General features: G+C 40.0%; 8 protein-coding genes across 14 annotated transcripts; 6 read left to right on the forward strand and 2 right to left on the reverse strand.

Moving 5' to 3' along the window:
* The first annotated feature begins 417 nt into the window (after nucleotides 1-417).
* On the forward strand, nucleotides 418-17,511 carry hid1b (HID1 domain containing b). Of its 2 annotated transcripts, none has more exons than XM_063894046.1 (19): nucleotides 418-590; nucleotides 1,756-1,905; nucleotides 3,065-3,235; nucleotides 5,641-5,763; nucleotides 8,395-8,501; nucleotides 9,173-9,289; nucleotides 9,779-10,010; nucleotides 10,097-10,153; nucleotides 11,000-11,140; nucleotides 11,554-11,644; nucleotides 11,765-11,916; nucleotides 12,098-12,176; nucleotides 12,274-12,438; nucleotides 12,898-13,119; nucleotides 13,653-13,810; nucleotides 13,912-13,998; nucleotides 14,080-14,171; nucleotides 14,570-14,728; nucleotides 15,210-17,511. In XM_063894046.1, exons 1-19 carry the CDS (start codon nucleotides 525-527, stop codon nucleotides 15,271-15,273), a joined length of 2,433 nt encoding a protein of 810 aa, XP_063750116.1. In that variant the 5' UTR covers nucleotides 418-524; the 3' UTR covers nucleotides 15,274-17,511. The 2 variants fall into 2 exon arrangements, with proteins under 2 accessions (XP_063750116.1, XP_063750117.1); XM_063894047.1 differs by having other exon boundaries at nucleotides 13,671-13,810.
* LOC134871325 (proton channel OTOP3-like) lies at nucleotides 15,533-20,400 on the reverse strand. Its single transcript, XM_063894048.1, has 7 exons — nucleotides 19,901-20,400; nucleotides 19,678-19,814; nucleotides 19,356-19,414; nucleotides 19,102-19,256; nucleotides 17,609-18,291; nucleotides 17,138-17,302; nucleotides 15,533-16,558 (listed from the first exon to the last, which is right to left on the reverse strand). The coding sequence occupies exons 1-7, from the start codon at nucleotides 20,325-20,327 to the stop codon at nucleotides 16,388-16,390; spliced, it is 1,797 nt and encodes a 598-aa protein (XP_063750118.1). The 5' UTR covers nucleotides 20,328-20,400; the 3' UTR covers nucleotides 15,533-16,387.
* A 1,316-nt stretch (nucleotides 20,401-21,716) lies between these two features.
* Nucleotides 21,717-32,373, forward strand: LOC134870762 (pre-mRNA splicing regulator USH1G-like). Of its 2 annotated transcripts, none has more exons than XM_063893149.1 (4): nucleotides 21,717-22,013; nucleotides 26,694-27,141; nucleotides 27,853-28,676; nucleotides 32,246-32,373. In XM_063893149.1, exons 1-3 carry the CDS (start codon nucleotides 21,850-21,852, stop codon nucleotides 28,672-28,674), a joined length of 1,434 nt encoding a protein of 477 aa, XP_063749219.1. In that variant the 5' UTR covers nucleotides 21,717-21,849; the 3' UTR covers nucleotides 28,675-28,676; nucleotides 32,246-32,373. The 2 variants fall into 2 exon arrangements, with proteins under 2 accessions (XP_063749219.1, XP_063749218.1); XM_063893148.1 differs by lacking the exon at nucleotides 32,246-32,373 and adding an exon at nucleotides 29,964-30,507.
* Nucleotides 32,278-44,605, forward strand: fads6 (fatty acid desaturase 6). Its single transcript, XM_063893150.1, has 6 exons — nucleotides 32,278-32,583; nucleotides 35,128-35,294; nucleotides 37,477-37,657; nucleotides 37,844-38,031; nucleotides 39,890-40,069; nucleotides 43,446-44,605. Exons 1-6 carry the CDS (start codon nucleotides 32,340-32,342, stop codon nucleotides 43,593-43,595), a joined length of 1,110 nt encoding a protein of 369 aa, XP_063749220.1. The 5' UTR covers nucleotides 32,278-32,339; the 3' UTR covers nucleotides 43,596-44,605.
* Nucleotides 44,606-45,241: 636 nt separating this feature from the next.
* trim16 (tripartite motif containing 16) lies at nucleotides 45,242-53,004 on the forward strand. Its single transcript, XM_063893147.1, is given in 7 exon segments — nucleotides 45,242-45,694; nucleotides 45,697-46,178; nucleotides 48,863-48,958; nucleotides 50,152-50,385; nucleotides 50,472-50,643; nucleotides 50,959-51,054; nucleotides 52,081-53,004. Coding segments are annotated over 7 exon segments (1,905 nt in total). The 5' UTR covers nucleotides 45,242-45,480; the 3' UTR covers nucleotides 52,692-53,004.
* Nucleotides 53,005-53,977: 973 nt separating this feature from the next.
* Nucleotides 53,978-58,351, forward strand: tvp23b (trans-golgi network vesicle protein 23 homolog B (S. cerevisiae)). The gene is made up of 7 exons (XM_063894121.1): nucleotides 53,978-54,063; nucleotides 54,943-55,016; nucleotides 55,534-55,678; nucleotides 55,842-55,931; nucleotides 56,557-56,682; nucleotides 57,531-57,659; nucleotides 57,747-58,351. Exons 1-7 carry the CDS (start codon nucleotides 54,052-54,054, stop codon nucleotides 57,771-57,773), a joined length of 603 nt encoding a protein of 200 aa, XP_063750191.1. The 5' UTR covers nucleotides 53,978-54,051; the 3' UTR covers nucleotides 57,774-58,351.
* Nucleotides 58,352-59,545: 1,194 nt separating this feature from the next.
* Nucleotides 59,546-82,889, forward strand: exoc7 (exocyst complex component 7). 5 transcript variants are annotated; one of them, XM_063893288.1, is made up of 20 exons: nucleotides 59,546-59,757; nucleotides 59,920-59,985; nucleotides 60,588-60,772; nucleotides 61,770-61,875; nucleotides 62,538-62,760; nucleotides 63,861-64,028; nucleotides 64,349-64,360; nucleotides 67,081-67,173; nucleotides 69,194-69,339; nucleotides 70,081-70,233; nucleotides 70,329-70,427; nucleotides 73,389-73,451; nucleotides 73,650-73,716; nucleotides 76,562-76,627; nucleotides 76,711-76,831; nucleotides 78,400-78,495; nucleotides 79,514-79,577; nucleotides 80,700-80,741; nucleotides 80,856-80,989; nucleotides 82,590-82,889. In XM_063893288.1, exons 1-20 carry the CDS (start codon nucleotides 59,680-59,682, stop codon nucleotides 82,690-82,692), a joined length of 2,085 nt encoding a protein of 694 aa, XP_063749358.1. In that variant the 5' UTR covers nucleotides 59,546-59,679; the 3' UTR covers nucleotides 82,693-82,889. The 5 variants fall into 5 exon arrangements, with proteins under 5 accessions (XP_063749358.1, XP_063749360.1, XP_063749359.1 ...); XM_063893290.1 differs by lacking the exon at nucleotides 67,081-67,173 and adding an exon at nucleotides 68,343-68,411; XM_063893289.1 differs by lacking the exon at nucleotides 64,349-64,360.
* Nucleotides 82,890-86,891: 4,002 nt separating this feature from the next.
* LOC134871129 (galanin receptor 2a) lies at nucleotides 86,892-89,660 on the reverse strand. Its single transcript, XM_063893727.1, has 2 exons — nucleotides 88,982-89,660; nucleotides 86,892-88,121 (listed from the first exon to the last, which is right to left on the reverse strand). Exons 1-2 carry the CDS (start codon nucleotides 89,341-89,343, stop codon nucleotides 87,482-87,484), a joined length of 1,002 nt encoding a protein of 333 aa, XP_063749797.1. The 5' UTR covers nucleotides 89,344-89,660; the 3' UTR covers nucleotides 86,892-87,481.
* Between the last annotated feature and the right edge of the window lie 54,519 nt (nucleotides 89,661-144,179).

A 144,179-nucleotide genomic window follows, 5' to 3' on the forward strand; every position in this document is an offset into this window, starting at 1 on the left:
TTTATTAGTTTCAGCCCCATGTGTTTCAGTTTTTTCTTTCATTTACACCATGATCTGTTCTTACATGGTTTATTTAGAGTATTTAGAATTTAATTATCTATCTATTATCAGTTTAACACTCGTGGCCTTGTTTTTTTTGTTGAAGTTTGTGTCTTTGTTTTGTCTATTATCTGTAAATGATGAAGATCGATATAAATGTATTTAAATTGTAAATTTAAATAGTTCATTTACAAATCATTTGCATTTACACGAATTACAGCAATGTGTTCCTCAGTTGCACCACATGTTATTTTTAACAAACACAGCATCTTGAGTAAGCATTACCCCAGTTAAAAACATTCAAAAACAACAAGAGTATAGCTATTTTTGACATGACATTCCCTTCGCAAATAGATATTCCGAGCAGCCCCTGAACGCAGCAGGAACAGAGCGCCTGTGCTTGGTAGATGAGGGAGATTATCCTCCTTTACTGCGACTCAGTTTTAACACGGATCCTAACAGGAGGTGTTCGGTTGTGACACAACATGGGAAACGCCGACACCAAACTGCACTTCAGGAAAGCGGTGATACAGCTCACAACCAAAACACAGGTCAGTTATTTAAAACAATTAATGTCGGTTGTTCGTTTCTGTTTTAAATTCAGCTTGTGGAGATAAAGTTAGAGTGCCAGATGGTAGCCTTAACTGCAGTCTAAATGACACAAAGTGGAAGGGAAATCAAGGAAAACACTTCAGTCAGTTTTTAAATGAGGATTTCCACACATATTATAAATACATCTCATGAATTATGGTTATTTTTCTCTTTACTTGTTGCGTTTAAAAGACTGTCAACAGGCAGGTTGGCCCTATGGGTGATCTGAGTCCTTCACCTGTGTTGTTTGTTTTGTGAAATGATCCTTAAATAACTAGAACATGTGACATATGATTGTTAAATGTTGAATTTAATTAGTTTTCCTGCAGGCAGCATGTGTTTCCCTCGCAGGTGCATTTAAGGTGGAACTAACTAGATGAAGTTGATAAGAATCTTCAGGCACTGCGCTCAGGCCTGTTTTAATGTTAGGACAATTGATTAATCGCTTCAGTTACTTTCAAGAAAAAGACAGAACAAATCTGTGATTGTAGGCCTGAATGTAGTCTGTTTTTTGGACAATCTAAAGACATTTAAAGATGCAGCTTTGGCAATGTTGAAATCTTTAAGACTTATCGATTAATCACTTACTAAATATCTGTCAGATTATTTGTAATTTAAAAGTATCCTTAGTTGCTAATTTTTTTAGTGTCCTACAAATTCTATTTATGTTAAACTAAGAACCAATTATATGTAGAATTTGATGTCTGACTGTCATGTTGGAAAAGCCAACATTATTTAATTCTAAAAGTACAATATTTTTCTGAGATGTATTTAGATGAAATGAAAAATAAGAGTAAAAAAGAAGTAGCTAAACATGTTACTTAAAAACAGTACTTGACACAACATGAAGTCAGAGGAAATAAGACAAAAGATCACTAAATAAGAGAGGGAAATTAACTAAGGTTAACAAATAAAAAAGGTTTTAGAATAAAAATGAAACACATAAAAAACTATCATGATTTACATAGTAATATCTTATTCTGTTTTCTTCTGATTATTGCTGATTCGTGAAACATGTATTAAAAAATGGGTGCACAGTAATGAGCAGTGCAAAGTGAGGATTCTTCAGACTCTGCTCATGATAAACACACAATAAATGTTTTTTGTTTTTGTTTTCTCCTGCAGCCTGTAGAAGCCACAGACGATGCCTTCTGGGATCAGTTCTGGGCCGATACCTCCACCACGGTCCAGGATGTGTTCGCTCTGGTGCCAGCAGCAGAGATCAGAGCTGTCAGAGAGGAGTCTCCATCCAACCTGGCAACACTCTGCTACAAGGTAACCTGCATTCACCAGGATGGATCTACTATGGTTTAACTTTGTTGTTACAGGCGGTAAGGAGTTAGGTGTGGAATGTCATCATTGGACTCTAATATACAAGCCATTTGAAGGAATTTTGAGACAATGTGTTTTTTTTAAGCATCTCAAATATCAAGATTCAATACATTTCCCTTAAATTCTGTTGTCTTAGTGCAGCTATTCTTCACTCAGAGTCACAGGAATGCTGCTGTTTGTTCCCACACTTTATGCGTTGCACACATCAGTGTTTGTAAAGGTCAAAGGTTATTTGACTAAAGCAGATGGGGTGTTCCTTGTAGACCTGGCTGACAAATAAAACGTTCAACAAAAGAAACAAAGAGGCAGGGAGACAGGAGATCCTACATTTCTTACAGCAAGGAACAGTTTTATCTTTTCACATTCCTGAGTAGGTGCTCACCGAGTCACTCGCCATCATCTTGATTGAGTTTTTCAAAAATGAGTTCTCATTTAAATAAGATTTTACAACTTTCAAACTATTACATTTGGGTAAAACTCTTGTACAGCTGTTCTATGTGACTTAGCTGAGCATGAGGAAAATAAAGAAATTGATTAACATAACGTGGTATATACTGTCTGACAGTATCATGTACTGTATTTTCTTTTCAACTTGTGTCAGCTCACTATCAAAGGTTTATGATGTTTAACCTAAGGGAAATATTAAATCCCGAAACTCTGTTTCTTATACCAACTTGTAGAATCTCCTCTAGAATTGGACATAAATATCTTTGGGTTTATACAATGTTTGTCTGCATGGCGTTAGTTTTTAATGACTTCTCACCACCAATCTCTGCTGTCTTTGCAAACCAAAACAAAAAAATTAAATGAAATCTTCCTTTTCAGCTGCCTCAAAGGCTCACCATTCTCACTTGATTTCCTCAAAAACACATTATCCCCAAAATTGTATTTTTTAAATTTGAGGTCAAATTAACTTTGGGTATATGTGTATGAAATTGCTTAAGGTTATGGGCACAGGTGGAGAGAATATTGATGTTGTACACATAATCGTACTAAAGGAAAATGCATACATACATCTGTCGAAATTGAAATCACAAATGTATAAACACCTGACTTTATAGTATTATGGTTTTAAGTTTTCCACATGTGTTTTTTCCCTTAGGCAGTGGAGAGATTGGTGCAGGGTGCAGACTCCGGCTGCCCCTCAGAGAAAGAGCGTCAGATTGTCCTGAACTGCACCCGCCTGCTCACACGCATCCTGCCCTACATCTTTGAGGACGCCGACTGGAGAGGCTTTTTCTGGTCGACCGTGCCCGGGGCCGGCAGAGCGGGGGTACAACTCACACTGACACTCAATCTGTTCCAGGAAGTAGTGCTGAACAGAAACACTCTTGTATAATTCTTGGACTAATTTCCTGTTTGACGCTTAGTCTGCCTCCTTACTGCTCAGATGACATGGGTGAGAAGCTACAATACTGAAAGGTCACCAGCCTGCTAACTGCATCATTAATGATTTCATATTGTAGCTTGTGAGAGATTCAGTTCTGGGAGAGGACAGTAATAGGAAAGTTATGCATTGAGGAAGCAATAATTCAACCTGTTAAATCACAAACCTGTGTGTGTGCGGGGTAAATGGACTGCAATTATATAGCGCTGTTCCAGTCTTTACAACTCCTAAAAGTGCACATACTCATACAAGTCAGCATTCACACACATTCATACAGAGGCATAGGCTGCCATGCAAGGTGCCACCTGCTCAGGGAGACGAACATTCACACACATTCACCCAACATTTGCCAGGCCAAGTTGGGGTTAGGAATCTTGCCAAAGGCTCTCTACCTCTACCAGTGCGCCTAATTGGGTCCAGAGTGTGTGGATGAAAAAAGTTGTTAAATATTACTAATTTAGCTGCTGGCTAGTGCTTTCATACTCCACTGGTTACTGAATGGTGTTCATGTTGAATTTGAACATTCCCTTAAAAAGCGCTCACAATAATTGCAGTCCCACGCTCGTGATGTGATTCTTGATGGCAGTGTTATGCATTACCACTGAGCAGTTGGTGGGAAACACTCACAAAGGATTGTGTGAGGGGAAGAAAGAAGAAGATGATGGCGACTAAATAAACAGTTCAGGTCTCAAAATTCACATAACTCGGATTTGCAAATGTTTTACGAGAATGGGAATGCTAAATACAAGCAGTAGAAATGTCAAGAATCTTGTGAACTAGCCTTGGAAAAAAAGCTTTATTTATTCTCAGAGGTAAATGTATAAATCCTCCACTGCCTTCCCAACCTGCATTTGAGCCTTAACAGCAGTCAGAGAAATCCTATCCGACTGCAGACAGTTTGTAAGTTTAATCTGTCCACAGTTTAAGCGGTTAGAATTGATGGACATTCACAGAGCAGGATCTGTAAAATGAGACTGTTGCTGCTGTCGACGTCACTGTAGGAAAGCCCCCCCTCCTTCCCCCCTCTTCTCTGCCTCCTAACCCCTGCTGGTTCTCTGGTTACCTGGCCGACCAAGGACCCACAGTCCAAACACTGCCTATATTGTCCCCCCACGCAAACCCTCCTCCTGGCCAGTGGTTGAATTAGGAAGGATTGAATGTCCCTTAATTACAGTGTGGGACTGGAGGCAAGTGCAGAGCTGCAGCAGTTGGAACAGACTAATGGGTTGTTTGTAGTTATATGAAATCAGTTTGTGGTTCTGCGGGAAGAAAAATAAGCGAGACATGACATTTCGTACGGGGCGGTCATGATATCAGAGATTTACCACACAAATATTGTGGTCAAAACAATTCACCATGCCAATAATAGCATAACAGCAATAGAAAATGTGGAAAATTGAAATGCTTACAGTCATATTCATCTTTAACTTGAGGGTTAAATGAGAATATTGCGCCCATTTGTATGTTTTTGTTGTTGTTTGTGAGCACTGGATGGTGCAATGGGGCACAGGGTATTAGGTGACCTCCCCGGCACAGGTGTGGGTGATGGGGACTGGGAAGAGCAGTGGTTTTTTGACAGTGTTGACACGCTGTTTTTCTTTGGAAATATTGAAAGCTAAAACTTTGTCGTTAATTGAGATAACACGTGTCCAATTAGTTTGACAGTTAGCCAATCCCTCGGTGATATTGAGTGGCAATAGTCACCAAAGAGAATATTTATACCACTGTATGATAAATATGAAGCTGTAGCAAACAGCTCATTAGCTTAGATCAGCACAGAGACTGAAAACACAGGGTTACAGCTAGCCTGGCTCTGTAGCTAACTACAAACAATACAATTATTAACCAGAAATAACTCATTTGTTATATTTGTACACAAACATGGATGTTTTTTGTGTGACATTTTATTAGGGGAGGCAAAGTGACTGCTGTTTGACCCCATTTACAGTCTTTAAGCTAGGCTAAGCTAACAGTTGTCTGGATGTGGCTTAGCTGTCAGATACCAGATTGGTATCAATCAACTCTCGAGACCAAATGTACATTTTTGCAAACTTAGTAAATTTTACTGTTAATACTGTTTACTTTTACTTAACGAGCATTATGACTGAAGGTTGTTTACTTGTAAGTACTAATTTGAGTCCGTAGTGTTGCCACTTTACTGTTGACTTGAGTGACCTAAAGTTATACTTCCTTGATAACCCACAAATCACCACATTCTCAATTCACATATGGTGTCTATAATTGCAAAACTACAAATGCTGACGTCTTTTAACTCTCTCTTTCTTCTCCAGCATTTGGATGAAGATGGTATTGATGATGAAGCACGGCCGCTGGCTGAATCCCTGCTGCTGGCCATCTCTGACCTGCTCTTCTGTCCAGATTTCACTGCTCAGAGCCACAAGAAGAACAGCCCGGTGAGTACAGAGTACCCTTCTACATTACACCGCCACTCATGTGTGGCAGACGTTCAGCTGTGGCCTGTTTATCCCTCAGTGCAGCTGGACGCAAAAACCTGCCAATATTCAGAATCTAATTAAGGAGAAGCTTTGCCTAGGGCTTGTTCATTATTCGTGAATGACATTTCTGCAGAACATGTGTAGTTGGTCAGGATTTATAGTCAACATTTTGTGACATATGTATATACTTTTTTCTAATCAGATCGTATCAATCGCTTGTTCAGACGTTTAATACAGATTATGGATGATGGAATATGGGACAAATGCTAATTCAGATTATTTTTAAGTCATACTTTAAGAGGCCCCGAGGGGAAATTAAATGCTCACTTCTCCACACATAAAAAACACACCTGCATTAGTAAAGGGGTTTTACAGTGAAGGGGCTGCCATGGTTTGGCGCCTGGGCGCACTCTGTACTTGGTCTCATAGGGACTGGAACCAGTGAAATGCGTCAAACTAGTGCACATTGTGAGCAAATTTGAGTAGTTAGGTTTTCTTGCAAATGAGTTTGTGCTTTAGTAAACCCAATAAATTATAAATACATTGGTTGTAAAGATATAAATAATGGTGACACAGTTAAGAAGTCAGTTGCGGTATACTTTAAGCAAAAGGACACAATTTTCACTTTAATATTTGTTATTTCATCACAAATGCTGCACAATTTGGAAAAAGAACTAATTTGATAAGATGTATATTAATACTGCTGCCCTTTTCATTGCAAGCAATATTGTTATTGCTGTATTCAATAATATCGTGTAGCCTACATTTTCCTTTTTTATAATGCAGCCCTAACCTAGAAATTACATAGATATCAATCTTCACATCTAACTGGCATATTAGTTATCCACTATTCTTTAAAGAAACTTTCCACAGAAGAAGAAATAAGCCTTCCTATACATGTTGGCCCTTAAGTTACAACAATGTCAATACTTATGTAAGAGGCAAGTCCTTGTTATTAAGCCCCGTGGCAGTACAGTCACTGTTCTTATCTCCTCCAAACAAACTTCAGTAGCTGGAGTTAATGAGTGACTCTATCTGAGACAGAGGAAGGGAGGAGTGGCCATGTTTGACAACTGGGCTGAGAAGAGGAGGGTGGACGCTACTTAATCCAGCTGAGCAAACGTGTGGGGCTGGAGAGCATAGGAGGTGACAGGAAGTAGCTGTACTGCAGGTCCTTACCTCTATAATCAGAGCACTCCTCACACCTCTCTGCCCCTAGGAACTGTTCATTTCAGTGGAACTGGTGTAAATTGTGCATTAGGAGGTGGAAAATGCCCAGAGGCTGAGGTTTGTTCCCACCTGCCTCTGTGACCTGTGAAGCATGCATGCACAAACACACAGAGACCTGGCTTGGGGTTAGTTTTCACTTTCCAGTAACGATGTGGTGATTTGAAGGTGAAAAGGCGTCTGTGTCAAAGAGTCAGTACACCCAAAATACTAAGAATTGGAACGCATTATAAAACGAAAGAGCCGTGGAGCGAGAGCCACAGATTCCAATATATATGTTTTTGGTAGTCTTAGATCTCACTCATCACTAATTTTGTGTCTCTTTTTGCATCTGTTTGAAGATTGTTTTACTCATATTCTGTCACTTTTTGATCATTTTGCATCTCTTGGTAGTCATTTTGTTTCTCCTCATGATCTTTTGAGTCTCTGTGTGGTTGTTTTGCATGTCATTGTAGTCGTTTTCTGTCTTTTGTTAGTAGTTTGCATCACTTTGTTCTTTGTTCACTTGTCTTTTCTTAGTATTTCTCTTTCTCTTTTTGGATGTGTTGTATGTCTTTGGCAACACCAGATGTTTTCTAAAAAGCAATATGAATGTGACAAAGATGTTGTTGTTCACTATTCAAAATCCCCAAATCAATGCTTCCTGGGTCTGATTAAACACAAAATTACTTTTGGTGTGGTGTGGCAGGGTGCCCTTTGTTGTCAGTTTACTTCTAAAGAACAATGGCAGCACCTTGTCACATCTATAAATGACACTGTAGTTATCGGTGCTGAGGTGTCACATGCAGATATTGTCAGCTTAGTCCTCTTGTATAATGCCATGGTGTAAAGTAGGTGTGAACACAGTCCCACTGCTCTGTTTAGAGTGAAATGTTGCCCTTTTGCAAATATTTATGTAACCTGAGATGCTCTGAATCGGTGAATAGGAAATGAGTTAACAGAAAATGCAGTTCCATGATTTTTGGGCCGAAAACATATAGTTTCGTGTTCTCCTTGTTGGCATTTTATAAAAATGTAGCAGGTGGTTCCTTTGTCTTGACCTCTCTTTAGGATATTGTGGGTGTTTGAGAGTCCCAATGTCTTTTAATTTGAACATAATTAGGTAATTTCACTTCAGATTCTTTTTTAAATACAACAGAAAACCTACAGATATATCCGCCAATGAATATTGTGTTTTCCAGAGCTTAAGACAATGCTTACAAGATCCTCAAAAAGTCAATTTACAATAATTGAGAAGTTTGATCCTGAAAGAATGTTTTAAGTTTAACTTCTATTGAAAATTCAGGTTATGCCAAGACTGAAATAAAAATGTTCTATAATAAATACAATGACATTTTTTCATTCCTTTTGTCTGTTTTGCAGGACACAGCCGAGGGCATTCGATCCATAGACAGCTGCGAGTACATCTGGGAGGCCGGGGTGGGCTTTGCTCAGTCCCCTCCTCTCAACTACATCCACGACCTCAACAGGTGAGACTGCAGCCAAGCAGGGACTGTGAAGAACTTATTTTGAGTTGTCTCGTTCATTTTAATTAAATAAAATGTGGTAGAAAGGAGTGCAATCACAACTGAATAAATTACCAGTGTGTGTGGTAAAGTGTCAATCAAAAGCAATGTTATCTCGTTGGCAGGCACTGCAATTGGGTAAAAATGTTTAGTTATTTCACCCAAGTCTGATGGCATTTTGCCTGATGGTGGTACAGCAGTGTTGCGTTCGCTTGAAAACTAGGGGTACAAAGGGAAGCAGCAACATATAAAATAACTGTGAGGAAAAAGGAGAGAGAGGATACTCGGGAGATATAGTTTAATTACTCAAAAATGAAGGGAATTTACAAGCAAACTAACGACAAACAAAAACAACTTTCTTATAAAAGATTCAACATGATGAATTTAAATGGCCGTAATCAGAAACCCTGGATTCATTGTCCTCCAAATACATTGCTACCATCAGCCAATCTGAAAAATCAAGCTAGAACTTTGTGTTACAAGAAATAACTGTCAAATAATACCAGATATGGTATTATGGTAATTTAGAATAAAACTGGTTGCCAGGTCTTTTTTTCAAATCATTCAGGCTATAGTATAAAGAGATTTCTGGTAAATGTTTAACTAACATTTGTCTTGTGTTCTTGTTTGTTCAGGACGGAGCTGCTGAAGTTGCTCCTCACCTGTCTGTCTGAGGCCATGTACCTCCCCCCCTCGTCTGAGTGTAAAAACCCAAACCCCTGGGTGTCCTTCTTCTGCTCCTCAGAAAACAGGTGACACAAACAAACATAACCTGAACATGTAGGCCAAGAGTACTGGTGATGCACTGACCCTAAAATCATCTTTAGTGCAGCTTCTTTTAGAGATATTAGCTGTAATATATGCATTACACAAGAAATATTTTGTAAACTGTCCAGATATGTCCACACAGGACTTCAATACTCACAAGCAAAAACAATGTTATGGAATGTTTTCTTATCATACTAAGTGTAATCATTTGCCAAAAAAGCTGGCAGCACTTCCTTTTAGTACAGTCAGAGGACATTTCAATAAAAAAATATCAAAAACAAAACAAAGGAAGATATAAATAGAACTCTGAAATTCCCCAGTGGTAAAAGCGCCCTTGAACATGTCTCACCCTCTGCTTTACATTACCCCACACTATGGAACATGTAACCCCCTCTGAAGAGCCCCTCGCCTCTGCACACACTGATAGGCCTCCATGCCACTGACCTCCACCTGTCCTTTACTGCTTCCCCCAGACATGCCTTGCCTCTGTTCACCTCCCTGCTCAACGTGGTGTGTGCCTACGACCCCGTGGGCTACGGCATCCCGTACAACCACCTGCTGTTCTCCGACTACCGGGAGCAGCTGGTGGAGCAGGCGGTGCAGATCCTTATCGTCACCCTGGAGCACGAGGCCGGGTCGGCCACTGGCTCCGCCCTCCAGGCCCTGGACACCTCTGCATCCCCCTCAGATGGGGAAGAGCAGGAAGTGAGAGGGGATCATTTTTTTAGTAGAATCAAATGTAATCTCTTACTGGTTCAGTTTAAAATCATCTGTTTTATTTATTTTTTCAGCCAGCTGGACCTGATAACCTCTTTGTGAATTATCTCTCCAGGATACACAGAGAAGAGGTAAATTATGGATGTCCCAATCAGATTTTCAGTATCAATAATGGCTTGATATGGCCAATATCACTATCATAGAACAATCATTATCTGACATGATCCATTAGTCAAATCCTTCAACAACTGTTTTTGAGGCAACATTTGTTGTCTCACTATTTTACTCTCAAAACAATTTACATCTACATGTCTTTTACCTGAGGCTTTTATCCAATACCACTAATATACTTTTTCAAACCGTATACATGCCTACAAGAGGAGCAATTTGGTGTTAAGTATCTTGCCCATGGACACTTTAAAATGTTCACTTCGGGGACCGGGATGGAACTACTGACCCTATAATTGATAGACGCCATTGATTACCCCCATACTCTCATTTTTTTCACAAAGTTGCCCTTATTGCCATGTCGCCTGCTGGGGAAAGGCAAGTTAATTCATATAGCGCAATGCAATTCAAAGTGCTTTTTGAAAAAAAACCTATAAAAGCATTAGATATTGTGCAACAGCAACACATCATATAGACTTTCAATCTTCCTGACCTCCCCTGTCGGAGAACATTGGCTAGACTTTACTCTCATCAGCTGTGGGTCGACAGCACTGCTATGTTATGTGACTATACTTTTCAGAAAATAATCTGATCTGAGGAGAGATATGTCACCTACTTAAATGCTCCTTTACAATAGAATGACAATCTAAGATCAGAGTATGTACGACATCTGAGCTTCTAATATATTTGAATGAATGTTATATTTATAGATAGGAATTTGAAAAAGTGCATCCATGCAAATGAAAGAGTGATATTCCACCGTCCATAGGTAAAATTTAACACCCTACAATATTATCTGACTTCATCAGGACTTAAGTTTTATCCTGAAAGGTCTGGGGAGGCTGATGAACAACCCTCTGGTGCAGACATACCTACCCCGCTCCACCAAGAAGATCCAGTTCCACCAGGAGCTGCTCATCCTCTTCTGGAAGTTCTGTGACTTCAACAAGGTGTGGAGCTCCGTTTATCTGAATGATGCTAAGCTTCTATCAATGAACACAGAAAAATAAGTGGTCTCATTGAGGACTGCACGATTTGGATAAAATAAGAAGTTGCTATAATTTTGACTGTTGTTGAACACTGTTTCACCAAATGTTGTGCTACTGTGATTTGCGATATTGCACCAAATCCATATTGCGCTTTAAAAAAGAATGTTGTTATTATTGTGCAGCCCTGATGTCAACATATGCTTGTCTCTTCTGCTTTACTAGCATGATCACTAAAAAACACTACATAATATCGAAGGGATTTCCGACAAAGCCCTGTTTAAAATAAAGCTACCGAAATTCATCATCATGTATTTCTTGATGTGAGGGAATAAGACGGATGAATAGGGAAACTCAGGTGTGTTTGTGTGTTTTAGAAATTCCTGTTCTTTGTGCTGAAGAGCAGCGATGTGTTGGACGTGCTGGTTCCCATCCTCTTCAGCCTCAACGATGCCAGAGCAGATCCGTGTGAGTCTCACGGGTTAGATATATTTATCTTTGCACATGCATGTTGAGATGAGTGGTAACTTGCATAGATTGTTGTTTCATACCCTGGAATAATCTGTCGTTTTACATGTGTGTTTGCAGCTCGTGTTGGCCTCATGCACATCGGCGTGTTCATCCTGCTGCTGCTGAGCGGGGAGAGGAACTTCGGTGTACGTCTGAACAAGCCGTTCACTCTGCACGTCCCCATGGACATCCCTGTCTTCACAGGAACCCACGCAGACCTGCTCATTGTTGTAAGACATTTGATGTTAGAGCATAGTTTATATTCTTTAGTAAAGAACGATTTACCCCAAACAGATGAGTTGTATACTATTTACTTTCAAGTCTGTATTTTTTTTTTTGTCAACATTGTCCCTCTGTTTTATTTATGTTTGTATTATGTGAATGAATACGTTTTAATCTGATCATTTTTAGATCTTCCACAAGATTACCACCAGTGGACACCAGCGTCTGCAGCCTCTGTTTGACTGCTTACTTACAGTAATAGTGAACAGTGAGTATCACAAAGGAAGTGTCGCACCCTAGTGGCTTAATGTCAGAATTGCAGATAAATCTTCTGTGTCATTTTAACTTTATTTTGCCCTCTACAGTTTCACCTTATCTGAAGAGCCTTTCCATGGTGGCGGCTAACAAGCTGCTCCACCTCCTGGAGGCTTTCTCCACCCCCTGGTTCCTTTTCTCCTCGCCTGAGAACCACCACCTTGTCTTCTTCCTGCTGGAGGTCTTCAACAACATCATCCAATATCAGTTTGATGGTAAGAAAATAATAGTAAAATAATAGTGGTGGTTTGTTAAATAAACCAAGTTTCTAGGAACCCTTGTTTGTTTTTTCAAGTAAATTACAGTATCACCAAATCACCATCATTACATTTGTTTTTATATAAAAATAATTGAGTATTATCCTCATTACAATGAGAGTTAATGTGTGATTCCTTATAACATTGCCTAACGGAAGCATTATATAAGGTGAACAAAATAGGTCCAAGTACAGAGCCTTGCGGAACTCCATGACTAACTTTTGTTTGCGTGGAGGATTGAACGTTGACCCGTACAAACTGACACCGTTAAAAATAGTTATAAGTTGGACTCAAACCAGCTCCTTTTGTATTTGTAATCTGTCATGCTAACATCAACAAATGGAAAAATAGTCAAATATGAAAATGTGCTTAAGTGGCTCTTTCAGACACAAACTCCTAACTAAATCTCCCTCACAGGTAACTCCAACCTTGTGTATGCCATCATCCGGAAGCGTAATGTTTTCCACCAGCTGGCCAACCTGCCGTCCGACACAGCATCTATTCAGAGGGTTCTGCAGAAGAAGAAGAAGTCTGGGATCTCCAGGACAAACTCCACAGAGACAGAGTCCATAGAGAGGAGCAGACCTGCTGATTATGTTGAGCCGGGAACACTCAAAGCCAGTTTAGAGGCCACTCCAGGTAAGAAAGGAGACACTAATATACAGAGGAAACCTTCCCAGTAAATTACTTGCATATATATTTTTTTACATATTAATTAAGAGTCAAATGTTTTTGGGAATTTGGAAATCTCATTTTCACCACATTTAAAAAGAAATGTCCCCATGTTTTTACAAATAAACAAATTGGTCTTTAAATTATATATGAACGACCACTTTTTGTACTTATGTTTTATTTTTTCGCAGTCTTTTGTGTGTCTCATTTGTGCTTATTTGTTGTCATTATGGGTCTTTTTTAATGTAGGTATCAAGGACAAATAACTGGTTGTTTGAGAAGCTTCTATAGATGTTTTTTATTTGGTATATTCTGGATGTCCATTGAAACAAGTTGTAACAGGCTGTTACTAACAGCTGTGATTCCAAGTTGTCAAAAGCTAAAGTGCCCCATGAAGTTTTTAAGAGAATCTTTCCAGCTTTCAAGCCTGCAAAGAGCTGAATTATGTTAATACTGAACTACAAATATTTAACTTTTTTTCTTCTGCAATTCAAAAAAAGAATGTTTTTATCCATTAGGAATTGATAAGATAACAGCGAAGTCCCAGGTGAGTGTGGACGGCACCATGATCACTGTGCCTCCTTCATACTCTCCTGCTGACACCAGTGCTGTGGCTGGAGCAAGCGACACAGAGTCCAACTCAGAGAGAGACCATGAGGTACATCAGACTTCACATTACTCTCTTACTGTTTTTTTGTCTAAAAGTAAAATCCATCTAATAGGTCAAGTTAAAGTCCTGTGCTTTCATTTCATAATCAGGCATACCACTCAGAGTCAGGAGTAGCGAGGAGTCGATTGTCAAGTGCATCATCATCATCAGCACCCTGGAGAGCTAACACAGACTGGGTTAGTGGAAGTGTTTTCTACCTTTTTATTATTCCTTCTATTTTTTTTATCATATTTATCATGCTGCTTGTGTGTTCTCAGGTGTTGTCATGGAAAGCCAAACTTCCTCTACAGACCATCATGAGGCTGTTGCAAGTGCTGGTGCCTCAGGTGGAGAAGATTTGCATTGACAAGTAAGAAATTATATACAGTATAGGATATCTTATAGGTCCAATATTCCCTCTCTTTTAGCTGTGTTTTGGTTTCAACAAACTCCTAATAAAATACCTGCCGATTCAGATGCTAAATGTTCCACTTTTTTCACTAGCTAGTTCCTATATTTGTTGCGTTTGGTGGTGGTCAGGTTGTGTAAATAATGGATTTATGAGATCTATTTTCACTCGAACCAAAACCTTTACGTTGTTAAATTTTACCAAGACACCAAAATGTACAACTCTGAAAAACTGCGATAACGGTCGAAATCCTGTCATCACTGCAACACCTTCCACATCACACTGTGATTGTTAATTTATCAATAATAAGTACTTTTAATAATTCAGATTAGTTTAATATGTATTTTTTTCATCATCAGGGGTTTGACAGACGAGTCAGAAATCCTGAAGTTCCTTCAGCACGGCACACTGGTCGGCCTCCTGCCAGTCCCTCATCCCATCCTCATCAGGAAGTACCAGGCCAACGCCGGCACGGCCATGTGGTTCCGCACCTACATGTGGGGGGTCATCTACTTACGGTAAACAAACATAAAAATAAGCCTGTACAAAACATATTTATTTTACCTGCTGTATTTTTGGGCAATTCTACGGATCCCCTGAGAGGCATGTGGGGGGGAAATATGTGGGAAAGGAATTTTATGATTTAAAAAGTTTGCTCCTATGCATATTATTTCAAACTGGGGGGGGGGGAAAACGGATGCCAGGATCATTTATCAAAGTTATTTATTTTTATTCATGTTGGTTGTTATGATAATGTTTGGCCACACGAGGCTGATCTGCAACTATACCCTATATTTTAAATGTTTATTTGTGGGTGAGCTTAAATATCTCTGCAAACTTCTATCACAAGCTACATGAATTGTATAAATGTCACAGATTTTTTTAAAAGCAAGTTAGAAAGCTTATTCTGAAAAACTTCCGTCTGATTTGAAGTTATAAACACAGGAAAGAAAAACAATTATTTGACTTTTTTTTCTTTTCTGATTTTTGTTACTGCAGCAATGTGGATCCTCCAATCTGGTACGACACGGATATCCGGCTCTTTGAGATCCAGAGGATTTAGAGCAGCTGCTGAAGGTGTCGACTGTTTTTGTCACACACTCATCAACAACAGGATCTGCTGGTTTTTACTTTCCTCACACCTGAACTTTGCTCGAGGAACCATTCACAGCTCTCTGGAGCTATTTAAAACAAGCAGAGATAATCTTGTTCTTCATTCCTGCAAGCAACATTTTTAAATGTGTCAAAACATACTGTGCATCATTTCCAATCTCTGTTATAAGCATTGCCAAATGGTCATTAAATCTGATGTAATCAGGATATGTGTTTAACATTTTTTATTTACTTTTCCAGACTAGCAGAAATGTCTTTACAGAGCTGGGTTTGTGCGTGTGGGCACGTTCACATTGAAGCAGGAAAGGGACAAACACAAACTGTTGACAGTTGGAAAATCTCAGTTCTCCAAGCAGATACGAATGTTTGCTGAACCTTTTTAATGTCCTTTTATTTAAGTGCTGCAGGGATGACGTATTTTCATCTGCCAACTCGAAAGTGAGTCCCATTTGTTCCTTCAACAAAAATCCAATGAGAGCTTACCATTGGACACTACTTAAGTACTTGTAGATGTACAAAGGGAATTGGCCTGGAAGTTAAAAACTAAGGATTAAACTTAGGCAATGTACAACTTGCACCCCTGTCACATAACTTCAACAGTACTACCACTAAGCTTGCAACTTGTAATTGCATTTCACGACAATCAAACATAACTTAGGATAGTTTCCAGGAGCGCCAGTACAAACACAACAAAGCTGATAAATTGGACTAGCGATGATGTTCAATGTCCCTAAAGAACCTCTGTAGTCTGATTTAGGAAATTGTTAGCAACCACCCATCTTAAGACACCTAAAAGCTTCCCTATTCAAGAGTTTACTGAAGCATGGTATGTCAACTTGAAAATGTCTTAAGCAGGCAGTTTAAGGACTATTGGAACTAAAAGGAAAAAACATAAAAAAACAGTCTCAGACCAAAACTATAAAAAGATGTCCTCAAACTCTTTTCCAAACTCCCATTTAATATATAAACCAACTCATAAGTGAGTGTCATGTGGTTTTTCCACTAAACATTTTCATATTTCCTGCTATATCAGTCATGTAGTAGAGTTATGCCTCTGCTGCAGGTCACGCAGAGATGAGCAGCTCCATCAGAGCCCCCACTGAGTGCATCCTGTAGAAGACGCTGAGCGGCTGACCCAGGTTCACCAAAACGAACCACACAGAGAAGCCGAAAAACTGTTTCCCCAGGCCGTTCTCAAACTGGGGGTGGACTCCAAACGCAGGGATGACCCAAAGCTGCAACAAAAGGCAACATATATCAGCTTTATAAAGCAGAAATAACAAAGAGACGCTTATTAACACGTGTGCCTCGGTTTAGGAGAGATGTTCAGGTGTCCATAGAGGAAGGACAAAGTTACAAAAAACTGCCCAAAAAGTTTATAAATATCATTAAAAAAAATCACTCCTCAAAACCAAATTATTTATTTATTTATTATTTTATTTTTATATGTAAATACCAAAATAAAATGTTATTGGCAAGGGAGAAATGTTATTCTGTTTAGTCTAGGAAATGTCATGATTAGCAACAATGGTTATGGTGCATTTTTTGTCCAGGCTAGGGTAAAAAAAACAAACATCCTGGTTACGCTCGAGGGCAGAATCATCCCTGTCCTTAAACTGCTAGAAAAATGTTATACAATAATATTATTTTCACTTAGTTTAACAACATCCGACCTACAGTATAACTACCAAATGTTCATTAATATTCGGGGTGTAATGATTTAAATAAAAAAAAACTAACTGATAGCAACGAATACAAAAGAATACCAACCAAAATGTAGGCTCAATCATGTAAATCAGACAACTGACACTCACCATCACATTAGAAAGGATGAGGAAGGCACATATTTCTTGTATCGCTCTTTTGGTCCAGGGCTTCTTCCCATCATGCTGTTGAGCAGCCGCTATGGTGTTCCCCTCCAGCAGCGAAACATCCGTCTTCCCCTCCACTGGCTTTTGAGCAGCAACTTTTTTCTTAGGCTGTGGCAGAGTTTGTTATTGAAACAAAACCGTTCAATAGTATTCAAAACATAGAAATGCAGGTGTTTTACCAAAACACAAATCAGTTTGCTGTCAAAAAGTTGATTTACTTGAAAGATCTGTAAAAATGTTGTTATCCCACAAAGAATCATCACTGTGTTTATCAGAGATTTGTTCATAATTTCTTGGAAATAAACTATTTAGCCGAAGCATGATGGAAAAACTCAGACATTTTTATATAAATAAGTATATAAGTAGCATTTTAAAATGTGTATGTAACTAACAGCCGACAGCCCTAGCATGTACTTTGAAGATGCTGCTCCGCTGCTTCTCCTTCCTCTTGGCGAAGAGTTTGGGGTGCCTGTGCAGGCCTTCGATGATGAAGATGTTCTGGAGGATGAGCTCCAGCAGACTGAGGAGAGAGTAGGACAGGTCGAGGTCCCCCAGAAGCCCCTGGGTTCCCACAGCTAGCGCCGCCACCAGGGAGAAGTAGGACAGGGCTAGCTGACCCATAGCTGCCGCCACCAGGAGGAGCACATCCAGGCTGCGGGTGGGGTTGTGCCCCCCTTCGTTGGCCCTCCTCTCCAGCCTGTACACCAGCATCCCGGCCAGGGTGCACAGAGACATAACAGGCATGACTGCTAGGTGATACCCATAAAACATGAGGAAGGCGGTGAGGCGGAGCTGCTGCTGCCCCACCCAGACCTGGTAGAGAATGAAGATGACAACTCCAGCTGCGAGCACCAGGGCTCCGAATACCAGCCCGTATATGACCCCTCCTTGGTAGACAACATGAAAGGTGAGCTTCTGGGAGACATGGTGGGGACCAGGACTCATCCTGCGGCCCACGTTCTTCCACATGACGTAGATCATGCAGCCTGCCATCAGGTAGTACTCCATGTTGAAGGGGTAGAGGATCTCGAAGCCTTTCCTGAAGATGAGGCAGGCTGCACTCGCACTGCACTGGCACAAGGTGGAATTTGCAAGTCCTGGAAGCAGTCATAGAGGAATGGATTTAAAATATAGACATATAGTACAAGCTGTGGTGTATTCAATAAGATCACTGATTCTATACATTATTTGCATTGAAAATGTGAGCTACAGTAAGTATCAAAGTATACTCAGGAAAATGTATTCTAAATTTAAGTATTTATAGTAGAAAAATGTCCCCTGTCATTTTAGTGTTTTTATATATATATATATATATGATAACAGAGTTGGTACTCAAACATTAATGTAAAAGCAGGTTTTAACTGTTAGTTGTAGAACATAATTTCATTTATTAAGATTATGGATTTGTTGATTATTCTCTTAGTTGTTGATTGTTTGATTTTCAAAAAGTGTGAAAATAGTAAGAAAATCCCACTTATAGAAGGCAAAAAACTTCATAATCTAACCAATACATTACAATTATTAACAATATGAAAAGAAAAGTAGCTTGTAAAGCTTGATCAAGGAAATGTGTTCTACAGGAAAAATTACTTAAAGGATATTTGCCAATTCATTTTCTGATCTAACAATCATTTCAGCTGGAATAGTACATTTTCATGTATTTTGTGCAAAAACAATATAGTTTTATAGCGTTAATAAAGAGTTCAGATAAATACAGTTTGGTAAAAAGGAGAAAAATGTCAACTTGAGATGCAGTAGGGTAGAAGTAAAATGTAGTAAACACCTAATACTAATAATAATCAATGGTGCATGTGCCTCAAAATTGCAGTACTTGAGTAAATGCACTTACTTTTACCCACTAAATATAAGGGGGAAGGGGCATGATTACACTTGAGAAGTTTAAGTACCTGCTAAAGCTGAGGTATCTGCTTCAGATGAGTTTATGTTGCTGAAGTCCAGCCTGTCTTCTTTTTCTAACTCGATCTCCTCGTGGATGGTGTCCTCCGTCACCGCGTTGAGCCACAGCAGCAGGTCAGCCGCGAGAATCACCATCAGCCCCGACCTGCAGCAAATACAGGCAAATCAGAGGGTTAACAAAACAAATGCAACGATAACATTCACATGGATCTAAAATATGTGTAAAATACACAAAAGGATGCACCTGGTGATGATCTTGTGTCTGTGAATGCAGTCTTTGGAGTGAGCCCACAGTAGATACGTCTGCAACATAGAAATAGGCAGAACTATGGATTAACAGACCTTTTGGAATGATGGATTGTTTCCATTTTGAATTTGTGGTGTGCAAAAGAGAACAGAGGTGCTAATTGTATCTACCTTAAACGTTTCAACCTAATTAAAAAATCTTAATAGTTTTTGAGCTGGGACATCACAAAGATCTTTCTTCCACAATCAAATATTTCTTAAGACCTTTTTTTTTCTCTGACAGCTTTAAGTTCTCTTTCCCACAGTATAAAAATCAGTACCTGCAGCACGAGGAAAGGAGCCTCGATGAATGGAGAGAGCACTTTAGTAGCAGGCTTACACTCCCTCATGCTGATCAAATAACCAACCCTGAAGATATACAACAGCAGACTGAATGCAGCAAACAGCATGAGCACCACTGAAGCAGAGAGAGAAGGACATATTTATTACACTATTCAAACTAATATCATCCAGTATTCTGTCAAGAATGACACAGGAGCTTACCGGTGACAGTGATTCCCCCAGCATGGTGGTCCTTATGTGGGCAGATGCCGGGCTGTTTACTGGCCCACATAAGGTACCACAGCATCCACAGCACACTGACCCCAATCAGCAACAGCATGAACACCAGGGGCTCCTGGTGCTTCAGGCCCTCGGGGTTGAAAACCTGTCCAGCCACCAGGGCAGCTCCCAACAGAATCACATTCAGACCCAGCAGACCCGAGATCAGACGCCTCCCGCTGGGGACCCACACCAGCACCGGGTCCTGGATCTGATGCTCTGAGTTCCTAACTGGTTCGTCATTTTGCAGATTTTCAGCTTTCCCCCGGGAGGAATCCAGCTCTGTGACGCCGTTATCTACCTTCATGTTTTTTCTCCAAAATTTGTTTTTAGTTCCTTTCACCTGCCTTCTTCTTTTTTCCCTTTCCATTCAGAACGAAGACTTTCTCTTTGTACTTTCCTCTAGTTCAACATGTGAAGGCTTGCATCTGAAAGTGCTGTAACGCGCCTCTGACACCAGTGTAGGTGTGTTCACAACATGGCACATTTCAAAGGTGCAGTGTTTACTTTTCATGTTGACCTTAGTTTTATTTGTAGTTCGCTTCCTGGTCCGAAACTTTGATGACCTATAGCTATGCCTTAAACTTAAACCCTTAAAAGGATTTTATGTATTTTAATAATTTACACTCTGTTACATTGAATCCAAAAAAATGGTTTGTGGTCAGTGAGGTTATTTTACTTTGAAAGGGTTTATCAGCGGGGCTCTCTGCCATGTAATGTCTCTGTTTGCGTGTACTCTACACCAGGAACTGACTAATGAATGAAACCTCACTCTTATCACTGCAGTGCTTCAAGTGGCAGCTAATAGTTCAGTCACAGCTGATAACCTGCTGAAACTGCTGGTGTTTCTGGATTGACTTTCAGTGTCACATTCAAATGTTCATGCAGGTGGTTTTGCATGTTTTAGCCGATTTAAAACAAATTGAGTGTAGGCCTGCTTTACATCATGCTTTTTGCTTTTGTAAACATGTTGCGTTTGCTATGGAAATGTCATTGTATTTTTTTTGCTTTTTAGGAAAGGTGTTGGTTTCCATGTTTTTCTATTGTATGGATTACGGAAAAAAACAGTCAATAAACCAGCTTGTGTTTTAAAAGTCATCACAGTGAACACCAAGTCTAAATTATTTTTGGTAAAGATTAGAGTGCCAGCATTTTAAATCAATATGCATTAAAAGTAGATTAATTCATAATTTAAAACTGACACAAATATTAACTTCACTATCTGCTAAATGATTTTTACAAACACACAGAAAGAAAAAAGGAAATGCCTGGAACTTCAGAAGAAATACATCCAAAAGTCTGAAGTTGTGCTGCAAAATATAGTCAAGAGGTATTTTTATATTTAAAATATACGTTATTCCAGGTATAGGATTTCAAACCGGCAAACATTTCAAAGATATTCTTGGGTTTCCGTTTTAAATAAAAAGAAATCACTTATGCATGATTCCTAAATAACTACACTATTGTTAGTTAATAAAGAAAATGCAGATATAAATGTTGCTATAACCACATTTTATATTCCTATTTTCAGTTCAGTTGTTACTCCCACTAAGATCCAAAGAATATACAAAGAATGAGGAAGGGACAAAGAAGATCAAACTAAATGAACGTTTTAATAAAATAAAAAATAAAAACGTATGCTATTCAGTTTTGAAAAGGGGCGTGTCTTTCTTTATAGCTCCGCCCCTGCATGACAACTAGCACGCCTCGTGTTCGTCTCATAGCAACCAGGCTGTCAGCCAGCTCCGTGCCTCTCCGGGCCGTTGGACCGCTGCTCACACGCCGACACCGGACTTTAAAAGTTGCCTTACTAACAAGGCAAACCCTCCAGAACCTCCATGGAACCGAGCCCAGAGTGAGCCAGGCGGGCTGCCGAAGCAGAGGGCGCCGCCATGAACGACCGGTACCACCGGGCGGCCCGGGACGGCTACCTGGACGTGCTGAAGGAGGCCACACGGAAGGAGCTGAACGCACCGGATGAGGATGGGATGACACCGACCCTATGGGCCGCGTACCACGGAAACCTGGAGGCCCTGCGGCTCATCGTGGGGAGAGGGTGAGTCCGAGCATTCCGTCACTAGCGAGTTATTCATCCAGTAACAGTAAAACAGTAAAGTGTCAGTGAGGGAAACATTATAACATGTCTGTTTATATGACCACCAGTTACTGTTGACCTTTTATTCTATCATCTCCAGGCTATTTTCTGTGTGTAAAAGTGTAAATAAGTGGATTTCTTAAAATGTACTTCACGTACTAGAATTAAAAAACTTTAAATATTGAAATATATTTGATATTTCTAAATTGACATTGACATTTTAAAAATTGGTCAAAAACATTTAACTAAGTGACTTATTCTTATCACAATACATTATGACTGTGGGCACATAGTACTACTGTTCTTTCTATTTATTTCACAATATTTATTTATATCTTGCAGATAGAGGATATGCACACGTATGTAATTGCTGTTAGACATTTAAATAATTTGTCCTTGTCAATTCTGACTCATAATAAAAGTGTGAATCATTGGATCTAACAATGTCAATGTTGTGTCCTTACAATACTAAATATACTCTTTGGACATGAATGGGACAAACTATAATCAAGTATTGTTGAATTTTCTGGGAAGAGAAAATATTTTTTTAGAAGAAGGGACTTATGTCCCCACTTGTTTTTTGTTTTTATAAAATGTGTTAACACCAATCTCTCTGGCCCTCAAGTTTCACACGAATAAATACAAGTATGTATTCTATAGTGTGGACCTCAGCACTGTGTGCCTGCTTTTATTAGCACTAATATAAACATCTTATAACCCGCCCCCATCGCTAATGTAATCAGGGCTGCTGGAGATGCAGTTATACATTTTAACTGCCTGATTACAAAGAAAAGGTCACTTATAGCTAATGCTCATACATAAAACACACTCTAGAAAGAGTGATGCTCGATACCTTTGTATTAATGTCACGTGTGGCTAATCCGTGAAATGGGCCCAGTGTACTGTAAGTGCAGGTATTACACTATAAACCTGATATATCAGTTATGTTATAGAAACCATTGTAAGCTCACATGCAGTATGATCAGTGTTCTGACAGCCTCATGCATTGCTGCATATTTGTTAGAGAACACTGAGATAATGATAAAAGGCTTTTGTTCAAGGTTTAGGAGAGGAAGCAGTGTGAGATTCCACAGCAGGGGACAGTGCAGTATGTCATGCTGCTGGTGGCAGGTTTATAAGGCGAGCAGTAAACTGGAGGGCAGTTGGGTTTGATGCTTAGGAGGGACAGCAGACAGGGGGAAAGGTCACATGGACAGAGAGTTTCTACTACAGCAGTTCATGGAGGATGTGGTGTAGAGTATATGAAGCAAAGACAGAGGAGTAAAGCTGAGCTGCAGAACAAAATTCACAGCAGAAGGTCAATGAGGAAAACAGAAGCGATTTTAAAGAGGAACATGTGTAATCTCACATTTTATTTTATTTCTTTTAAATCATTAGTACTGAAATATTTTCCTGCGAAAGGTAGCCAACATGTTGGTCATAACATACATTGTCTAACTAATATACAAGGGGAAAAAATAACAAAGTAAAATATATATAAAGAAAAAGAAAAAAATGTAAGTAAACATAACAAACTTCAGGCATCAAACCTAGAGACCCAAACCCCAATTTATTTGACTGAATTTGTACCACTAAGGCACAATATCAGCTAAAACAGATCCCTTAGTATTACTAAATATTAAGCCATATTAACAATGTATTAATAAAGCACCTTAAAACTTGTATTTCTGTGTAACAGTAAATGTTTATGACTAAATAAGCAAGAAAGAAAATATCTAATGGTGATTGTTTAAAAGTTAATGCATAAAAGCATCACCTTTAAACTAGTGAGACAATAGAGACAAAAGGGCAGGAAATAGTTTGCTCATGTGGGAGCCATCCCTCGTGAGTAGCTGGTTGAGAAATAATGTTCAGGGCCTTTTAGAACCTACTATTGCAGATCATATTTTGCTAACATGGTACAAGTTAAGTCAAGCTGTATCAAATGACCATAAAAAACTATGAGTGTGAAAATGCATACTTACCTACTATTCATTGTAGGTCATAGTAAGAAAGAAATTGAGTATGTGGTGCGTTACAACCAGAGGTGGGAAAAGTACTCAGATCTTGTGCTTGAGTAAGAGTAGAAGTTGCAGAGTGTAGGAATACTCTGTCTCAGTAAAAGTCCTGCAATCAAAATGTTCCTCCAGTAAAAGTAAAAAGTACTCTGCATCTAAATGAACTTAAAGTAGAGACAGTAAAAGTAGTCATTGTTTGATTGGTCCATTTCAGGATAATATCTCTGATATGTTTTATAATTATTGATCATTAAAGTGTTCTCAGAGCTGGTAAAGGTGCAGCTAGTTGTAATGGCTTTGTATACTGCAGGGTAGCTGCTGAATTTACTCCAGGTGAACAGGTACAGGTACAGTCTGATTTAAGGGCTGATTATATTTACCATCATTAATCCAAATCTGTAAAGTTACTAAATATATTAGGTAAATGTAGTGGAGTAAAAGTACACCATTTACCTCTGAATTGTAGTGGAGTAGAAACTACAAAGTATAACATGGAAATACTCAAGGAAAGTACAAATACCTCAAGATTGTGATTAAGTACAGTACTTGAGTAAATGTACTTAGTTACTCAGCATCAATGGTTACAACTCAATAGTATGTGAACATTACCAGGGTTTTGCTGAGTACGCTGCATTAACTTATTGGACATAATCTACTGCCCCATACAGTCTCGTGATCAATGCAGACATGCAACACAGTCTTGTAATACAGAGAATATTTTTCTCTAGTTAACTTCAGTGTGAAGTGCCTGCTGGATATGACATGTTTAGTTAAGTACAGTACATTAGTATGCCATTTCAAACACATTTTAAGATTAAGCAGTCCTGCTAGCAGCTCTATTAGGCCGTTCCACAGGTACATCAACAACAACATGCTCACAGTGGACATGCTAACATGCGTATGTTTTGCATGTTTACATGGTCACCTGAGCGTGTTATCATGACAACATTTGTTTACTAGCGTCGGAAACGCTGGGTCTGGGTGGGAACTTCCAGGCAAACATTCACAGAGAACAAGGATACATTTCGGTTGGTACCAAAAACAGTATTAAAGTTTCAGAGTAAACAGGTGGTTGTTTGAGGTTTGTGTATCATCCCGGAGTCAGAGGTCCTGGCAGAGCTGCAGAGGGTTCCAGTTACCGTGTGAGATAGTTTGGTGTGATTTCTTGCTTGTACTATTGGAATTGGATCTGCTTAATGGCCCTTTCAGCTGACAGGGAAATATAAAAGAGTAACATTTGATGCTATGAACATAAAAATAAACCACATCTTATTTGATCTAATATCCGATGGGGACATTTGTATAAGTTGCCAGGTCTGCAGTTTCCAAGGAACTGAAATCAGCCATCATGCTGATAAAGGTAGGGACTCTGCAGTGTGTGGTAACTGTGCCTTTAGGTGTCTGCAGAAAATAGGCTCTTGGTGTGTGGGATAAATAATGCAACGTCACCTCTGTCATGTTTAACCTGCAGCTTTTCAATTATTGATCAGGCCCCCGCCACGGCCCGGTCATGTGGGCGGAGAGAAAACAGGAAGAGGAGGGACTCAAAACAAAGAGATTGTACCGCACCCTGCGGAAAAGTCAACATGCTACATGTGTGTCACTGAACCAAAATGTAATTTCAAAGTCCAGTGTGTGTTGTTGTTCCTCCTGTTTTTCTTGCACAGCATTGTGGGTAGTGCTTTACTGATACCATGGTTATATTAGCTTTTTATTGTTTCCTTGTCATTTGAAAAGGGTAAAAAAAACACTGCAAACATACCGGTGATGCACAGTAAATGTCAAGGCTATAAATTACGTTTTTTTTCATTTAGTAATCTATAGTTTTTTCAACAAATGTTATATAATTACTGGAAAAGACAAAATATATATAAATGTTACTTTCAGATTGCTTATTTGTCTGACCAACATACCAAAACCTAAAGATTTTCAGTTAACAATGAAACAAAAACAATGTACGGTGATCAGCCAGTGAGGTTGAGTTTCTCAGTGTCTGCAGCATGCCAGAACTCTGCTAAAAACATCTGTTTGGTGTATGAGATCAAATAAGTAAGATCTACTGAAAATGTCCATAATGGAATAATGCAAATGACTTGCACTTTGCTATACATCAACCTAATTCTTGTATTGTCTAATATTACAAAAACCCCAAACCAAAAGTCAGCCTGGTCTTAAATTGTTCCCAATTTGCTGCATTGACTATTTAAGGGAAAAGTTATTTTCTCCCCCAAAAAAGTGCTTCTGGAGGATGTTGGGATAGAGATCTTTTACCCTGGAGACCTATTTTAAATTTATGTAGGTGAATTTTAAAAAAATACAACAAACATACCTTTACTAAATACTTTTGTCTCAATGTTATTGTTTTATTGTTTCAATTCACAAGAATATAACATGGTCCCTACTCGAGAGTCACATTTAGTTGTATTGGAACTTAATTTAATACAAAATAAGGTTGCAAAAGTACCCACTTACCTTGACTATATAGTGAGTAACACAATTAAAATGGCTAAAACCTGCAAGAGAATCACACAGTTCCTTAAGATAAGTAATAGAAATCTTACTGTTTACGTAAATCCAGTAATGTTGAGATCCTACTTGGCGTCTTCTCTCCTCTGTCTTTCAGAGGCGATCCGGACAAGTGTGACATCTGGGGCAACACACCGCTCCACCTGGCAGCTGCCAATGGCCACCACAACTGCCTGTCCTTCCTGGTGGCTTTCGGTGCCAACGTGTGGTGTCTGGACAACGACTACCACACACCGCTGGACATGGCCGCCACCAAGGGACACATGGACTGTGTTCGCTACCTGGACTCCATCACTGCCAAGCAGATAACCCTCAACCCAAAGCTGGTCACCAAACTGAAAGATCGGGCATTTCGCGCAGCAGAGCACCGGATCAAAGACTGCGCAAAGCTCCAGAGAAAGCACCGTGAACACATGGAGAGGAAGTTCATGAAGGAGTCAGCAGCTTTAGACAACTTTGATGCTATCAGCTTTTCTAGCTACACCAGCGGCAGTACACTGAGCCGCAAGTTCAACACCGTCACCTCCAACATGCCATACTCGCAGGTAGTTGTGTTAAAATGGAATATATTAACATGAAGTCAGTCCCTTTGTGGTGGATTGAACCTTATTTCGGAAAAAGCATGTATGGTATATCGCATTTCAAGTGTGCCATTCACATCACAAATGGCGTTTGTCAATTAATTATTATTCTGCCAGTCTAGAAAGATGCAGTACCGTTAAGTTCTGTGATTGAACAGCATCCCACTTGCATAATAAAGATAACTAGCTAGTACATTTAGCTATAAACAGTTGCAAATGTTACGTTATCTTACCTAACGTTTTTTATTCAGCCGGGAAGGCATAGAATGAGAAATACCCCACAGGAAACACAAGGTCTCATAGCTTCTGCAAGTTGACGACCCATTTTATTTGGACATGATACAGTATGTTCATGGCACAATTCAAATTAGATAAAACGTTGCTGAAGATTGACCTAGCTGTAGGAGTTTAATGTTAAAAACGTATTGCTTTATCTTAGTTAAAACAACAAGATGCAATATTATATTTATCTTGGAATTTCAATCATAAAAGTCAAGGATCATGTTTCAAGTCTTTAGAGAGACAAGGACCCTAGGCTATATTGTTTGGTGAGTGCTAGTGGTACCAAGGGGGAAAGACTTGTTTGAGTTGCAACTCCAGTAATTGTTTGTGGATATATCCATTCCTGATATAATTTGTGTTTCTTAATTCTTCATTTGTATACTTGCCTCTCAGGCCACGCTGCAATCCACAGCCAAGGGCAAGGCTAAGATACAGAAGAAGCTCGAGAAGAAGAAGCAGGGTGATGGAACCTTCAAGATCTACGAGGACGGGAGGAAAAGTGTGCGCTCGCTGTCCGGTCTGCAGCTTGGCAATGATGTCATGTTCCTTAAACAGGGCACATACGCCAACCCCAAGGAGCGATCACGCCTCAACATCCGGGACATGTTCGCCCACGACCATGACGACGACGGCGACACTGTCTCCCGTGCCATGAGCGACCCAGGCCTCCACGAGACCGCATATTCGGAGATCAGCGCCGACTCAGGACGTGATTCCCTATTTACCCGACCTGGGCTTGGCACCATGGTGTTCAGGAGGAACTATTTGACTGGAGGAATGTTTGGTATCGGTACAAGAGACGAAGGGAGTGTAGCAGGGAGCGAACCTTTGGGCCGGGCACCTAATGTTCGACTACGAGGACCTCTGCCTCAACGCTCGCCAAGCTTGGATGAGGACAGTATTGGCAGTGCCTTGAGCCTGCAAGAAAGGAACCTTCAGGAGTTGCCATGGGAAGAGACCGACGTTGGGTTGGATGAGGACTTGGAGCTAGAGAGCAGTCCTCTGGATACTTTCCTGGCCTCTCAAAGCCTCAGTGAGTTCATGCCGATCTTCAGGAGAGAGAAGATTGACCTGGAGGCTCTGCTGCTTTGTTCTGATCATGATCTCACCAGCATTCACATCCCTTTGGGCCCAAGGAAGAAACTTCTGGAAGCCTGCAAGAGACGCCTGGACACCATAGACGAACCAGAGGCCATTGAAGACACTTTGCTCTGAAGGTCAGTGTTATAATGCACGTGATGTTTGAAAAAGAAAGCACACCAGCCTTTGTTTTGCATGCATAGTGTGTAGATAACATTTAGTAGGGGTGGCAGACATCAGAATTATAAAACCTTAATCCATGTTAATGGCCTTAATGTTGGCCCTAAATCTACAGGGCATCACTAGTTTATAATACATGCATTGAAAAGTTACGTCGAAGATATTTTTACCAAGTTATCTCTAATGACCGAGTTTGTAACATATTAAAATTCCCATAGAGATTGTTTATCAGAAATCATCCGAGTAAACGCCCATTTGTTTCTTTTTTTATTTATAATGGAGAAAATGCTCCTTACACAACTTAGATACTATCAGCGTTGCCACCTGATAATACTGAGATACAGATCCAGGCACAGGCGTGGTTAAAGTGACACTGAAGCTTTTGTGCAGTTGGCCACATAACTCAGAAGCGAACACGGAAGCCTGAAAAGTAAGGCCTTTTGCCAACAGATTTTATTGAAGTGAACGTTCGCCATTTTGAATCCTTCATCCAGTTTTCACTAACTTCAATGTATTATCACTGCAAAAGTTGAAAACGTCCTTAAAAGTTTTGGGATGGAAACACTTGGACAAAGGACTGAGTATGCTAGGTTTAAAAAAAAAATGTATTATCCAACCAAAGACCTAGCCTTGTGTTGCCAACTCTTTTTCCAATGAAAGTAGCTAGCAGCACTAGCTCTAAAGTCGATAGCGATACATTCTCAAAGTTGGCAACACTGAAACAGTTCAGGTATTCCTCAAAAGTCATTCCCACCAAAATCGTCATCATTAAAGTAGAAAACGCACATGGCTATTGTATATACTCACAGCTGTCAAGCTAGCAGCTAGTACACTCCAGTGACACGCAAGTCCAGAGACCAAACCAGAGTCCAGAGACAGGTCGCTGAAGTTAGGTAGATAGGCAGTTCAGTCATTGCAGGACTGTAATAAGTCCGTCAACTTAGTACAAAAAAACCAAAATAGTTTCTCAAAAAACACATTACTCACGCTTACTTCAAAACATAGGGTTTAGTGAGCAGAGCAAACTCCTAGCTTGGCTCCACCCAACTCCATCATGTGCAGAGAGAGATCTGATAGGCCAGAATAACTCAGAACACGTGTGTGGGTCTGCAGCAGAGGGTTTTTACACGCTAAATGGCACCATCTAGTGGCATTTATTTTATGTAATGATAGGCCTGCCAGTCATTAGCATGACACGTGTGTTTGTTTAATATTAGAATACATGTTTTTTCTTTAATTTACAGGATGAACACACAGTAAAGATATTATGCATTCACGAGGCTGGCTCCATGTACATTTATCATGTCCTAATCCTGTCAGAGTGGAGTCAACAACCTAGACCGAAACTTGGGAAAAAAAGACATTTCATAGGAAAGCTTTGCCACATACAATATGATTACATGTGAATGATTAATGTATTACTGAATGCACATAACTCTGGAAAATGTTGTTTATTATGTTTTCACTGTACAGTTTTCTTACTTCAAACTACTCCATGGCACATACACAATGGCAACTTAGTACTTATGGACTATTTCAAAGACTGCCATAGTCTGCAGACTCTTTTGCAACAGTAAAGAAAATGTTATGTGAGTGTGCGTTAGATAACACTGTTATCTCAGGTTGCTCTGGGCGTATTTCGTTCCTCTGAAGGTCTGTGTCTGTGCACTTGAGATTATGACTGTGCATGAATGTCAATGTTATGTTTGTAAAACACTGTTTTTGTATCTAAAAGATGTACCCACAACCATAATTATCTTTTATTAAAATAAAGTGGAAATGACTTGTTTTGTGTGTGAATATATGTTGATATTACCAATCTGTGAACTTCACCTTTGCCCCATTGATTTATCATTCTTTGTTAAAATGAGTGACACTGATGAACAAATAGTGCTTTTAATAAATAAAAACAACACGCTTATGGGAGGATGTGGGTGCAGCTGGCATACCACCTGGTGCTCTTGTGGGCCTTTTCTGCAGGGTCTGTCCTTTAGAGTAAAAATACACAGACTGTGTTTGAAGGCAAGAGATCAAAAGCAAAAACATTGGTTTTTGATGCATTTGTCAAATTTGTTTTGGCTGTTGTTCTTCCTTAACATATATCTGTATTCCAAAGGTTTCACAAAAGGGTTTGTATCTATTGTCTGATTATATAACATTATATTACGCCTGAAACGCCTCCATTGAACTCCTTTATTTACTTCTGTAAACATAATGACATCACTATTTATCACTCATCTATTGGTTAGCGCTCCAACACATTCTACATGATAGGCTCCGGGGCGGGACATCTCTAAGTGGTTGACCAATCACAACAGAGCCAGCCAGCTAACCAATCAGAGCAGACTGGGCTCTGGTTTCAGACAGAGGGTGAAAAGAGGTGCTGCGGCACAGGCAGTATGAGAGAAGAAAGAGCTTTTTGCACATTAAAGCATGGAGACAAGTCACAGTAGAGGCACAGTACACATTTGTGCCGTCTAATTAGCATTATCAGACCCCTTTCACCTCTGCCGTTCTGTGTAAAACCAAAAAACAATTGTCCTAATGAACCTGGGAAAGTTTCTTTGTGGTTGAACTTCCATCTGTAAAAGTGTTTGTCTAATATGTCAAAACAATTTTAACTGTTGTTTGTTTTACATGTCCAATAACACATCTCTGCTCCGGTAATACAAAAATACAACAGTTTTAATGGGAAAGATTCTTGGTGGTATCTATCTGTTGAAATGTTTTTTTCACCTATTCACCTGGGGTGTCTCCAAAGCAACAAGCAAACAACAAGCTAAGGCTGGGGGAGTAAGCTGTAAGCTGAGCTAGCAGACAGCCCCATGGTCCCTCCTCTGCAGCATCTGCTGTCCTTCAGAGTAAAAAATACACACAGTGTATACTTTAAAGAGCACATTGCAGTCCGCCTGGCCTTAAGCCCAGAACACTGGCCTGTGTCCAGAAACAAAAAGGCAGCACTGACACCAGATACATATGCTCTGGTCATAAACACACCCCAACTATCAGAGCACATTCTTGCACATCAGCATCTTTTCCTTTTCATTCTGAACCTTCTCCTTGTGAAGAAACTACTGAACAGCCACCGTTAATCCACTCCTTTCTCTCTCTCCATTCCCAGGACATTTGCCAAGGTTACAGAGATGGGAGGGAGGGGAGCTGACACAAAGAAGCACAAGGGGGGCGAGCCACATGCAGAATGTATGAGACAGCTCAGAGGAGGGAGAGGTCCCCACAGAGCAGAGCAGCTGCAGTTGTGTTAGGCAGCCTGTGACAGGATTTTCCAAGGATTTCCATCACATTACATCTTTGGGTCGTGGGACAACACATTCAACTGCTTCTAGATTGCGTCAGGAGTCAGCTGACTGGGGGAACAGAGGGGGAAAAGTAAGAGATGAGGTGGTAGAGGAGGAGGGTACAGAGGTTCTTGAAGCAGCAGGAAGGGGGCTGGGCCTCTCTGACAATGCTTGTGTAGCCAATAAGGACTTTCGCAATGCATACTTTGACTTGTGGACTTTATTCTCAGGGTGCAGCGTGAAGGCTGATCACTGGCTGCTTGTAAGAGGACACTGACCGCATGGTGAGCTTGTTGTGAGCCGGTCACCAGCACGGGAGCCGACATGCAGAATGTACCGAAGGAGTGGAGAGAAGGTGATGAGAGGATGGGGGAGATGTCAGTGAAGAGGAAAGGGGATTCGGAGGGGAAGAAGAATGAAGGGCAAGGAGGTGGAGAAGGGGAGAAGGAGTCGCTGATGATGGAGCTGACCAAGCTGGTGCAGAAGATGGTGAAAGAGAGCAGCTGGTGGGAGAGGAGAGGGATCGATTGCAGCATCCTGGCGGCAGCATTCTTCTGTCTGCCCCCGGGTAAGACTACATGCATGCCTTTCCCTAGGTGAATAGGGTGAGAAATCAAACAAATATCATTGTGAAATATCTCAGGTTGATAACTTTCATTAGGACAACTATATTTTTTATGAAAGGTTTTCTGAAAACGTATGTTTAAATATGCAAGTAAGGTATTATTTTATTAGATACGTGTTAATGTTAACTCTCTTCTCAAACATAAATCTAAACATTTGACAAATGTTCAGATGTAGATTTTATTTATAACTCTTAAAACTGACCTGTGTCTGATAAAAGTTTTTTTTCCATCGTTGTCTCATCTTAAATGTTGGGATGATAATAAGTCATCAAAGACACAAGTAATACAGAACGTGTTGTACTTTTGTTATTTTTATTACATCTTCTATAAATCTTTTTATTATCATGGCAGGGACTATATGACACAAGATAGAAACATCAACTTGGAATGCAGATATCTTATTGTTGTTAATTACAAGATATTTATATCAAAGGCTTTACCCAATGACTATCTCACTATTTATAAATCTGCCAGACCTTTTTTGTTAATAGTCTAAATAAAACTTTTGGAAAAAAAAAATAATAATTATACTATAGCAATATCCTAGAGTCTGAAATAGGATAGCCACTCACCTTTAACACAACTTGAATTCCTTTTTTTGGCTTCTTAAACAAGTCATTTTCCATCAATCATGTTTTATATCGCTATTTTGAAAGTGTAAATGAAACTTTCTCTCGTCTCAGTCCAACTGGGTTGTTTTCCATCATTGCTTTACATATTCACAGCATCCTATGGATCCCCTGTATCTGGGTCACTGGTGGTCAGTTACTGACCTCCTTAGGACTGGTGCCTATTGTGACTCATGTCACTTGATCACTGGAAGTGACCACTCCAAGCAGCACCACAGGACACCTGGTTCAAGCTTCAGCTGTAATGTAGACTGGTAGACTGGCTGCCAGTTAACACACTACTTTCAACTGGGACTAGGTAATCCCATCCCAACCCGGAAAATACAATGTTGTTATACATTTATCCCACTATGGATCTCCAAGACTGACATATATCATAAAGCTCTACACAAAAGACCGCCCTTGAACCTTCACTAATACACATCCGGCACCATTATGTATTTTTATCTTGTTTTCTTTTTTTGTTTTTTCGTTTTGCCCTAACATGTTAATCCTAATATGTCCTTCTATGTATCATATCTCGCGTCACTCAATAAAAGACACATCAATGTCCTCATTAAAACGTCTAGAAATGACTAGACATCCAATAAATTTCAAACTGGACTAATCTGTCGTTTTAGTAAAAAAGGAAACGGCTTCATTTGATCTATCATTAACATTGTATCCCCTTTGACCTACATCAGCGGAAGAGTTCTCATTTTTATTATTATTATTTAATTTTACAGTTTTAGGCCATAATATCATAATTCATTTTTAAAATCTTTGTTGTTTTTAACTATATATTTTGACTGAAGGAAGGACTTTAGTCTGGATCTTAAGTTATCAGAAAAACAAGCTATGCTAACGTTAGCGGCTAGCTAGCAGTCTCGCTGATTTTTAAAGTTTATAGTTTTCAATGGTTTTAAATACCAAGTCTGTTTGCTTTGAAGAGGATCTCTGTGGATATTTTTGTTTTTTTTGGAAAATCATTGTGATCAAACACTTTTCTTTTTGTTTTTATTCAGAGACTATAGTGGCAGAAATGTTTACTACGGCATTCGTCTTCAGCTTTTATAATTAGTGAGTTGCATACAGAGGGGTCTTAATCTCAGTCTGAGCCTAAGGAGGCATCTGTCATTGTGTATCACAGAGCTTGTGACTTATCACCTCAAAATAGTCTGCTTTGAAATAGGAGGTGCAATAGGAGTATTAGCACCATTTTATGGGTAAGGAGATTCAGACAGAGGATCCTCCACGGCTGCGGAGTAGGCCCTACAATCCTCAGACTACATCGACACTGCTTTTAATTCACTATTTAAAAGGGATTAGAGTGAAATAATTGTATCATCACACTGAATTTGCTGACAGGAGATTTAGCTGACTATTAATATTTTAATGTTTGAGAATATTGGATTGAATGATCTGACTAGAATACAGGACAAAGGAAAAATAGAATCTACAATAAATTCAGGCGATGCAAATCAAACAAATACATGTAAATAAAAACCGTGTCGCCATGCAAAGGTGTGAAAGATGCACATTCACCTGCAGGAGGAGGTTACTTTCTTTCACCTGATCTTCCTGCATGTCATGGTTGAAAGTCACACCGATGCTGCTGCTGCTCACGGATAACAGATACACTGATCATGGCTGGCAGTGTGGGTCCTTTAGTCTGTTGTGACTACACTTGCACTAATACTGCAGGTTCGACTTTAATCTTCACATATAGGCCTAGACACTATCCAAACTTTTTTTTTTTAATCTTCTTTCTCTCGTTTTTTCTCCTCATGCCAGGCCCTTACTCTTCCTTAAGTGTCCCATACCTCTAATAAATGAACAAACGTAGATTATGGTCCGTCCCTGTGCTCTGTGTTACAGCCTTCCTGCTGCTGGGCTCCTCTCAGATTCTGTACTTTTCAGCTGGCATGCTACTGATGGGCATGGCTCATGCTGTCATCACCTTCAAAGGGACACATCTGGCCAGCCACGGGTCCCTGAGCGAGTCGCAGGCCTGGGCGAAGTTCTGGGCCATCTTCTTTATCGAGGTGAGATGTTCAGAAATAAACTACAGATTATGATTAGACACTTGAAGTTTATTCCTCACTGTAGCTAATTAGTTTTCTTGCAAAGAGTTCAACAAGAAGATATGTAATTTAAGAAAACATTAAGATACTGCTAAACTGCGCCAAGTGAGTTACCTTGTGTTAACGTTGGAACATTTTTCTAGACTTTCTTTTGCTTACAGCTAACAGCCACATTTATTTAAACTAGGGTGTCTGCCAACATTAGATAACCTTTTGAACTAGTGTGTTGGAGAGAGAATGGTCTCGAACAAAGTGCATTTTCTCTCAATTTGTTCGTGCTAAAAATGTCATGTAAGTGTCTGAATATTGGGATGTGTGAAAATGGGCCCAATATTTAATTTTGTCACAATTGGTCGAAAGAATCGTCAAAAATCTGTGTTGACGATAATTTCTCCCATTGGAGTGACAGACTCGGGATCTGTTGCTAGTCTCTAAGGGAACGGGAAAGTGGAGGAACATAAATTACACAGATACAAGAAATTGTGATATCTCCTTTCTGAACCATCTCTACTACAGCAAGCAGCAACATGGCTTAGCTTAGCCTAAACGCCTGGAAACAGGGGAAATAGATAACCTGTCTCTCTCCAAAGGTACTGTAACAAATTACCTTTAAAGGTCAGTAATTGAGCAGTATATCTTGTAAATTTAATCTGTCAATACACAAAAGACAAGGTGTAATGGGGGGTTATGTCCCAGACATCCTTGACTCTGGAAACAACAATCTGACTCGAGGAAGTCACTGCCAGGTCCAAGAAATGTTAGCATCATAAAACTTAATCTTGTTTGTTCTATTATTACTTTTTCTAAAAATAAGAACACCAAGATACAGTGTTTATTATTTAGAGATGCTGTTAGGAGGGTTTTATTCCCCTTGGACAGAGCCAGGTCAGATGTTTCCCCCTAAATCTATTCTTTATGTTAAGATATCTAACTGTAGCTTCCAAGTTAGCTCATAGACATGAGAGTAGTATCAATCTTCTTATCTAACTCTCGGACAGGAAAGTAAATAAACATATTTTATTTAAATCAGGCTAATCTACCTAACTCCCAGCTATTACAGTGATGTGCTCAGAGACCATTGCTGTATGTCTCTCACACAGCAGGTGTGAAAGTGTGTAAATGAGGCCTCATGCTCAGCGAGCCTCCCATATATTTAAATATTGGTATGGAAATAGAGAACATTTCAAATCATAAAAGAATGATAAAACTTCCCCAGTTGATTATATGCAGGACAAAACATTATTGTATTACAGGTTATCCTATATTGTATTTAAATATCCAAATGAGACATTTTTAAAGAAATATTTGCTCATTTGAATACACACATGCAGGTTCATCCAGGTTTCATTATATTAACGTATTAGAGACAAGGACTATATCAAACGGAACTCTTAACATGTCTTTTTATTCCCTCAATACATCAAAACATACCGTCAGCAACCATTCAAAACTACATCTTCTGCATGTTATTTATAGGGATACATCAGAAATATACCAAACTATAAAATAAATATGAACAAACCCCTCTGTTGTAAAGCTGGAAGGTGTAATGTGATATCCTGTGATTGAATGCTCCTACAGAGGATACCGAGGGATTGTTCACGGGTTTAGGGAGTCATGGATTACATGTATCAGATTTGATTTCTTTTTTGTAAGCTGTACTGTTCTGTAGGCTAATAATCATGTAAAAACATTCAGAATAAAGACTTTAAAGTGTTGTGTTTGTGCTAATGAAATTAAGATTTCTGGCTCAGAATGAAAGCAAATATTTGAAAAACAAATGTAAATACAATATCCTCAAAACAACATTTTGCAAGACACTAAAGGTGATTAGAGTTTAAACAAATGTTAATTAAGCCTTATCCATATTCCCATGAAAAACAACAACAAATTAGGCATTAAAAAACATTCAGTCCCAGTGCTACAATAATCAATTCAGTAAACTCTTGAACCTGTGAATCCTGTTCTTGGCTGCTAATGAAAGGAAAAACAGCAAAACAACCTTTTAAAACTAGAGTAAAGTCCATTAATACAATTTAAAGCCTGTATATTTCCGTGCTTGTTTTATAAGTTGCATCAGTGATGGTTTTGTTTGATGGATGTTCATAATCATGCCCATCTGTGCTTATGTTGGTCCACTCAGATCTGCGGCTCATTCTCAGCGCAAGCCGGAGTTCAGGGACACATTAAGATGCATCATGCTCATACTAATGTCATTGGACTGGGGGACTCCAGTGTATGGAAGGTCCCCTTCCTGCCTCGCACTGTCTACCTGTTCATAGCACCCCTGGCCGTGCCTATCATCACTCCACTTGTTGCACTCGGTAAGAGGCGCCAGGGCACCAAAGAAGTACAGATGGTTTATGAGTTTGCTCAAGAACATTAACTGTGACTTTCAGCATAAAGTTGAGATTTCTTACTCTCTGATCCTGTTCAAGTTCCCCTGCTACCTTGCCTCTCTCACTTAGCTGTGAAATTGTTCTCATACTTGTGATTCTCTGGATTTGCAGCTCACCTTAGAGGAAACTCTGTGGCTATCATGGTTCGGACCGTCCTGATGGTAACACTGGGCCTGTATTCACAGTACTGGCTCCTGATACACGTCTCCGGATTCCTATCGCCTCTAAGCGCTTTGCTTTGTATGCTTGCGTGCAGAGCAATGTTCTCTGTGACCTATATCCATGTCAACATTTTCCAGGTGAGAAATACCTGCAGCATGCAGCTGTACTATACCTGTTCAGTGCATTCTCAAACAGGGATGGGTCTGCAGCCTTGCTAGCAGTTGTGTAAGGTATGTGTGTGTAAGTGTAGGTATTTTTGGATACAGATTTCAGCTTTATGTGTACATCAGCATGCTAGCAATAATAAAAGTACACTTGGAACCCATTAGTCCATTTGATGATGAAAAGCCTCCATGTGCAACGGGTTATATTTCGGGGGTTTCTTTGTAGCTAGGGGGTATATGGGCAAAGACTTCATTTGTAATGTGCCTGTCATTTGTTAAGACTCTGTTAACAACTTGTGTTGAGGGAATGGAGTAAAGTTTCAGAAAGTTTCACACTTATTAAGCTAGCAAGCTAATTTAAAGCTCATAAAAAGCTAAATCATCGACAGACTTTGGCTAATGGGTTCTGAGATTGTAATTTAGGCAGCGCATAACACTTTCTTGCTCTCGACATGGATCCTTTACATGCATTCAACCAAAGCCCACTGAAATTGGATTGCTCAGTTGCCTACAAATTCATATGCAGATTTCTGTTTATAGAGATTATAATCATGCTAATATGCTGATGTTTAGAAGGTAAAATGTGCTGAATTATCACCATTTTTAGCATAATATAAGCAGAGTGTTGTTCCATTCTGACCTGGCATTAATGGAAGATGGAAAGTTAAAAGTGGAGTCAGCGGTGCACGGAAATTTGTTGATATTTGCACTGAACACCCAAACGTATTACCTTGTATGGCAGATAGGTCCCCACTATATCCTGAGATCACACAAAAATCTATCATGTCAGGCTCTAAGTAGCGTAATGTGTTTGAGTCAGGGTTTCAATAAGCGTCCTGAGAGGAGCTACTGGCAGCTACATGCGTCGATTAGGTGCGTGTAAAGCCACATAGAGATGTATGTTTGTTTAAAATAATAATGGCTGCTCCAGAAGAGGTTGGCATCAATTATTTTAAAACTAGAGTCAATTTTTAAATAGGAGCAAAGAATGGCACTAAAGGTTTTTTCACAATGACAGATATGTTTGCGCTTTTTCCAGAATCGTAAACATTGAGTGGTACTTTAATTTGATTGGTTGGTTGAAGTAAGCGATAGACAATGATAGCCATTTATTCAAGTATTTTTCCAGAAAATGCCCCAAGCGTTAACCTGCTGGCTGAATAAAAGTCTGTAGAAATGTAATGACGATCAATAGAATAGTTTTAGAAGTATAATTATACAGATTTGAAAGCTCCAGAACAGCTATCACAAAGACTGCCACTCCGCTAGCTCTAAATTCCACTCTCACACATTTGGTGAAGAATGCTGGTTGGGTCATTTCATGCCAAATAATCATGAGAGCACCCCTTTCAGCGCAGCATTGTGTTCCCATAGATCAGAACAGCCAGTGAACTACAGGATTAAAAAGGAACAATTCATGCATGATTTTCCCACATGGAGTCTGAGTGCTGCAAATCATTGTGCATTGTTCTGATCAAAGTGTGAGAAGGTGGATTAGAAAAAGCATGTTCTCAATGTGAAGTCAGGAGTCTAACAGGGGCAAATGTTTGTTCTCTTTGGGGGGTCACAATGACAACCTGCCCTCCCCTGAATCCTGGTGCTGTTGTTGGCCATTGTCCTATCTTTTTTCCCTGAACACAAGGTTACCCAGTCCTTTTAACCGAGGATAACCTTGTCTCTCATTTGTAAAACTATTTTTTTTAATGTTGGAGAAAACACATTTTACACATTTATATTATAAACCTGGACGCTATGGTCAACATATTACCTAACCTGTGTAATTGCCTGTATACAATGACTAAACTTGTCTAAAACATTGTATTCTTGGCAGCACATTGGCCTCCACATGTTCTCTGCGACCAGCCGACCAAAGAGGATCTACCAGATGACCCACGGGGTCTTGAACCTGCCACGTAACCCCCTGCTGGACTGGATGTTCGGACACTCTCTTATCAACTGCCACGTGGAGCACCATCTCTTTCCCTTCCTGTCTGATAACATGTGCCTAAAGGTGAGGTTTAATCCCTAAGTCATTATATATTATCAGTTTGCACATGCTGCATGCACTTTCACTGCAGATCTAGAGGATTGTTTTGCAACACAAAGGGAGATTTACTCGCAAATTATAATGTATTGGCATTAAACAATGTCATTTCTGCAGTTGCCTGATTACCAAGTATCTATGTGTAAGATGTCCTTCCCAGTTTTATTGACAACTATTGTGTAATAGTTGTGCAAAAACATATTTAAAAAGTGCACAAGGTATGTGAAGCAAATACTTAATACCGAAATACTTCTTTTATTTTATAAGTGCAGCAATCAGTACTTACTAAATCTCTAAATAACTCTGTTTAACAAAACTTAACATCCAGTTTTTTTATTGTTAGAATTAATGTTATGTGTCAACAATTACTTCATAAATGCCTAGATAATAAGGTACGGTATTATAATTAGGGATATCTTTATTAAAAAAAGCTGGCAGGAAATTGAATTTTCCATTTCTTTGGATAATTACACTAATATATTACAATAGATATGACAGACACCTTTAAAGCAAATATTATGGATCAACACTGATATTGATTTTGAATCTCCCTGGGCTCACACAGCTTTATTTTTCCATGGGCCATCATTTGTAGAGGAGGCTGTAAACGCACACCCACGGATATTACACATGCATGTCAGTTCACTCCTCACGACGAGTTCTCTTGAGAACACTTGAGCAGGGAAGTAAGCGTGTGCGAACAAAACCACCCCGATTTTAGCTAAACACCAAACTATTCTGTTAGTGCTTGAAATGTTTAAAACAGTATTTAAAGAAAACTTGCACCCCGTTAGTGTTCATAAATCCATATCCAAAATAAAGTGGGTTATTTTGAACGTGTACCTTTTTTATTGCAATTATTCTCTCCGTCTCCATTAAGCATTTTGCCTGCCAGTTCTTTGTTGTGATCTGTCAAGTGTTCAAACCTGATTAATTTAAATTAAGAACACTCATTTAATTAAAGCTCTTGTCTTACTTAAGAGCAAAAATGACACAGAAAAGCTGGATGAACTTTAAAATCCAATACATTTATTCCAATAATAGAAAACAAAATAGTCTTTATACTAGCTAAAGTTTTGGTCCTTTTCTCACAACTTAAGTCCTCTTAATCTGGGTATTTAGGCTCCATAAGCAAACTGCTTGTGTGTTTTAACCAAATTGGCAATAAATCGGATTCTTATTCCAAAAAGATTACTTTAGTCATCCCAGAGGAACAATTACTTGATAGAAAAAAAGGGTCCTGAGGATTGCTAACTTTAGCAATGTTTAGCTATACCCTATTTGCAACCACAAAAATAAAACACTTATTTTTGTTTTTCTTTATTTTAGTCAGAATACAACGGCCACTTCTGCTTCAATTACATCTCTTTTGACAGCCAACTGAATAGGAGAGCAATACTCTCTGAAGTATTACATTTGTTTTCAAAAACTAAATAAAACCACTTGTATGTAAATGTTGAGATTAACTCAATTCCAGTTACAAAGTCATTTCAGATTTAGCTTGATGTCGTCCTTTTTGCATTGTGTCTCAGTGATTTTCACCTATCTTTTGGATTTGCACCTTATTGAAATGGAACCCTAGACTTTAATGTTTGCCCTATTCTCACTCTGTCTGCTACCCAGCAATACAGTTGTTTCTCATTCTATCTGTAGCAATGCATGCTCATATACTAGATACTGTTTCCTGGTTGGTAAGAAATGACATGTGACTTGTATATACAGTGGGGCAAAAAAGTATTCAGTCAGCCACCAATTGTGCAAGTTCTCCCATTTAAAAAGATGAGAGAGGCCTGTAATTTTTATCATAGGTATACCTCAACTATGAGAGACAGAATGCGAGAAAAGAAATCCAGAAAATCACATTGTAGGATTTTTAAAGAATTTATTTCAAATTATTGTGGAAAATAAGTATTTGGTCAATAACAAAAGTTCCTCTCAATACTTTGTTATATACCCTTTGTTGGCAGTGACAGAGGTCAAACGTTTTCTGTAAGTCTTCACAAGGTTTTCACACACTGTTGCTGGTATTTTGGCCCATTCCTCCATGCAGATCTCCTCTAAAGCAGTGATGTTTTGGGGCTGTCGCTGGGCAACACGGACTTTCAACTCCCTCCAAAGATTTTCTATGGGGTTGAGATCTGGAGACTGGCTAGGCCACTCCAGGACCTTGAAATGCTTCTTACGAAGCCACTCCTTCGTTGCCCTGGCGGTGTGTTTGGGATCATTGTCATGCTGAAAGACCCAGCCACGCTTCATCTTCAGTGCCCTTGCTGATGGAAGGAGGTTTTCACTCAAAATCTCACGATACATGGCCCCATTCATTCTTTCCTTTACACGGATCAGTCGTCCTGGTCCCTTTGCAGAAAAACAGCCCCAAAGCATGATGTTTCCACCCCCATGCTTCACAGTAGGTATGGTGTTCTTTGGATGCAACTCTGCATTCTTTCTCCTCCAAACACGACGAGTTGAGTTTTTACCAAAAACTTCTATTTTGGTTTCATCTGACCATATGACATTCTCCCAATCCTCTTCTGGATCATCCAAATGCCCTCTAGCAAATTTCAGACAGGCCTGGACATGTACTGGCTTAAGCAGGGGGACACGTCTGGAACTGCAGGATTTAAGTCCCTGGCGGCGTAGTGTGTTACTGATGGTAGCCTCTGTTACTTTGGTCCCAGCTCTCTGCAGGTCATTCACTAGGTCCCCCGTGTGGTTCTGGGATTTTTGCTCACTGTTCTTGTGATCATTTTGACCCCACGAGGTGAGATCTTGCGTGGAGCCCCAGATCAAGGGAGATTAGCTGGGGTCTTGTATGTCTTCCATTTTCTAATAATTGCTCCCACAGTTGATTTCTTCACACCAAGCTGCTTACCTATTGCAGATTCAGTTTTCCCAGCCTGGTGCAGGTCTACAATTTTGTCTCTGGTCTCCTTTGACAGCTCTTTGGTCTTGGCCATAGTGGAGTTTGGAGTATGACTGTTTGAGGTTGTGGACAGGTGTCTTTTATACTGATAACGAGTTCAAAAAGGTGCCATTAATACAGGTAACGAGTGGAGGACAGAGGAGCCTCTTAAAGAAGAAGTTACAGGTCTGTGAGAGCCAGAAATCTTGCTTGTTTGTAGGTGACCAAATACTTATTTTACCGAGGAATTTACCAATTAATTCATTAAAAATCCTACAATGTGATTTCCTGGATTTTTTTTTCTCATTCTGTCTCTCATAGTTGAGGTATACCTATGATGAAAATTACAGGCCTCTCTCATCTTTTTAAATGGGAGAACTTGCACAATTGGTGGCTGACTAAATACTTTTTTGCCCCACTGTACGTTCCTCCTCTTTCCAGGTGAAGCCTGTCGTTTCCAAGTATCTGACAGAAAAGAAGCTCCCGTACCAGGAGGACAGCTACTTCTCCCGCCTCCGTCTTTTCTTCAACAAATACCAGGAACTGATGGTGTTTGCTCCGCCGATCACAGAGCTGGTGGGGGTGCAGTGAAGGAGAAAAACTGCCCAGACTAAAGACTGCTGCTGCTGCTGCTCCAAAGCACAAGTGTTAAAGTGTTATAACATACAGTTTAGGTTTGAAGTCTCTAACATGCAGAATATAGGTTTTAATCAATAACACACTAGTAGTTTGATATTAGGAGCTACGTGATTGATGTAAAAGAAAATAATTAGGTGAGCTGAATGAATGTTCTGCACTTTTATCGGTAATTTAATAAATAGCACAAAGATAAGCACTCAACCAAAAGTTGATCTAATTATGTTTAAGTAAATGTAGATATGGTTTCCTATCACCTCCTATAAGTCTGAATTTAATCAAAATGTCAGCATCATTAGGAGTTTTAGATCATATTTTACGATTTAAGGGAGATTATTTAATTGTAGCACTAATAGGTAACCATTAATAAAGCACAATTGTAGCACAATAGAAACAGCAATAGAAATACAATAAATATGTTTTTACGGTTTCATTTGCTGTGTCCTGAGCTCCGTGACTGCACTATAGTTACAGCACATAGAGGTGCTTCAGTGTGTTTTTCGATAATACATTTTAACGGTAATTTTAATGAAAAACACAATGTGTGATTGACTTTTTTTCAAATAAAAATACAATTATGGACACAAGAGTAGAGTGAAAATCCTTTGCATACTCACTCAATTAAAAGAAAAAGTTTGATCATTTCTTATCTGTGAAATGAAAATAATAAACCAGTGTTCATATGTTAGCCACTAGGGGACAGCAGAACGAACTATACATTATGTCATCATTAAGTTTGAACATTGTCAAAAAAGTTGTCAATTTCACATGTACTGATTGATTAGGAGATGTTCAATTTAAGTGTATTATTCAGTTTTTGAACTCGTTTTTTTTCTGGCATTTATATAAGTAATATCTAGTGTATAAAGACAGGATAATGTATAAAAACAAGATGCACTAGAAAAAAAAGGAATAATCCATGTCTAAAAAGTAACAGAATAAATCCATGCTAGTTTTCACACATCTTTTTGTTTTACACGTTTCTATATTTTTCTTCCATTATTTATTTTACGTTTCTCCTCTATAAGCAGACTTTCCTTTCTGCTCCATTTTTATTCCATTTATGTCACTATTGGAAGCTTGTCAACTTGTTTTTAGTACGGTAAATGGTAGCCTTTTAAAAAACGTAATACAACAAATATAGATGTAATTTCTTTAAACAAAAAAGCTGCTCTGATTGGCTGAGCACACGTGATTAATCACATGTTCCCACAATTCCAAATCGCAACTTCAGCAAAGAACTCACCCACTGTGACAGGCTGGTCACTTGATGGCAGCAGCTGCTCTGGTGTTTGCTATGTGATCCAGCTGATTCACTCACTATTTGCATGCTCCCTGGAATTCCACTTGAACTTTGGAGCAGCAGAAATGCTCAAATGAAGTTAGAGAGGAAGCAGGCTGGCAGACAAAAGGCTGCTGCAGTGATCTCCTCAGTTTTATCATGATGATTTATCACATACAAAAGACCAACAGTAAGGGTAAGATAACCAAACAAAACCTCTGGGTTTCACTTCGTGTTTGAACACAATGCATGTGGCGGAATGCAACTTTACACCTCTGTTCCTCATTTGCAGTGTTGGCTCCACCCTGCTGCTTCTTATTACTCTGGGGAATGGGAGGGCAGTGTGTTTGTGTGGGGCTGCATCACTGGTTGCGTGTGAAGGGGCGGAGAGCTTTTAGACTGAAACTCTGGGATTTGACTGCCGCTCACATCCTCTAGGTGTGGCCTACAAGACTCTTCAGTGTGATCCAGGAACTGCCAGCTGAAAAAAGTGACTGAGCCAGTTCTCTCCAGTGACTATAAGAGAGAGGAAGGCTGACAGAGAGACACTCTGAAGACATGGCAGACACAGCAGCTGTAGAAGCAGCTCCCATCCCCAAACAGCAGTGTGCTGTCTGCTCAGGTGCACTGAGCGGAGACAAGACAGCAGCCTGCGCTCACTCTGTTTGCGGCTCCTGTTTGGGGGACAAAAAGAAAGGATGTGCTGAGTGTCTGCAGAGCTCAGACAAGCCTAAACCTGAACCCAAACAGAACGGAACAGAGGTTGAAACGCCGAGATCAAGATCAAAGAGGAGCAGGACCCTAAAGCAGCGGGAGAGATCAAAATCCAAGAAGTGCTGAAGGAGTCTGAAGACCCTAAAAAGCCTGAAGAAGAGAAGAAAGAGGGGCCACCGCAGACAAATGGAGCAAAAGAAGTGGTAAAAGAAGAAGAATTGAAGGAGGAACCTCTGGGCCCCGATGATGTGGTGTGTGACTCCTGTATCGAGAGTCCCTGCAGGGCCCTCAAGTCCTGCCTCACCTGCCTGGTGTCCTACTGTGAGGCCCACCTCCGGCCTCACCTGGAGAACCCGAAGTTTCATAACCACCGGCTGGTGGAGCCGCTCAGGGACATCGAGAGGAGGACCTGCGAAAGCCACAAGTGGCCCCTGGAGCTTTTCTGCTTTGCCGACTCCTGCTGCGTGTGTCAGGACTGTGTGACGGAGGAGCATAGGGGCCACAAAACCATCCCTGTGGTGGAGGCTCGGAGTCAAATAGAGGCGAGTGATTCTTTTTTCAGATTTATAATATTTTATTAGAATTACCAAAAACAGCATTAGGAAATAAGTCCATTGGTGTATTATACAACTATATTTTTGAGTAGTTAGTTTATTAACTAAATTTTTAAAAAGCAACCATTGTACTCATCGCAGGTCACAAATTCATTTTCTAGTCAGAAATATTCCTTATGAAAGATTTTTGTGACCTCTAATGGCGTGTGCAATATTTCACTTGACAAAAAAACTCAGAAATCAGGAATAGTTAAAAAAAAATGTACATGAACGTTTGATTATTTCTATTTATAAATAATTTATCAAGCAATATGTCAAATATTTACTGGCTACAAGTTGCTTTTCTCTGTCTCATATTCTCATATTTTCACCCTTATTGCTTGTTTTATATAAATAGTCCCAACTTTATTCATCATTGTTTGTCTAAAACAGGCAATTTGAAGACACTTTAAATGTTGAAATTGTATACATGGCTGAAAATCCTTGTTGGGCAGCAGTTTTGAACAAAACAACATATTCTCATATTACAGCATCTCTACAGTGTGGTTTGTTATCTAAAACCTCAATCTGTGCTTTTATTTGTTAGTGATTTTTCATTGTGTGGCAAAGGCTGAGTCCATTACAGTTCGAGCACTTGAGGGCTAAAATATTTTTAATTGAGCCATAAAATCTACAAAAAGTGTCATTACTTTAAGTGCTGCTTTCCTATAATAAAAAAGAGATATGTGTCTAATTGAGAGGATTTGAGATGTAACCAGCACCAGTGTTGATGGGAATAGTCTGTATCTTCAAAATACATCTCACATGTCCAATCATTATATATAATCTCTTTAAACCCTTAATATCCACTGTAGAGGTCATCATATTCTATGCCAGCCTCTTGTGATTAACAAGATAATTTGGCTTTCTGGAAATTCTATTTAGCCCCTCTGACGCAGTAACAAAGCTCCAGCTAGAGTGTCATTTGTCTGTCTCTCTGACAGCTCATGACCCTCAGGTTAAATCACTCTCATCCAGATTCCTGCAGGGATCTGTAGCTTCTAGCCTACACCTGTTATTTACAGTGAGCGTTGTTGCACAATCCTCAATGTGCTTCATCAAAGCTGTACATCAAACAGTGATGGGTGGCTCACCGAAGCTGCTTGAGAATGAAGGTTAAAATACCATGGATGCTACTCAAACACTTTAAGTTCATGAGCTGAATAAATAATCTTTCACTGTGTATAAATAGAAAAGTCCAAAAGGTTCTAATAGAGAACATCAAGTGGAATTTTGAATGCTCTCAATCACTTCCCTTTCAAAAAAGATGTATTCCAACCTGGCAACCTGAAGACAATAGCGTGGGTTAAATGGCTTCCTGTTCGGGTCATGTTCTACATTTTCACTCCAGAAATAGAACTCACGACATGTCTCACACCTCGGTTTTCTGCTTCTCTCTATAAATTCAGGGGCAGAAACCTGACACCAATGTATGCCTCTTGTGTGTTAGCATGTTTGTTAGCATTACATTGGAACCAAAAGAAGTTAGCATCAGTTTTAGTCAAAGATAAATATGCAATATTTTGAGAACTTAGAGGGTTTTAAACAGAATTTACCTCTAGAATCTGTAATCCGTAGATCCAAAACAAGTTTCCTTTCGCTGTAGGTCAGAAAATGTTTGTTGCTCAAACTGTGACAGTATTTCCTATCCAGGTAGCCAGAAATCACGCATTCCTTTGTGTTATTTGGGAACAACGAATAAATAACATCTTGTTTTTTAAACATTTAAAAAATGTTAGTTTTGCTTTGGCCTGAGTTTGGTGGATAAATGAATCTAATATTGATGAAGACAATGTCAAAGCCACGTTTTTAATATCATAGACATACATATATGTACTAAAAGGGCTTCACAAAATATAAACAAGATCCAAAAAACATTACAGCAAAATGTATACTAAATTAAATATATTGAGTTTTTTGATTGAAAATAAGGTATTGAGTTTTCCAAATTGGTTAAATACATGGGAATATCATCTGCAAATAAATTGATATTAGTTTTATAAACTGTATTAACATTTGACTGTTTTCACCACTGCACTTGAATTTCCTGTTCTCTTTGTGGTCCTTGTTGCCCCTACATATGTCCCACTTAACACTCTAAATGTACCTCTAGCAGAACTAAGAGAGAAAAAGGTCCCTGTCTTGAACCTCTCTCAAAATGAAATTCCTCAGACGATACATTTTAGCTTTAGGGTAGTAGATGTATATTAAAATTTTTTTTAAAAGTTAAGGTAATAAAGACATAGACTCCGTTTCGCTTAGTCAGAAGTAAGGGATTTGTAGATTCCTCCTCAGGGTCTAACCTTTTTGGAGAGAATTATTTCAGCAGCTTCAGCTCCAGCGATGTCTGGACCTGCCCAAGGAATTTGGACTTGAATCTTGTACAACAAGTCCATGCTTTGAAAGCTACAAATGTCAGTGCAGAATACAATGTCTGAACACCCCCAAACCCCTAGAGAAGAGGACGCTCTGAAACAAAACCGTTTCTCTGAAGAAACAACCTAAATGTTTACATCTTCCAAATATATTTAGTTTGCGTCTGCCAGGATCTGACATATTTTCAGCATGACAGCATGTTGTGGTTTCTGTGAAGACTGGAAATGCTGAATTCTTTCCTCTCCTCATGTTCACAGAAAGAACTAAAGGTGAAGCAGACGGAGATGGTGAAGACTGTGACCGCAGCAGAAAACGCCATCAACAAACTCCAACTCAACACAGTGACTATCGAGGTAAACAAACACACCATATGAGTAATGAGAAATGAGCTCACTGTGTGTGACATGGATGTCACAATAATTCTCTGAAAAGCAGATATTTTTGGCTTGAGAAGCCACCCGAGTGTAAGCCCCGAGGAATTAGAGCCATCCCAAAAGGAGAAGTTGCCCTGAGGTGTGGGAGGGAATGCACGTTTTAATGTTTTTCATGTGGTTGGGAGGCAACCAAGCATTCCCTCACTGAGCATGTTATGCCAGATAATCATGTGACTTCATGCACTCCCTACCTGTTACCTGTTGAGTGTTAGATATGAATCACTTCGTCTCTTGGAATGTAAATGATCCTCAGTCCACACAATGTGACCTCTGTATGAAGTCTTTACATCTTTGAATGTGATAATGGATGACAAACTTGTTTTTAGTAGTAAGAGTATTTCTGCCATATATTTTCTACTGTGGGGAAATATGAGTAATATAAATATAATGTTTATATTACAGAATAGCAGTAAAAACTATTGATAAAGTGGGCTCAAACAAACAGAATGTTAATTAAAGAGGCCCTATTGTACTTTTGGGGGGTTTTCCCTTTCCCGAGTGTGTTACTTTATATAGGATTTTGTGCATGTAAATGGTCTGCAAAGGCCTGAAACGCCTCCATTGGACTCCTTTGTTTACTTCTGTAACATAGTGACATCACTCGCACTTCTTTTGGCCAGCGCTCTAACCCATTGTACATGATAGGCTAGGGGGAGGGAAAGTTTGTATGCATCAAGGTATTTTCAAAGCAAATGTGTATTTTAATGTTTGCAATCAAACTGGAGTTATCGACAATTAAATTAAAGGGTTGTATCAATATTTTTCATTAAAGGAAAATCTAGTAAAAAGATAGCAATTTTAATTTATGAAGTGGCAGGTCATCTGCTTTCTTTGCTGATTGGGAATGTGCGTGTATGGCTCTGGATTCTTCTTCTTTTTTATGATAATGTAAGATCCCATATTTCCATTTTATTTGTATGTTTAAAGAATTGAAAAATATATTTTTGTCTTCTTTTTTTCAATCAAGGAAGGCCTAGATAGAGTTATGTGGTTATTTGGTTTTCTTTCACTGTGAATTAAACATGAAAGCATAATAAAAGATTTTCTTGGGACAGGGACATTTTGTTATCGGATTGTGCAAAATCAATAAGTTGATTATGACTGTCCCACAGAATTCAGTGACAGAGGTGCGGGCGGTGATCGAGAGCCAGTTTGAAGAGCTGCAGGCCGTGATGGAAAGGGCGAAGCGGGAGGTGACGGAGATCCTGGAGGCCGAGGAGAAGCAGGCTTTGAGGCAGGCCGATGGCATCAGGGTTCACCTAGAGCAGAGGTGCACGGAGCTGAAGAAGACGCAAGCGCAGGTGGAGAAACTCTCCAAGAACAAAAATGATGTGGACTTCTTACAGGTAAGGATCAAGGCCAAGACAAGGACAAAGTGAAACCAAAGGCATAAATCCTTTCATTACTGAATGTTGCTGTGTTCGTTTGACAGGAGTATTCAGAGTGGAAGAAAGAGGCCACTGATAACTCTTTGCCTGGCGTCTCCATCGGCCTGATGGACCGCCTGAACTCCTTCAGCAGTGTCATCGTTGAGTCCACGCACAAGCTGTGTGCCATGCTGGTGTCTTCATACATAGAGAAAATGAAAGAGACCTGCAAGAACGGTAGGAAAAACTAGGAGAATAGATACTGGGTGAACTCAAACACTGTGACTTAATAATAGATCTATGACAGTTGTTTCGCTGTCTGGACGTGTTCACACTTGTAAAGGATTTTCAGCCTGTGTGTCACAGCGTTATCACACACATATGCTAACCAAACACCTGTGGGCTATAAGACACACTGAGTTATGTGTGTCGCTTACAGAAGCCGACAGACAGCTCATACTTGTTTACCTTTGATGCATTTTTGTGCCAGCTGATGACAAAGCTAATAAATCTAACTTGAGTTAAACTGAAATCAACTTTCTCTCATTGCAGACAAAATGGGAATCAAGACAACAGTTCATGAAATCCTTGCAGCCAAACAGAACATGACTATACCCGATCCAGTGACACACAGTGACTTCCTCAAGTGTAAGTGGTTTCTGTTATTAAATATGAACCATCTGGCTGAGATCATTGCAGTCATTGTTGCAGTGAGGAATTCAGAAAATCTGAGATAATGAGTCCCAATTCCCTGACATCCCGCTACCCTTAAATCAAATAAAGATTAAGATGAGAAGAAAAGTAACATGTTGAATTGTATCGGAAAGCGATAATCAAGAACATCATTGTTGAAACTAATCACATTTAAAGAGGATATGAGCAGACTGGGCTCTGGTTTCAGACAGAAGGTGAAAAGAGGTGCTGCAGCACAGGCAGTATGAGGAAAATAAAGAGCTTTTTTAACATGAAAGCATGGAGGCAAAAAATACAAACATGAACCTGGGGAGATGTGCCCCCACTACACATTATTTTTACATTGGGCCCGTCCTTGTAAATCAAATGGCCACCCACAGATGTATGTCTACCACCGGGTCTACATATGAACCTAAAAATAGGCGTAATAGGGCTCCTTTAAAGGTCCCCCTATAATACACCTTTTCAGGTTTATTGGAGCGATTTTTGGATACTACTAGAATTTTTTTTGTCAGCCAAAATGTAAGTAAAAGTAGTTGCTCTTCAGAAAAATGTCCCCTTTTGCCTAATATACTGTAACATATGACATTATTAAGAGAAGGAGCTTAAACTAGTTTGTATACACTAAGTCCAGTGGTTCCCAACATTAGGGTCAGGCCCCCCCAGAGGGTTACGAAATAAATGTGCAAGGGCTGTGACATGATTAATGGCAGAGAAATGTAGGAAAAGCAAAGTTATGATTCTCACAGTTTTGTTTATATTTTTGGAATATGAAATAACTTCCCTGTTTGGGCCTCTAAAACATATGTTTTTGTACAAAGTCACAAGCCAAAGTTGTGACTGCAATAAAAATGGAAACAAACAAAAGCAACACTTTATAGGATATGACCTCAGGGACCTCAGTGGTATTTACACTCCTAACTAGTCTTACATAACTCTTACAACACAGTTGAAAATAACATGTACACAATCCTCTTCCAGATTCCGCCAATGTGAGCTTCGACGCAGAGACCGCCCACAATTTCCTGCGGCTGACGGAAGAAAACAGGAAGGTGACGAACACCACGCCCTGGCAGCACCCTTACCCCGATGTACCTGAGAGGTTTGAGAACTGGCGCCAAGTTCTGGCGACAGAGAGCTTCTATCTGGGACGACACTACTTTGAGGTGGACATTAGCGGCGAGGGCACGCACGTGGGTTTGACCTACAAGAGCATCGACCGCAAGGGCAACGAGAGCAATGGCTGCATCACGGGAAACAACTTTTCCTGGTGTCTTCACTGGAACGGACGCACCTTCTCCGCCTGGCACAGCGACGTGGAAACCCCTCTCAATGTGAAGAAGTTTAACCGTATCGGGGTTTACGTGGACTACTCAAGAGGCCTCCTGGCTTTCTATGGTGTGGATGACGACATGACGCTCATACATAATTACCAGGCAGAGTTCCTGGAGCCTATTTACCCAGCTTTCTGGTTGTCCAAGAAGGAGAACATCGTCGCCTTGGTGGCACCAGGGGAGCCATTACGGCTTAAAAGCCCCTCTCCTCCCACCTCACCAGCAAACGGTGCTATTGTTCCAAAAACAGCGGCATAGCATTAATTAGAAGTCAGTTCTTTCTGGATTATTTATGTCACCATTCAACCTTTTTAGAGTAAATAATGTTTTATCCCAACAATAGACTTTTTTCCTAACCCAAAGAAAAAATATGGACAGTCTTCCCATGTTAAATCTGTTTACAGCAACCTATTGTTTGGATAAATTGTGAATATCTATCATGTTTTCTTGGGCTCAACTCATATTTATTCTACACTCCGTAGGGGACTTCGGTTACTTTTGTCTTACTGTGAATTCAGGTGTTCAAAGTTGTTCTATGTTTCCTGTATGCAAATAAAAAAGTGCTGCTTCATTTGCTTTTGTGTCTGTTTTTGTTTCCCACGTATTACATAATTTGTGGGATGATTTTAAACTCTATTATAATGGATTACTTTGGAAATTCTGTAAACGATGAATGGAAAATCTGCAACACAAACAACTAATTTGACTTGACGTACAGGGAAGTATTTGGGCTCTTCTATCAAAAACGAGTAACTGAGAGATGTTGTTTTCGTAATCACATATGGTAAGGTTCAATTTCCTGTCTAAGTGCAAGTGGTATGATATAGAGTTCAGTATGCCATAAGTACTGTATGTGCTGTGTAAAAAAATAATGTGGAAACATGAATTTCTCCCTCACTCAGTTTTTTCATACTACAAAACAACACTGAAATCATGTCCAGATGTTTTTCCATATAGTTTGATTTTGTGAAACTCTACAACAGTTCATCCAGCCTTATGAAATCCATGCATTAGAAGTTACAGAACTCGGTATCGTATTGTATTGTATAACAAAAGTTTCCAAGAAGCGTTATAACATTTCTTAATGTTTTGAAACGGATTTGAGGGATATTTTAAACGTTTTAAAGCAAATATGATTGACCTATTTTAAAGACTTGTCATTTGATAATATTTCACAAGCTCCCATTTTTTTCTGTTCAGTTTTAAAATACACTGTCTTTCACAATTATCTCATTTCTTTGTATTGTGTACTTTTATTGTCAATTTTGCATTTGTTGATTGTTGTATTATTATTATTATGTTTATTCTTATTTAGAAGTATTTATTTTTATGCGATAACATGTTGTGAGTAGAAATAAAGGTAGTATAACTATAACCTACATAATTACAAATTAATTATAAACAATATGAATATACCAGTAATTAGATGCATCAAATATAGTCACACAATGTAAACACTCAAATTAAATGTATTTTCAGACAACTAAAATGAAATTGTTATGACTATCTTATCAGAGCAATAGACGTGGCACGCGTTGGTCACCTGACGTCTTTGTAACGTGACGTAATCTCCAACTGAGCATGTAACCAGGAAGAGCCTGCTACTGCAAATCTCAACATGCTAAGAGAAGTAAGTGACATGTTTTTAATGTTAATCTTTTATCTCCTAGATATAATATGTCAACCAGCTAACATAACCTCATCTTATACAACCAAGGACAGTAAATGAGTTCGTAAACAGGTAATATTTCCCGACTGAGGGGAATATCTGTCGTGCTAAATAGTTAGCTTGCATGCTAGCTATTATAGCTATTTACATTTCTACAGCTAACGTTAACTTGGCTTCCCCTTTCCAAAAAACACAAAAAGATTAAGTGATCTTCTTATAAACATTTCGGGTTGTTTACACGCCTTCAAACGTAGAAGCTTATAGCCAGCCAACTTTAGCAAACAGTTTGTAAGGGGCTCAGTTTTGGCTTACGTTAGCTTACGTTAGCTACGTTGTCCCGTCATTATAATCATGATGCATTAACATACACCTGCGACAACACTGCTGCTGAGAAACCTGACTTTGACTTGTTGTTTGTTTATTAGCCCTGTTTATTTTAGCGATCGAATATCTTTAATATGTGGATTTAGTTTGAGGAGTGGACTGTGCTCAACCAGAATTATGCTTACAAACTCGTACAATTCTTTGCTAAGTATTTCCTTTTACATAGTTGTATTATTTTTCTGTTTCTATTATATTCTTTACTCAAGCAGTACTATTCCTGTGTTACTCTCATGCTGATGTGTGTATTGTGTGCACCCCACTTTCAACACCTGTTCCTGATTATAAAGTCTTGTAGTAACTATAATTAAATGCTCTGGATTTAACTAAACATGCAGTTATTTCATACTTCCTATAACGCATGTCTAGTGTGAATGGAAACAAAGATGACGCTTCAGTTGAGATATTTCTGAGTACTGAGTCTCTGTGGGTTTATCCTCTTCCTTATTGATCCCTCAGGATAATGATGAAGACGTGTCTCTGTTTGACGCGGAGGAAGATGCAGGGAAAAGGTCAAAGAAGACAAATATTAAGTAAGTTTTAGTAAGTAAGTGCTTGCTTATCACTAAAACCAAATATACTGGTTGCAACTTCTCAGATGAACGGGTGAGATTGTTTTATTATATAATAGCAGTAGTATAATAATGCCACAATGTCAACAAACGTAATTACAAGTGAAAGTCCTGCATTCAAAACCAAATTGCAATATGAAACGTAACTATATACAAAATGATCCACTATAGACAAAGAAGGTATAATATTTCCCCTTGAGATCTAGTGAGGTAAAATCTAGAAGAAGATAAAAATGCACCTCAAGTTTGTACTAAAGCAATCTAATTTTGTAATTTGACTTGGTTACATTGCAGCACTGTAGGATGGTAAACTGATTATATTTCACATTGGACTGTGTGAAATTAACTTTGGCTACTTTCTGGACTTTATTTGCACCAACCATCAAAAAAAAAGAAGGTTTTATACGTTAATAATCAAATACTAATAACTTGCATCCAAGTCACATTGCTTTAATTGTGTTGACAATCTGTTTTTTAGGCATCCACTGGCCTGCTTCTTCCACCTCTTCTTCAGAGTCGGTGCCATCATCGTGTACCTGCTCTGTGAGATCTTCAGCAGCACATTCATCGCATGCATGGTCACAATAATCCTCCTGCTCTCATGTGACTTCTGGACAGTAAAGGTGTGTCTTGTCACTTCTTTACACAATACATTTTAGTCATTGTAGTACTCTGTTTGTCGATAACAGGAATTATTTCCTCAATGCTGTTAATTTAAAACCCACAAATATAATGTTTAAAACATTTCCAAGCTTGGAATAAATAAAGTACTTCTTATCTTAACAGAACATCTCTGGGAGGTTGCTGGTGGGTCTGAGGTGGTGGAACCAGGTGGACGATGATGGACGCAGCCACTGGGTGTTCGAGTCTAGGAAGGTAAGACGCTGCTTAGCTTGTGCTGTGTTGCTTTGAGATGTGTCTGAATATGACCGCTTACATGTGCTATTTTGAGGTTGCAAGTGCATCCCAATGCAAAATATGAAATTTATAATGGTCAGTAAGTTCAGTTGTCACACTCAACAACCACCATCTTCACTACATAACGGAAGTTGTGTAGAAGTGTTTATTTTTTACATATTTGAATGCAAGTATAAATGTAGTAGTGATGAAAAGGAGCCATTGTTAATTTTATTGGGTTAATGAGCATTCTGTAATGATTTGCTACAACAAACAATATTGTTGCTAGCTAGTTAGCCAGCTTACAGCAGCAATGGTCACTTAAGGTGAGGTCACAGCAGCGGTGTGTGTGATTGAAACAAAACTACATGGCTGAAATTCACACACTGCACAAGTGTTAACAGTGTGTGACAGCATACTAAGTGTATCTTAATTGAGAAACAGCTGTTTCAGTAGTGGTTCTGTCACACATGGGACTTTAACCCCTCATGATACTGACCTCTTTTACTCTATGGAGTTGATATATGTGGTCTTGTTTTCTTGTCAACAATCTGTAGACTATTTGCAGATGTCCTAACTGTGAGAATATCCTGTTTTTCTTCAGGGGACCGTGAAGCAACAAGCGTCAGATTCTGAGTCCCGCATCTTCTGGATTGGTCTGATCGTTTGTCCCGTCCTCTGGGTCATCTTTGCTTTCAGCACCCTCTTTTCCTTCAAGATTAAATGGGTGGTAAGTTCTTAACTTTTAAAAGATAAATATGTAATATTCTTTTCTGAACTAATTCCATAAAAAGTGCTCACACGATTATACCGCACATTGAACAGTTTAAAGTTGATTTAAATATATATCAGATATTTTTCCCAAAACACTCCAGGGCTTAAAGGACATCACTTCCAGTAAACAAAAAACAATAAGGGCACCCCACATCTGTGTTTGAACCAAATAATATCTGTGATTGCACAGCAAACCAAACTGTTAGCATGTGAGCACTACAGTTTGTCACTGGTAGGCTACCAACAAGGCTATCCTCACTTCATTTGAACACTGATCAGCAGCTTGGATTACCAACAGTTAAATGTCCTACTGTTAATAGAGAGTAACGACAGACACTCGCCCATTTCATAAAAACAATGGAATGGATATTTGGGGATATTTTTGGTAGCAAACACATTTTTCTTTTGTTGCCTTGCGTGGTTTCCCTAGAGCCGGCCACTCCTTTAAATACATAGAAAACTGCTTTTGTTTGGGACTATTTTCAGTGACGAACCAATCCACATTTGAGTCCCTGCAAACTATTTGTAGCAGCAGGGTGGTGTGTGATTAAGTCAAAATAAACTACAGTGTATTTAAATGAGAATGAAGTCAACAGCGTGGCACATTTATGTGTTTTTTTAGTAGTTTTCCTGACAACAATGGCACAGAGGAAGCAGATATATGGGGCTTTGGAACACACACATAAAGTGTTAGTAAATTCATAATGGTTGGTTTTGGTCTTATTGTGGGATTTATTCTTAATGAGTAAAACAAATTTTGGCTAGTGCTCTCAAATCAAACTCTGACTGTCCTCTTCCACACAGCCGGTGGTGATCATGGGTGTGGTGCTACAAGGAGCCAACCTCTATGGCTATGTGAAGTGTAAAGTGGGAGGCAAGACAAGCCTGAAGAACATGGCTACAAATTATTTTGGACGACAGTTTCTCAAACAGGTGACTTAAAGTTTGAGTAATATACTGTGAAGTCACATTATTTGTTGTTTTTCATATTCTCATGTGTGTCATGTTTATCATCCACAGGCGCTGTCTAAGGAAGAGGAATCGTAGGGGGCCGCACTGCGATTTTAACATGTTTGCATTATTCTTAATGCTATGCTATCAAATATTTTACCAAGTGGATCAGTAGAAAGACATGTTTTTGCAATATGAACTGATAATAACCATATTTCGTGTTCTTTTTCTTACTGATGTACTGTGTGACTCAACTAGTCCCCATATGGAGTTTTCTTTGTTTTCCACAGAGGTGTGGCAGCTGCTTCCAATAACTGGAGCCCAGCAATAATTCCTCGCCGACTTTAACTGATACTTGAGCGCAAGTGCATGAGTAAAAAAAAAAAAAGGGCGTAATGACTTAAAATGTTAAGTTGACTAGTTTGATGTGTCATGTAGTCTCTCAACTCTCTATCTAATTTAGTTTAATTGATTTAGTTTGTTTTCTTTATTTTATCTTTATAAAACTAAAAATGTGGTTTCTGGCGAGCCATTGTACAAACATTTTTGTTTGTATAATAGGCAAGGTTGTAAAGTAACAGTGTTAAGTATTCCAGGAGTTTGTAAATATGTATTTAAAGAAACTATGTGGAACACATTCTTATGTGCAAATACATTTGTAACATTTTTCCGAACAGCGTGTTTGTTTTTATTTCTGGTAATAGTTGTTATTCACTGTGCAACTTGTGAGAAGGAATTAGTTAACATGTCAGGGAAATTAACTAGTTAAACTCAGAGTGAAATAAGACCATAGGAAGAAAAAATGACATGAGATTTCGTTCATTTCATTTTTTGTCTAGCTCCAGCAGTTTTTATTTCAAATGTGCTTTTTTCCATAGTGCATTTTTATTTTAAATATAATTTTCTAAAATAATAGTTTTGATTCCCAATGCCACTTTAAACTCACAAAATCTTTGTTTTCAATCAAGATAACCCGGTCAGAACAGGTTTTGTGATTTTCTGTCACTTTAATCTGCGGGGGAACATTTTGAAATAATATTATAAACTAAACTGTTCCTTGAAATATAAAAGGGCTCTAATAAACCATTTTATTGTAAAAATAAGATTGAAGAACAAACATTTCACAAAATTGAGTTGAAAAAAATATTGGATTATTTCACAGTTAGTTATACCAGTATAGTTACCATTGGAAAACAGTGGGTGTAGTACAGCGACTACCACAGGTTTGTTTGGGTGCTGTTGTCCTATATCGTAAGAGTGTTTTTTTTACGGTAGAAAGACCTTGCAGTATTTCACAAATACTATGCAGATGAAGGTATCTATTATTAATGAGATTATTATATTAGCTAACATTTATATGGAATCAGCTTGTTTCCAAACACTCCCAAGATGACCAGACGGATGCGGAAGAGCAGCCTCGCCTTGAGTCCCAAATACCCATCAGGTTTACATGTATACCGGAAGTAAGAAAATCTTATTTTCAAAATAAAGACGATTAATATTTCATCCAGTAACTCTAATATGCATTTTATTGAGAGGTAGGCTACATATTTGAACGTATGTCACACACCAAATCAAATGTGACTTAAAGATCTCGAATCTTTAGTAACCAGATACCTTTCTTTGGATGACACTAATTTGGATCTAAATTCAGTTGAAACTGTTCATTTTAGTATCACGTTTGTTGACATGTCTTAAAGAAAGAGCTTTACTTGTGGGTTATAATTTTGAATTAGTTTAAATTAAGGGGTTATTATCCATTTCTTTTGTTTTCAAATTTGTTAAGTATTTTCCATTTGAAACAATGTTCACACATTTCAAGCTCAGTGTTGTTTTACTTTGAAACTTAAACCGGAACTATCCTTTGAGATCGTAAAGCTGTTTAGCTTGATATCGTTGTTGTTAGCTAGCCAAAACAGTACGTTATGCTCGTCATTGTTGTCTTTTCTAAGGTCTAAATCGAGCTTTTAATCTTTTTTAATACACTGGTGGCCGTCCTTTGATGGGAATTACTTCCAGGATGATTCCTACCGAGGATGCGTCGGCCAGGAAGAGGGAGATAGAGGAGAAACTGAAGCAGGTCAGTTATGGCTGGACAGACAGGAAGCATCACAAGCCAGCCTTTTAGTGCGATATCTATGTATCTTGTTGTATACATTGTAATTATTTGTACATAACACATGTTAACTACCAATGACAGCATTAGAATATGAAGTCAATGATTTTATGTGTGATGTTACAGGAGCAAGAGACGCTGTCATTCATCCGAGAAAACCTGGAGAAGAGTGATCAGCTGACTAAGGGCATGGTATGAAAACACACACACACACACACACACACACACACACACACACACACACACACACACACACACACACACACACACACACACACACACACACACGTTGAGTCTTACCTTATTCCAGTAAAGACATTCATTTATTCGTAAATAAAGAACAAATACCAAGTCCCACAAACCAACTCTTTTTTTGTATTCCCCCTCCTGATGCATGTACCCTTTACCTTGGAATTTTGTTTAGATTTTTTGTTTTATTTTTACTTAACTTAGTTTGATTTCTGCACAAGGAATGAAGCTGTCTTATAGTTCAATTTCCAGGCATAACAAGACTACAAAAGATAAAAAGATATGAAAGTTTAAAGGATTCAATGGCCTGACAGTCATATGCACACTAGACAGGACATAAAAAACACATACTCTACGCTTGTGCAAGAAACAATTGCAAATAATACAGTGGTAAGTAAACATTTAGAAATATAAACAATGGCAGCCAATAATAAGATATAACGGTATGTAAAAATGAAATACTGCACATTGGAATAAAATAAAACATGCATTACGTTTTAGAGTAAGAAGGCTGATTAATGCTTATTTTGATTTTGTTTCTGCAGGTCTCTATCCTGTCGTCTTTCGAGAGCCGCCTGATGCAGCTGGAGAACTCCATCATCCCGGTGCACAAACAGACAGAGAACCTGCAGCGTCTGCAGGAGAACGTGGACAAGACTCTGTCCTGCATGGACCACGTCATCAGCTACTACCACGTGGCCAAAGACACGGACAGGATCATCAGAGAGGGGTGAGACTGGGGTGTTTGTGTCAGGGATCAAACTTAACGGCGTCCCGTCGTCCCGGGGATGTAATTAATGGTCATCGGGAGGATCAATATTCTCTCTCGGGTCAACCTCGGGATGAAGAGAATTTTGACTGACTACATTTTTCTGTTTAAGTTTTCAACACTTTCTGCGAACCAGAACGGAGACATACACGTCTTTGTGCTGTTAAGTGAGACACACTCGGCAATACAATGCAGGATCAGAGAGAAATCGTGTCGCGTCGTGGAGTTCTTCGCCCCGCTGCTTCCATGGCATGACATGCACGGCACGTGGGTTCTCAGCCTTCTCTGTGGGTGCTCGGGCCCGGAAGCACCCACGGAATCGGCGCCTATGCTGTCACCAAAGATCTGCTGTCACTGTGCTGTGGTGCTCTACTCTCGATACGATGTTGCGCTGGCTGAAGCCAAAAGAGTCTGAGTGTACCCAGCCCCAGCACATAGCCCAACCAGGCCTCAGCCACCCAGTATGATGTGGGAGTGGAGGTCTCGCCTAGCATATGACACTCTTAACAGCCTCATGCAAATCTCAATGCATAGCCCTCCTCATGACGAATACAACCCACTAAATGCAGTCACTAAATGGTGGAGTAGTGGCAGAAGGTCACGTAGGCCACAGCTCCGTGACTGAGGGTGTTGGTTGTCATCTTGAAGCTAAACAAATCTAGGCTGGAAATATATATATTATTTTTATCAACATAATGTATTGTGTTTTTATTATATTATCAGTACGTAACAACTCAAAATGTAAAAAAGATTTTCGGGAAAATTCGGGACGATTCGGGACGGTTCAAAATGTTTTTTCGGGACGTTTCCGGGACGGTGGTGAAAAGTTAAGTTTGATCCCTGGTTTGTGGGTTGTTCTGACTGACTGGTACAACAAAACAACCTCCACCTTGAAGAGGAGTTGATGGATTTTGAACAAATGTAGAAAACTGATGCATTGTGTTTTTTTCAATTGCAGGCCTACAGGTAGACTGGATGAGTACCTTGCTTGTATAGCAAAGATTCAGAAAGCTGTGGAATATTTCCAAGACAACAACCCTGACAGCCCTGAACTCAACACAGTGGTACAGTATTCAGCTTTATTTGAACCTTTATGTACATTTTGGTAAACGATTACATGCCTCATTACTGAAATTTAGATAATATTGTACTTTTTTTATGCATCCACAACCAGATAGTCAGGGTAGTTGTTTCCCCATACTTCCAGTCTTTAAGCTAAGCTAAGTGGCTCTAAAATGTAACATACAGACATGATATGACGATGGTATCATTCTTCTTTTCTATTTCTTGGCAAGAAAGATAATAAGCGTAATGCAAAAAATGTCAATATATTCCTTAAGATTTGCTATCAAATCATTTATTTGAATGGTTTCTTTAAAACTCATGCCTTAAATCATATCCTTACATTCAACACTTTCATCATTAGAAGCAGCATGTCATGATAGAAGAGAAGACTAGACTTATTTATGCCAGGACTTGACTTGTAAATTGATTCCTAAAAGACAGTACACACTACCACAAGTCTAGAAGGTGCTGGATGCGTAAGTGTGAATGAGATGAAAATACCCAGTTTGTTGTCTAAACATATAACTGACCTTTGATTCATTTCAAGTATAACCAGCCATCTTTACCTATTTCAGGTAGTGTAGTTGTAAACCTTTTATATGTATAAATAAACAAAGGGCAAATTCCGGGGAAATTGACAAGTGTCGTCTCTTTTGTACAGAAAGCACGCTTTGAGAAGGGCAAAGAGCTGCTGGAGGCCGAGTTCCGCAGCCTCCTGACCCGCTACAGTAAACCGGTTCCCCCCATCCTCATCCTGGATGCCATCAGTGTGGACGAAGAGCTGGAGGTCCAGGAGGATGTGGTGCTGGAACACCTGCCCGAAGCCGTGCTCCAAGACATCATCTGCATCGCCGGCTGGCTGGTGGAGTACGGACGCAACCAGGGTGAGGCTGTGTTTCCTGCTGGGCTTTCTTCACTGCTCCTCCTCTAGATTTCCTTCATTTCCTATTTTAGTTTTCCTGTATTCCAGGTCTTCCACATAGAGAGATTTGGTGGTGAAATCAGAGAACATCTGTTCTATCATTCCACAGTGGATAATCCTTAAGGCCATGAGATACAAAACCAACATCTAATAACTATTTGTAACAGAGCTTCACCTGTCTTGCGCCTTCACCAAAAAGTTGCACTTGAACACACCACAAAGACTACAGCCAACATCATATAATCGTAGGACAATGCATGTACAAGCCATTATGTTAATACAAACATTTTCATACCACTCACTACTAATTATCCCTGTATTAGAATGATCAGACATTTAAAATAACAATCGATGCCTATCAGTTGCAAAAACAAGCACTTTTAGCGTTCATAAGGTAGAGCTTCACTTTGCGCTGTCCGGAGCTGACAGGGCAACTTCAACATGGTGTCTAGCACAAGTGTCCTGTATTGAGGGAGAGCGCTGCCACTACTAGGCACTAAACAGGCCACAATGTAATCCTTATGGGCACTATTTCTCTCTTCTTTCCATTATGTTGTCAGACACTTATAATTACAATCTTAGCCTGTGAGTGGCAAAACAAGCACTGAGTGGACGTACCTTGACAGTGCTTAATTGCTGCCTGCCATTGCAGCCTATTTAGATGCTCCAGCGCTCTCGCTCAATACTCGTCTAATTATAAAAATAATTTCTCCACATAACTTAAACAGAATATCAGGCTCTAGGTTGAAAAAGGCCTCCCCAAGCTGTGCTAAAAGAAATCAGCATTGGTTCACAATGGCGTGAGAGCCGCATCCCCATAAGGCTTTAGCGATCTAGCTCAAGTCAGACCGATTTTAAAAAGTTTGAAAAGTACTGATGTATGATCATAATCATTGGTTCTGTAATGAGCAAGACTGCAACAGCCTGTACGGCATCTGCAGTACTCAATACTGGACCAATATCGAAAATAATTTACACAAAATGATGGTCCAGATTGAAAATGACCAAAGTTACCCCATGAACTTCAACCTTGCACTTAAACTCTTCTTCTCTTTCTTGCAGATTTTATGAATGTCTACTTCCAGATCAGGTCCAACCAGTTGGATCGCTCCATCAAAGGCCTGAAGGATCACTTCCGCAAGAACAGCGCCAACTCCGGGATCCTCTACTCGCCCGCCGTCCAAACCAAACGCAAGGACACGCCCACCAAAAAGGCTCCCAAGAGACCAGGTCAGCAGCAGACGACACTCATGATCACTCCACTCAACACTCTGATTTACAAGCCTCTCCTTAAAAGATTAATCCAACAAAGAAGCATGATTCTGCATAATGTTGATTATTTAATTATAGCCGCACTTTTCCAAACCGTCACTCCATTGTTTGATCAGATCACCATCCAGCCACATTATTCTGTTTCAAGCATCCTCCACCACTTTTGTAATGATCCTACTCACTAGCACTCCACGCTGTGTTTCCTTTTGATTTTACAGTCCTCTTCAACTAATCCTTCATCCTTTTCCTCTTTTATAATCCCTATGTTGTGATGACAGTCTACATCCCAGGTAAACAGAAAGCTTTAGTGTGCCTCCTGCTTGCTTCTGTCTGTCGAATGCCAAACTTCACGGCAAATTAAAGGCAGCATGAGTTTGTTTAGCAGGATGTTAGAAGTGTGTTAGTTCTCTGGAGGCGTGTACTATGTTGTAGTTTTAGTTGGAGCCCTCTAGTTTCTCTGTGGTTAATGAACTGTTGGAAACTTCCAAGACGGTTCGGGACTGAAACAGTGGAATTTATAAAAAATAATGAGTTTCGATCAGCTTTGAAATTGATTTTACGTGCTCTGAGAGAAACGCGCGCCCACTCATGCTAAAAATAATTAAATGTAACTCCTAAGCAGTTGTGACTGTATGTCATATTATATCACACATATATGGGGTGTGTTTTTGTACGTGGAAGGGAGAACAGAAGAGCAAAGAGTTCAGCACCCACTTTGAAAAAGACCGTCAAACTTATAATAATTACAAAAAAATTGAATTATAAAAAAAACATTTACAAAGACAAATTACACTTTCAACAGCAGACCGCCTCAGCATGTCACTGATTATAAAATTGAAGTCCTATAAGAATCCAAAGCAGAATACTTAATATATACCGGCAGTACATAGGGTTGTGTGACAGTTAATCCAGTTTAGAATAATAAAAAAAAAAACGTATTTAAAAATTCGTAGTAAAATCGTGCCATTAAAAACCATGAATATAAACACAAGGAGTTATATTTAAAAAATGAAATAAAATAGAATACAAATATTTATCTTAAAAGAAATTAGGGTTAGAGATAGGATAAGTAAAAATTCAACAAGCGTACATATGTAAAAATGGGTATATTACAATATATACAGTGGTGTATTACGACTATAAACAAATACATTATTGCTAAATTTAAGATAATAATCATTTGACTCACCACTGAGATAAAGTGTCATAGACAGCGTGTTCGCAATACATTCTATATATTTAACAGAATGAAACACTGGTATGAAAGGGTGTAATCATCCCAATATTTCAGTCGTGTCAATGGAAACCTGCCGCCTGTGCGTCTCCAGCAGTTAGCCACCATGAAACTAGAGCTTGTAGGATTTTCAGTGTGTGTGTGTGTAAAAGTCTGCAGTGTGGATGTGTGTGCAGTGACAGAGCCGTGTGTAGTCTTGATCAGAGACAGCAAATACACAGCTGAACCTCAGGCCCAATTCTGTCTGCACTGTTGAAATGATCAAACAGCCTTTTTTATGAATTACATTCAATTTATTCTTTTGTTGAAAGTTCGGGTCTGAATGAACTCCAGCAACACGCACTCACCGCTTGGACATGCTATTGTTTGTGCTGTGACATAACAGCACGATTACAAGAAGAAATGGTAGTCAAGAGAGATGTCCTGGCAGTGAAGCGTGTGGACATATTTTTCTCACCTTTTCTAACCCTCTTGAAAGCTCAACTTATCACTAGTATCTTGTATGATAAGTGGCTTAGATGGCTGTGATGTAAAAGAGGTTGCAGTGATGATACTCAAGCTCCTTTTGGTACAAAGCTCTGATACAGCTAGTACGCTACCTCCTCAGCATCGACCAGCGGACAGACACAGTAAGAGTCTTACTGGTGAGGAAACTTAAGCATTTAGCTGCTACAGATCCAGTAGGTGCAAATCTAAACTCATGTTGTGACCTCAGCCTGCTGCTCTGAGATTGTGTCACATACTGTAGTTGTTAAAAATGTTATCCAGTCGCAGGTTGTAGCCTATGTTTAGGAAAATTCTTGAGGTCTTACAGACGTCAACAGTTGGACTGGAGTGATAAAAATGTTGCTCGTAACGAAACCAACATTTATTTTTAACATTTATTCAGACTTCGGCCTCTACTTGGATATTGAAAAAAGTTTTAAAAATCAGTTGAGGCAACTATTTTATAATTTGGACATCTGTTGGATCACAGACATATCCTTTTAAAAGATGCAAACTGTTGAATAAAAACTAAAATAACATTTAGAAGGTTTTCAAAGTAAAAACATGGCCAGATTACAGTGAAGTGTACTGGGGTGACACAGGGTGGAGACCAAACCAGAGCTGAAAGTGGTTAACATTGGTTAATAATTTGTTGGACAATCCAAAAAGATAATAACATTGCTGTGTGTTTGCTGCATGTGTAGGTCGGCAACTGTTTGCTTAAATGCTAATCCTTATACCAGCCTTTTCAGCTTTTTGCAAAGTTCTTCTTTCCACAAAGCAAATTTTTCCCCAATCAATGAATGCAGCTTTCAGTGTGCTAACAATCTCACTAACCAAACTAATATATTGTGTTTTAATCCTGAGAATATCAATATTAAACTAGAATGTTACGGTAATATTAGAAATATTAATCCTGTATATGACTGTTAATTGTATTAATTGTGATGGCTGTTTACTCCTGACCTAACCTGTTTATTCTGCTCTTACATGACCCTGAGTACTGTGTGCCGCTGTGTTTCCATGACGTAGCTGTAGTTGTCTCACCTGGTCATCCTGTTGTGTAGCTATGGTGCTAGGCTGTGCCCCCCCCCCCCCCACACACCCCACACTCTACATACAAACCTCTGCTGCCTGTCTCGGTGGTGGTTTCTGTGTTTCATCACTCACTTCCTAGCTCTCCATTTTTCTTCTTCTTCTTCCTTCTTCTGTTTCCTCTTGGCTGTCTGGACCTCGCTGCCCCCCCCCCTCCTCCTCCTCTGGACTCTGTCTCTGTGTTTATGGGACCAGGGACCATTCGCAAGGCTCAGAACCTTCTGAAACAGTACTCACAGCATGGGCTGGATGGGAAAAAGGGGGGCTCTAACCTCACTCCTTTGGAAGGTAACGCACCTCGGTCTGTTCTTCGGTGTCTTCTCTCCCTCCTCGCTCAGTGTACTGGTTATGCCGTGTCTCCGTGTTTCTCACTCAGAGCAACAGGCACACATAAATCTCCTCAGAACCGTCACAACAGCTTTAAGATCAGACATAAAGTTACATAATTAAAAGCAAATTCATCCTTAAATGCTTTTCACTGTTAAAAAATTATAGTAGCTATAATTTCTAATAATTTCTGGATCTCTGGTTCTGTTTTTAACATTTCTATGAACTTTAGCCCAAACTACAAAATGTCTGTGATCTTAAACATTAACTGTGACTTAATTCTCACACCATTCAAACATAACAGAAGACATGAGATTATTAATACCCTAATAAAATAAATTATAGTTAATGTACCCCCTTTTAAAAAAACACGCTTAACCGCAACAATATTGACATGATAAATTAACGTCACCAAAAAGGGGGGGGTGAAATAATCAGACAAAGAGAAGGAAAAATCTATAGTTATTTATTTTTAATTCAAACAATTGTATCTTAATGGAGACAATTAAATAGAACCATTATCAATCTAACTTTTCAAGTCAGGTTAAAGGCACCCATTGGAGATTCTGGCCACAGGTGGTGCTGTTGAGTCCTCTTTTCTTGAGCATTTTGCTGAAATGTTATCCTCTGCTTCACTCAAATACCCAGTATGGATTACTTAAGGCATTTTAAGAAACGCACAAAAGTAGAAGGCAGTGTGTAGGAAAGTTATGATATTTAACAGTGTCAAAGTGTGAAAGGATGAAAAAGAACTCAAAGAGCTCCGATGGATCAAAAGCTGTTGTGACATTTCTCTTGAAGCTCGTTGCTCTCATGTAGCTGAAACACACAACACACACACACACACACATCACACATCACACATCACACATCACACACACACACACACACACACACACACACACACACACACACACACACACACACACACACACACACACACACAACCCCAACACTTACACTTGACTCCAAAGGGTGTCCACTGCTTCCCTCTCCCCCCTGCTGGGTGCTTGGTGGTGGTCGGTACAGATGTTCCAGGTTCAGGTTTGCCCCCCCCCCACTCTGGGCTTAGTCACGACCTCTGTGGTTTGACTAGGCCTGTAACCCTGCTGCCCCACCCCACCCACCAGGTTACGATCATGACTTGCGGGTCAAACACCTCTCTGACGCCGTGACCGAGAAGCACGGGGCCGCCGCAGGTGAGTGACGGGAACATGTGGGAGAGAGAAGGAACATATCCAACAAAACAAAACAAGCTGATGTATGGAACCCCATTTCCGCCAAAGTGATGAAAAAGAAAGATCCTTTACGTCGTTATAATGAGAACACTTTTTCCAAATGCACCAAATTTCTGAAAAATAAGGTTTTGCATCTGAAATTAATTATAATATTATGAATTATTAAGTGATAATATTTTGCAATACTATACTATAATTATTCAGTTAAACTAAGTCAGTATTTTGAGATTTCAATGTCGTTCATTTGAGATACTTAATCATGACTACAACATGTTAAGTCATTATTTTAAAATACTAACTCATTATTTTGAGATACTAAGTCATTATTTTAAAATACTAACTCATTATTTTGAGATACTAAGTCATTATTTTAAAATACTAACTCATTATTTTGAGGTTTAAAGTTGATAGTAAGTCATTATTAGTCATATTATTAATTTTGAGGAACCAAGTAATATTTTTAAATAACTCAATTTCTCAAAATAAAAAAAACAGGATCAGTTTTTTCATCACAACTACAAGACGTGTTTCTGTCTTTTACTGGCAAAAAAGGCTCCCATATTTAATATGTGAAAGTCTCACCTACTACAGCTTTAATAAAACATCTAATTTTCTTTTACCAAAAAAGTACAGTCACACACACAAACTCAGTAACTGTCTGTTCATCACCATCTCAAACACCAGAGAACATGTATTGTATAAAAATCTTTAGTTTACTGGATCTTTCGTCGTGTACCTCTCAGGAAAAGACGATGTTCTGGACATAGAGATTGACTCCTACATCCACTGCATCAGTGCCTTTGTCAAGCTGGCCCAGAGCGAGTACGCCCTGCTGGCAGAAATCATCCCTGAGCACCACCAGAAGAAGACCTTCGACTCCCTCATCCAGGTCAGAGACACTCATTTCTAAAACTCTGACGCTGGAAAGGGGGAACGGTTCAATTCTCTAAAAGTACTTTACGTCTGATTAATCTCTATGAACAAATCACTCATATTTAGGCTATTATGTGATCACATTTTAATTACTTTTGTCATGTGTTTTCACTTCCAATCACTATGGCTCCACTGTAATCTGTTTGGAGCCCCCCTAGAGGTTCCCTTCTCAAACTTTGAAAACCTCTGGTGCAGCCGAATAATAGCCGACGTTTTACTCAGTGACTTTCCTTTAGGTAATGCACAAATCAAAACATGTCACTGACTAAGGGCTCAAGAGTGTAATAATAATGAAGCATCATAAGATGTAAATAAAACAGCAGGTTTTTAATGAGCTCTAAAGGGGTCACAAGCAAGTGGGAGAGCTTACTTTGCTATCAAAGCCAGACCCATACAAGAAATGAAAGTATGAAACGGATTGCTTATCTCTATGTGACAGCCCTCTGATAGACTGCTTCAGTAAATACTCCAGAACATTTTGTGTATTTCCTGTGAAAATGAGTATTAGCATTTTGTTTATGATGATAAGTGAATGACCTGGGCTCACCCACATTCAATTTACCTGATGTTTGATTTAAAACAGAAACTTTTCATCCGTACCTGTTCATGTTAATATGATTTACTTCGGAAGCTGCCTCCGCACCTCATCAGTTCTTCTATAAATATCTTGCTTCCTTTATATGTCTCCTGTCCTCAGGAGGCGCTGGACAACCTGATGCTGGAGGGAGACAACATCGTCTCTGCAGCTCGCAGAGCCATAATGCGTCACGACTACTCAGCCGTGCTCACCATCTTCCCTATCCTCAGACACCTGAAAATGAACAAGTCTGAGTTTGACTCCACGCTGCAGGTCTTCATCACTTTAGTCTCTTTATTTGCACAGCATGAGGAGAAAACATGCTGGATGTGTGTATTTAACTCGTATGACTATAACTGTGTGTGCAGGGGACAGCAGCAAGCACCAAGAACAAGCTGCCCACTCTCATCACCTCCATGGAGACCATCGGTGCCAAAGCTCTGGAGGAGTTCGCAGACAGCATCAAGGCAAGACGCTCATTCTTTTAACATCTGTCACCCAGTACCCAGATCCAATAGTTAAATAAAATGAATACTACCACGTTGTAGAAATACTCTGTTCCAAGTAAAAAATCTGGCATTCAAAATGTTACTGAAGTACAAAAGACTTGGCATCAAAAATATACTTAAAGTACCAAAACTAAAAGTCACTCCTTGTGTTGAATGGCCGCTTTAGGAATAGTATTTATTATATCACTGGATTCCAGTTAATGATCCAGTAAACCATTTACATTTTGAATCAGGTAAAGGGGGAGATGCGTTTAATTACTTTTTGTTAAACTTATCTCCACCGTCTATCTTAATCTATAATAGTGTGTCATAATTCGATTTTTGTAGTTAAAATATGAACCTGCGAGTAACTAGCAATTAATCATGTTGAATATTGTAGTGGGTCAATTTACAATATTTTCTTCTAAATTGTAGTGGAATACAGATATTAGGTAGCATTAAATGGAAATACTCAAGTAAAGTACAAGTACCTCAAAAAGCTCTTTATTTTCTCATACTGCCTCTGCTGCAGCACCTCTTTTCACCCTCTGTCTGAAACCAGAGCCCAGTCTGCTCTGATTGGGTGGAAGCTCCCTCTGGAGGGAACACAGTGATCCAAGCCTTTGCAGACCATTTACATGATCCATCCATCCATCTATCCATCTTCTCCCGCTTTTCCGTCAGGGTCGTGGAGGTAACAGCTCCAGCAGAGAGCCCAGAACTTTCCTTTCCCTGGCCACATCAACCAGCTCTGACTGGGGGATTCCAAGGCGCTCCCAGGCCAGCGAAGAGATATAATCCCTCCACCTGGTCCTAGGTCTACCCCTTGGTCTCTTCCAAGCTGGACGTGCCTGGAACACCTCCCTAGGGAGGCACCCAGGTGGCATCCTCACTAGGTGCCCGAACCACCTCAACTGGCTCCTTTCAACGCGAAGGAGCAGCGGTTCTACTCGGAGTCCCTCCCGGATGACTGAACTTCTCACCTTATCCCTAAGGGAGATGCCAAATAAAGCGACTGCAGTACCGCTCCCGCTGCTCCGATTCTCCGGCCCATCTCACGCTCCATTATTCCCTCACTGGAGAACAAGACCCCGAGATACTTGAACTCCTTCACTTGGGGTAAGGCTTCATTCCCTACCTGGAGTGGACAGTCCATCGGTTTCCTGCTGAGAACCATGGCCTCAGATTTGGAGGTGCTGATCCTCATCCCAGCCGCTTCACACTCGGCGCGAACCGATCCAGTGAGTGGTGAAGGTCACAGACCGATGACGCCATTAGGACCACATCATCTGCAAAAAACAGAGGTGCAATCCTTAGCCCACTGAACTGCAGACCCCCTCCCCCACTACTACGCCTCAAAATCCTGTCCATGAATAAAGCGCAGCCCTGGCGGAGGCCAACCCTCACCGGAAATCGGTCCGACGTGCTACCGAGGACCCGGACACAGCTCTCACTTTGAGAGTACAGCGATTGGATGGCCCTGAGTAGAGACCCCCTCACCCCATACTCCCGCAGCACCTCCCATAGTATCTCCCTGGGAACCCGGTCATACGCCTTCTCCAAATCCACAAAGCACATGTAGACCAGATGAGCGTACTCCCAGGCCCCCTCCAGGATCCTTGCGAGAGTGAAAAGCTGGTCCGTCGTTCCACGACCAGGACGAAAACCACATTGTTTGAAGTTCGACAATTGGCCAGACCCTCCTTTCCAGCACCTTAGAGTAAACTTTCCCGGGGAGGCTGAGTAATGTGATGCCTCTGTAATTGGCACACACCCTCTGGTCCCCCTTTTTAAAAAGAGGAACCACCACCCCGGTCTGCCACTCCTTCTGTACTGTTTCCGACTTCCACACAATGTTGATGAGACGTGTCAACCATGACAGTCCCTAAACACCCAGAGCCTTCAGCATTTCTGGGCGGATCTCATCCACCCCTGGGGCTTTGCCACTGTGGAGCTGTTTAACTACCTCAGTGACTTCCCCCCGGGTGATTGGAGTTGATCCCCCTTCACACTCCAGCTCCGCCTCTAACATAGAGGGCGGAATTGTCGGATTCAGGAGTTCCTCAAAGGGTTCCTTCCACTGCCCTAACACACTATCAGTTGAGGTCAACAGCGTCCCATCCTTACTGTACACAGCTTGGATGGTTCCCTGCTTCCCCCTCCTGAGGTGTCGGACGGTTTTCCAGAACAACTTTGGTGCCGACCGAAAGTCCTTCTCCGTGGCTTCTCCGAACTTGTGCGTAAAGGTGAGCCCCACCAGATCCAACTGGTAACGCTCCACCTCACGCACAAGCTCCGGCTCCTTCCCCCCCAGAGAGGTGACATTCCACGTCCCCAAAGCCAGCTTCTGTCGCCTGAGTGTGGTCCGTCGAGACCCTCTGCTTTCACTGCCACCCTTCTGGCAGCGCACCCGACCCCATCGTTGTTTCCCGTAGGTGGTGGGCCCGCGGGACGGAGGATCGGAGGTGTTGCCCACGTTGCTTTTTCGGAATGTGCCCGGCCGGGCTCCGTGGCAAGCCCAGCCACCAGACGCTCGCTGACGAGTCCTCCTTCAGGGCCTGGCTCCAGAAGGAGACCCCCGGCTTCCTCTGGGCCGGGTATCCTCGCTTTCAAGTTTGTTTGTCATGAGGTCTTTTGAACCAATCTTAGTATGGCCCCTTACCTGAGACCAATTTGCCATGGGAGACCCTACCAGGAACACAAGGTTCCAGACAACAGGTTCATCGGGGCACACAAACCTCTCCACCACGATAAGGTGCTGGTTCTCGGAAAGGCTTTAATCATTTACATGATTAAACACCTATATAACAAAAAGGGAAAACTCCAAAAAGCCTTATAGGGCCTCTTTAAGTACATTACCTGGATCTATGTACTTAGTTATTTTTCACCACTGTCTGTCACTGTCTCATCCAGTAAATGTTCTCTCTCTTTAACCCACAGAATGATCCTGATAAAGAGTACAACATGCCCAAGGATGGAACAGTACACGAGCTGACCAGCAACGTAAGCTCACACTCCCGCTCTCCTGCTGCGTAACACGGCAGGATCTATTTGCTCTCTCTGCACTTCAAACTCAACACCTTTCCGCAAGGCTTGTTTTGTTCATCTCCGGGGGATCCAGGTGGTCCCCTTGGAAACGCTAACAGCCCTCAGTTTAATGAATAAGCCGGGGCCACTCTTACCCTGACCTCTGTCTTGCAGGCCATCCTGTTCCTGCAGCAGCTGCTGGACTTCCACGAGACAGCCGGAGCCATGCTGGCCTCACAAGGTACAGACACACCCACAGCAGCGGATAGCCTTCTATCTTGCGACCCCCCACCGACCCGCTACCCTGCTGACAGGCTGTTTGCTTTAGCGCTAACCTCAGTGGTGCATGTCTGTGATCTAAACTGGGCTATTTACTCTGAGCTGGAAATAACCTCAGCGTAGGTTTCCTGTTAATCTGCACACAACACCTGGTATCCTGTCAGAAGTATTTGGACAGTACTGGATTTGGCCCTGTTCTTCAACACATGAAGTTGGAATTCAAACAAAGTATGTTCCTAAACAAATAAGCCCTTTCTAAACAACAGCATGACTTTTATCAACACTTTATTTCTCTGGTTTCACCATTTTTCTATAATTTCCTAGAAAATAAGTTAGGATGCAACTATTAATGATTATTATCTTCATCAATAAACCATTGATCGAAAAAATAGTTATATAGAGTCCACATTGTTTTGTCCAACCAAAATAATGACAATATTCTTTACAAATTAAACCATTAATTGTCAGAGACAGCATTACGCTTCTCTTTTCTGGATGGTCAGACTAAAGGTCATACCGTTTAAAAACAATCAGGCAGGCTGAAAATAAAATTACTTTTAGTTATGATTCGGTCGACATGAGTACTGTAACAGTCCTTGACGCCGAGGGTCAGAAAATAAAAGTGGTTTATTTTGAAGAAGCAGGCGTCCACTTATGGTGCAGACAGGAAGACAATATAATTGGGAGAGGGTCACTAGGATTTTCAGATAATAAAGGCCAAGATAAGTATTGTATTTGCATAACTCTTCAAATGAAAGAGTTACTAACAATGGCATTCTGAGTGTAAGACATAAAATGATCCAGCAGCAAAGGTATAAAAAACATATACACTATAAAATAAAATACTTTGAACGGCAGGATTACAATAATATAATTGTGTAAAGACATTTCAAGTAATATAGAAAATTGCATACATTAATGGGAACAGGCTATAGAATGAATTAATCAAATAATTGTTTGGTATTTGAAATAAAAATAAAAATAGAGAAAAATGTCCATCATAGTTCCTGAAAATCCAAGTTAGTGTCTTTATAATTTAATTTCTTCAGTTAAAACTTCAAATATATTCACTTATATATGATTTAAAATAGAGAAAACAGAAAATCCTCATATTTGAGAGGCTGAAATCCATTTTAATTCAATCGATACTCAAAAAAGTATAATTTTTTTAATGAGTCCCCTAATCGTCGCAGCTCTATTAAACAGGTGTAATACACATTTTCTGAGATTTATGTCAACGTTGTGTTTGAGCATATTTTCCTTCATATTAAGCTCATGTTTTCTCTTTAATCCAAATCCTAAATACAGAGTGGAAACAAGAAAATGTGTTTCTTTCATAATACTGAGCCTGCAGTGTGTGTGAGCAGCATGAATCCCTATTACTGATATTTGAGGCCGAGAGACTGACCCTGGTGCCTATTATCTCCTCCGAATACACCCGCTGTACCGCCAATCTCCCAGCATCACGCTCTGTATCTGTGACTGCCCTCACCTTCAGCCCCTTTAACTCTCCTTCTTCTGCAGCGCAAAAACTGTTCTCTTCTTCCAGAGGGAGCCTGTCCCAGTGATATTCTCTTTAAAGATGTATTCATTTGTTACAGTTAATATTCTCTACTGTAGGGTGATTATAAATAAGTATTAGGGCAGTATGACTTCGACTAATTATCTAATTACGATTATTTTGACTACAAATGCAACTGCGATACAATTTAAAGGGAAATTATCATTTCTTAAACATTATTCACATTACAATTGAAAAATGTAAATGATCAAGAGGCCCTATTATGCTTTTGGGGTTTCTGCCTGAAAACGCCTCAATTGGACTCCTTTGTTGACTTCCATAACATAATGACACCACTCTGTAACACTCATTGCTTCTATTGGCTAGCACTCAAACACGTTGTACATGAAAGGCTAAGGGGCGGGACATTTTAGACACACATCTAAGCAGTTGACCAATCACAACAGAGCCGGCCAGCTAACCAATCAGAGCAGACTGGGCTCTGGTTTCAGACAGAGGGTGAAAAGAGGTGCTGCAGCACAGGCAGTATGAGAAAAATAAAGAGCTTTTTGAACATTAGAGCATGGAGACATGTCACAGTAGAGACACTAGATACAAATATGAACCTGAAAGTGAGCAGAATAAGGCTTCTTTAAGTCTGTACTGATTGTAGGCAGTCAGAATTATATTTCGCCTTAACCAAATATTGCGCTTATTGTGATTTTGGATGTTGAGTTTTGTTAAATTGTGCAGTCCTAATCCAGATGTGATGCTCTGTGGCTCCCTCTCCGCCTTCTTTTGGAACCCTCCACCCCTCAATGCATGGCTGATGACTTGCTCTGCAGTAACAAATCTTTTCTAACCTTTTTTGCACTTGTGCCTCTTTCTCTTCTCTCTTCTGCCTTGCCTGGGCCCTAATAGTACTGGGGGACACTTACAATATACCTTTAGACCCCCGAGGTAAGCAAAAGGCCGCGTGTAGGCCCCTGGTGAGGAGTCGGAGTGTTTTCTTCTTATGTTATTTGACCATAATTGTAGATGATTTATTCATAATGAAAGGGGGAGGAATCACTTCCACAATAAGCCCCTCATCTGATGTGCATGTGCTGAAAGACTTGTAGATGCTACCATGGGAACACGAGTGCTTTGACTGTTATTAATGCTTATCAATTGAGTTGAGATTTTCTCCCCATTCCTGATCTAATTAGAACATGAACGCTGTACTATTAGATCCAATTAAGTAGTAAACTGTGGGTTATTGAGTCTACCTGAAGGAGAGGCTGACAGCGTCTGTATTTATTCCCAGAGACGAGTTCATCAGCGAGCAGCTACACCTCTGAGTTCAACAAGAGGCTCCTCAGCACTTATATATGTGAGTACAGAAGACCCCGCCTCTGCTCTGTTGTGAAGTATCCAGGTGTTGTTCTGGAAAGTGATGAGACTTCCTCCTCTCAGGTAAGGTGTTGGGGAACCTGCAGCTGAACCTGCTCAGTAAATCCAAAGTATACGAGGACTCGGCTCTGAGCGCCATCTTTCTGCACAACAACTACAACTACATCCTCAAGTCTCTGGAGAAGTACGTGTTCATCTTTTTTATCCATGATTTTCACAAACTGGCATCAGTTATCATTGTAGATGAACTGCAATCGCCATACTGATGAACTGGATCCATTATGAAGACATCACATATGAAATGGAGACAGAGATATTAATAATAGTACAAGAGTACAATATCTTAAATTCTTCAGGACTGTCTTGAATGGACTACACCAATGTTTTGCAGGATTTAGCTACTAAACCTTATTTTCTTTTTCAAATGTACATTTTCCCACCAATCATTTTCAAATGCATAATGGTAAAGGGGAAATAGAAAACAACAACATTAACAATTCTGAATTATCGTCCGTCTTAATATATGTTAATAGTGGACTATCTACAGCAGGGGTGTCCAAACTATGGCTGGGGGCAAACTGCGGCCCGTGGGCCACTTTTAATCGGACCTCAGCTAATTCTAAAAGTATAATTGCTTGTCTTATATTGTACTTCTTAAATATTGATGTAAACATATATTACCCAGTACTATTCATGTGTTAATAAGCCCACTTTTCAAATAAATTTCAAGTTCAAAACTTAGTTGATAAGAAAATAAAATAAATAACTTATTTGCATAACTAGCTTGAAATATACCCTTCGCATTTCCCCTTTTTCATAAGCGATTTTGAAAGGATGAGCTGCCTGACCTTTTTGTAAGAAATTGAAAATAATTCAACCTGGAGAGCTGTGATGTAGGCGGTTTGTTTCATTCAATTCAAGAACATTCAATTATCAAGCATAACTTATCCACATTTGATTGTGCTATCTCATAACTTAACTTATGAGGCAATATACCTCACCTCTATAAGTGGCCCAGACCTTTCTATGTTTCACTGTATGTGGCCCTCAGTGAACACGGTTTGGACACCCCTGATCTACAGTATTAAGCCATACTGGTGTCACAGACATGATGAGCAGATTCAACTGTTTCCAACTTTTTATAAATAAAACAGTTAATTTAAAAAAAAGGTTTGCTAGTTGCAGACCTACAGGAAAATATTCAACTTGCTAATTATAATAAAATATGTAACTAATTAACCCTATGTGCTCACTCAATATGCACATCTTGAATACTTATAATATCATTTTAGCATCCATGGGAATGTAATGAAATAATTCATGAGCGCATTTAGAAACCAGCTGCACTTTAACTATCCCTCATTAGCATCGAACACTGTGAGAGATAAAGGATGAAGGAGGGGTGTTAAACATACAGTGTGTGTTGATGATGGAAGTTTAATGACAGGCAAGTAGAAGACACAATCTTTTGAAATATCTTTAATAAAACTGAATTATTACTGAAAAAGAAAGATGGCAGCGTGGCCTTCATTGTTTTCCATTCATCTCTGTAAGTAATGAGGATCTATGAGCTGACTTCTTCCTCACAGTGAACATCAAGTGTGCATTATTGTTGCAAACCTTCTTAGCCGAGCAGGAAATGGTGATGGCCTCTAAAACATCCTGTACAAAACCACAGGAATAATACTCCGAGTAGGAGAATCTGTTATCTGTCATCCAAACCTTGAATGTGTCTTCTGTGAACGTCTTCAGGTCCGAGTTGATCCAGCTGGTGACGGTGACTCAGAAAAAGGCGGAGAGTTCGTACAGAGAGCTGATCGAGCAGCAGATCCAGATGTACCAGCGCAGGTAAAAGGGCAGCACCACATTGAACGTTTTCAAATGAAGCTTCAAAGCATTATATTTTATTACGTCACCACCCTAATAAAATATAGAAAAAATGAGTCTTCATTTTGCAAGCCAGAGAGAAAGCACTTTATTAAGAAGCTTAACACCAGCTCAAAGAAATTGAAACAGCATTTCTGGTTAAATAAAAGTATGTTGTGAGTGTTAGAAATGACCACGTTTATCATTTTTATGACAGTTTCATTTTAAAGTGTTTCGATGTATTGGAAATGTTTGCATCCCACAAAAAAGTAAACAATAATCCTCAGCCATCACTCAATTGTATTTCTACGAATAGCTTATAATAATAGAATCATTGTCTATTTGTGCCAAATCTTTATCTGTAACTGTGCACAATTGCAGAGCTTCAACAGAATGAATAGACGTGCAAAAAATAAACAGTATTCCCATTTTTTGTATTTGAGTGTCAACATTACGGTTAAAACATTTGGTGCAGCTCTACAAAGAGCAGAGGTGGAAGAAGTACTCAGATCTTGTACTTGAGAGTGTAGGAATACTCCGTCACAGTAAAAGTCCTGGAATCAAAATGTTCCTCCAGTGAAAGTAGAAAGTATTCTCATCTAAATGTACTTAAAGTAGCGACAGTAAAAGTACTCATTGTTTGATTGGTCCATTTCAGGATAATATCTCTGATATGTTTTATAATTATTGATCATTAAAGTGTTCTCAGAGCTGGTGAAGGTGCAGCTAGTTTGAATGGCTTTGTATACTGCAGGGTAGCTGCTGGATTTACTGCAGGTGAACTGCAGTCTGATTTAAGGGCTGATTATATTTACCATCATTAATCCAAATCTGTAAAGTAACTAAATAAATGTAGTGGAGTAAAAGTACAAAATAGCATAACATGGAAATACTCAACTATGTACTTAGTTACTTCCTGCGTCTGAAAAAGCGTTAAAATGTTTGAGTCTCTAACATCTGTTCCCGCTCATCCTGACTGCTGTATCTGATTCTGTCGCAGCTGGCTGAAGGTCACAGAGCATCTGACCGACAGGAACATGCCTGTCTTCCAACCCGGCACCAAGGTCAGAATTTTATCATCTTTCCTTGTCGGAGAAAAGCACCAACTCTGGTACAGGAGTGTCGACTTTAACACGCCTGTATGATTTTTGCCACTGAATGAGGTGATAGTGTTAACAGAGGCCCTCTGAGGCTGTGGGCCTCCTACAGGTCCATCCCAACTCAGTATTCAGAACCAACATGTGCTCATGTAAAGAAAGAAACACATATATACATTAGGATAGCACAAATTGGTATAGTGTTTCTTAATTACTTCTACATTTGAACACTGAGATGAAGATTCTAAAGTTGTACATTGTGTAACTTCACTGGTTCCTTGGATAGTCAGGTCCATGTTTTAACAAAAATATTTCTTTTGTGTTTTTTTAAATGGGGATGTGTAAGGTACTTATCCACAGCCGGCATGTACTGCTGTGTACAGTCTTTGCTGCAAAAGGGATTATAGCTACTTCAGGAAGTGAATATAGCTTTAATTGTAATCTATATTTTGAATATTTTCACCACTTGTGGTACGAAAGTTACACAATGAGAAACTGAAACCGTTAGCTGTATGATCAGTAACGCTATCGGACCGCATTGAAAAAAACAGTATTGTTACCTTGCAGAACGGGAGCTGAAGGTGTTTCACTGCCTCTTTTTTTCTTCAAACAATCACCGAAAACAGACCAGCAAGTCCCATCTTCTGTTGGATAAAATGACTGTTTCTTCTATGGAGTCTGGGGCTTTTAAAAGAGTGCAATTACCTTCAGTTCCAAATCAGACTGTAAGATAAAGTGTTGATAAAGTATACATTCCTTGTTTTCCATAGTATCTCCAAACTTGAGGCTTTACAAAGTTCGTAGTATCTGAAACACCTGTTTGTTTGCAGCAAATAAAGAAAGATTCCTCCCAAAGTGTAACCCATTCAACAAGGGGAAAAATAAACCTCAGTGAAGCAACTGATTACCAATCCTTTTTCTAAGACTCGGGAGATGAACAAGTACCTCATACAACCGCACTTAAAACCATCCAAACTATCCTTGTCAGCTCCTCAAAATATCTTCCCCCTGTATTGTACAAAGTGTTCACTATGAATCATTTCCAGTGTCGTGGCAGAATGTTGTAACTGAGCTGTTTTCTTCCTCCAGCTGAAAGACAAGGAGCGGCAGGTGATAAAAGACAAGTTCAAGGTGAGCTCAGATCGACACTGGCACCCCGTTGTCAAATACCTTTGTGTCTTTGGTAGCATGAATGTGAAGAACAAACAGACCTGACCTCTTTCCCCTCCCCCCCTCGTGTCTCAGGGTTTTAATGACGGGCTGGAGGAGCTGTGCAAGATCCAGAAGGGCTGGGCCATCCCAGACAAGGAGCAGCGAGATTTCATCCGCCAGGCTCAGAGGAGGGTGGTGTCCGACGCCTACAGGGCCTTCCTGCACAGGTGAGGGGGGGGGGGGGGGCACAAATCCTTTAGTAACAGCTAGTCCAACTGACAATCTTATTCCTGATTGATGGTATTACCGTAGATATATATTTATGGACAATACGTTGAGTGTAAAGTCTCCACAACGCTTTAGAAAGAGGCTTCTAAGAGTCAAAATGAACACTGTTACTCACAACTTTACTGGTCAGGAAACCATTTTTAATGTATCCTTAATATTATTGTGGCTGTAGGCAGTCCAAAAAAATGCTGTGATTGTTACTTTGTAATCCTGCTAGTATCCCCATTGTTTAAAAATGTAGCAGTAATCTGATTAGGTCTTTTTTTAATGTGACTATAAGGCACAGGTGTCAAAATAACCCATGACCACACTCTATGTGGCCCGAGAGAGCTTGCAAAGAATATGAAAAGTGTGTTGTACGGTTAAATGCCACTTTACAGAAGCACGTTGCCCATCAGAATCTGAATCAAGCTTACACAGACTAGGATTTTGATTTAGTATCTGGTGGTGCAAACATAAAGGAAAGAAAATGAGTTGTAAAAGAGGTCAAAAATATGAATATAATAAATACATGTATTTTGAAAAATTATTAAGCAGTAAAAAAGAAAATGCTAAAGACAAGTATTTACACCAAATTTAAATATACAAAGAACCTTAAAAGCTAAAACAAAAAGAAACACTATGCATCTCATTTTGTTTCATGGGCACTGAAGTGTCTCAATATCAGATGTTTCTGACAGTGGTCACAGTGACAGAGCTCACGGAATAATTTACAGCGGCACAGAGACACCAAACAGAGCAGTCTGCTTTAACCACCGACACCAGTTCCGGTTTTTGGTCGATTAAAAACTATGGGGGGTGGAGGGTCTGGAACAGGGGCTTTTAAAGTCTTGGCTTTCAGACTATTCAAATATTATCGCTGAATTAAAATTATGTATAGCCTGCTTAAATAGTGGTTGATTTTTTTTAATGATTCACTAAAAAAATGTGATCTCTGATTGATGAAGGTTATAAATGATCAGAAATTCATGGGATTTATGGAACAATAACACAGAGAAATGTGAGTGTGAGCCCACTTTTTGTCTCAATGTACAGTACATGCCCAATTTATCAAAGGACCAGCATGTGTTTTTGTTCTCAACACTTTTAAATAAATTTACAATTGTTTAATTCTTAAATATCAGCTTGCAATTATTTTCCTAGACTCCTGCTTTCAGGTAGTTATTAATTAGGTTATTACTCAAAAACAATAATAATCTAATGCAGAAGCAATTATGTAATATAATACATTATTATATATGTATATTTATAACCTTTCCTTTGAGGGCAACTATAATGCTAATGTGGCCCGAGATGAAATTGAGTTAGAGACCTTTTTTGTATCCTGATTATCCTGCTACATGTTTTCCATTATTTCCCAAGCCAGTCTCTATCCTATTCATTACGTGATCAATTTAATTCCAATAATACTAAAGAATGACTAAACTAAATGAGATTTTATAGAAGATTAAATAACTCTTATGTGGCACTACATCTGCCAGCTAATCAGAACACACCATAGTCTGCCTCCCTTCACTCTGAACCATTCTTCCTCTCCAGGTGCGCCAACATCTCTTTCACCAAGAACCCCGAGAAGTACCACAAGTACCGTCCGGAAGAAGTGGAGGAGATGATCGGGAGGCTGTTCGACACTTCCGCCTGAGCTGCACTTTAAATAACCCCCGACTCATGTCCCCCTCGCTCTCCAGACACTTCATAACCACAGACACCCTCCCTCACACCACACTCTCCCTCCCTGTGTCTGATGGATGCTTTGTACAAAGATATGAACTTGATGTATGTATGTAATTTAGCCGTTCCAGCTTAGCATTTCAAAACAAATAAAGGGATCTCTTTGAAGCGGCCGGGGTCGTTTTTGTTGCTGACGGTTACACGAGGCATGTTATTAGACTGCATAACTGAATGAATACCAGGCGCAGCACGTTATGCAACTTCTCCTCAAATTCCCTTTAATTTCAGTTTGAATACAATGTGGACATAGAGGCTCTGTTCTGTAGAATCACATCATTAGAGCATCCCGACATCCAGGGCTTCCTGTAGGAGCAACACTTGAAAGCTCCTCGGTATGTGTTCGCGGGATTGGGACCTTTGTGTTGCTGGCAAAAACACTTAATGAGCTCAAAGGCTCCGAATGCATGTGCAAAGGGTGACAGTTTATTGTTACGTGATAGATCCTGCCTGTGTGTTTCCATGGAAAACACTGCTGCAGTCAGTTACAGCTGCTGGGATATTTTTAGACGTTAATTGCAAAATAAGGAAGAGGTGAAACCCGCAGAGAACATCACCAACTTTCTATTTCACTAAGATTCTTCACCGATGTTTTTATTTTTTGGGATTTCATCTTTAGAAAATAACAGAATTTTCATTTAAGTGATTATATGTAAGGGAAAATATATACATTTAACTTTTTCTTCAATTTTAAAACCTTTTAAACGACGATACAATTTACATCCTTTAATCTTATATCATTCTTTTTTTTTACAATTGATGTGGCCCTCAATAGTAGTCATACTGCATATTAATGTATGCCGAAAATATGCAAAGATATATGCCTTGCTCAGGGACACCGCGGTAGCACTTGGTCTAACGGGGACTTGAACCAGTGACCTCCCGGTTCCCAAGCCAAACCACCCAATGTATATAGTATAGCATGTCGAAAAAAATCAGGATTAAGTATCTTGAAAAAAGTATGGTTTGTTGAAAAAATCTGAAGAAAGTGATAGCATAGCATTTCTAAAAATCAAAAAAATAGAAATGAATTGTACAGTACATTGAATAAGAAGTCATAGTTTATGATATCGAAAATATCAGATAAAAAAACCGACACCATACAGCATGTTGAAATAACAAAGGACCTAGTATAGTATGTATAGTGTGTCAAAATGATCACAATGTGAAAAGACCCAGAAAAGAACCAATAGATGGCCCACTTGTCATTGATGGTACATTTTTGTCTTCCTGTCAACAACAAACATCTCTGCCAAAACAAGCAACACCGCTGTCTCAAGGACGGCAAGCAGCGCGTCTTTCTAACTCTGACAGGTGGAGTGTGTGCTGCGGGAGTCAAAGACGGCACTTCTGGGTGTCACCATGACAACCAGACCTTCATGAGGGTTAGGTTTCCATGGTGATAAAAAAGTGTCGTACATCCATTCTTTCCTCTTCCATGATACAAGGTTTGAGGTGGTTGGGATAAAAAATGTCCTTTATGCCTTTAAGTATCAGTATGACTCCTATTGAAAACAGTTTATAGTTTTGTTCATTTTCAAGATTTCAGTTACAAAATATTAGTATTAATGTTCCTGACCATGTGTTTTTATAAGAAGTCATAAAAGAGATTATAATATATCCATTAGCATTATAAAAATAAAACCACAGCACGTCATAAAAAAGTTATTGTAAATGATTTCAGCGTTCTAGTTTAGTATGTTATTTGAAAGTCATACACATGTATAGTATAGTTTGCTATATAATGACGTTAAATCATTAATGTATATAATGCCATAATAAGACATAAAAAACAAAGAATCTCATAAGAAGTCATAAAGTCATGGTATCTCACACATAAAAGTCCTATTTCTGTGTTATTAAAATAGTAAACCAATCTTATATGAGTATGTAAGAAGTCATAGCAAAATATGGATAACTATACTCTATATAGGAATTCATAGTATAATGAACCCTAAAAATGTCATGGTATATCACACAGAGGTCAGAGCGTAGCAGGCCTTAAAGGGGCCTGATATGTCTGTCTGTATAACGTGTCTTAAAAACATCACAGTACATAATGCCACCAAGAACTTTTTGTGGAGTATGTCAGGCGAAAGTGACATGTATAGAATAGCATAAAAAATGTCATAGTGATGAATTTAAAAAACAAATATAGTATAATATATAGCGTATATGTAAGTGTAGTTTGTAAATAAAAGTAATGATAGGGAAGGTCATCATGTTCACACAAGTCATAGCATAGCGTGCCATAGGAGTTTGTCATTAAACTGTGTGCAGTTGTTTCATGAACGATACCAAAGTGTTATCCCACAATCCTTTCCTTTTACACATCTGGCAGACACAGAGCGTTTTTATTTGGAGTTAAGTTTATGTCAGTGAGGTTCTATATTTGAACTCTGTTTTGGTCTCCACCAGCTACTGAGTACAAACAGCTCATGAGATATCTACATCCCTCCAGCTGCTGTTTGTACCCTCACTTTAGCTTCCTAGTCAAAAGACAGAGGTAACCCTAACCGTTGTGGGGGGTTTACTCTGGATGAATTCCCATTTTAGGTCAAAGTTTTAAAAAAGAAACAACATTTACCAAGATTTAACAACAAAAAACCAACACCTAACCTCAGGAGGTTGTACCTCACATGAAACAGAAACTGTGGTCTTCATAAACTCGTGAGTTGGACATCTGTGAAACGCTCAATACCCGAAAGTGTACATATTTAACAGCACAGCCCTCATTTTGCGATGGCATGTAACAGGAGCCACTCGTCATGTATGACATCTCCTAAGGATCTCTCAAAAGGATCAGCTGCTGGGGCTGTATGTCAGAATTGAAGTTAATGTAATGAGCTATGGAAATGGAGACACAAATTCATGCTTCTGTTCATATCAACGACTGTCACAATAAAACAGTCAGCATAAAAACACACAAAGAAACATGTATATAACAACACGGCATCTTTTTTACTTTATATATTCACAATCATATATAAACAACATACAACACTTCAGTTCCCAGTGACACCACGTCATCATGCAGCATATTTTCAAAAGTCACAATCACCAGAGAACATTGGGGCTTGTCGAGGTTTCTGTACAAGATGCTGCATTAGTCACACAGCAGACAAATGTTCAGATATGTAGTCGGAAATCTGTCTGGCTTCAGCTTGTTTCCGAGCAACTCTCACACACAGGTTCTCAGTCTACTTCAAGATTCATTTTGTACCACTGACCCTCACGATGCAACATTCATTTGAGCGTTTAAACCTTTTACTATAGTGAGTCACTATAGTCAGGCAAGGTAGCTCTCTTTGTCTTCATTTAAATCCCTTTGAAAACACTTTTACATTTACATTCTAGCTTTCTATTTAGTTAAATATTGAGTTCATTTAAGTCATTCGTATTTTTCTGGCATTGTTTTTAAAAAACATCTTTTCCACTTCAATTCTTCAGGTACTTCAGGTCACAGAATACGATAGTGTTGATATCCCTTTACTTACTCAGCTCATCTGCTTCAAAGTAAGTTACTAACTTGGCTCGGTGTGGCGGGTCTTACCTTTTAAGTTATGTGATTTCCAGGAAAGGTACTTCAGAATTTGGCCAACCATGAGTCAGGTTCATAGTATTAGATGAATCATTTACACCTTGCTATGTTGTGTTTAGACATGTCCACATGCTGACTAAGCCTATAGTGCTATTTCTGACACAAAGAATATGGATTAGTCATGAATGAAGGTATTTCTGGACTCTATTATTGTCTTATTTAAGAATACATTTAAAATAGATTTAAATATGTGATCACTACGTTTGGGTTTTGCTACCATTTTTTTCTCGATGTGAATCAGAAAGTCTACAGCCATGCTAACAGCTCTTTCAGACATGATGATGTTAGCTAAAAGCTAGCAAGCTAAGATGCTTACAAGGTCTAAAATATTGACCTTTGAAACTTTGAACATGATCACTGTTTTAGTTTAGTGTGTTAGCAACACATGCTAATCAGCACTAAACAGGAAGTACAGCTGAGGCTGATGGGACTGCCATTAGTCCTTCAGGTATTTGGAAGAAGTCCAAATAATGGACAAAGGGATTTTTGGCAAACTACTCGACATATCTAGATCTATAATCGGTCACATATTGACTGTTTTTCGGTCGCTAGGCTTTGCTTTCAACATCCCTGGTCATGTAGGCAAATCAAATGACACATAGATTCTGAATTGAAATGTTTTCAACAATCACTTGCTTGCTTTCTGGCCTGCTTTATAATTAGCTTTGAAAGCGAACACAGCTGGATGCACACTTACTGGGCCCAGCATTGCAGACGCTTAGCCTCTCTGAACAGCCCAATTAGACTGTAAATTAACCTCTAGACCTACATGCGTCACTGGTCAAAAACACTCTTAGTGTTTAATCATTGACATCCCTACTCCATTCATCTATTCCTCTGTGATTACCGGTCAATAATTCAGTGCAGGCAGCCTCTGCAGCTTTTCTGTTTTCCTGAAGTCTGAGGTATTCTCATTTGTATACTTGCATCATTAAGGTCTTTCCTTAAAGACAAGTAAGCTCCACAGTCGTGATGCTCGTAAGTTCAGTGAATTTAATACTTTTGGGACATGGTTTCATCTAAAGCAAGGTTTTGAGTATGTTCATAAATGTTCAGTTGGCTCATCCTGTCCTCCATCCTGTCTGGTTCAATGTCTTTGTGTTCAGTTGGACGTCTCCATGCTGCTGACCGTGTTCACCGCCTGAACAACGTGCACCTTGTTGACCTCCTTCCTCCTCAGCGAGCAGCTGAACACCTTCCTGAAACCCTTGCGGAAGTGCTTGGAGATGAGTGCATAGACGATGGGGTTGAGGCAGGAGTTGGTGTAAGCCACCAGGTGTGACAGAATGCGCAGGACGTAGGTGGTGTGATTGAGGGGGAAGCTTCCGAACCACATGCAGAGGATGACCACGTGATGGGGCAGCCAGCAGAGGCAGAAGAGAGCAGCGACGACGACGATCATCTTGGTGACTTTGCGCTTGGCCCGCCTTGACTCAGACATGTCCTTCACAGGATCCACGCTGGTCCACAGGTATCGGATGGTGCGGGCGTAGGTGAGGCCGAGCACCAGGACGGGGATGAGGTAGCCAAAGACGAAGGTGCACACGTCCATGATGATGCGTGGATTGGACTCCCAGTCAGGAATACACACCACAGTGCCGGCCAGGTCCATCTGCGAGTAGTAGCTCAGATATGGTCCTGAGAAAACCAGCGCCAAGGCCCAAACCAGGCAGATGGAGGTGATCGCGTTCTTGGGGGTTCTCATCTCTCTAGAGCGGAGCGGGTAGCAAATAGCTAAATACCTGTAAGAGATCCAGATGTTCATTACTGACGGCAGTGAGTCAGTTTGGGGTGTTGATTAAGGCGATACTGTGCAAGTACAATTTCTTTTCAGTTACTATTGGTGATTTTCAAGTTGATTTCTATACAAATAAACAACTTAATAACCTTTACCTGTACAGTATTGTATTGTCAAGGATGGTTCTTGTTTAAATACCACAAAGCCCAGTAAAGGAACACAAAACCATACATGTTGGCTGATTTCAGTTTTGGCTATATACAAAATATGACTTAAAAGTACATTGATGTCATAAAGATTGTATATTAATAATCTTGATGACGTTTTTCAACCTTTTTCGTAGGTCATTATCTATGTCCATATCTTGTATCTTCAAGTTGATTTGATTTTGCTTTCAAGTATTTAGATTGTGCATGTTAGTTAATATTGTATTTTGCAATGTTATTGTTTTATAATTTGCAAATGAACTGTGTGCATTTGATATACTGTGAAGGCTTTGCTGTCAAAAGGCAAAGACATCAATGGTTGTGGCACTGTGAATTTGCATTTTATTCCATCTCAGTCTTTTCATTGTTCATTATTTTGCTTATTATTTGTATTGTACCCTGTACTTACATCATTTAGTATTTATGGTTTGAGTGAAAGTACTGCTTCAACACGTACTGCACGGAAGTATCCATCCATCCATCATTCTAAAAACGCCCCTGTTGATACATTTACTGATCATTAGTGTTACCTAACATTGTAAATAATTGCAATCTGCACTACCAACATATAATATGTGTTTCTCTTGATTGTACAGGTTGTGAAATTAGGAACCTTTTTTATCATCTAGGAATACTTTTACAAAATGTAGAGACGCACCTGTCCAGGGAAACAGCTGTCAGGGTGAAGATGCTCGCGTACATCGTGAGAAAAATGATGAAGTGCACGACCTTACACACCACAGGACCGAACACCCATTCATCCAGAGTGTAGATGGTGGCCTGAAAGGGCACGCAGAAAACAATAAAACACAGATCTGCTATCCCGAGGTTGAAGATGAACATGTTGGTGGTTTTGATGTTCATCTGTCCGTTACGAAACAGAACCGCGAGGACCAGAGAGTTTCCCACGGTGCCGACCAGGAAAATGACCGAAAAGCCCAAAGAAATGACCAGCGACTCAGCTTTCCATGAGGAAGAGTTCATTGATGAGAGATTCATCTTTAGGTTATAATCATTCATAATTCACCCGGTCCGAAATCAGTCCAACAAAACTGAGGAGAGGCTCGTGGAGACTCGCCCTGCGTTTGCGCGCAACATTTCGATATCCAGACGCAACAGGAGACGGACCCGGATTCTACAACTGAAACAAGCATCCACAGAACGGTATCAAAGGAGGCTTTCACACTCCCTTAACCTTCGTCTCTACACTCAACCCTGACTAACTTTTTCTTCAAGTTAACTGAGTAATTGCTCTAACAGAGGAGCACATGGGAGTGACTCATTACAACACGATTAGAAAATATTGCAAGAAAATGCTTTACCTTTCAAGAAATATCCTAAATACAGCCCCGGAAAAAAATAAGAGACCACCTCAGCATTATCATTTTTTCTTGTTTTATTATGTATAGGTCTTTGAGTTAAATCATTTATTTTATTTTTTATTATTGTAGTCTAACGACTGACATTTTTTCCCTGTGTTGGAATTCAACAGACACTGGAATGGCTGCCATACATGTAGAGATAAAGATTTAAGACAAAATTGGAGTGGTCTTTTAATTTATTTTTTCCGGAGCTGTATATACATAAACATGCACTATTAACTGAGATACACTTCATCATTTCTAAACAATAGAAGACTATATTCTAATGTAAAAAATACTCATCTTTTTAGGGTTTCATTGACTGAGCAAAAAGAGACAAAATGACCCAGCTGCTTGTTTTCAGTCACCTGTTGACTCTCTTTATTTCTATCTGTGAGATTAAAAGCAGTCTGCCCCCTTCGTCAAACTGTTCCCCTGTACTGTTGGTGCTGGAGATCATTTACTGCATTTACACTATGCTGTGTATTGACACTGTGAAATCAATCCGTGTACATTCCTATAATTGTTTTCTTTCTCAGAAAAGCGACTGCAGTGCTGTTTGAATGGAGGTTGTGTCTGCACACATTATGCACTGTGAAGTTATGATCCTGCTTAGAGGTCCATGAAACCTTTACTTACTGACAGAATAAAGTAGTAATATTACCTACAAATGATTTTAATTTGTATGTATTGATGTTTTGATTGTGAATACCCTCTCTGATTTAATGTTATCCAAGACACAAAGGACTGTTGCAGTTGAGTACTACCTTCACTCCAGTATCAAACCCAAGTGATTCGAAATGTTGATTTCAAATCACTTGGGTGGAGGATGCGGAGGAGGAGGGAGGCAAAAGTGTGACCTCTCACAAAAAAAGGTACATATCGAAATACCTAATGTCATTACCACTGTTCTTGTCTAATCTGATCTAAAATAATTTAAGATATGGGGGGGAAAACCCTCATGTAAAAGAGTGTTGAACGCTATAAAGTTGAAATCAATTAGAAAAATTTACCATTTGACTTTCAGTGGTTGAGTATCATTAAACAGAGGAGTTATTGAACTATTGCCCAGAAAGCTGTGGTCATTGGTCCACTGCAGTGTTCCAGTTTGACCCCACTGCTTACTGACAGAATACAGTAATAATATTATTTACAAATGATTTGAATTTGTATGTATTGATATTTTGATTGTGAATACGCTATCTGATTTAATAATACCCAAGACACAAAAGACTGTTGCAGTTGAGTGCTACCTTCACTCCAGTATCAAACCCAAGTCATTTGAAATGTATTTTAGCTCAGATGCAGCCCCCCATCAATAACTGACGTAAACTTAACTCTCCAGTGCAGTGCAGGAAATAAACTGTAGTAATAACGCACTGACGCCAGAGGGTGGCCACATTTCACCACGAATAAGTTACTTCACTTCCCTAAACATATTCCCCTACTTTTCACAGTCCATACGAAGGCTGCACTATATAAAGTTTTGCAGTACTAAAAATACCTGTAGAGGAAATATATTTGGAAGATTATCTCTTTGAACAGACTGAATTAGATACAATGAAATGTATCGAAAGAAGAGAAGAGTCTGCAGATACAGGGACCTTAGAGCAGGGGCCACACTAGGGAGGGGAGCAACAGTACTGTTACAATACATTATAGTATTATTAATACATTGGAAATAGATGGAGTTCCATGAAAAAGGGCGAGATGAGCAGAGATAGAAAAAGGAAGTGTGAGTATGAGAAGAGTAAAGATGAGAGAAGAGAGCGGGAGATACAGTGAGAGGAGACGAGGAATAAGACAAGAAGAGTACAGGTAAGAGAGGGGCAGGGCCTGTGTGAACCCTCTCGTTATTAAAGGTAAATATCATTTTAACTTTTTCTATAAGTTGTTTTTGTTTTTAACCAGTGTTTGCATTTGTTGTTGGTTGTTTTCAGAGAGGAGCAAAGAGGGGAGGAAAGAAGTGAAGAGGAGAGGAGAAGGTGGAGGATGCGGAGGAGGGAGGCAAAGTGTGACCTCTTACCAAAAAAAAGTAAAAATCAAAATACCTAATGTCATTACCAATGTTCTAAAATAATTTTGCCTAAAATAATTTAAGATATGGGGGAAAAAAAAACCTCATGTAAAAGAGTGTTGAGAGGTATAAGGTTAAAATCAATTAGAAAAATTTACCATTTGACTTTCAGTGGTTGAGTATCATTAAACAGGATCTAAGAGGAGTTATTTAACTATTGAACAGAAAGCTTTGGTCCACTGCAGTGTTCCAGTCTGACCCCACCGCTGTGACCCACTACCCCCTCAGTCGCTTCATCCTCGTTGTGTGAATCACGTCATTTTTACCAACACACGTACACTTAGAGCAGCATGTGCACAGACACATATTAACCCCTTGCAGCAGCTGCACAAACACCCTCTGTCCGCAAAATGTAACAGGTTGCTTTTTTTTTTATCCAGGAGGAAGCGCTCCGTTTGTCTCCTCGGGGAGCCTGCATCTCTGAGGAATCTGTCTGAGGAAGTTCGACAAGTTTAAAGAGTGCATGTAAAACCTGGCTCATTGACTTCAAAATGTTTTTACTTTAGTTTTGTATTCTTTTTCAACTTTTATTTTCCTGCTCTTTTAGTAGTCTTTTATATTCTTTTTGAGATCAAATCTATATTTATTTTTATATATAATTGTAAATACTAAATGTATCTCGTTAGCTGTAATTTAGCCCCTCAATAGTGTTTTATTCGTCAGATAGTTTACACATTTTTTCTCACGGTGAACTTTTAGATTTTCACTCTTTTAGTTCTGTTTTATCTTCAATTTTGAGATGTTAATATTGTATAATTGTTTATTTTCTACTCTATTTCTAATTATGTGCAACACTCTGTTTTACATGCTGCTCCAACAAACATTTTTCCCAATTTGGAATTAATAGAGTATATCTTATCTTAGTTTGTTGACTTTTCTATCCATTTAGACCTATATACTGTTTTAAAACTATGTATTTTGCTATGGTGTCCTAATAACTGACTCATTTAAATAATTTACAGAACATAATGGAGGAAAGATATGCCAAAAAGTGTTAATTTTGACATTAAAAAGGAATAGCTAATTCTAACCATTTTAAATATATTTCTATGTTGGTTAAACTAAGTGAATGGCTGTTAAAAAGGGAATATTCCTTATTTTCACCAGCAGATAGCAGCACAAGCACGATAAACAAGAGCTAGACTGTACTGAGGTCCTGCTGTGGCTCATTACACACAGTGAGTTCATCAGCAGAGCTACAGATGTGTACTCCTGTCTCAGCATCCACCAATCACGTGCGCAGCAACCAGGGCCCTCTAAGCCTCTGTGATGCATTAAGTCATTGTCTTTTCCATGTGTCAGTGCTGCCAGGTCGAGATAACAGCTATGTCAAATGCAACTTCATCTTTGCATGACGGTCCTCTGGGAGTGTTTAGTTAAAAAAATGACACCGATTGAAGTTTGGGGCAGGTTAGCAGCTGTTGGAGATTGCGTGCTGTTTGGTGCAACAACCATAATTCATCAGCGAGTATTTTCAGGATCCGGGGGAAAAAAAGTCAATTTGAGGGAAGACTTCAGGAGATAACGCTCAGAGGTATCAGATCAAGACTAACCTGAGTCACCTTTGAGATACCGTCTGCTGCACGGGAAACAACTATCTGCTAACCATGAAGGATAGAGAGGGAGCCCCTGGAGCAGGAAATGACATCACATTTGCTCGTTGACCAGGCAGTGCAGGAATGTTGAAAGCAGCCTTCTGGATGAGGGTGGTAACCAGACGCCATGGACTGGAGGTGACCACACATGGGAATATTTGAACTTCACAAGAAATCATTAGAGTCTGAGTGGAGGGGGCAGCTGGAGGCCATGGGCTCTAAACAGGGATGAACAACATGGAAATAAAACGCTGCAGTGGATGAACAATTATAGAACCTCCTTCTGTGTGGCTTAAAATATCTCATGCTTGCGGAAATGTCACTGCACATTGATCAGACGCTGGGAATTGCAGTTGTAGCTAATCATCGGAGTTTGAGTATATGACCAGCCGCTCATTCTGTGCTTCCTATGGGCCACAACCCACACATCATGAATCCCTCATTAAGTAAGAATCCAACCCACAAGTGTCAACGCTTGCAGGGAAGCGGGTCGAGAGGCAGTGACCTCAAAACATCTGCTCTTTACAACAACACAGTGCTCCGCTCATCCGCTCAGACTACAGTGAAACTGATGCAGATAAACCTCAGGGTAGCTGTCATTTTGAAGTACTTTCTCTCACACACTAACTCACACAATGCCTTCCACATCCTCTCAACTCTCGCCGGCCTGCCTCGTTGATGGTCCCACACTTTATAAATAGCGTGCGCTTTTAATATGCGCGTGTGTCCAGTGGATAACGTCAGCGCTTTGGGAGAAAGGCTCAAGGAGTGTTTCATTATAAACCTGTACCATTAAAAACTCGCTGGCTGGGTCTGGATTTTGGCTCTCACGTCCCCTCTCAAAGTTTTATGAGGCCAGTTATGATTCTAAATCGATGCAGGAAACCGAGATGGAGGAGTTGGGCAAGGTAAGCGGTGCCATGACCTCACAAATTGGTGATTGTGTGGCTATCTGCACCATCGTCACAGTCTATAAGAGTTTATAAAGTGGCAAGAAAATAAAGTATCAAAGACCATACTTCAGAAAGTAAATGTACTTTGTTTTATTCCATCAACTTAAAAGGAACTGAAGTTTAAGTGCTGACAATGGAGTTCCATTTGATGTTGAGCAAGTACTTTTTAGATTTTTGTCCATTTCTAGATGGTAGGTTGTTGTTGCCATCTTGTTAGCTTACTAACTAGCCTAGCTAATAGTTACCTACACCAGGAAGATTATGCTTTCGATTTGGTTTGTTTGTCCAGGAAATATTTATCACATTTTTGAACAGACTCAGAAACACTGTGTGGATTCACGCATCATCATCATTCACTTGCGAGATAGGACACTTGGCCTCAGCGAAATCTGCGCCCTTCGAATGCCTTGCTGTTTATCAAGTGTCGCTTGAGAAAGAAGAAATTATTTGTCAACTAACTTTCATAAAATTCTGCTTACTAATTAAAGTAAAACTGAGTTTCTCCACGACCCATACAAAAACCTCACTTTTAATCTTGTGTTTACCAGTGATTCTCATATATTTCTTCTATAAAACATTACATCAACGAAACAATTCCACATAAACCACCAATTAGTCGATTAATTAACTAAAATGGGGGGAGCCACTGTATGAACTGTAACTATTGAGAACCTTTCAGTTGGACAAGTAGAAGGTACTCTACGTAGTTATAGCTCTAGACTTAGGCATTTGTTGATTCGCTCCATACAAATTAAAATTGAATTGAAAAGTGAAAAGTTCCTCTGCTTAAGGTTCAGAATGGTTTAGTGAAAGTTTTCTTTTGCACAGAATAGTAGAACAAAACATAAGATCCAATTGACTCTTCTGGCAACACTTTTAAAACCTTTTATCAAATAGCTTTTTCATGTTATATATTATATGTACCTGCATTGTCTATGTTTTTAGAATATCACACCCATCAGATTAAATTCTTTTTTACTTTTTGCACAAGGAGTGGAGGATTCTCTTTGACAAAGTACAGCCAACTAGAAGATACTGTAAGAAAGTATATGAATCTTAGTTTGCTGAAAGACGTCACTTCAATGATCAAAGTCATTAGTCTCACATGCTTAAGTATGACCAAAAACATAGAAAATGTATATGTATGTATATATAAGTTACATGAGAACTTTCTGTCTGGCCAAGTACAAAGGTCAAAGAGGTCAAGCAGCAAGCCATGCAGGTGCTTTAGAGAGCTGCAGGAGAAAGTGAAGAGGGAAAAGCAGAGAAGTCTGTGAGAGAACCACAATCACGCAAGCTGCGTGTGGTTTCCTGCTTCTTGCCAAGACCTCTCACTCTCTGCGTCCCAGACTTTCTCCCTGAGTTATCCAATCCCCCTGTCTTCTCCACTGGCTGCCCTCCCCACTCCCACTATCAACCGCACACAAATGGTTTGAATAAGAAGGCTGCATGACTGGGCTGTGGCTGCAGATGAAATCCCGAAGAGTGATAGTTTACTTAGCCTAAATACCCCCGATTAGACAAATTGAAACATTGTTGTTATGCGGTGGAAACTCAAGGACCTATTGGCCGAGTCTGTGAACCCTATTCCGGAAAAGGCTGTGCTTGCGGACTTTCGTCATGGATAACCGCAAGATCTGGCACAAGTGGAAAAATAAAAAGAATTGCATCAAAATCAACAAAAATATGCCACCAAAACAAATACTGTAAAACAGAAAATGAATACTGTCACATAGAGATTATTCACAAAGGAGGCATGCGCACGCGACTCAGGCTTCTGTAACTACTGAAAAACATATCCAACCACAAACGTTCTGTCCTAACTTATGGTATGCTTCATGATGTCACATTTTCCTCTCATTTTGATCGTCTCCAGGTTCACAAACAGGGGCTGCAGGGATGTGCTGCTCTGAATTGATCCCAACCTACTCTTCTAGAAAACAACAAAATCAATCACAGTGTCACAATTAATGAAGGACTCATTTAAATATGACTAAAATGTCCCGACTTCCGATTCCTACAGTGTTTAACATCAGCCAACGGTCAAACGTCCCTTATCCTATTAAAGTTGTAATTTCTAAGGCTATGGAGTCCTTTTTGTTTAACTACTTAAATATTACAGCACACACACGTAGTGCACATGCACACACTTAGTAATAATACACCAGAATGATTCCACCCGACTGGAGCTAAACAGCCATGGAGATTCATAAAAAGGAGCGGTAGCTGCTTCATTCTGCCAGCGGACTCCGACTGGCCGGGCAGTCTGGTGTCAGTGCTCAGTCGCTGGAACTGGTAAAATGGAGCCACTCTGCAACTACAGGGATGATGTATTACAACACTGGTCTTGCATCTTGCTAGTGCCGAAATAGTAATAAATCAATTGTCCAATACTTGGGTTTATGACTGTTTACCTGCAAACCGGTTCCCCTCAGCATCATCTCTAATAAGCTAATGCTTGCTTACAAACTTAGACAATAGTAAGCATTTTCTGCTAAACTGATGTTAGCATTTAGCTTGCAGTTCCAAAATATATGTCATACTTTTTATGCAAAGGTCCCTCTTGTAGGTCTATGCCAAATGGGGTCTTTCAGTGAGTGGAGGACTGGAGGACGGTGGGGAATTAACAAAAAATAACATATTATGCGAGTGAGTATTTATACGTATTGATGACATGGTATGAAATTATATTGTGTGTGGCCTAATCATGTAATGAGCAAAATTGTGGCCTATTGATCTCAACTGGGGGGGAAAGGGCCTCAAAACAAGTATGAAACTATCCGAGTTGTGCCAATCTTGTTCACTAGGTTTTTACGCTGAATAAAATGTCAGATAAAACTAAAAGATGTACTTCACACTTGGTGTGTGTGTGTTGCTAAGGACCCAAGGAAGTGCAGTGCTGCATGTGAAGTGATAAGGAACAGCGGTTCTGTAGAAAACCTGTTCTACCTGCAAGAACTAAGCCGTAAAGTGCCAATACATGCATCAAAGAAAGACACAACCATGAATCCATGTGCGCCAATGGCCACTAGTTGACATCGCTGTTTGTAGTCTTTTGCAAAATAGTGTGCCTGTCCGTACCCTTACATTTCCAGTGGTAGACATAGCATGTTCAAGGGCTCTTTTGCACATGATTCGTTGGCTGTCGTGCATCTACTTTAAATGGGCATACTGAACTGACATCGCTATCTGTCCAGCAGTGGCTCAGTAAGTAGGGGCTTGGACTGGGAATCGTAGGGTTGCCGGTTCAAGTCGAGCAGACTTGAAATAAGGAAAGTGGACTGCTACTTGGAGAGGTCCTAGTTTACCTCCTAGGCCCTGCTGTGGTGCCCTTGAGCAAGGCACCGGATACCTCCAATCCCCCCTCCCCATTGCCCCCTGGGCGCTTCCCACTGTGTGTGCTCTGCGGTGTGCATGTGTGTGACTAATAAAGAGGGTTTCATCCTCCGATTCTATTTAAGTATGGTCCTTGTCATCGCTACGCCTATTGTCTCTGACTTTAGTGTTTTATTAATGCTTTTTTTTGTCTATGTTGTATCCATTTATCCACCCATGCTGTAGTGCTCCTCTTTGGGATTTTTCTTCCATCCGAGTACTTTTATAAAAAAAAACATATTGGTCAATGAAACAAAGCTCTTCCCATGAATGTATCGGGTTTTATAAAGTTCATCGCAGCTACACAGAGGACAGCCAGAATTGAAGGCGTAGGAGCAGAGTTTCTCAGAGTCGTTTTCGTGTGGACTCTGCACCGTCCCTTTCATGTAGCGAAACCACAGGACCTGTCGAGAACCAGCTCTGTTTCCTTTTGACGTCAGAGCCGCATGCACTGAGCCTCATATCACCAGGGCGGATCGATCATTCTCTCTTCATCTCATTATTACCTTCTCATGTCCAAGCATTTATGATTCACTTGAGCATGATGATGTGCTATCAAGTGTTTGCTTGTATGCATTTATTATTATGTCCACATGGCTCCAGGTTTGTGCTTCGGGGAAAAGACTGACCTGAGTCAAACATTTCGGTTGCTCGTACCATAAAAAACATTTTCTTTTTATGAATACCTTTTGGTTTCAAAGTATCAGAGAACATTAGGTTTTTAACAGGCCTCACACACATTGACATTATTTCACCTCCTCTCTTGTGCATGTTGGATTTAACTGCACAAAGTTACTCTGATAAAAGAGTAGGGTTCCTTTCACTGTCCATCCAAAATATACTGACATTGGTGCACATGAGTCCAGGATGTTTTCATGTACAAGTAGGGTTTTGCCTGTAGTGTTTGTAAAAGTATATTCATTATCATGTTTACATGAGCACGTAGCCACATGGTAAATTAGCATTTTGTTTACCTTTTACAAAATATTGTTCTATTGAAATGGGCGGAAACACGGAAGACATGCTAAAAACCAAAGTACCAAGATGGTAGTAGAATTGCATTCACAATTGCATTACAATTTCAATTTCATTTCAAAACATCATGGTAATGTTAGGACTTAGAACCATTACACATTTTAATCAAAACAGCTATAACTAACCTTTTTCAGAGTCAATAGCACAACTGGCATTGCCTTCTAACGGCTAATAACTAGCATTACTCTGACTTGGTACCAAATGACGGGGTCTCGTTATTTACCTACCTGGTTGTATAACACATTTCTGTGAATTTGGAAAACAATTATTTAAACATCTCTCACTATCCCTTAAGGAACTATTAAGTTCTCCTGTGTTCAGTCTTACAGTTTTAGAACCTTTTTAAATCTGATACGAGCCCCAACAAACAATGTTGGAATGTGAAGCTATTTTTATGTAGTGGCCACATGGGATGTTGCAACTTCCAGGATCAAGACAAGACACAAACAACAACGCTGCATTTAAAGTTTGGTCAGGTTCAGGGAAATCTCCCTAAATAATAATAAATTGGGTTTAAATGTCCACTTTGTTAAGGTTTGTGGTCATGGTTGAATATAATTGACTCTTGGATGAAAACTGGAATCAGACAGCGGTGTCACATGTCTGATGCTTTTTGGAAGTCAACGTTTTTGTTGACTCACCTTTCCACTCCCTATGTTGCTGATACTGTTCTTTAACAAATCCATGAAAATGTGTCTTTTTCTCCTGCATAATTACTATGCCCGCTTTATCACTTGATCATAAACATATGTTGTTTTTCTTGGGATGTTCTCTTAGGGGCATTTAGAGGACAGTGACTTCACAGCTCTGTAAGTTCACATGAACTCAGGGAACTTAGAATTCAAAGCCTGGGAATACAATGACATTTTTTGAAAAGGGAAGGTTTGCAACCCTCACACGTAGCAGGTGATTTAACTTAACGTAATTTTTACCCCACTACCTCTATTTCTGCCAATAAGGGCTCTTTTAACCCTCCCTCCCCCCTTTGCCTGAATCCCCCCCCAGCACTGCCACCCAGTTTGTCCCCTCTCGGAGGCCGGGATAAAATAAAGGGGCTCTCTCTAGCAGCCAAGGCAGGCAGATTTTCCACTGGTTTAATGAGAATCACAGACAGAAGAGAGGAAATGTGCAGGGTATTTATAGAAAAACGAGAGGAATGCAAGCCCCCTAATTGTGCTTAGTCTATCTCTCTCCTGCAGGACCTGCTCAACACTTTGTTTCTACGTAGACCGAAGCATGTGGAATTAGGAAACACGGGAAACAAAAACTGGTATCGACACCAGCCGTGCATATTCAGTATATACTTTGTGGTTTTTCTTCCCTGTATAAGGATATTTTGTTATTTCAGTCGCAGGTTCTGGGTTGTTTACAAAATCTGCTCAGAAAATATTATGTGTTCGGGCAGGTTGGTCAAAAAAGTGACAAAGTAGCATTCTGAATAAGTTATTAATAACTTACAGAAAAAACACTACACTATAATGCAAAGTAAGCAGTTTGGACGATCCGTTCAGGTTTTGTCGGTTGATTAATGCATATTCTTACGTGTCAGGCAATGTGGATAGGCTCTCATATACGATTGGGTTATGAGTATTTAAAAAAACCCTGACATTAGCAATGTGACTGTGAGCATGTTATTATTTAGCTCAAAGGGGCCTCATGCAAGAAGCAACACAAGGACTCTGAATGATTTTGTTTGTATTAACCAAATGTTCTTATTTCTGGGAAAAATTTACACGTGGTCGAGATAAAAATTAGACAATTGACAAAGTGTTTGTACAAGGCAAGGAACATAAAATAAATGGCAAGATATAAATGTTGAATATAGTGTAATAATGATGAAATGTAAACATTCGTTAGCTAAAACTTCTGAATGGATCCCAATTTAAACTATGTTTATATTGTATGCATTCAGCTTCTGAACTGTATTAACTTCCTATTCTTAAAAACATTTCTTGGGTGGCTTTTCTCAAATTATTGGACATTTCCCAGAAAATTTGCACATGGCACAACACCTGTCCATATTTATTGTTTTAGGGTTGTTACCTATGCAAATAAAAAATAAAAAAACCTCGACAATTCCTGATCAGGTATGATTCATCATTCAGCCGTCAAGGGTAGCAGCAGATTTGGATGCTTTGTAAAAAAAAAAATTAAACTATAAGAATCAAAGAAAGTTGCTGCATGAGGCCTGTTGTACATTGATTTGAAAACCACTTCCTCCATTGCACACCCTTATATTAAATAAAGTCAATAGTTTACTCTATACCGAGCATTAAATAGTATTTTCAGACACTAAATAGATATGAATCATTATTTAGTTTGATTACTGACAAGTACAGTCAAGTGTCGCACAACTTTGACAAGGACTTGTTGTAGTTACGTCCGAAGGAAAACAGAAAGGCTGATGCACTTCCTGTCCCTTCACTATCCATCCCTGGAGCTCATCTGCGAAGCTGACCTCAATTAATCAGATTGTCTATTCTGAAAGTTGGTTAGTGATGACATTTTCTTACTAATGTAAGGTAATCAAACTCTTGCGTGGGGGATTTCCTTTGCTGAAATCATATAAATGTCAACGCACAAAGCCTAGTTAGAGCAGCTTAATAAATCAGAAACAAGCTTTCGAATGAAGACGACAAAGTTCCAGTTACATCGGCAGTGAAAGGCAACTCAATCAAAAATGTCCTTTAAGTTAAATCCAAACATGTTAATTGACATGACAGCATATATTTGTGTTGCCATTGCATAGGTTTTCCATGTTTCCTTCCATTCCTCTCAGGAGGTAATCATTTTGAAGTGGAGGTCAGGTAAAACAGTCTGTTTAAAAAAAAAGAGACCCCAACAGCCCCTCTGTGTGGGAAAAATCTCTGTGCCGCTACTTTACACATGTGTGTTACATGTCTACACAAAGCTCATGCTCTGGAGGTTGTAAGGGTTAACCTCCAAGTAAACTCCCAATGGAGATTAATTCAGCATCCTTACCCGAATCCGCACACGACCCCTTTCTTGTTTTTGATTTTAGGAAAATCTAAGCGATGAGCGAATAGCTTTAATGAAACGCACACTCTTTCCAAGGTGCAGCAGTGCAATTGCTTGCAGGGTGACTGTGTGTTTATGTCATGTTTGTCCTTTGTTGTCACTAAAACACTGTCCCCTCCACCGGCGCTGTTCTGCAAGGTGCACTCAGGGAAAGAGGCTTTCCACTTCAAAGTGGATTCCTAGCAAAAAGCTACCCAACGAGAGACGCAAAGTGGAATCAGACTCATCTTAAGTCAGTGATTAAATATATTAAACAAGACTTCATAATCAGTTGAATTAGGTGGATAATACATCACAGGGGATGAGCAGCATGGAAAATAAGTGTAACCTACTTCGGTGAATAACACTCCCAAACACAGGAACGTAATGCAAGAGCATGTGCTGTCAACGTTATGTCATTTTGCATGCAACCAGGCGCTCAAAGCATACACATCTGTGAGTCAAAGACGGGTGGTGTAAAAACACCCAAACATCGGGAATGTTTGGATTTCTCTATAATGAGGTATGATGATAGATTGAGCTAGTGAGGACTAAAGGATATTTCATATCGACCAATGGGAGCTCCTAATTTTGGATTGTTATTCCAGTAGTCCTGCTCCCCAGGCAGAAGTGCTTTGTCATTTCTTTATTTATTCTGCAGGGCCACATGGTGGTATTTACCCTCAAACAGACAGCAGAACGGGAAGTCTGAGAGATTGGATCGCAGTATTTACTAAACAGGGCAGTAATACACCTGTTTTTGCCCTTAATCTTTACCTGACCCCTTGCTGTCCTTTTGTCTTCCTGTTGTGTTGAATGCCATTCCTAATTTCCCTTTTTTTCCAAAGTAAGGTGGCCAGTTCCCACTCCTTAAAGAGGTAATCGTTGCAGTAAAAAGATTAGTGAGCAGAGATATATCTGACAGAACATAAGAGTAGAGCTCACACAGCTGTAAGACTGTTATTGAATGATGCTTCATTGTGTTTCTGCTGCCTGACGTAAAAGCGTTACGTCTGGTGCTGTTGTGTCTAGTGTTGGCTCCAAATATAAGCCAAAAAAGAAGACATTAGACCAACTGACGTAACATGCAAACACCTTTAGTTTTTCTCCAAAGATTGGTTTGATCACAACTCTGAGTCACTGGTTTTCCTGGTATTGTCATCAGGATAATCAGACACAGAACATTATTTTCTAGATTCGTCATCTTTTGTAAAGTTCCTTCTTTATTTCTTCATCTACTTATGCCACTGAGAGGTTTCCCTAACCGTAACTTTGTCAAAACAGGCAGCCAAGAGCTGAAAAAAAAATGACATCCGAGCAATTAGTTCAGTCTGCGTCCACGCCTTGATGTTCTGTTCAATAGGTATGAACTATTAATTCCAAATTGTGATCCCAGACAAACAAGTTGTTATGAAATGTTTTCCATTACTAAAAGTGATTCACTGAAAATCTCTTTGTGAAGCACTGCAGGTGAATAATTGACATTGATAGATCCACTGGATGCATTTCAATCAAAAAAATAATTCAAAAAGAAGAAAAAGAAAATGTTTTCGTGGCAAGACAACAGTGCAGAGATAATGATATTACTTTAGTGCGGATGGATACGTTTTTCTCCCTTTGATGCTTTCAGATCTGTGTTTTATTCCCCGAATGATCCACTGTACCGGATCAGTTAAGGTCAACCATGATAAGAGTTTCCTTTCCCAAAGGTTACCTCAGAAGTTATGCAGTACATCGGGAGAGGAATCAAAAGTCCAACTAATAGTTTGAGCCTTAAACCTGAAGTTGTAATTTGACTATTGACCTTATTTGCTCTGATTGGTTCAATTACGTACAATGTGTTGGAGTGCAAGCCAATAGAAGTGCATGTGTTACATAGTGATGTCATTATGTTACGGAAGTAAACAAAGGCGGGGGGGGGGGGGGTGGAGAAACACTCTGGAGGGAGTTATGGTAACCATTAACATGCAAAAAAAAACGATTTAAAAGACTACAGGAAAGGGAAAATCTTAAAAGAATACTGGTCCACCTTAAATCATCATACTGCAAAATACTGCACATTTCCTAATGGTTTGTGTTTGTTGTTTCATGCTGTAACTGGTGCTGCCTCTACAGGTCATCAAATGTTCCAGCACTACAAACCCAGTTTTATGTCATTCTGCTGCTGTGGTATACCACCTTTTGTCTATTTTTGCATTTGCACTGTGGTTTGACCCGTTAAATAAGAGTACTGTTGACTCACAGCACTTTTGACACTTTTATTTCCTGTCCTGAAACCGCTTATAACATGCATCATGTAGTAAAAAAGTCCCGCAAGCAGTACAGTTTGGTTTATGTGGCCTAATAAAAACTTAAATGATTTATTTTTTAATAAAGAGTGTTTGTATTTCATTTCATTCATTGTTGTAAAAGTAAAAAAATGTCAAGCTTTCGTTCAGTAAGAACCAGCATAATGAGAAAATGCTGTTTGCTTGAGTTTTTCATTCAGGGTGTTGTCAAGTTAATAATGGAAATATTCAGAAGTTCATTTTAATGTTATGTCTGTGTACAGCAGCCAAGAAAAGTCCTGATATTTGGCCAGATCATTGTCATGTCCAAGATCGGCAATCATCATAAAATAAGCACACAATGTGATCTATTACATGTAGAAGAGCTTTGAAAGACCCTGACAATGAGACAATAAAAAATATAATTCTTAGAACAAAAAATGTTTTGAACCTAAGTCAGAGAAAGAAAGTCTGGCCTGCCTTGTTACGTTATTCAACACATTTCCTCCTGATCTCACAGCTGTAAAGGTTATTAGCAAACAGTTGCACGGGAACCGCAGGCACTGCCAAAACCTCTGCTGCAGCTCCTGCTGTACATCCTGGGGTCACGGCAGGCCTCTGGGCCCGGATCCATCGGAGGTCTGAGACTTAAACGTGACACTCTCAAACACAAGAGCTTCTGGTAATGACAGGTCCATGAGACTGGACAGGATTATGGCTGCTGATTCATGACCTGAGATCTGAACAGTAGGAAGTCAATAGCATGTGGTGGCACTTTTATATCAAGCTTGGCCAAGTGCAGTCTGACGAGCTGAAGGGCGGGAGGTAGAGCTGCAGACTTCGACTAAACATTGATCAAATCTCAACGTGCTATAGACTTTACTGTCTAAATAATTGACAAGACTAGAAACCAACAATATATTCAGGGCCCTGATATTTCCCTACGAAAGTCCAGGAACTATATAAAAAATAATTTACATATAATCAAAGCTTCAATTCTTGCTGCTCTGTAAGGCTGCACTTAGTAAAATGCTAATGCTAAGCATGTTACAGTAACAACTATAACAAAGAAAAAAGTAACATGCTGATGTTTAGCAGGTATAATAAAGCAGGTATAGTTTAGCAGGCATGTTAACATGCTAACACTTGATAATAAGCACTAAACACAAAGTAATGCTGAGGATGTCATTAGTCCTGCATGTTTTCAGTCATAAAACAAAGCAGTGATGATGGCTTAGTATTAAAGTAGTATTATTACCAAAGTAGTTTGAGATTACCCTAAGGACCATGAATTTCTGTACAAAAGCTAATTGAATCCTTCAAATATTTATCAAGATGTTTTACTCTGCACCAAAGTGGTCAACCAACAAAAAATTGCCATCCCAAAACAATCCGTATAGCTTCTGACAGGCATGCATTTCCAACCCCATTGATATAAGTGTGTTTGAATGCTTCGTCATGTATTCGTCATATTCCAGAGACTCTGGAGACCAGTATGTTGTCATTCTATCTGCTAACATTCTTGAACTCAACCTATTGTCTTACGCTTGCTTGACACACTACTTCAATTGAACTTGAACTTAAAATACTTTAACACAAAGACTGCATAAATTGAGGACATAGTCTAGCTGACTTCATCAGCGTAGTGCTCACCTGTCACTTAAAAACATTTTGTGTATCAGGCTCTAAAGCTGGGTATTTCTACCTGGGTTTTTTGGGAGATTGACTCAGCGTTTGAGTCAACCTCAAGTGGCTATTTGAAGAACTGCACTTTTTTCCCCCTCTGCATAGGCTTTACTGATCATCCCTAAAGGTTTTTCTTCGGTTTTCCAGTGCAGCTACAGCCCCAAAGGGACTAGATGTTTAGCTTATGACCTCATGATTCTAGTGTTCAAACATAAACAGCATAAAAATCCTAAGCTAATGATTAAGGTGTCTTTCCCTTAGTGTTGAGGAAAAATGAGAGGAGTAGAAAATACTTTGACATTCCTCAATCAATCAAATAAATGCAGGTATTGACAGCAACCCTCTCAGTTTATCTACTGCAGATTCCACTGATGTTAACATGTACTACAATAAACACACAACTAAATCATCATATGAGGGTTACCAAAATACATTTGCAGTAGAAGATGACCAATGCTGCACTCTGATCAGTGTATTGCCATAACAAACCAGGAGCCTGTGATGTCATTGTCACTGTGTTTACCAGCAAAGGCCAACATGCCATTTCTATTGCCACCATACTGCCCACGATGACAGACATTCTTTTGAACATATGGAGCTACAACAGTAAGGCTTACAATAAAAACACCATTTCCCAATCATGTTGTGTCAACTACAGACATAAACTATACAAATGGCATTATACAAAAGGGCCATGGTGATAACCGCTGACTTTAAAGTCTTTTAAAAATCGCCCTTGTCCTGCTGGTTTAACTGACATCAGGCCCTAATATTCCAAATAACTTCTTTTTAAAAGTTTCTTAGCTGGATTCTAACTATATTGCTAATGAATGTCTTGCTTCTCTCCGTCTCAATAATATTATTAACTTTGACTGTATATGTACCATTGCCAAGATACACCAAGTCTGCATGTGTGCACTTTTCTGCTGTCTGCATTTGAAGCATTCTTTCCAGCAAATTCTGACCTCCACTCGCAACCCCGACAAGCTGCCCCCCCGAGGGCTTTAGTTATTCAGTGTCTGCTGTTTGTCCCTGTGTTTGCTCGATGTGCACAGTCGGCTCTGGTGACTCTTCAGAGACCACACGGAGCCGCAGATCATGTTGATACAGTTGCCTACCCTGAGGCTTGACAACAGCCCCTGAAGAGAGGGGCCAGAGAAATGGATTAGGCCCCTGGCACTGACCTTTTTCCCTGCTCACCTACCCCCCAGACTGAAGAGGCCGAGGACCTCACAGCTGAGCTGAGCATTCAGTTCCAGTCCTGCTGGCCATATCCTACTGGCCTGTATTCTCCAAATGGACAATGATTATTTACCTGCTGCACGGGCGCTGTTTGATCTGATGTTGCCTCGGAACCTCTTCCTGGAACCGTCCCAGACATGTGACAAAATCACATCAGTCATGAGGAACATGACCCGAGATCTGAAGCCGGTGACATTTTTGCTTTGTTCTAGCTGAGCAGACTTTACATCATAATAATTATGTTTAAACAGAGGAATAAATCCAGCTATATCTGGGTGGAAGCCATGGAACCTTCTAAGCAATCAAATGGATTTGCACAACACACAAGACCACCCTTCTGCGAAGGAAGTAGTGTAGATCTCTCGCACATGAAGGAAAATCTGAGTCATTGCTCACTTCCAATAAATCAGTTTAAATCAGATCAGAGTCCAAGCACATGCCCGCTGTTACACTGAGGGATTTAACACAATTACATAAGTGAGGATACAATGTTCCCTGTTCTGCTGTCGGATTTTAAAAAATTGATGGAATGAGTGACAATGATTTTAACGGCCACTTTATATTTATTTATTGTGTCACAGTTATTACAGGACAAATAAAGAGAAGTACAAGGACATATAGACTAAAAGAGATGATACAAAGTTAGACAGATGACGAATAGAACAATGGCACAAAAGAAAACGCCAGAATACGACAGACTGTTTGATATGCATTGTGTGTATCTGATCAGAATTTCAATCCTGATCAAAGGCTGCTTTGAAATAAAGTCATAAATGAAAATCAACTTCATTCCAACACCGACACTTCTTAAACGTCCTGATGAAAAACCTTAGAAAACAGGGGAAAAAAGAAATTCAATTGTAAATCTGGATACACACTGTCTCCAGTTCAGACATCAGCTGACGGTGCATGGTCGCATGTCAAAACAAGAAGAGCTCTCGAAAAGCGCAGACCTCCGCCAAAGCCTTTCCCATAAGTGCAAAATAAAGCGTGTATCCGCCCTGTGATTCAGATCCGCTCCAATATTTAATGGGTTCTTCCTTGGCCCGTGATACACAAGTTTCATAGAAATCTGGCAAGTAGTTTTTCCAGAGTCCTACTGACAAACAGACAAAAATCATTCCAACATATTGAACGGAATACATAACCTCCTTGAGTCTCCTTATAGTCTGATCCCAAGGTTAAAAGAATATTCGGACTCTAAAGCAAAGAGGTAAACATTCAATGGCGATTTAATTTTGGATTTGATTGGCAGGTATTAAAACCGACAAAAAACATGTTCTATACTTACCTGTAAGGGAATATCAGTGCACCTTCTGGGAAATTGGGTGAGAGCATGAACTATGGTGTACATTATTGTGTGCCCACCACTGTCTTTGTGCAGTAGAGAAGCAGTAAAGTAAACCAATACCTAAGTCCAATCCATGGCTGTGTGGTTACTCATAGAAAAGTAGTTACATCTGGGAAGTTTTAGCTACGTTTGCAGCTTGGCTCTACAGATGCCAATGTTGAAATGTTGGTCACTGAACCAACTCTGTCCAGACTGAAATATCTCAACAAATATTCGATCGGTCGCCATTGAATTTTGTGCAAAATCTTTGGGGTACACAGAGGTAAGAACCTTTTGACTTTGACGAACTGCTAACTTATTTTTCGCACCACCAGCACATTGTAATCTTTTGGTTGAGAATAACATTTCTCCATAACTATTTCATGGATGATGTTAACTTTTGATATACAGTAGGCCCCTACCAGGACTTATTGAAATAATGTTGGTGATCCTCCAACTTTTTATCCAGCCCCATTAGGTCAAATCTTCTGGTTAACCATTCTGGTTTCCGACCGAATACCTGAAAAACAGATCCTTTCATCGACAACTGTACTTTGTAGTAAGTACTTAGCAAACGTTAGCATGCTAACCAGCAATAAACCAATAAAGTGATGAGGTTATTCTGAACATACTGCCTTTCTTAATGCAGCTGGTGACTTTGTTCAAATTAAAAAACAAACACTTAAAAAACACTTTTCTGATTGTATTGGCCTGCTTTAAGATGCAGCGAGAACTTTTGTAGTATTGCTCTCAGAGTTGACTTGATATATCAATAGAAAATGAAGACAAACACACACAAAATGGCTTGTGCTATTGTTGCCAGATACACAAAGTATTAAAACCTTGATACAGACCCCACCAACTGTGATGATTCCATCCTCCATATCACTGGGACTGCAGTTGTTGCTTTGTTTATTTGTGTTGTTCCTCTCCTCCTCATCTTTATTTTTTTTCCCTCAGCTGTTTCAGGTCGTAAGTTGATTTCCCATTTCTATCTGGAAAATAAGTGGCTGCTTTTTCCGCTTGGCCACTACTGTGTGTCTTTAACTGTGCATACAGACATCATGAATCATGGAGCTGCTTCAGTGAAGTCAACTATTCGCCCCTTCAACTCATGAAAACAGCACCTCAGGTAAGGTGAGGTGGACTGCTGCATTTATCTGTGTTTCGGCCGGTCCACGCGGTTCCGTTGCGTTGACGCATCTTCCCATTCACTTTGAATGGGGTCACGTCAAGCGTTGCTGAACTGCATTGTGGTTCCGTTGCTTCGCTTTGGCTGCGTTGCTCGCGGTGAAAGTTGAGAAAAGTTCAACTTTTCAAACGTCGAAGGAAGCGCCAGCCAATCAAATCCCTTATATGCAAATATGCCAGTAGCATACCAGCCAATCAAACTGCATGTATGTGTGTCCAGGGCAGGAGATTAATTTGATTGGTTGATGGTCGCGTTAACCCCAAGCACCAGACACGCCCACCGGCAAGCGTCAACGCAACGGAACCGTGTGTACGCTGCGTGTAGCCCATACGTCTTCATGGGAAACTGACAAGAAATCTCTGCTGATTGAGTCAGCAAATTAAACTTCAATCACTACTGTTTTGTAGAAAATACAAACATACGAATACATGTTGTCATCCTGTTAACTGTACAGTTCATCAAAGTTATGCATTGAATATAATATGAAATATCGATGTACTATGTAACATGTGATGATAGCTCAGTGATAGAGATAGGATGCATGAAAAGGTTTTGTGATACATTTGAAAGGTGCTTATGTTGGCAACACGTGCCCTCTGCTGCACATGCTGCATGTCCTCCTGGGATGTCACAGAGCTCCTGAACAGGTTTACCCTAGGGAGAAGTCACGGCAGGTCAGTGACCTAGTCCCTGGGGCCATCAGTGATAATGCTCTGCACTAAACCACTCAGCGCAGCCTCTGTGAAACTGCATCAGGGCCTGATGGACTCTTCATCGGTTGCAATCTTTAACCTACAGCCGACCACATTGGCACAATCGATGTGCTTTTAAAGCCAGATGCAAATTCATCTCTGTCCTCCTAAAAGATTCATAATTTAAACCCTATGAAGGACAGAGGAAGTCATGTTGGTTATGATGACTTTAAACATTAAGCTCAATAAATTTGTCAGGGTTGGGGAAACAGGACCCAAGTGCAGTAAATCAAGGGGAGGAAGGTAAGGGTCCAAACAAAAAGCAAGCTTTATTCAAAAGCTGTTGACGAAAACACGAAGCAAGGGGAACACAGGACATGAAAAAACACTTAGCTTCAGACATGAAGGGCGACAGGAACAGGCAGGTATCATTGACAAGACCAGGGAAGAAATGAGGACGACCGAACAAGAGACAAAAAGGAAACAGGGACTAAATACACATGAGTAATCACAAGACAAGAGACAGCTGGAAGGGGGAGGAGAAACACAGGGGCAACAGGTGAACACAATAACGCAATCAGGCACAGGAGGGAAACGCAGACAGGAAGTGAAACTTAACCTGACACAAGAGGGAAAACATTTCAAAATAAAACACAACACAAGGACATGACATACGAAACAAGGATCATGACAAAGTTGTGTTCAAAGGTTTTATTGGCCATATGCACAGCAGATACAGCGTATATGTTGGCAATGAAAATCTTATATCCCAGGCTACTCCAACGACTCAACATACACAGTTGTGTTCAACCCCCTGAGGTTCTGCTCAGGACCCCTCCCCAGAGAGAAATGAGGTCATGTTGTTCAGGAACCAACTCATCTATCAGGACAATGGACCACTCGTCACTTCCCAGGGCGCAGTGTATAGTCGCACTTATCAGATGACTGGGAATCAATGCCCATATTTTCTTTTTATTTCTGACACTATGAAACTGCTTCCTTTCTTGGCGAGTGAAGAAGGAAAAAATGGTAACACCCAAAAGTAACCATTGCCACCCTACTGCAACAATAAAGTGACAGGCTACTCAAGTATTTATAACATTTGATACCAATAATGAAAGAAATCGCCTACAATAAAGTAAGAACTGGCCTGTTTCTGGTTGCTTTTTTAAAAAGTTTGAGTATTTGAAATATACATAGTAGATTAAAACCTTGTTGTAAGCTGGTTGCGGATGACTCATCCCACACATTCTGAACACTTAATGGTTAAAGCCCAAGAATGTGGACCATGTATTTTTTAAATCAAGGACAAATTTGCATAATTGGTCTCAGGAAACCACAATAGTTTCATTGTCCAGAGTATGATTGGTCAACCAATCTATTGAAAAGAGACTGGCACAAGACTTTTCTTCTTTTTTTTTAACAACAATCTGGACATTCATCAAAGGAACATTTTGCTCCCTTGGTGTGACTGAGAAGATTGACAACACCTGAGGTGGATTTGAAAGGATAACACATTATTCAGATCTTCACAAAGCTGCTTAAAATAGATGAGAGTGTCACTGGTTGCTGATTGCAAATCTGTGTTGAATTCAGCAGGAGGAGAGCTAGTTACGTTAGCTAGCAGCCCGTAGGAAGCCAAATTTCCAGCTTGGTTTAATTAGGGAGCTAAAAGCTAATGCTAACGGAAGTTGCATTGAGTAACATTATAATGCATTCAAGCACTATTTAGTATCATAGAAGTGGGTAAAGGTAAATTGTCCCGTATCCAATTTGATTTGTTTAAAAGTTATATTGAAAAATGTGTTTTTGGCAATAAATGTTATACAGTGGGGTTCCTATATAAAATAGACATCAGAGAGGCCAGTTTAAAACGTGAAAAAACAATATGCAGACAGTGATACAGGAGTTTGAATTGAAAAACATCGGATTTATGATATTTATTTTCTTTTTAGTGTCTTATTTAATCTGGTATCAAGAATCATGGAATCTAACAGGTACTGGTATACAGAATTATACATTTCTACTACTGTGACATCCCTTAAAAAGGGTGAATATTGGATTTACCTTTGTCGAGTTAACATTAATCATGAATGAAAACATGAAGTACTGGTGTTGATCTTTCTGCTGCAGGCATAAAAACTTGATCAGAGCTGATCATTACTCAGGTCTTTGACTGGTTGTTTTTGCACTAGTTGTCCATCCTGTGGCTAAAAATGTATCAATTAGTTTGATTTAAGATGCAACCAGGGGGACCAAAACTGGAATGTATTATTGATACTTCAGATCAGAGCACCAGGGCTGGGTTGCAGCACACATATTTGTTTCTGCCCCCACCTCTCTGACCACACTGCATTTACAGCAGCAGCCGACTGTGGACCACAGCACTGACATTCCAGCTGCGTCTAATTTGGCAGCTTTGTTTTTCCCTCTTCTGTAAATTGTATTATTATTTTAAATCATAACTGTTTCCTCTTGTGGTTATGTTAATATCTGGAAATATAATCCCACAGCCTCACATCAGTCAGAAGTGTTTGCGTGGTGTGTGATTAAGGGCGCCTGGCGAGTCTGAAGTCCGGCCTTCACGTGGGTAGGCAGAGACAGCAGCAGTGGCAAGACCTTCCAGGAATATCTCAAATAAATCAGGTGTGATAGCTGAGTGGAAAATACCGCCCATTTTCCATGTCCACTTTCCAAATATTCCCTCTACAAGGAAAGCCAAGGTTTAACACCTTTTCGTCATAGAACACTTCGGCTGGTATTTCGAACAAGAAAAAAAAAAGGTTTTGTCTGAGACGGTAAACATCTTTTTCCTCGGGTTTGTTTGTTGTACTTTCCCAGGCCACAACCAAATCATCAGTTTACGCACCTCCGTCATACTATCAGCCATTCCCCCTTCTCCTGCTCTCATCCTCCCCAAGCTTTTCCAATACATCGCAACACAACACTCTTTGAGTAATTGTAGTGGTTAACACAGCAGGCCAGATACCCAAACAGGAAACTAAATGAAATGATTCCGATCAAGCAGGATTAGGTGATGGAAAATAAGGCAAGAGGGTCAAAAAGTTCACTGTTGAAGTCCACTTCACGCCGCTGATGGTTTTGATTTCAGTGATTAAAAATGGACATACCCAAAGTCATAGACTCATCTTGGTTTGATAACCTCTTGTTTAATCCTCTGGAATTATTTTTAGCTCCGTTGACCGGTGTTATCACAGGTCTCCTGGTGACTGGATTCAGCTGTGTGGGATTATGTTTAGGTGAGAGACGAAGGTCTTTGCATGCAGACAGGCCCAGAGTGCGGTCATGCAGAGGTCTCCGTATCCACACTGGGGCCGCTGCCATTAAAGGCTGGTCGTACCGTTGGCCTGTCGGACAGCGTTGATGTTTGGATGGAGCAAATGTAAATGGAGTGTAATTTTTGGATAACAAAGCTCAACTCTTTTCCTCTCTTTTTTTTGTCATCTTCTGCCTGTGGTATCGATTCTGCAAATTAGTCAATATTGTCTTGTGAGGCATTACAGCGGGAAGTGGATTAGATCATTTTCCTTTCAGAGCATTCCATGTCACTTTGACCTTTCATTGCTTTGGTGAAAGACAAATGAATTGTTTCATTTTTTGAGGTTTTGTTGTCGAGTTGCCATGGGAAACATTATTAGGAAAGTGATGGAAGGTGAAACAGAGTACCTTAACCCTGGGCCTGTCAGCTTGAGAGCTTGTCCTAGTTTGGCTGCATGAAGTTTGAAGCAAGGGCTATTTGGTACTGCCATTTTCTGCCGGCTCATTTTGGCTTTTAGGATGGGAATTGGTTATTTTCATCATGGATTAACCAATCAGTAGTGTGTGGCACTGATGTCATTTTCATTCAACAATAAGGTTGTTGACAAGTGCAGTCAACATAGTTCTGATTATCAATCACAGAATGTTGTGAATTTGGCATTCTGACGGTGTTGTATCATGATTGCAGTTTAGATTTATTCAATAAAAAAATGTCAGCCCTTCTCTACCTTTCTCTCTTATCTGTCTTCGGTTGTACTTATGATGTGTATAAAGCTGCCCCCCAAAACAATGATAGAAACAATTCTTAATACCCTAGTATCCAATAATACAGCCTACTAACTATGTTACATGTTATTGCACATTATCCTGCTTATTTCAAGACCACATACTAAATATACCAACCACTTGCCTCAATTTTATAATTGAAAATGATTTAATTGGCTTTCCAATTATCGTATTGCTTCCACTAAGAAAATATACTGCTACATTACAATTATTCTTCAGTTATGTTTTACTTTGTCCCTTAGTTGTTTCCAAATTGCATTATTCAATGCCATAAATGCACAAAACAATAATCAAGGTACAGTAGCTGTGATGAGCCAATCTGGGAAAGAAATGTAAAAAAACTGCTGTTTTTCTGCAGTGTCAACACTGGGAAAAATTACAGTGGCTATGTTGACACAATAACGCACGTCAACCTTTGATGGTTTACGGGTTTTGTTGCATGTTATGTTGGTAACTAACTTCTGTTTAAAAATCGTAAACATAAAAAAAATCCCAATGTTGGTTTTAGTGACGACAGTATTTGTTTGCAGTCAAGACATTCACTTGCGGTTGACCAGTCAGCTTTCAAAACTGTAAACTCCTCTCAGATGTTTCCTGGAAGGAAAGTACCTCCGGAACACTTTCGGGGCCAAGAAACCAAACATGGATTTAGATCACTGCACCTGAATTACAGGTAAGAGGATCCTCCGTCATTTTGCAGATTTACTGCCAAATATAACATTAAAATACAATCAAAATCAAAAGCTAAACGTTCATGACTCATGCAGTATTGTGACCTAAATCAAACGGATCTAATTGAAGCCACACTCCAACAAGTGAGGTTTGAATTCCAGAGCTATTCCTGCTTACTGTACACCCTGAACACCACACAAACACTCACACAACAACCGACCAATGAGCGTAGGTGGTGCTTTTCAGTTGAGTTAAACTATCTTAATGTCATCAGTTAAGGTGGAAGCATAGGCTGTAAATGTCAAAATGTGGAATTCCTTATCTTTCCCAGAGTGATTTCAAAGAGGGCATTTCCAAATACTTTTCAAGATGTACTTGAGAGCTTCCACTGTTCATTGTGTGGTTGTGATTCACTGTGTTTACATAGAGACTTTTCCCACAGAGTGGCTTTGGCCACCCAGCCATAACAGTTCATGAAAATGCCTGGTCAAGACATCAAAGACTTTCTCGAGATCATTCCAGTCAGGAGCATGAAATAACACTGTGACAAACACAACTCGCATGGCAGGATACAATGTCCCTCATCCGTTCGCATTCTGTTTTCAATCAGATTGCTTATAAATGTCCAAAATTAAACCAGGCCGTTCCGTGGAATGTGGCTTCATGGTTGTACTGGAGCTTAACACAAACAGGTCAACACTTAGCACCACGAGTAAGCTTTCCTGTCTTCAGTATGTCAGGTGCTTTTAACACCAAGAAGGCTAATCAGGTGGTTAGCGACTAACGGTGCTAACAGTGCAAACATTGCCAACAGCGGTTACAGAGCTAAACGCCAATGCCTTAGGAAACACAGCTTCCCTTGACATGATAGGCATCAAATCAAGCACTCTATTAGTAATTATATCATACTAAGGGTACTACCCTACCCCACATTCATGCAGTGACTGTCCAGGTGTAGGAAAGTGTGAAAGTAGACAGGTTTGGTCTACAACCAAGTTTAATCCTTATCCACATTTGCACTCTTTCCAGATGCCTAAAATATGTTTCTGCCATGCTTTCAAGTGTGGTAAATAGGAAATTGAAGGTAGTTATACAACGCTTTATCCAGTCTTATCCACCCTCCAAAGCGCTTTACATTCTACAACTCATAATTTACCCATTCACACCAAGCAGCATTCAAGTAAGCTAACACACACACATTCACACACCTTTGGCTGTGCCATCTGGAGCAACTTGGGGTGCCTTGCCCAAGGATACATCAACATGTTGACTGAAAGGGCTGGGATCAGACAGACCCACAACCTTCTGATTGAAGGACGACCACATTGCCTCATTTGGGCATTTAGGACAGGTATGAACACTTGAACGGATGATTACAACAACCAATCAAGTTGCAGTGTGAAATGGGACTTGGCAATTCACGCACGTCGGGGGTATTAGCTAGACCCCGTTCCACGCGGCATGCACAATGAACGAGGGGACACTGCGGAGTGAAATTATGTGTCCCAAAAACATTTGGAACAAACAATTCAAGATTCAAGATTCAAGAAGCTTTATTTATCCCGAGGGAAAAGTGTTTCATGACTTATGGAAGGAGGAGTGTCCAAATGAATGAAATGAAGTCTCTGTTGAGCGAAATGATGCCACTTACAAAAGAAGTACGACAAATGGTTTATGGGTTATGAAAGGTGTTTCCACTCTTTTGTCTGCAGGTGGAGGTTTTTAATCTACTGTTTTCTTCATTCCTGTAGTTCTGCTCTCTGCTGTGTACACTGGGAAACTCTGGCAGGAAGCTCAGACTGTATGTGAGAAAGAGTGAGTGTGTGTGTGTTTGTATTGTCTGCATGTGGGGCTGCAAGTGCACGCAGCCCCGGACAGCTGTGAAAACAGTGTCTCCACACAGAGCTACGCCTGAGATGCTGCACATGTGGTAGAACCTGGAGATGATGAGCACAGGTGAGACATCTGGGACCGAGAGCTGCACAGAAATGTCCATCACTAGCATCAGATCTCCTTTTATTCTCTGTCTGAGTATTTGTTAGGTAATCATGATACATAACTGCTAGAGGATATTTCTGAGCCAGGGAAGTAAATTGTGAATTTATTGCCTCGCGAACATTCCCTGGTTCCACTTGTGCTTTTCAATTTATTTCACAAATTCTATTCATTTATAGAAACCTGAGCAAGTTAGCGGCTAATTTGCTTTCATAAGAAACCCTGCGCTAAAATAAGCCTGCTCACGATAAAAGGGAAAATATTGCTCTTGCCAATCAAAATGGAGCTCCAGCTGCTGAAAAAGATCACAATCAGAAATCCTTTATAGTTTTAAAAATGCTCTCATCGGATGGATGTTGAACAAGACACAAACCACCGAGACAGAGCTTGGCTCCACTAGAGTGCGGTCTCTTTACTTCACAGCGTTCAACTCTGTGTGTGTGTTTTTACAAGAGTTCTGAAGGCTTTAACATGCTGTCTGCCATGTAATTAGTGTCTATGGCTAACAAGCCCCCAGTAGGCAGTTTAAAAAACACTTTCCGTTGGCTGCACACCTCGCAGGCCAACAAGCACTTGCAGGAAAATGGTGAAGCAATCATTTAGAAAAAAGAAACAATGTGCATAACTATCAAATTTTAAATGCACATCACAGGTGGACAAAATTACATGTGGAACACTTCCTTAAATCCTTTACTTAAGTAAAAGTAGAAATATTATTGTCTTTAATATTCCATTAGAGGTAAAAGTTCTGATTTCAAAATTGTACTTAAAGGGGCCCTATTAAGCACATTTTTTAGGTTTCATATTGTATTTTGTGCCTCTACTGTGACATGTTTACATGCTTTAATGTTAAAAAAAGGTCTTTATTTTTCTCATAGGTGCTGCAGCATCTCTTTTCACCCTCTGTCTGAAACCAGAGTCCAGTCTGCTTTGATTGGTGAGCTGGCTGGCTCTGTTGTGATTGGTCAATGTCCTGCCCTCATCATCTACAATGTGTTGGAGCGCTACCCAATGGAAACACGAGTGTTACATTATGATGCCACTATGTTCCAGAAGGATCTTTTCACCATTATGGTCATTATTTTATCTTGTTTTTTTAAGCATTGTGGTTTGTTAATGTGGACCAAATTGAGAAACTGTTTCGATCAGTAGAACAGTAGCACATTTAATCACATCAGCTTATTGTGTGTTTTTATACCAGTGCCAGTGTTAAATAAATGTAGTGTGTAAATATAAAAAGTAGCATTAACCAGAAACATAAATTTAAGTACAGATAAGTTTTAAAAAAGTAATAAACTTAAGTAAATGTACTTACGTTCCATCACTGAAAACAACTGTTATTTTTAATGGACCCAAGCCAGTGGAAGAACAAACCACACTGCCCTGAAACTGCCACTTAGCCACTTTAGGATGCAGTTTCCCTCTTTTTGTTTGTATGAATAGTATATTGTACTGTGTGTAATTGTATCTCATTTGCCAGTGCCAAACATTTCCATTATATGTTAATTCAATGGACAATAAAGTATTCTGAATCGGAATTATTCTGTTTCAATATCCTAGCAGCTTTTGCTGCGCAACTGACATGCCAATAACATTTTGAAAGATTAACTTAATTTAAAGTGTTACAGGGACAAATGTTACCCTGATTCTTAAAAAGCTTGATCGAAAAAAAACCTGGAATGTTTGATAATTAAAGACCTTTCAATATTGAGGAAATGGAAATATATAACCCTTCACATTATTACAGATGTGTGAAAGAGCATGCATGTATAAGTTTAAGTGAGAGAGACTGAGAAGGCATCTGGATTTGATCAGCATTTCCAACTGAACCGCCTGGTTGTGTGGTCATACAGTGTTTGGTGGTGCACAGCAGAGGAGCCTAATGTGTTTTCGTATGGTTCATGAAGTGCTGTGACATAAGGACATCTGTCTGTTGTGCATCTGCACGGCTCTTAGGGGGAGTTACATAACGATCCTAAAGGGAGCACATGGATCAAAGCGTCTCTCATATACAGACACGCATTGCTGGAAAAAAACACAAGGTGAGGACTTGTAGAAAAAACAACACAACGTGTGCGGAAGCGATGACTGATGTTTGCTCAGAGACGTGCGAGAAGTGAAAACAAATTCAAATTGAAAACTGTCCGACAAAACAAGACAGTCACGGGAGACAGGGAAAATATTTGCGGGTAGAGTAGCCGTCTTTCCCCATGTGTTGAACTGGAGAAGAAAATTAAATTACCGAGTTCACTGCTGTCAGAAGGAGCGCACGTAAACAGACGCAGGAATGCTAGACAGCTACTCTTCAAAAACTGAAACATTGACTTTAATTAAATGTATTATGTCAACAGATTTTACATAACTCTATTAGATCAGTTAAAAGCAATACTATTAACTTTAAATACAAAATATTGCATGCAACTTAATATTATTGCTTTCATCTAACCTGAGTGGGTGTAATTTGTTGAGACCATTCATTTAATTGAAGTCGACAATTCAGTTTTTTTTCAGTTTAGGTTAAACACAGTTCTGTGACTCAGACGCAGTTGCGTGGCCTCCCATTGCTGATATCTTCCCTCATTAATGTGTGGCATGGAGGGAGAACACATGGCAGCAACGCGCCTTGGCTCGCACTCACAAGTTTATGAAAGGGGAAGAAACCAGACACGCAAACGGATGCCGACCGGCTCGCTGGCCTCTCCGCGATGGACGTCTGCTTGCCTGGAGGTGCGTGTGTGTTTCTGTAAGTGGCTGCTGTATTTCATTTTTCAACATTTATCTGCCCGCGCTGTGGCCTCTGAGGTCCGGCTCTTGTCCGCCAAAGCTACAGATGTATGCTAACTAGTAGCAGAGCTCTCTTTCTCTCCCCCCTTTAAAAAAAAAAAAAAGGGTCTGGCCTAGGCCGCCCACCAAACACAACCGCCCATACCAGAAGAGTGCATCACCACTGTTCGGAAAGAATGAACACATAGCTTCCTAATGCGTTCCCAATGGGTGCAGGTATTTGTGAGGGAGTCAGTGATCTGCAGTATAATTGCTTCTTAAACTAAGCCATGATGCTCTGCAGACAAATCCTCCCTACGCTGTGACATCTGCACGTTATACAGCAGAGACATAACAGCAGTTTGTAAACAGTTGGCCCTGTGATCACAAATCAAGAAGTAATAAAAAAAATCTGAATGAAACCAAAGAAAATGACATTCCTATCATTTTGAAACAGTATCTGACAGTTTTTTTTCCTGCTCGGTAACATGTCGGAATTGAATGCCTTCTCCCTCAATAGGGTTCGATCCAAACTAGTGGCCTCTTTTGCAACAGGGTCGGCACTGTTTGTTCCTTTAACAGTTAGTGACCTGACTCGGTGGTCCCTCTGATGAGAGCCCAGCTGAGATCAGACAGCGGGCTCCGGCGTGAAGACATCAGGACCACTCCCGAGCCCCCTTAAAAACCTGCCCTTTAATTATTTGTGTAAGTGAACAAGTGAGTGGAAACTATGCGGAGTCCAGCCTCCTGGAGTCCAGCCTTCTGGAGTTAGCTTGTGGCACACCGATGGGGTACGATACACATCAGAGCTTTGGGTCGACCTGCTAATTGACCTTTCCTTGCACTGTCCAGGTGCACTCAGCAGTGGCGGCTGGTGAACATTTTTTTGGGGGGGGCGCAGTTGGGCGGCACGGTTTAAATAGCACTTTTTTAGAGGTTTAGCTTAAGACAGTTGGTTAGGTGGCTGCGGCCACATTCGTGCTTCTTACATTTTTGTGTGAAGTGCTTTAGATCCTTCATCCCGGTTGTAGTCCAAAGTGTTTCAGTCCCAGGACTTTGAAATAACAGACAAGGGAAACAAAAAAAGGCATTGCTCACTGTACAACCAGCTAACCAATTCCGCTTAGCATACAAGTTTGAGGAGAAAGTCCGAGTGTAGGTTCTCCCGCGATCAGTGGTCGTCTGTTGAATGTTTAAATCCGGACGCTCGGGTCCCAAGTCTTTCAATTTCTTCTTTTCGACATCTGATAGTCGATGAAACGGTGTTTTAAGTAGAGCTTGCACGGAGTTCTCAGCCATCGATGTCGCCATATTCACTCAATCTAAGTTTCAGCTAGCTACGGTGCTGCTCTTTACGCTTGTGGTTAGGGAATGATAACGATGCTGATTCGCCGAAATAGTCCAATCGCGTATCTAAGAATGTCACATTGAACTAAGAAACAATGCCATTGGCTGTGGGCGCAAAGATTTGCGCCCACAGATCTAAGTTTCATCCTCCAATGAAAAGCTATCCTTGCTAAAATGACTGAGAAAAGTATAAGCTCTCCCATAGACTCCCATGTTATCGGCGCCCACGGACGGTAGCCGACCTGCCTATTCTCAGAAAAGGCGAATGGCAATATATTATGTCCGGACACATTTTAGCGGTTCTTGACAGTGGTCTCCCATACACATTTAACCCATAAACACGGTACATTTCTTATTTCAATTATGTTGTATATATAACGTTTTTTAACTCAAAAAGTCAGGGTGGGCGGCGCCCAAGCGCCCACTATTGACGCACCGCCACTGGCACTCAGCTGCCAGCCTGTGATACAGTTTACCTGAACATGTATTTATGGTGTGTAAAAATATCTCCTAAAGACATAATGATGATCTTATCAACATTTATTGTCCAAACACCCCATGACAGTACATCTTCCTAACAGGAAAGTCAAAAGAGACCCATGCTAGATCACCATGCAAAAAAAAAAAAAAAAATACTGCTTTTTCATTTGTTTATGTTTTTTGAGAACAAGTAGGGGTGGTCGGAGGAGATTCAGGGCGTCTTGAAATGTCAGCGGGAAGAGAGACTTTTTTCCAAAACAGAAAATGAGCCAAAAAGGTTCTGGAAGGTAGAGTTCTCAGCAGCTGACAGAGTAACTGTTGCGTGTGTCCAGGGCTGCGACTAACAATAATTTTCATTATTAATTATTCAGTTTATTATTGTTCTGGTTAAATATTTACGGTAAGAGTTAGAACTGTGTGTCATAAAATAATGAGAAATGCTCTTAACAGTTTCCAAGAGCCAGAGTGAGGTATTCAAATGTCTTGTTTTTTTCCCAAGAAACAACAACCAAGAAAAGTGGTAGGTCCTCCTATTTAACATTAACAACAATTACTTATATAGATAAAAAATATTTATATTGGCCAGTTTGTTCATGTCATTCAAACACGCATAAGTTAAAGGTTACCTATTATGTGTCCCTATTATGTGTAAGAAAATACAACCGTCTCTCTTTTCCTCCTTACCCACATCTCAAAAAACGGGGGTGCATGGAGCTGATCCAGATTTTCTGCAGACTTGACGTCATATCGGAAATTTGGCCTGGCTTTACATTGAACTCCTGGCAACTTCCCGCCCACGTCCCAACCTATCGTCCCAAATATACAGTCGTAGCCTACACAATACCCCCCCCCCCCCCCCAGCAGGATATATATATATAAATAATGGCACTGTTCTCACACTGGAGAAAGAATATGTCAAGCTATGTGCTCATTGTGCTGTATCAGAAACAATGCACCACGTGTTTTGTCAGTAATATGGTCTGTTTACATTAGCAAGGACCGCTAACACTCAGAGCTAACGCTGTACTGGAGAGAATATGTGTAATATAAAAGGTCCTGCCCTTGTGGTAAACCCGCAACAGAGAAACGTTTGAGCTCCATACTGTTCAGAAATAATGCTTGATGTGATATGGAACATAATATGGCGTTTAATCAGGGCTGTGTTTAGCTGAGTTTCTGCCGGTAGACACCCTTCTCTCCAGAGCTCACCACTTGCAGGCGGAGGCTTCAAAGGGGCGTGGCCAGCAGCAGCTTATTTCCATTTAAAGCTACAGACCCAGAACCAGCACTTTTGTAACATGGCTGAACTATGAGGCATGCTACAATGGGTGATCTGTTTAATATATAATATAATATATTGTTCAAATATAGTATAATACGGGACCTTTAAAGGACACAAAAAATGACAAAATACAAAAAGTGTCAGTCAAAGACTTGACAACCATGTTGAAATCATAAAGGAAATGTATAGTTATACATTTGAGGAAGGATAGTCACCATGGATCTATTTGTGTTTTTAGTGGAACATCATGCCTCTTACTAGTTTGTTTTTATTATTATACAAACCTTTTCACCTCACTTGAAAACAAACTCACTTTTTCCACTGAATGGACCTTTTGAAAATGAATGGTGCAAATTAAGGCAACTGTGGTGTTAAAGTTGTTTGTTCTCATAAAAAGTGGAACGCGTTTTTAGGAGAATGAATAAAAATGTGATTAAAGAGAAACACTCTGTGCTCACACCCTACCGATATGACTCTGAAATAGTGTGTTTATTAGGTTGTTGTAAAGCAAGAAAAACTCAGTGCCTTTAATTTCAGGAAGGGAATGCATTCTCCCACCTTAAAACTGAATAGTCGTTGAATTGTATTCTTTTATACATCTAATTGATTAGTAGTATTGTTTCACAGACCCCTGTGGACCCAATTTGTTCTGCCATAGAATAAACTGACACCCACTGCTTCTGTTTCTTTCCACATCTGCCCTCCTTGCATCATGGTGAGTGTGTAGCCCGTCTATAACCCCGTGAAGTTTTTCTTTTTGCCACTCCCTTTCACACGCACCCCGTCTCCTTTCCTGCTTCCCTCGCTTCTCCCTTCCTCACCTCAGCATCTTCACCGCATACTCTATCCCGGTCAGCTCTCATTACTTTTACCCACCAGAATGTGGACCAGCTCCACTTCATGCGAATAGAAAACCACACGTTTTGTTCTGCCCAGACAGCAACCAGGCTCAAGAGCTGTTTCCGGCAGTTTACTCTTATTTTTTGGACAAATTAAGTGAAGACCAGAGAGACAAAGAGATAATAACTATTTTAAATCAATTGAAAATATCTATCATTAACATCTATTATTCACTGAGGGGTTGAATGAGTAAACATCACATTTTTGTACTGCTCTCATTTTCTCCATATTGACTCTCAAAGCAAAATGTCAGGTCAGCTTTGACAGGAACCTAACTGTGTTTTTGGGCAATAGGCTAGTAGAAGTGTTTCTTCAGTCAACTTAGAACTTATGAATGTACATTTTTAAAAAAGTAGACCAAAGTTAATGCAAAAAAACCAATAAAGTGCAAAATTGTTGATGTGAATTGTTTTCAACTGTCCACATCTGCAGTATTTCGTGCTTGTGTTTGTCCCATGCCAGCACGTTGCACATGTTTTGCAACTCGTCAACAGTACTACCGTCCATCCCACATCATATGAACAAATAAAACAGAGAATATGGACGCCTCTCCTTCTAAAGTCGATCATACAACTGAAAATTGCAATGGCTTGTGTCAGGGTTAGGCAGGAAGGTGGACCCAAGAGCAGTAAAAAAAAAAGATACAAGTAGTCTTAACAAAAAGCGAGCTTAAATGTATAAAACGCTGACGACTAAGAAAAACTAAACATCCACAAACCGGGAAACAAGAGGAAGGACCATGGGGACAACAGCCAGGAAAAAACATGGAGATGACAATGACCCAACAAGGATCACAAGGGAAGAGAAGACTAAATACACACAAGGAACACATCACAGGGACAGTGTTGAAGTCCCACAACAGTGTGCCGTCTGTGACCATGTGCAGCTTTAGACACAGGCTCTTATATAGATCTGACACAGAAGAAACGAGCGCTCTATGTTCTCTCGCTTGAAAATGTTTTCTAGTATCTGATTTCTCATCGACCAGGTGAGAGTAAGGCTTTTGAGCAAAGTTTAATCTTCAGGATTGTGCTTTAATTTATCACCCAACTTCATCACTCTTTATTGTTGTCTGATTTACTCAAGTGTCTTGTGAGATGCAGCTTGGTAATGTCAAAGAAAGAGTCACAAGACAACAAACAGCTGGGGAGGGGAGGTGAACAACAGGGGCAACAGGTGAACACAATAAGACAATCAGACACAGGAGGGAAACTAAATACAGGAAGTAAAACTAGACAAGACACAAAGTGTCTTAAATAAATCTTAAGAATAAGCGGACCATGACATACGGCGGCGGATGTAGATGCAGTAGCTGGAGGCACCCATAAACTTTGATACATTTTTTCTTTAAATTGTTGTGTTTTTTTCTCCTTTTTGATGGAGCACATATGGAATGACAGAGACACGCTAATCTGCATCAGACAAAGAAGCCTTGTGATTGGACATTGTTTTTTTCGTGTGGAGCAAAATTGGACTAATGTTCAACGGTATTTCCTTTTTGCAAATATGTTTTGCACAATGCCAATAAACAACCTTGAATCCCTAAAAGTCATCAGTAATACACTGCCCGGCCAAAAAAAAGGTCACAAGCCTGTGTGGGGGGGCAGTGCTATGATCTGGGGTTGCTGCAGTTGGTCTGGTCTAGGTTCAGCAACGTTATGTGCCCAAAGAATGAGGTCAGCTGACTATCTGAATATACTGAAGGACCAGGTTATTCCTTCAATGGATTTTGTCTTCCCTGATGGCACAGGCATGTTCCAAGATGACAATGCCAGGATCCATCGGGCTCAAAATGTGAAAGAGTGGTTCAGGGAGAATGAGACATCATTTTCACACATGGATTGGCCACCACAGAGTCCAGACCTGAACCCGATTGAGAATCTTTGGGATGTGCTGGAGAAGACCTTGCGCAGTGGTCCGAATCTCCTGTCATCAACACAAGATCTTGGGGAAAAATGAATGCAAGACAGAAATAAATGTTGTGACATTGCAGAAGCTTGTGGAAACGATGCCACAGCGAATGCGTGCCGTAATCAAAGCTAAAGGCGGTCCAACGAATATTAGAGTGTGTGACCTTTTTTTTGGCCAGGCAGTGTATGTTACCGTGTAAATTAACATTATTGGTAATGCTGACGATCAACAGTGAGCTTGGTGTTTTCCTTCAGTCTAGTAAAATGTGGTGATTGGATATGAAAGTAAAAGAGTCCCAGTATCTTACTTGTGTAAGATATGCTAATGACTTTAAATACTAATTTTGTTTAACACACCTGATAGTCTTCTCTGAATTCTAACAATAGAATATATTATGCAAACTTATGCCATATGAAATAGTAAAATGTGTGCGCACAGACAGCTGCTTATTATTTTAAACGTGTTACATGGCAAGTGACTCTCCCAGTATCCCAAAAGATCAATGAAAGTAGCCTGTGCAGACTAACCATCAGCAGAAATCATTTCATTATTCTGTTACAGTGCTTTCTTTTGTCTGGTGACTGTATCAACAGGGTATTTGCTGTTGAACAATGACTAAATGGGGACAGCTCAAATTACTTTTAAGGGATAAAAAACCTTGTATCGATTTCCCGAAGAATACATCAAGTCAATGGGCTGGCAGTGCTCACAGTTAAAGTAGTTTCAGGGTTTGTTAAAAAAGAGACATGTTTTCCATGTCATGTTTAATTAGTGTGTCCAACAATCAAAATCAACCCGACTGGGCCACTTAATTGCAACAAAAACCCAAGATAAAGCTTGTTTTATCTTGGGTTATTATTTATATACTGAAACTTCTATAATCATTACATCTCCACAATTAAGCTCCAACAGAAGGCAGGGATTCAATTAAAGTGCAACCTAAAATACTACTTAACACAACAATGTGAATGTGGCCAAACAAGAAACACCAGCTCATAAGCTCTTTATTTAAACAAGAACACTTACTTTATGCCTGCTGCGTTTCTCTGTTTTGTGCTGTGAAAAATATTTACTATTTGGTTGTTAGTTAAATTCATAGTGAATCCCTCATGTAGACAGGACAGGAGAATATGTACCCTCAATGTAATTTCCCTATGATATTTCCTTTATAGCCGCATATTAATAAAATAACTGGAACACACCTTTCAGATGATAAACGGTGGCTCAGGGATTGAATGTGCATCCTTTTAGCAAGCTAAATAACATGCTATGTCATACATTGGGTTTGTCAGAGTGAACGTCTCTGTAGGCACGTTGGACACTATAGCATCCAATGATAAGCAATCTCATTGAAGCACATTGATAAAAACAAAAGTGAAAACATGTTATCAGCTTTAAGATATGCCTTTATTTTGAAAATCCCATGGCATGTCTCTTTAACCATCCAAAAGGTATATGGGAGTGGTGCTAGCTGCGTAATGTTAGCCAGTATGCGGCTATATATATATATATATATATATATATATATATATATATATATATATATATATATCTACCTGTTGTTTTTCTAGGAAAATGTAAATCTTAAACGATCATTATACAATTGACAAGCTATTAGCAAGATAGACAAACTATGACATTTAAACTTATTCTGAAACACCAACATCATGCATTTATTGCAAATTTAACTTATCTTTTCATGCATTCTCTGTGAGTTTCAGTGACAATGGTGACTCAAATATAGAAATTGTGGCCCTGTTTCGCTGAGATCAAAAAAAAAAAAAATACAATTTGAAACTGCAATACCAAGTTAATAGTGCCAATCGGCTTAATCTTATTTTGTGACCTTGGAGCACTGCTATCAATAACATGGCTTCGACATTACAACTTAATAAAATTAGATAAAAGTGAAATACTTCCTAACAACATTTTCACACCTAATGTCCTCCGCCAGGGCTGCGCTTTGTCACCAATCCTGTTTGTGATATTCATGGACAGGATTTCGAGGCGTAGTCGTGGGGGAGGGGGTTTGCAGTTCGGTGGGCTAAAGATTGCACCTCTACTTTTTGCAGATGATGTGGTCCTAATGGCTTCATCGGTCTGTGACCTTCAGCACTCACTGGATCAGTTCGCGGCCGAGTGTGAAGCGGCTGGGATGAGGCCTCCAAATCTGCACCTCCAAATCTGAGGCCATGGTTCTCAGCAGGAAACCGATAGACTGTCCACTCCAGGTAGGGAATGAAGCCTTACCCCAAGTGAAGGAGTTCAAGTATCTCGGGGTCTTGTTCTCGAGTGAGGGAACAATGGAGCGTGAGATGGGCCGGAAAATCGGAGCAGCGGGAGCGGTACTGCACTGTTGTGACGAAAAGAGAGCTGAGCCAGAAAGCAACGCTCTCTGTCTACCGGGCCATCTTCGTTCCTACCCTCACCTATGGTCATGAAGGATGGGTCATGACCGAAAGAACGAGATCGCGGATACAAGCGGCCGAAATGGGATTTCTCCGCAGGGTGGCTGGCATCTCCCTTAGGGATAAGGTGAGAAGTTCAGTCATCCGGGAGGGTCTCAGAGTAGAACCGCTGATCCTTCGCGTTGAAAGGAGCCAGTTGAGGTGGTTCGGGAACCTAGTGAGGATGCCACCTGGGCGCCTCCCTAGGGAGGTGTTCCAGGCACGTCCAGCTGGGAAGAGACCGAGGGGTAGACCTAGGACCAGGTGGAGGGATTATATCTCTTCACTGGCCTGGGTCAGAGTCAGAGCTGGTTGATGTGGCCAGGGAAAGGAAAGTTTAGGGCTCTCTGCTGGAGCTGTTACCTCTGCAACCCTGACGGAAAAGCGGGAGAAGATGGATGGATGGATGGAATGTGAAACTTTCAGATCTTCATTAATACAGAAATTATTTAACGTAAATTGTGATTTTGATGCAAAAACTAAAATATTCTTAAAGAGTTGGCCACTATGTGAACTGGCAGGTTAATGTAAAGCTGCATTTATTCCCCAGCTCCCCTTCAAATAACATTCATATCGCGTGATTCATCAGTCCAATAATCAGTGGGCTTTTAGGACTAAAACCTGCTGATGCTAATGAGCACTTTGTCACACAGTGTTAGAGTTGTAACATCCACACATGATTTAATGACCAAGCCTGACAGAAAGGCAAAGTGTGTAAAAAAGGATTACTTGACTGGGTTTGCCAAAGAGCTCAGTGAGCGGCTAACATTCCTCATTAAAGTCTTCACAGTCAGCTTTGAGGTGTTGCTTATACACACACATCATCGTAACATGTCTGTTTTCATAATGGTTAATAAGCACAATAAATTGGGGCATTTTATTCGGATTATTGTGTAACATGAATAGATATTGTGCAAGCAAAGACTGGATAATGTGTGGATAATGTGTTGGGAGTGATCGAGCGAATGTGGGAAAATATCATGGAAAATATTAGCAAATCGGAAAATGTTACAGGTAGTTGGAATACGAGAGATATTGTAACAATATAATGCATTCTGAGCTTGTGATGACAAATCTTCCAGAACAACATGAAATCTCACCCCTTACTCTCTCATTTGCTCATTCACACACAAAGACACACGCACACACGCGTGGTGAGGATTGTTTCACTAATGAGTTGGTTTGGCTTCAGTTGAGTTATGGGCATGAGCGCATGGTGGGAGCTCACCCCAGTGCAGGCTGGGAGAGTGTACTGAGTGCACCTAACGCCACAGTCTGCCAAGGTCCCGTTCTGACGGATTTATCAGCTGGCAACTCTTGACTGATGGTTTTAGATGGATGCCGTGACCTGACCACAAGAACTTTGCAGGAAATATTAACATTTGTACTACAAAAATTGAAGTTTGAATTAAGTTTAGTTTTTTTGGAAAGAAATAGATACTTCAACATGAAACTGCAGTTATTGTGCATATTATTTATTTTCAAGTCGATACATTTTTTGGGGCCACTCCAGTCTTTTGAGTTACTTGGGTGATAACAGAGAGGCTTTGTTGCAACAATAAGTGCTATAAACTTCAATGATGCTAACTGGAAAATGTTGTAATGTACCTATATCCTTAAAGGGGCCCTAATATGCTCATCATATTTATATTTTTGCCTTTACTCTGACATTTTTATATGCTCCGATTTTCATAAAAGAGCTTTATTTTTCTCTTACTGTCTATGCTGCAGCACCTCTTTTCACCCTCTGTCGAAAACCAGAGCCCAGTCGGCAACAACGGCATTTTTAATGCCCCTTCACAAAAATATGGCACCTTTCATTTTATAGTACCTACATTGTCAAGGGAACCAAATTCACACCCTATAGAGAAAACTTAAGTTGTTTCTCAGTTTTGGCACTTCTGTTTGCACACTTTCATGACGCACAATGTGCACCTACTTGCGTAGTGCATGAACTGCTAGATTGTTTCAAATCGAACACAGCTGTTGTGGACTTACCGGAAATGACGATCACAGCTAGCTAGCGTTTGCGCTATTGTTCAAATTAATAGATCATTAGAGACTGCTCAATAAACTCAATGAACCCACTACATTTTTGACAAAATAAGAGAAGTGCTAAGAGAAAACATACTTGTATGACTTACATTCTTAGAGTGCGGTGTTCACAATATCCTTCCCAACCGCCGTTCGTCCCTCCCCCTTCCAATATGTGGTTAAGGTGGTGACTGTTGAGGGTGAGAAATGTATCATACTATATGAGTTTTCATTGCATTTTCCCATGCTTCTGAACACATGTACGCACTTAAAATAGCAAGTCTAAGGAAACAACATAAATCATAGCATATTAGAAAGATGCTATTATTGTGAAAATAAATATGAGCAAAATGTTCTCCGCTTTATCATCTTATTTGAATGAATAAAAGGCTATAGAATCAGTGATAGACGAAGAGCTACAAAGAGTGAACAAGTGGAGGTAAAGTAAGGCAGCTGAGGAAGTAATTACCTGCAGCTGTTGCACTTAGTTGGGGAGGTATAAATCTGTAACCACATCAGAAATTGTCCATAAACTGTATAGCTTAGGAAAACCATGTGTGTGGTTCTTTAACACTCCTTAACCTACAGAGCCGTCTTTTACGCTTCCCCGGAAAAAAAGCCTTTGGGCAATAAGGACACGTAACTCTGCATACAGTACAGGGTGACATATGTCGTATAAATTCTTAAGCAGGGGGAAAAGAGATCAAGTTACCAACATCTAGTGTAAAACTCGAATGGGCTCCAAAACAGGTAAATAAAGTAGTGGAAAAAGCAAAGACTTGAGCAGCCAATCAATCACTTTAATGAGTCTGTGTGACTTAAAGGAGTTATGAGGACTGGGCAGAATATTGCCCCACAAAAAACATATTTATATAAATGCTAAAGTAAGCCAGGGGCTGTAAAAAAGAGAGAGCAAAAACTAACTTTCTCACCAGGACTGGAACCATTCACACATCTGAGATCAATTAATCTGTCTGACCATTCATTCACTTCTCGATGAACTAAAAAGCCCCACTAAACCTCGCATGATAGGCTGACTCTTTGTATGTATAGAGGACTTATGGACTTGGTTTTTGGATTACCATTTAGTTTGGCATTTTGGCTATTGCCATCTTGGTGTCTTGGAATCAAATGCAACACGAGAGGCTAAGTACAACCAAACGCTAAACATTTAATGGTGAACAAAATGTTGCAATTACCTTTTTCACAAATTGGAATCATGGGGTGATAGGGTTAACATTTTAGAAAGAAAAAGCAAACAAGAACCAAACCGGTAACGACTTGTCAATCAAAAGGCAGCCACACCCTAATGCCTTGCACAGACTACACGACTTTCAAAGTCGTACGATCGCTTGCCAGTTCACACCACACAACTCGCTCGGGAGTCTTGAAGTCATTGTGGTGTGCACACTACGAGATTGCACTGCGACAGGGGGTCACACACTTCACGATCTGTCACCAGGTGAAATCCCTGAGGAGTCTGTCTGGTCTCCAAAGTACGTTTTGTCACGAATACACGCGAGAAGTGAAACAGGAAATGACGCTTGTAACATTAACTTCAGTGAATTGTGTAGCCTAGCTACAACTTCAAGGTTTCAAGGTTTTATTAGTCATATGCACAGCATATACAACGTATATGTTGGCAATGAAAATCTTATATCCCATGCTCCTCCAACAACTCAACATACATTGTGCAAACTACTTTTGAACTTTACAGTTCAAAATCATGTTTCAAACAGCTGTGTCGACTTGTGTAGGACAACGCCTCTTCTTTTTTGAAAGTTGTGCATCTCCTCCCCGGGGCTTTTCCTCACCCCGTGTCTTGCGCTCTCATTGGCTGTAGCTCGTCGGCGCACGCATTACCAGGCAGGGTGCGAACTGGAGGGGAGCAGGGGGAGCTATAGCTCCCCTAGTGGTGACATGAGCTGCCCTGGGAACATGGTTTGCGAAATTTTAGGGGAGCTCTCTAAAATATTGATATGATGACCAAATAAATGCCATTTTGGGTAATGTTTTTTTCAAAGGTGTAAAATAAGTGAAATAAAATTCTATTCATAGTTGTCAGGCTGTATGACGTCAAAATGCCCAGTTGGCGGGCAAGAAAGGCATTCGATAGCTGTCTAGTTCTACCACCGGAATTTACCTAGGATCACCGATTACCTTTCATTCAAAATCAATGAATATCTCTACCTTAATGTGTTCTGACTGAGTAATACAATGCAAGACAGTTGTTGTTCGGTTGGTTGTTCAAATCGGCGAGGAGACAAGCCAGGACTAGGCATATCAGCAGCAGAAAAAAAACCAGGTTGTGGTTACAGTCAATAAGACGTGACCCCTGCCTTCGGAGATGCCATCAAAGTTTGGCAGCCCTCAAAGTATACACGTGAATAGTTGAATTTGCAAATAATTATTTTCTTACAAATCAGCCCTCTGTCTCAAAACAAGCTTCAGCAGCTAACTGGTAAAGTGTAGGCTGAACTAGGTTAGCCTACTGTTATCCTGGGAAAGCATAGCATCCTCTGAGCTAGATAACTCTCACCCGCAATTTGCGATATTCAGCCAGTCTATGAAACTACACGATTCATAACACGGTGACGGTGGTTTAAGTATTTTAATTACATAAGGTGAACTTACCATTTGATAAAACGATCACTGCAAAGACACATACTTTGAGGGTTGTTTTGACTTTGGAAGCTTTTCTGGGGTAGGAGCATCGTCTGAGTTTTCTTTATCTGCTGGTAGCCTATGCGATAAAAACATCGTCCGGACTTGTCTCTTAGCCGATTTGAACAATCAACCGAGCAACAACTGTCTTGCATTGTACTACCTTATTCAGACATGTTAAGCAAAGAGATATTAAGTGATTTTGAATGAAAGGTAATCGGTTCGTTAATTCCAGTGGCTGACAGCTGTGGAAAGCTTTTCTTGCACTCCAACGTGCATTCTGACGTCACGTGAAAACTATCAATTTAGAGTTTATGATTCATGAAAAAAGTGTCGCCTGCTTGCCGCTGTTTGCAGCTCCGCCCACTACCAATTCACTCACGTGATCGTTTATTTACTGTAGCACTACATGTTTACAAGGTATTGTTGCTGCTGCTGACAGTATGTTGAAAAGAAAAAAACAACAACTTACACTGGGCAATTTCTTTAAAAAGACTGCCAAACAACTTGATAAAGAAGACCAAACGAATGTAGCTGGTGGAAGCACATCCTTTGTGACTGCTGTTACAACAGTACCGAGAGAGGAGGGAGCTAATGTCAGTGCTGCTAGTGCTAACTTGACAGTTAAAGATAACTTGTGTGCTGAAGAGACACAAGAAGATGAGCCAAGAGAAGAGGCTTCTAACGTGATGACTACAATTACCATAGTAGAGGTCGAAGGAGATATGGAAGAAGATGATGATGTTGCTGATGACCACCCCACTTGTGCTTCCTCTTCCTCCCTGCCTGCTGCTCGAGATCGGGGGGGTGAAGTTGCTGCGGTGGTCCGGCGGCTGCCGGATGGCTGGACCAGAGTGGATCACACGCCTCCCATGGCTATTCTCCAAGGATGGATCCATAGGCTGTACTCTCTGCAGGGATGCTAAAAGCCTTCTCCTCAGTACTGATAAAGGTGGAGTGCACTTATCAGAAGAATGGATGAATGGGGACGTATCCAGTAAAACTAAGAACAACTTGCGTAAGAAAATCTACAAGCATCGGGATAGTGTGGCGCACAACAGGGCAGTTGAACTGGCAGAAACAAGAAAACAAGCAATACTGCCGAACCAGATTCTCGCAATCAACGGAAAGTTGCTGGAGGAAACGTCCAATGCTTTCCGATCTGCGTATATGATAGCAAAGGAAAGGATGGCATTTAAAAAACTCCCACCTGTCATGCAGCTTCAAGAGATCAATGGGGCAAAGGTAGGCGCTGTACACAGATCCGACAAATCCTGTGCTGAGATTATTGGCCACATTGCACTCGAAATGCTGAAAAAGTTTGTATGTAATGTTAAAAAGGCCCAGTCAAAAATAAGCATCACTATTGATGAGAGCACTGTGCACGGACGTGCATATATGATTGTATATGTGAGATGTGACGTGACAGGAAAGGGAGATGTGGATAATGTGTTTTTAGGCCTCAAAGAGTTAGTCGAGGGCACAGACGCCGAGTCCATCTACAACAGCCTGAGAGAGGCTCTACGTGTTGCAGGTTTTGATGACGAGTTTTTGTCTAACAATTTCATCAGCATAGCCACTGACCGCGCGTCTGTCCTCACTGGCAAAAACAGTGGGGTCATTGCTCGCCTAAAACAGGACTTCCCCAAAATCCAGTCTATACATTGTCTTTGTCACCGGCTAGAATTGGCAGTCCATGACTCTCTTAAACTTGTTGCTGGATGTAACCACTTCGAAATTTTTGTTTCAAAGTTGTACAGTTTGTACAATCAGTCCGCAAAGAATGCGAGACTCCTGGAGGAGGCAGCAGCGGAGTTGAATATGCAGCTTTTAAAAATCGGGCAGATTTTTACCATCAGGTGGGTGTCAAGCAGTTTTAGAACTGTTAAGGCCGTCTGGAACAACTACCCTGCTTTAGCAAGACACTTCAAAATCGCAAGTGAGGATCCATCTCGTAATGACACGGAAAGGAAGAAATTCCTAGGGCTCCATAAACAACTCTCAAACGCTGGATTTGTAGCCGATCTGGCTTGCATGAAAGACATGCTTCGTGAGCTTCAGGCCCTGTCACTAAGGTTGCAGCAAAGAGACATCGACATAGTGAGCGCGAGTTGTCAGATTCAGCAGTGCATCGATGTACTTTCTGCTTTGAAAGAGTGTGGAGGTAAATCAGCACAGAAGGCCGAGGACCGCATAACACAAAGACTGTTCAAAGGTGTGGAGCTAGTGGAGTGCAGCGGCAAAATTAAAAGGGGTCAGTTCTATCAGTCTGTGATCGACAATCTTAAGAAGCGAATGCCAGAGTCAGATCTTGTCAATATGCTCAAACCCCTCAACAAGCGCTTTTGGCCACAGGACCGCAACGCACTTATAATGTATGGGGAAAAAGAAATACGGGCCCTTGCGAAAGAACTCGGTGAATCTGCTAGTGAAGCAGTACAGGAGCTTCGCGACTGGAAGTTACAAGATGCTGCACCTGCACCAGGCAAAACGCTGGAGAAACTGTCCATTGCAAGCAGAACTTACCTGCCCACTTCATCGGAGTGCGAGAGGGGCTTTTCAGCTATGAATGACACGGACAGTAAGACTCGCAATAGACTGCGTGAAGCCAGCACCTCCTCACTACTTTTCGTGGACCTTAATGGACCTCCACTGGAGAGATTCGATCCAACGCCCTTCATCACATCTTGGCTGAAGTCGGGTCATCGTCTGTCCACATCATGGGCTAGTGGACCTAGAGCAAAAGCAACTGAGCCCAGACCGCTGTGGTCGCTTTTGTGTTAGGTAAGACCCGCTTAACTGAATTTTGCTGTGTTGAAAAAAATGCCAAAAATACCATGCAGCGTCTAATATCTCTCTCTCTCTCTCTCTCTCTCTCTCTCTCTCTCTCTCTCTCTCTCTCTCTCTCTCTCTCTCTCTCTCTCTCTCTCTCTCTCTCTCTCTCTCTCTCTCTCTCTCTCTCTCTCTCTCTCTCTCTCTCTCTCTCTCTCTCTCTCTCTCTCTCTCTCTCTCTCTCTCTCTCTCTCTCTCTCTCTCTCTCTCTCTCTCTCTCTCTCTCTCTCTCTCTCTCTCTCTCTCTCTCTCTCTCTCTCTCTCTCTCTCTCTCTCTCTCTCTCTCTCTCTCTCTCTCTCTCTCTCTCTCTCTCTCTCTCTCCCGCAAGTGGCTCCATGGACCATCAGCATCTCTTCCACCATGCAGCGTCTTGTCATCTGTCTGCTCTCTCCCTCTATGTGCATCGTTGCGTATTGTTGTATTGTTAATATTAATATATGTTCATGGTTGGTGCTGCGCTGCCGCACCTATCGCGTGTGTTCGGCTATAGGCTAAAGCCCATGACATGTGAAATGTAGCCTATGTATTTTTAGTTATTTTAAATTGACTTAGACTAATTAAACAGTCAAACGTTACATTGGTGGTCCGTGGATTATTTATTATCAAGTTGATTGAAGTTTGCGTAGCCCATACATGCTCGGTAAATCTGTTTCTGTTTCATGTAAATGTAGACCTTTGGCACCCCGTGTGCAACGGATTTTCTATTTAATAGGCCTATGTCACAGATCAGAATCCCCACCCCCCCTCAAAAAAAAAAAAAAAAAAAAATCCGGCTCCCCCGGACACCGTGGTATAGTTCGCACACTGCCAGGCACAACCCTTTTCACACTAAAGGATTTGGAATCACCGACAGGTCCAGATATTAGGCTATATATATGATGTGCTAACAAGCTTAAGCAAAGTAAGTTATTGACAGTTTCTAGGTAAAACATAATAACGTTCGAAATCCGTATCATTTCCCGTGTCACTTCTCGCATGTATTCGTGAGAAAACGTAGTTTGGAGACCAGACAGACTCCTCAGGGATTTCCCCTGGTGACAGATCGTGAAGTCTGTGACCCCCTGTCGCAGTTCAATCTCGTAGTGTGCACACCACAACGACTTCAAGACTCCCGAGTGAGTTGTGTGGTGTGAACTGGCAAGCGATCGTACGACTTTGAAAGTCGTGTAGTCTGTGCAAGGCATAAAGGACACACACATTAACAGTCGGTGTCCAGCCGTCTTACCCGCTCAAGGAATATGTGGATGGGATATGTAGTCTTTTTTAAGACATGCCTTTCATCCGAAAAAAAAGAAAAAGGCACTATGTGGACACAGGCCCTTATTTAGAAATTGAACATCATGCTGTATTTGACAATGGCGATTGAGACCATAAACTCATTCGAATAACATTTACTAAGATAAAACATCAAGTGAGAGTAAAGTCATGTTCTATAGATTTCTATGCAATTTGACTGATTTTTGCAACCAGTGGAGTTGACCACTGCTGGCGATTGGCCAAACTTTTTAGACTATGAGTTAGCAGCTTGGGAGGACCTGATGTATGGCGAAAACCCAAATGGAATCTTATGTAATCAGAATCATGGGTTAACACAGTAGGAGTTATAAGATAAATATAAAAATATACAAATACACCATCACATACACAGTGGTAAAAGTCTTAGCCGCTTTAGTGGAATCACTATTGGCAGTTCCAGAATGTTGCGATAACGCCCCCTAAAAAAGATGGTATCAAGCCATCTCAACCTGCGGCTGTTACGATCTTAAATTCAAAGACTTAAATCAGCAGAAGTAACTTGACTTTGGTTTCACATTTCAATAGAGTGGCACATTAGGAAATATTTACTAATTGTATGAATCTATAAAAAAATAGGAGACATTGCTAAAATTCCTTTTAAATTAAAATGTATGACAATCTCACACTCTCTTTCTGTCCGGTGAGCTTTAGCGGGTTGTGGTTGGATCTGTCCCCAGGATGATCCCAGTGAAAGCATTAAATGGCGTCAGTGGATGGGAGGAGGTAATAAAGCTGTTTATTGTCACAGGTGGGGCAGAGTGTGTGATGCTGTTGAGGTTGTAGGCCCAGCTGGAGGAACCAGCAGTGTTCAGAATGAAGCCCCATCCGGGCCATGCCTGAGGCTCCTTTCCATGATCAAGTGGACATGTTTACATGTTACTACAGTACAGCGACTCCTCACTGAGAAAAAGTAAGCTTCTTGACTGCGAGCAATTTCTAAAGAAATGTATTGCCTTTTTTGACAGCTACGTAGAAATATATCATCTGTATTAACTGATGTAACATGATGCAGAGTTGAAGCATTATGTCTGACACACTTGGTTGTAGGGCTGCTAGATAATGGCAATACAGAACAATTATTGAGATTATATAACACAATTACTCATTGACTTTCGGAGTGTCATGTAATGATTAGATTGGGTCCATTTATTCAGCCATTTAAATTGCAGTCTCACAGAGGAAATGACCCAGCTAGGGGATGCAAGCTGGAAGAGTTCCAACGAGAAGATACTCCCGCATCGCACCGACGTCCCTTGACAAAAATTAAATGGGAAACGCTGGGGAGGAGGGAAAGCAAACCACATTGGTGTCTACTGGATTTATGACGAGACAAAAACAGAGCATTGTAGTTTTTTTTCATGATCATTGGAAGCCACAATCGGAATTGAATAAGCATAATAACATTTGCTAATTGACACAAAGTAAAGCTGATGGAAATGTCTTTCTTTTATTTTGTCATAAATTATAGTATTGTGCAAGTTGATATTGGAGCAAGATCATAAGTCAGAGAATCATACTTTTAACAATTCATCCCCTTGGGACCATGACTGCCTGAACTCAAATTCACATCCATCAATTCCGTAGCTTTCAATACAACAGCCACAATGTGAAGCTGCTGATGGCAGTAGAGCAACAGTCAGGGCATTACCAACATCAGTAGGGTTCATCCCTACGGGACTCTGAATGAAAGCGGTTTGACCAAAACCTAAATAAAAGTTGTCTGAACATTTACTTGAACTGAAACTGTCAACCTTATGGTAGCCCTTGAGAAAAAGTAACATGATCACCAATATCAGAATGATTGTTCCTCTGGGGACCATGAATCTCTCTAAAAATTGTAGTGGGAATCCTTCCAATATCCAATCCCTAAATCCATGCCACTATTGCTAAAAAACAAATCCATTGATTCACTAATTCGGAAAAAATAAATAAATAGTGGCAGTAAAGTAAACTGTAACGTTCAGAAAAAAACTAAACTAACTCAACATTACTGGTTTACCTCTTAATTCCCTCAAAAAACCATGTAGGTCAAAGTTCAAAGCGCTGTAGTTTTAAAAAATGTCAAGAATTTCAGGGTTGTAGGAAGCATTGCCATGTAACACTTATCTGCCTTTTGCCATTGCATCAGAGTGCAGCTTTAAAACAGAAAGGGAAAGGAGATCATGACAAAAGGCGCATGCCAGGATCCAGAGTTTAAGAGTGACTTAAGAGAAAGTGACTGTAAAACAGCTTGTCTTTACTGTAGTGTACTGAACTGTGTTGGCCTGTGGCCCCTTCTCAAGTCAAGACCTGCTGAATCCTGCCAAGGACTTAGTGACAATATTGCATTTGGTTTCATCCACTGGGACACCGGCTGCAACAACTAGTCTCCACTTCTCCGTCTCCTCTTTCCTACAGCTGAGCATCTTAGGGCAGATCAGTTGTCAATGGCTCATAAATCCAGAGGCCTTTCAGCAAAGTCTTTATTACTATTCCCTCGAGGGACGTGTATTCACACAGGCACAGTTTCTTGACATTTCCTCATACTCTTTTCAGTCGAATGACTCAACACCCACTTCAGCTGTTCCAGAATTGGAAGATTTATCCCATTTAATTCTGTTTTTAACTTGACTGGTGCTGTGTAGGTTCACAGAGTTGCTCTTGCTTGTTATGCAGCTGAATAATGCTTTTAAGTCATTCAATAACTCATCTTACCGTGATATTTGACCGATCACCTCAAATTATCAATCCTACTTTTAATGTTGCGATGCTTATTGTCCAGGAAAAAATTATCATTATCGGTTTTTCATCCTCAGAGTCAACAATTACCTTTTAGTGAATGTCATTTGCAATTTTACAATCTGATGATGAAAGTCCTGCATGAAACAAACAGTAGTTGACAGCTAAAGAAGGTATATGTCATGCGCTGAAAAGACTTAAAAGTGAGTGGAAACCGTGGAAAAACCCAAATGGCTGGAAACACTTACAGGCCATTCTCCTCAACTGTTTCAATCTACAAATAAACTCCAGAGAATTTTCCAAAGCCTAGTTGAAGTGAAAAGAAGGTGGGGGGGGGGGGGGGTGGGGGCCTGACCTTTAATTCGTCTTTCTCATGCTATGTGCATTTACATTCATATGAAGTAAACTTCTATACACTTCTGTGATTTCATTCAAGACTGGTGTGTTCACTGCAGAGGTGAATGACCTATTATGTGGCAGCGAGAGGACATGTGTGGACATAAAAAAATACATCATTCACAATGTCATCTGTATTATAAATAAATGTGCTTCTAGCATGATCAAACTGATGGATCATATTAACAAAAGTCTTCAAAAAAGCGCAAGGGAAATGTTATCCAATGTCCGCATTTTTTTCTTCTACAACGATTCAGTTAAAACACACCATATAACTTCAAAACATTGTTGTAGAAGCTAAAGGTAAAAGTAGTTAATTTGGGAATTTAAGAGGACATATTCTACACATTTTTGGATTCATAATTGTATTTTGTGCCTCCACTGTGACATGTTTCCATGCTTTAATTTTAAGTTATTTATTTTCTCATACTGCCTGTGCTGCAGCACCTCTATTCACCCTCTGTCTGAAACCAGAGCCCAGTCTGCTCTGATTGGTTAGCTGGTCAGCTCTGTTGTGATTGGTCAACCGCTTAGAGATGTGTCCGAAAGGTCCCGCACAATGCATTTGAGCACTAGCCAATAGAAGCACGAGTGTGACATAGTGATGTCACTATGTTATGTAAGTAGACAAAGGAATCCAATGGAGGCATTTCAGGCAAGTGGGGGAGTTCGGGATTTTTAGCCTTTGTAGACCATTTACATGCATAAAAACACCCAAAAGCAAAATAGGGCCTCTTTAAAACGAAAACCACTCATGTTTTATCAATAAATATAAAAAAACATTTTGCATATCGTAATTATAATTTAATATAACACTAAATGTCAAATATGCCCTTAATGTAGCATCTTAAAAAGACTGCATTGTTACCTTAGTGACAGTTGGTTTGGCACTCACAATATTGGTCAGGAAAGAAATCATAATTGAACAGGTTTCTCAAATGATTTAGCATTAGCACCTGGTACACAACTAAACTGGCTGACAGATTAATTTCCTGGATGAGGTATCTCTAACAGATCAGTGTGCTTTGCTCAGAGTAATTTAAAAACAAATGACTACAAAAATGTATTCATTCAGTGAGTGTGGCTGGATGGAACTTTGTCCCTGCATGGGTCAATCATTTTTCAAGTGGTGTTTAATGTACAATCTATCTTTTTAAAAGCAATACAAAACACTCACAACCACAATGGACTTCAAGTAGGAGTAGAGCTTCATTTCGATTAACTTTTTTTGCCTCATTTCCTGTTTTCAGAGTTTTTCAGTTAAACACTCCACAAAGGTAAGTGATTGTCTCACACATTATTGTACAACTACGCATTTCAAAATATTAAGAAAAACAATCGTGGTGAACTTTTAGTCCTCTCTTGGTTCAGATTGTGAAGAGGCTTCAGGTCTCATTAAGCTAAACAAAGTAGGTGTTGTGACAGTAAACTCTGGCTGTGCTTAAGACTATTTTTATCCCAGAACACTAAAGCAAAATGAAGCCAATACTTTTTGGATGGAGATTGTGGATGAACTTGAGGCTAGATAGGCAAAATGTAGTCAAATAATTGAGTTTTGACCTCATGCTAATATCTGAAATCTTGCCATGCAGATTGCTGTCAATCTGAATAGAAACTTTGTAGTTGGTGTTCAAACCGACGCATGTGGACCGCAAAAAACACTTCAAGTCAATGATATTTTTAGTCCAGCTGGAAGGAGAAAGTTTAAACAAAATATATTTCCAAGATATTCTAAGAAGTTGAATCATTTTGTCCAGAACAGTCAATGACAGGAAGTCTGATTGGACGTTAGATAACTATTTGTGTTTCATGAACCTAAAAATAACTGACATAATTGTGCAAGACAGGGAGCCTATATGCTACCAGATCAGAAAATAATCAGCAGTGAAGACATAATACGATGTAATGGTAGCTCCTTCCAAACGTAGCCCTCTTTGACGATATACTACAAGCTGGGTAATCACAGGCCTGGTTTTATAGAGGTACCTAAGAGGCTGTTTACACTGCCTGTATAATAGCCAGTAAACAGCATAAACAGTCAAAGGAAATTGTTATTGTGTCGGTAATTTTCAGACACCTTGATTTTATAGATCCCAGCTCAAGCACTTCACCATAAACGGGGTTTATGAACCATTTCATCTGTGATTAAATCCAAATAGGTTAATGGAGATTTTAATCTTTTACGAGCATGTTTTATCAAGTTAATGTGTTGGCTGCAACATTTAGTTTGAATTGCATACATTTGATGTTTATAATACATTTAATTTCATTAAGCTTACATTCTACCAGAAGCAACTTACAGTAAGTGCAATAAACCATAAAGTTACAAACTTAGAAATACCAGAAGGAGTTTCTATTCGACAAACTCCCCCCCCTTCCGCCTGAAACGCATCCATAAGACTCCTTTGTTTACTTCTGTAACATAATGACATTATTACGTAACACTTACGCTTCTATTAGATAGCGCTTCAACACATTGTACGTCACAGGCTAAGGGCTGGGACATCTCTAAGCGGTTGACCAATCACAATAGAGCCGGCCAGCTAACCAATCAGAGCAGACTGGGCTCTGGTTTCAGACAGTGAAAAGAGGGCAGTATGAAAAAAATAAAGATATGTCAAAAATGTCACAGAAGAGACACAAAATAGAAAATGGGAAAACTGAACTAATGAATGAGCATAATAGGATCAAGGTACTGGGGAAACAGGTGACTTAGCCAAGAAATAATTGTTTGCGGTGATGGGAGACCTTTGTTTTATGAGGGTCATTGAAGCAATATTACACTCCCCCTCCAGCCCTGTGGTTGTTTAGATGTTTTATTTCTTCTTTAGTCTGAGGAAGCAATATTGAAAATAAGACAATTACAGACACACAAAAGTGCTGCAAACCAACAATTGAAGATGGAAAATTGAAACTTCGCCAAATGGCCCGCTGTGTTCGAGAGACAGTCTTAAGTAGCTGTTTCCCCTTGGTGGTGTTCAGCTAGATTAGCATCACATCACAGCATCATGAGCTGTGACATAAGAATGCGTACAAGATCTATTGGCTAGTCCAACACATTGCACTTTATAGGCTCAGGGGAGGTACATCTCTAAGTGGTTGACCAATCACAACCGAGCCAGCTAGCTAACTAATAAGAGCTGACGGGGCTCTGGTTTCAGACAGAGGGCGTTATGTGCTGCAGGCAGTATGAAAAAAATAAAGACCTTTTTGAACATTAAATGTCACAGAAGAGGCCCAAATATAAACCTGAAAAGGCATAATAAAACCCCTTTAACATATATTATGCTTCATGCGATGAATGCGTTTCCTATAAAATGTTGATTAATTAGGCAGCCCTAGGAGAATACTCAATGAATAATAAAAAAAAAAAAAGAATAGTTGCTTTGCTCCAAGCAATACAACAAATGCAGAAGTGGAAGATCTCCTCTTATCCTTTGAAATATTTTCCATATATTTTTTTCTAGGTAAATGTGTGTTTGTCTGTGCTCTCCATTATCCAATAAAGGCATAAAATATCTCCTCCCATATGCTTCTTTCCCAGCTCCTTCACAATTGTTGCCGTTGCTTCCCATCGTTGCACAAAGAGGGGAGTGTGTGTTCTGTTTAATAAACATGAAAGGCAGGGCGGTGTAGACCAGGTGAAACCAGAGGCGAGTGTACAGTACAGTGTTCTCCGCTCTGTACAGAGTCATTATCAGGCAGCTGAACTGCATTGAACCGCATCCCAGCAGCTGTTAAACAGCCGACGAGCATCCTACTGCAGCGCTGTTTGTTTGCTTGTTCTGCCTTTTAGGAGAAGATACACTCTGAATCATTTCATGTCGACTACACAAACCTCCCATTGCAGGAATACACACTACATGCATGCAATCTCTTGCACACATACACACACGCTGCACAGATGGCCAAGACATAGACACACGCAATCACAGACATGCTCTCACACACACAGGAAAAAAAGGAGGGATGGTGACCCAACCGGATTTACCACAAGGGCTTCCTGAGTGGACACCAAGAGGTCGAGCAGGGCAGTGGGCCCTGGCAAATTGGTCTTAAAGTAAAAATGAGAAAGCGTCCTACAGATAGCAACACAACTCTAATTCCTTAGAATGCCACATTTAAAAAGAGCTATGATTGATTAAATGTGGATACTAAGAGTGAGAATAGGTCTGTTTTTCTAAGGTAGCTAATGTTAGTTCTCTAATGTACGAAATGTACAGTACACAC

The sequence above is a fragment of the Eleginops maclovinus genome, chromosome 10, assembly GCF_036324505.1.
Source record: "Eleginops maclovinus isolate JMC-PN-2008 ecotype Puerto Natales chromosome 10, JC_Emac_rtc_rv5, whole genome shotgun sequence".
Classification (NCBI taxonomy): domain Eukaryota; kingdom Metazoa; phylum Chordata; class Actinopteri; order Perciformes; family Eleginopidae; genus Eleginops; species Eleginops maclovinus.

Bases quoted from the DNA above. Each gene is read 5' to 3' on its own strand.
- LOC134870762 (XM_063893149.1), top strand. From the start codon at position 21,850: ATGAACGACCGGTACCACCGGGCGGCCCGGGACGGCTACCTGGACGTG. The intron at 22,014-26,693 runs GTGAGTCCGAGC...TCTGTCTTTCAG, and splicing joins CGGCTCATCGTGGGGAGAGG to AGGCGATCCGGACAAGTGTG. The intron at 27,142-27,852 runs GTAGTTGTGTTA...CTTGCCTCTCAG, and splicing joins CCAACATGCCATACTCGCAG to GCCACGCTGCAATCCACAGC.
- fads6 (XM_063893150.1), top strand. From the start codon at position 32,340: ATGCAGAATGTACCGAAGGAGTGGAGAGAAGGTGATGAGAGGATGGGG. The intron at 32,584-35,127 runs GTAAGACTACAT...TCTGTGTTACAG, and splicing joins ATTCTTCTGTCTGCCCCCGG to CCTTCCTGCTGCTGGGCTCC. The intron at 40,070-43,445 runs GTGAGGTTTAAT...TCCTCTTTCCAG, and splicing joins CTGATAACATGTGCCTAAAG to GTGAAGCCTGTCGTTTCCAA.
- exoc7 (XM_063893288.1), top strand. From the start codon at position 59,680: ATGGGAATTACTTCCAGGATGATTCCTACCGAGGATGCGTCGGCCAGG. The intron at 70,234-70,328 runs GTCTTCATCACT...CTGTGTGTGCAG, and splicing joins AGTTTGACTCCACGCTGCAG to GGGACAGCAGCAAGCACCAA. The intron at 76,832-78,399 runs GTACGTGTTCAT...GAACGTCTTCAG, and splicing joins ATCCTCAAGTCTCTGGAGAA to GTCCGAGTTGATCCAGCTGG.
- LOC134871129 (XM_063893727.1), bottom strand. From the start codon at position 89,343: ATGAATGATTATAACCTAAAGATGAATCTCTCATCAATGAACTCTTCC. The intron at 88,122-88,981 runs GTGCGTCTCTAC...GATCTCTTACAG, and splicing joins ACAGCTGTTTCCCTGGACAG to GTATTTAGCTATTTGCTACC.
- tvp23b (XM_063894121.1), top strand. The intron at 55,017-55,533 runs GTAAGTTTTAGT...TCTGTTTTTTAG, and splicing joins TCAAAGAAGACAAATATTAA to GCATCCACTGGCCTGCTTCT. The intron at 55,679-55,841 runs GTGTGTCTTGTC...TTATCTTAACAG, and splicing joins GTGACTTCTGGACAGTAAAG to AACATCTCTGGGAGGTTGCT.
- LOC134871325 (XM_063894048.1), bottom strand. From the start codon at position 20,327: ATGGAAAGGGAAAAAAGAAGAAGGCAGGTGAAAGGAACTAAAAACAAA. The intron at 19,415-19,677 runs GTACTGATTTTT...TCTATGTTGCAG, and splicing joins CTCCTTTCCTCGTGCTGCAG to ACGTATCTACTGTGGGCTCA. The intron at 19,257-19,355 runs GTGCATCCTTTT...TATTTGCTGCAG, and splicing joins AGACACAAGATCATCACCAG to GTCGGGGCTGATGGTGATTC.
- hid1b (XM_063894046.1), top strand. From the start codon at position 525: ATGGGAAACGCCGACACCAAACTGCACTTCAGGAAAGCGGTGATACAG. The intron at 1,906-3,064 runs GTAACCTGCATT...TTTTTCCCTTAG, and splicing joins TGGCAACACTCTGCTACAAG to GCAGTGGAGAGATTGGTGCA. The intron at 14,172-14,569 runs GTAAGAAATTAT...TTTCATCATCAG, and splicing joins GAGAAGATTTGCATTGACAA to GGGTTTGACAGACGAGTCAG.